At 46.4% G+C, this 144,179-nt stretch overlaps 1 protein-coding gene and 1 pseudogene across 2 annotated transcripts; one reads left to right on the top strand and one right to left on the bottom strand.

Moving 5' to 3' along the window:
- Positions 1–25,905: 25,905 nt before the first annotated feature.
- Positions 25,906–112,546, bottom strand: PTN (pleiotrophin). Of its 2 annotated transcripts, none has more exons than XM_073650184.1 (5): positions 112,244–112,546; positions 67,682–67,779; positions 64,497–64,670; positions 61,321–61,482; positions 25,906–26,959 (listed from the first exon to the last, which is right to left on the bottom strand). In XM_073650184.1, exons 2-5 carry the CDS (start codon positions 67,776–67,778, stop codon positions 26,907–26,909), a joined length of 486 nt encoding a protein of 161 aa, XP_073506285.1. In that variant the 5' UTR covers position 67,779; positions 112,244–112,546; the 3' UTR covers positions 25,906–26,906. The 2 variants fall into 2 exon arrangements, with proteins under 2 accessions (XP_073506285.1, XP_073506286.1); XM_073650185.1 differs by lacking the exon at positions 112,244–112,546 and adding an exon at positions 77,913–77,941.
- Positions 70,584–76,983, top strand: LOC141164073 (uncharacterized; annotated as a pseudogene).
- Positions 112,547–144,179: the final 31,633 nt, after the last annotated feature.

Raw genomic sequence — 144,179 nt, 5'->3', positions numbered from 1 at the left:
TTATACCCTAGAGCTGCACTCACTATTCTGCTGGTGCAGTCACTGTGTACATACATTACATTACTGATCCTGTACTGATCCTGACTTACATCCTGTATTATACTCCAGAGCTGCGCTCACTATTCTGCTGGTGCAGTCACTGTGTACATACATTACATTACTGATCCTGAGTTACATCCTGTATTATACTTCAGCGCTGCACTCACTATTCTGCTGGTGCAGTCACTGTGTACATACATTACATTACTGATCCTCTACTGATCCTGACTTACATCCTGTATTATACTCCAGAGCTGCGCTCACTATTCTGCTGGTGCAGTCACTGTGTACATACATTACATTACTGATCCTGTACTGATCCTGACTTACATCCTGTATTATACTCCAGAGCTGCACTCACTATTCTGCTGGTGCAGTCACTGTGTACATACATTACATTACTGATCCTGAGTTACATCCTGTATTATACTCCAGAGCTGCACTCACTATTCTGCTGGTGCAGTCACTGTGTACATACATTACATTACTGATCCTGAGTTACATCCTGTATTATACTTCAGCGCTGCACTCACTATTCTGCTGGTGCAGTCACTGTGTACATATATTACATTACTGATCCTCTACTGATCCTGACTTACATCCTGTATTATACTCCAGAGCTGCGCTCACTATTCTGCTGGTGCAGTCACTGTGTACATACATTACATTACTGATCCTGAGTTACATCCTGTATTATACTCCAGAGCTGCACTCACTATTCTGCTGGTGCAGTCACTGTGTACATACATTACATTACTGATCTTAGGTTACATCCTGTATTATACCCCAGAGCTGCACTCACTATTCTGCTGGTGCAGTCACTGTGTACATACATTACATCACTGATCCTGTACTGATCCTGAGTTACATCCTGTATTATACTCCAGAGCTGCACTCACTATTCTGCTGGTGCAGTCACTGTGTACATACATTATATTACTGATCCTGAGTTACATCCTGTATTATACTCCAGAGCTGCACTCACTATTCTGCTGGTGCAGTCACTGTGTACATACATTACATTACTGATCCTGACTTACATCCTGTATTATACTCCAGAGCTGCGCTCACTATTCTGCTGGTGCAGTCACTGTGTACATACATTACATTACTGATCCTGAGTTACATCCTGTATTATACTTCAGAGCTGCACTCACTATTGTGCTGGTGCAGTCACTGTGCAGATACATTACATTACTGATCCTGACTTACATCCTGTATTATACTCCAGAGCTGCGCTCACTATTCTGCTGGTGCAGTCACTGTGTACATACATTACATTACTGATCCTGTACTGATCCCGAGTTACATCCTGTATTATACACCAGAGCTGCACTCACTATTCTGCTGATGTATGTAATGTATGTGCACAGTGACTGCACCAGCAGAATAGTGAGTGCAGCTCTGGAGTATACTACAGGATGTAACTCAGGATCAGTAATGTAATGTATGTACACAGTGACTGCACCAGCAGAATAGTGAGTGCAGCTCTGGAGTATAATACAGGATGTAACTCAGGATCAGTAATGTAATGTATGTACACAGTGACTGCACCAGCAGAATAGTGAGTGCAGCTCTGGAGTATAATACAGGATGTAACTCAGGATCAGTAATGTAATGTATGTACACAGTGACTGCACCAGCAGAATAGTGAGTGCAGCTCTGGGGTATAATACAGGATGTAACCCAGAATCAGTAATGTAATGTATGTACACAGTGACTACACCAGCAGAATAGTGAGTACAGCTCTGAAGTATAATACAGGATGCATCTCAGGATCAGTACAGGATCAGTAATGTAATGTATGTACACAGTAACTCCACCAGCAGAATAGTGAGTGCAGCTCTGGAGTATAATACAGGATGTAACTCAGGATCAGTACAGGATCAGTAATGTAATATATGTACACAGTGACTGCACCAGCAGAATAGTGAGTGCAGCTCTGCAGTATACTACAAGATGTAACTCAGGATCAGTACAGGATCAGTAATGTAATGTATGTACACAGTGACTGCACAAGCAGAATAGTGAGTGCAGCTCTGGAGTACAATACAGGATGTAACTCAGGATCAGTAATGTAATGTATGTACACAGTGACTGCACCAGAAAAATAGTGAGTGCACCTCTGGAGTATAATACTGGATGTAACTCAGGATCAATAATGTAATGTATGTACACAGTGACTGCCCCAGCAGAATAGTGAGTGCAGCTCTGGGGTATAATACAAGGATGTAACTCAGGATCAGTACAGGATCAGTAATGTAATGTATGTTCACAGTGACTGCACAAGCAGAATTGTGAGTTCAGCTCTGGAGTATAATACAGGATGTAACTCAGGATCAGTAACGTAATGTATGCACACAGTGACTGCACCAGCAGAATAGTGAATGCAGCTCTGAAGTATAAAACTATGTAACTCAGGATCAGTACAGGATCAGTAATGTAATGTATGTACACAGTGACTGCACCAGCAGAATAGTGAGTGCTGCTCTGGAGTATAATACAGGAGGTAACTCAGGATCAGTAATGTAATGTATGTACACAGTGACTACACCAGCAGAATAGTGAGTGCAGCTCTGGAGTATAATACAGGATGTAACTCAGGATCAGTACAGGATCAGTAATGTAATGTATGTACACAGTGACTCCACCAGCAGAATAGTGAGTGCAGCTCTGGAGTATAATACAGGATGTAACTCAGGATCAGTACAGGATCAGTAATGTAATGTATGTACACAGTGACTCCACCAGCAGAATAGTGAGTGCAGCTCTGGAGTATAATACAGGATGTAACTCAGGATCAGTACAGGATCAGTAATGTAATGTATGTACACAGTGACTGCACCAGCAGAATAGTGAGTGCAGCTCTGAAGTATAATACAGGATATAACTCAGGATCAGTACAGGATCAGTAATGTAATGTATGCACACAGTGACTGCACCAGCAGAATAGTGAGTGCAGCTCTGAAGTATAATACAGGATATAACTCAGGATCAGTACAGGATCAGTAATGTAAAGTATGTACACAGTGACTCCACCAGCAGAATAGTGAGTGCAGCTCTGGAGTATAATACAGGATGTAACTCAGGATCAGTAATGTAATGTATGTACGCAGTGACTGCACCAGCAGAATAGTGAGTGCAGCTCTGGAGTATAATACAGGATGTAACTCAGGATCAGTAATGTAATGTATGTATACAGTGACTGCACCAGCAGAATAGTGAGTGCAGCTCTGGAGTATAATACAGGATGTAACTCAGGATCAGTAATGTAATGTATGTACACAGTGACTCCACCAGCAGTTTACTGGGTGCAGCTCTGATCAGCTGCTAGTCAGTGTGGTGATTGAGGGTGTGGTGGCTGCAGATCCTGCTGTGAGCTCCTGATCTCTGAGAAACGAACACCTCTCCACCTGGGGACCCGCTCTCTCTCTTACCCAGGGAGGGAGCGGGTTTCTGGGATGAGTGAAGGAGCCAAGCCCCAGGCTTCTGCTTCCCGAACCAGGCCGGCGGGGGGCAGAAGAAACCAGCAACCGGCCTGCACATAGGAGGACTCGGGGGTGAGACGCTCCACCAGGAGTCGCAGCAATGTGGCTCCTACTCCCCCCAGGATTGTGGAGACCCCTAGAAGCCGCAAGGCATCCAGCATGGAGGAAAAGCCTGACAGCGGCGTGCATGATGGTGCTCCTTCCGGAGGAAAGCTGAGTGCTCACGGAGGTGAGGCCGACCTCCCTGAGGGGGGTTGGGTGCTGCAGGGACCCCGGGAGTCTGTGTCCACCTATGCCTCCCGGGTCATGATCCACTTCCGTGAGTATGAAGATGCGAGTAAGCTCGTCAGGAGACTTCGGGAGGAGCTGCGCTGCACAAGCACAAAAGCTGCAGGGGCCTCCAAACCAAGGAAGACAAAACTCCAAGCCGAGGTAAAGCGACTGACCAGTGAAATTCATCTTCTGGAACTTAGGAAAGCTGACATCAGAGAGCATAATGGTCCATTTAAGGAAAAGCTAATAAATGAAGACCGCTACAGAGAAATGGCTGATACCAGAGAGCAAAGGCAGATGGGGCTGCAGCCTGAGAGCCAGGTGGATGATGAGAGTGATGATGACCAGCAGGAAGCCCCACCTGGCAGCCTGCAAAGTCACCCGCAGGCCACGTGCTGCGAGCTCCCTGCAGGACAGGCGGCAATGGCATCCTGTCGCAGTTCTACCGGCTCTGGGGAGGACAGTGACAGCAGCGGCCAGGGAGGGGCGCTAATGGCCGAGATTAAGCTCCTGGAGTCCCCAGTGTGCCTCCAGAACTTCCATCTTGGTGACGATCTACCAGAAGAGGCACCTGGGGGCCACAAAAAGGCAAAGAAGACCAAGCCAAAGCTGCAGGAAGCGGTAAGCTATGTCTATGCCCCTCTCCCTGTACCCCCTGAGTCGGCGGCAGGCTCAGCTCGCTGTATAAGCCCCGTTGCCCAGCCCAGCCCGGGTTCTGCTGTGGATCCGGTGCAAAGGCGCGGGGAGATTACAGAGCGCGGTAGTGAGGCGCAGAGCTCCGTCTCTGCTTGTAGTAGTGGGGACGTAGCAGGAGGTGCATCAGCCGAGAGGCTGGACATTGAGGGCGGCCCGGCGGCGGGCGTTCCATCAGGCCACGATGCTGTTGTGCGCTCCTCAGTGGGAGGGGGGAGCAGCCCGGTGTCGGGGGCAGCTCCGGTAGCCTCGGCACCTCTGAATGCTGTTGCCGCTGATCACTTAGTTGAGAAGCGGCGGCAGTGTGAGGGGGCTGTCGGGGCTGAGCGTTCCGGTCCTCCCACTAAAGTGCTATTTTGTGTTGGCGTCGCTGGTCCGGAAGATCCTGATGCTAAAGATCAGCGGCGCCTAACAGCAGCTAAAGATCAGCGGCACATTATACCGAATGCCAAACAGCGGAAATTACCGACCGATGATGTGGAGGGCACACATAAGACCGGGGGTGAGGTCGCCTCCAGTTCCATGGAGGTGACTGAGCCCCTTGTGCCTGATGTGGAGGTCAAAATGTCATCCGCCATTGTTACTGGTCCAGCAGGAATGAATGTGGTGGTGGGGGTGAATGAGGCCAATTCATTGTCTAGTGGTGTGGTTGCTGGTTTGGTGGAGGGTGAGATGGAGGTGGGTAATGGTGATGCTGTTGAGGCTGATGTGGTCACTGGTCCGGTTGCCCCCCCGGGGGTGGCAACACCTGTCCAGAGTTATGCCAGTGTCACCTCCGGGGCAAATAGGGCATCCTCCTCGTCTCCGGGCTTTGGGGACGGCATGTTGCAACGGCGCCTTCTGGAGGCTCTAAAGAAGGGGGAGAGATCACTAATGGTAGAGGGTCGAGAGGTTGATCTATCCTTCTGGATAGAGAGGCATGGCCTCGGGGCCTTCCGAGAGCAAAAAGGGGGGGATACAGTGTGGTCCCTCCCAACAGCCGGGCCAGGCAGTGTGCGTAGGAATGTGGTCCGTCTTAAGTGGAGGGGCAGTGATGCATGTCCTCCAAGGTCTAAAGTTGTGGAGCTCCTGTTGAGGATGGGCTTCAAGGCGATTGACATCTACACCTTGATACATCCCTATTCCACGCCTGAGTTTGATGTCAGCTTTGTTCGGCCGGAGGGGCTTGAGCCCTTCTGGACGAATTATGAGTTGGCAAAAAATGAGCCCGGCTGGCGAGACTTTGCCGTTCAGGCAGTGTCTCGCCAAAACCAGATCAAGAAAGTGACCGTGATGACTCGTAACGAGTCGCTTTCTTGCTATGACATCATGACGTGGCTTGGTCGGTATGGAGAGGTGGTGGAGATGCCAAAGAAAAACCGCGACGAGTTTGGTATCTGGTCAGGGGCCTGGACGTTTATGGTAAAACTTAGGCGTTCAGGTGGTACAGTTGCCCACATTCCATCGTCTGCCTTCCTGGGTAGGGATCGTATCCTGGTCTTCTACCAGGGGCAACCGAAGCTCTGTCACAGGTGCGGCGACCCCACACACTTCAGTGCAAACTGCACTGTGCAGAAATGTGCTTTGTGTGGGGGTGTCGGCCATCTTGCTGCCTCTTGTGTGGAGATTAGGTGCCACCTGTGTGGTGAGTTAGGTCACCCATTCTGCCGTTGTCCTCGCTCCTTCGCTAATGCAGTCGAGACCCCAGTGGGAGAAAGCCGTGAGGCCGATTCTGCTGGGGAGGGGACTAGCAGGGGTGGGGGAGCTGAGGGGCCAGGGAAGAAAAGCAATAAAAAGACGCCTGCCCAGCTGAGGCGTCTAGACAAGCGCAGAAAGGAGAGGGAGCGGGGCGAGCCACGGGCTACTGGGGCAGCCCCTGTCCTGGATGCCAGTCTTGCTGCTGAGGCCCCGAGGGATGATGAGTTGGATGAGGAGGTCAGGAGGATCCACAGGGAGGAAACTGCCTCTGCCTCAGAATCCTCCCATTATAAAAGTATGGATGAGGATACTAAGCGGTGGCTAGAGAACAAGCGTAAGCTCGGCACCAAAAAGAAGAAAAAGAAGGGAGATAAAACATCTTCTCCCGCTCTGACCAAGGAAGGTAAAACTGACTCCCCTCTAGTTGGTCTTTCTAACCGGTTCCAAGCCCTTGATAACATCTCTTCCTCTGAGGAGGCTGAGGGTGAGGTTCCGGCTTCAGCGGCGCTTACAGGGGGCGCCGAGTCTCCTTCTACTGGGGATGCAAGGTCCTTGGGGGGAGGGACTGACCCAGAGTCCGGAGACGAGGACGAGAAAAGAAGGAAAAATGCTGGAATGGACACCTCTGTGTCATTAAAGTGGGGGAAGGATTCCTCCTCTGAGGCAGAGGATAAGGGGAGTGGGAAGAGGAAAGCCATCTAACTCAATCACCAATGATGGCGGTACCCACTCCGTTGACGCTGGCGTCCATTAATGTCGCCAGCATTAAGTCAAATATGGCTAGATTTGCGGCCTTTGATTTTCTCAGCCGGGTTGAAGCTGACATTTTCTTTTTGCAAGAGACCAGGCTGCCAAATATGGCAGAGGTGTTTATAGCTAAGAGGGAGTGGAGACTCGGGCCCTCCTATTGGTCTCTTGCGGCCGAGCCGTATAGCGGAGTGGCGGTCCTTTTTACCGCACCGGTGGAATGCCGACGGGTTATTGAGTTAGAAAAGGGGAGGTGCCTGATATTAGATGTCCTCATGAAGGGACAAGAGCTCCGGCTCATTGACATCTATGTTCCCCAATCTAAGTGGGACCGGAAGTTTCTCTTTATGAGGATCAAGCCCTACCTTTTTACGAGTCGGCAGGTCGAATTTGGAGGGGACTTCAACACTCTCACGAGGCCCCGGGATAGAGGAGGTTCCAGAGACAAGCTGACTTATGATAGCGTCCCCCTTAATAGTATAGCTAGTGAGGCTCGCCTGGTGGATGTCCACATCCGGCACACCCCAGGCCACGAGGGGTTCACCTATCATAGAGGTAACTGTAGGTCCAGGATAGACAGGTTTTATTTAAAGGAGGAAGCCGTCTCTTCAGCAGTATCTGTTGTTGAGGTGGAGTTCTCCGATCACTGTTTGATTTTGTTTTCCCTGAATGTTACAGAGACCCCCCGGATGGGAAGAGGCTTTTGGAGGCTCAATTCGTCTGTCTTGGAAGAAGCGGAGATAAGACAGTCCTTTGAGGATTTTCTTCAGAGCCAGGTACCCTTACTGGATCTTTGTAGCAGTAAGTCAGAGTGGTGGGAGATGTTTAAGAAAAGAGTAGCGAGATTCTTCCGCCAGCTCTCGAGCCTCAGGAGCCTGGACAGGTATCGCCTGTATCAGGGCCTGAGGAGGAAGCTCGAGCATCTTGTCTCAACTGGAGGTAGCCGCGAGGAGATCTCCAGAGTGAAATCTTTGCTAATGAGGTGTCAGTATGATAGACACGCATCTTTGGTTTTTGAGAGGGATTACGGGAAGTACCGTTCGCCCGACCCTTACAGAAACTGCAAGATGTCAGTGAATAGTAAAGTTGTTACAGGACTGGTTGACACTGCGTGGTCCCTGAAAAGATCCAGATCAGGGATCCTGGAGGTCGTCAGATCCTTCTACTCGCACCTCTTGGGGAAGAGGGATCTGGATTGGGATGAGATGTCGGCTTTTCTGGCTGAAGCCGTCCCCGAACCAGGGGTAGACCCCTCTCTTGGTGTTTTGACAGAGATGATCAGGGAAGAGGAAGTTAAGTTGGCGATTGAAGGGCTTGCCCTAAAGAAATCTCCCGGTCCAGATGGCTTAACATCTAAATTCTATAAGACCTTTAAGGACGCCTTGGTTCCCCTTTTGACTGAGGTATTCAATGAGTGCCTTTCGTCGGGCACTCTGCCAAAGTCAATGAGGAGGTCTGCCCTGATCATCTTGTCAAAGGGTAAGGACCCATCTTGCATTGAGAATTGGAGTCCCATAGCGCTTCTCAATGCAGACAGGAAGGTTTTGGCAAAGGTGCTGTTTAATCGGCTGGTGAAATTTGCACCCCAGCTCCTTTCGGGGGCCCAGCATTGCTCTGTTCCGGGCCGCAGTACAATTAGTGCTGTACTCTGTGTCCGAGAGGCGGTGGAGCAGGGTAGGGCTGGCCACTGGAAGGGGTACATGCTGTCATTGGACCAGGCAAAAGCATTTGATCGGGTTAATCATGAGTACCTCTGGTCTGTCCTTCTGAGGTATGGCCTGCCGGGGGGGTTCGTTGATTGGCTTAAGACCTTGTACGCTGGGGCAGAGAGTTTCCCGCTTGTGAACTGTTGGATTGACAGCTCTTTTGAGGTTGGGTGTGGTGTTCGCCAGGGTTGTCCCTTGAGCCCGCTACTGTACGTGTTTGCGATTGACCCACTTCTTAGGAGGGTGGAGCGTGGACCGTTGGCTGGGATCGGGATGGACCGGGCAGCACCGGAAGCCACTCTGAGAGTGGTGGCGTATGCCGATGACGTCACCGTTTTTGTTTCCTCTGATGGGGAGGCAGAATGGCTGATGTCAGAGGTAAATCGCTACTCGGACGCATCCGGGTCTAAGATCAACCGGGATAAGTGTGAGAGTCTCTGGCTGGGAGGAGGAGATCCTGGTTTTGATCTCCTGGACACTCTTCCAGAACCCAAAGTCTCTGCAAAAGTTCTTGGCATCGAATTTGGCCAGGGGGATTACCCCAAACAAAATTGGGACAGCAGGCTAGAGATCGCCACTCAGAAGGTGAACCAATGGAAGGGTTGGTCTTTGACCCTAAGGGAAAGGGTAAACCTGATCAAAACTTACCTGCTCCCTTTGCTGATCTATCTGGGCAGTGTGTGCATCTTGCCAGAGCCTCTCTGGACTCGGGTCTACAGTTTGTTCTTCCAACTGTTATGGGGGAATAGACTGAACCTGGTCAAGAGGGAGGTTACTTACCGTACGAGGAAACTAGGAGGTTGGGTATGGTCAACCCTGTGGTATTCCTTGTGAATACCTTCATTAAGATCAATATTGCAAACCTCTGGAAAGAGAGGGCTCCTCCGTGGGTATTCTCGTGTAAGGGATGGTTTCAGCCTTTCTTCCAGGAATGGGAGACAGGAGGGCAAGTGAAGGATCTCCGCACACCGCATGAACATCTCCCGGCTTACGCTACCGTGGTTCTGAAGGTAATTCGCCGGTGGGGTCTGGGAATGTGGGAGGTCAGGACTCTGCCAAGGAAGCTCCTTGACAAAAGGGTTCTGTTGACCCATTTTCAGAGGCCTCTGGCGCTCAGGGATTGCCCAAGATCTTGGGGTGGGTCTGCATCTTTTGAATTCTATCAGGATCCCCTCGAAGGTTTGGGACTTGGCTTGGCGCTGCTTCCATGGGAAACTGTGTGTGAGGGACAATCTGAAGTGTAGGAGCTCTGAGGACAGGAACTGTCCTCGGGAGCATTGTGGTACCATGCTTGAAAGCATGGAGCACTTCCTGCTTCGGTGTCCCTTTAACACAGAGGTGTACAACAGGGTGGGCGCCTCCATTGGCTGGCCCCGGCTGGCCGGTCTCTCTTATGCGGAATGGGCCTATGGAGCATTCGGGGACCTGGGTGGTCGGGACCACTGCACCTTATTTCTAGTTAGCGCAGTGGTTAGGTATCACACGTGGAACGCACGGTGCTTAGTATCGACGCAGCGGAAAATCCTCCCAGTGGACGATGTGTTTAGGACCATACTCGGTGACCTGGTGAAGGTGCGTTCTCTAGAGTATGAGAGACTGGGTACACGGAGGGCCGCTCTCCTCTGGAGAGTGTGTCCTAGTCTGGTCCTTTTAGTGTGTCCTAGTCTGGTCATCTCCTCTCCTGGTGGGGGGCTGCTGCTGACACCATAGATTTTTGTTTTAGTGATCAGTAGACAGTGATGTAGGGCTGCAGGCGCCGAACTTGGGCTTTGTCAGTTGTGGTTATTGTATTGTTTGTTTCTGTATATATTGTATATATGGGTTTGGGTGTAGGTGTTAGGTTGGGTGGTGGGAAAAGGGGGAGGTGGGTTCATCTTGTGGGACACTGGGTATTTGGGTGAAAAACTGGCACTGCCTGATCTGTCCTATGGATGTTGGACATGGACTGAGGCATGAGGCGCAGGACCAGCTCTCAGGTCAGTGCCGGGGAGGGACTGGTGGGCTCGAGTGTGGGGGGTTTTGTTTTGTCTTGTACATATTTGTATAGTTAGTATTTATTTTATTTTATTTATTTAAAAAAAAAAAAAAAAAAGAATGTATATATTAGTTTGTATATAATTTGTCGATTATTGTTTATTATATTGTTATTATTTGTTTGGTAACCGGACCAGATGTCATGGTGTAGGTAGTTATTATTGTGTATATATGTATAATATGTGTGTGAGGAGAGAGGGAGCGGCTGGACCAGTTCATTACATTGTTTCTTTTCTGGTTATTATTATTGTTATGTTTTTCATTTTTATAATAAAAGATCTACAGGATGTAACTCAGGATCAGTAATGTAATGTATGTACACAGTGACTGCACCAGCAGAATAGTGAGTGCAGCTCTGTAGTATAATACAGGATGTAACACAGGATGAGTAATGTAATGTATGTACACAGTGACTCCACCAGCAGAATAGTGAGTGCAGCTCTGGAGTATAATACAGGATGTAACTCAGGATCAGTAATGTAATGTATATACACAGTGACTGCACCAGCAGAATAGTGAGTGCAGCTCTGGAGTATAATACAGGATGTAACTCGGGATCAGTAATGTAATGTATGTACACAGTGACTGCACCAGCAGAATAGTGAGTGCAGCTCTGGAGTATAATACAGGATGTAACTCAGGATCAGTAATGTAATGTATATACACAGTGACTGCACCAGCAGAATAGTGAGTGCAGCTCTGGAGTATAATACAGGATGTAACTCGGGATCAGTAATGTAATGTATGTACACAGTGACTGCACCAGCAGAATAGTGAGTGCAGCTCTGGAGTATAATACAGGATGTAACTCAGGATCAGTAATGTAATGTATATACACAGTGACTGCACCAGCAGAATAGTGAGTGCAGCTCTGGAGTATAATACAGGATGTAACTCAGGATCAGTAATGTAATGTATATACACAGTGACTGCACCAGCAGAATAGTGAGTGCAGCTCTGGAGTATAATACAGGATGTAACTCAGGATCAGTAATGTAATGTATATACACAGTGACTGCACCAGCAGAATAGTGAGTGCAGCTCTGGAGTATAATACAGGATGTAACTCAGGATCAGTAATGTAATGTATATACACAGTGACTGCACCAGCAGAATAGTGAGTGCAGCTCTGGAGTATAATACAGGATGTAACTCAGGATCAGTAATGTAATGTATGTACACAATGACTGCACCAGCAGAATAGTGAGTGCAGCTCTGGAGTATAATACAGGATGTAACTCAGGATCAGTAATGTAATGTATGTACACAGTGACTGCACCAGCAGAATAGTGAGTGCAGCTCTGGAGTATAGTACAGGATCAGTAATGTAATGTATGTACACAGTGACTGCACCAGCAGAATAGTGAGTGCTGCTCTGGGGTATAATACAGGATGCAACTCAGGATCAGTAATGTAATGTATGTACACTGTGACTGCACCAGCAGAATAGTGAGTGCAGCTCTGGAGTATAATACAGGATGTAACTCAGGATCAGTAATGTAATGTATGTACACAGTGACTGCACCAGCAGAATAGTGAGTGCAGCTCTGGAGTATAGTACAGGATCAGTAATGTAATGTATGTACACAGTGACTGCACCAGCAGAATAGTGAGTGCAGCTCTGGAGTATAATACACGATGTAACTCAGGATCAGTAATGTAATGTATGTACACAGTGACTGCACCAGCAGAATAGTGAGTGCAGCTCTGGAGTATAATACAGGATGTAACTCAGGATCAGTACAGGATTGTGTCTTGTATATATATATATATATCACCGCTGTCTTTCGTGCACCTATAGATTTGCTAATTGCCATGGAGCGCTGGAGAATCTGTAGTAATAAGATGGTGCAGTGACAGTATGTGTACAATGGTCGGATACAATCGATGCCGTATTGACCGCGCAGTGAGATTAGAGCGCTGATCAATTAGAATTAAGTAAGAGGAATCTGAGCGGCCGGTTAGATGGTGACAGCGACGTCCTCACTGGCCTCATTGTGTTCCCTCCAGGTCTGAGACCTCTGATAGCTTTTTGGTTCATTAGATGGCTGCACTATTGCAGTACCTGCTCGTGGTGATGATCGAGCATGCTCCGGCGAGCACCTATTATCTTCAGCGTGCTCGGGCGTTAAGTTTTCGTCGCTCCGTGAACATGATTTGAGACTGTTTGACAGCTTTAGTACATGTAAGGAATGCCTGTTTTTCCAGCATTCCTCACATGTATTAAAGCTGTCATTCAGTCACAAATCATATTCACGAAGCAACGAAAACTTAACGCCCGAGCACGCTGAAGATAATAGGTGCTCGCTCGAGCATGCTCGTAAATTTCGAGCAACGAGCATGCTCCATCATCACTACCTGCTCGCATTAGGGGTGTAATACATCACTGCCATCTGTAGGGGGCGCCAAGAATCTGATGAAAACTCACCTGTTCATAACGGACCAATTTATTTGATAACCAAAAAATTGGAATTTGCCATTCAGAACTCTGGGAAAGACGTGTGATCAACAGGAGAGCCACATTCTGTGCTGGGAGGATTTACGATTTGCAAATCCAGAGCTTGTTTGGAAGTCAAATTGCCGAAGCAAAGAGCAGTCTCCAATTAAAGTGACATCCTGAGCTCCACAGCGCACTGCGGGCCAGGAAGGCGTTAGTGAAATCCCCTCGTATTTATCCTCTCGCAGCCTCGGCAGCCGGAGATTGTGTGAGATGGAAGGAGAAAATCCGCCGAGCAACAGAGAGAAAATCTGCACAGGCGCGATCCAAGAAGCGGGACGGTCATATCTCAAGTGTGTATAATGCATGAGACAGCTGTGGTGGCCGCCAGTGACCGCACCTACGGACGAGGAGGCCGGACGGATTGTGGGGTCCCTGGGTAAAAATTCTGTGAGGGCACAGATACCCACAGAAAATACCTACACGGAATTAGCCACAAAAATCAGCCTGATCATTGGCAAATTGGAAATAATAGTACCAGGCCGTGACAAATAATGGTGCCATAAAGTGCCCAACAGTAATAGTACAATACAGTGCCAAAATAATAATGCCATAAAGTGCCCAATATTAATAGGACAATACAGTGATAAAATAATGGTGCCATAAAGTGCCCAATATTAATAGGACAATACAGTGCCAAAATAATAATAATGCCATAAAGTGCCCAATATTAATAGGACAATACAGTGCCAAAATAATAATGCCATAAAGTGCCCAATATTAATAGTACAATACAGTGCCAAAATAATAATGCCATGAAGTGCCAAATATTAATAGGACATTACAGTGCCAAAATAATAATGCCATGAAGTGCCCTATATTAATAGTACAATACAGTGCCAAAATAATAATGCCATGAAGTGCCAAATATTAATAGTACAAAGCGGTGCCAAAATAATGGAGTCATGAATTGGCCAATAGTAATAGTACAATACAGTGCCAAAATAATGGAGCCATAAAGTGGCCAATATTAATAGTACCATGCGGTGCCAAAATAATGGTGCCATAAAGGGGCCAATATTAATAGTACAATGCGGTGCCAAAATAATGGTGCCATAAAGTGCCCTATATTAATAGTACAATACAGTGCCAAAATAATAATGCCATGAAGTGACAAATATTAATAGTACAAAGCAGTGCCAAAATAATGGAGTCATAAAGTGCCAAATATTAATAGTATCAGGCAGTACAAAAATAATAATGCCATAAAGTGACAAATAATTATATTACAATGCAATGGCAAAATGATAGTGCCAACAGTACAATAAAAGTGCCCGCATAACAGTACCATAAAGTGCTAATATTAAGAGTATCTAATCTAGTGCCCAATCTATTAATGTAGTGCCCAGTAGTAACAGTGAAATACAGAGCATGCTAAATCCATAGAGGGACTTGGTGCCCTAATAACAGTGCAATAAAGTACCCACCAATAATATTACAATGCAGTGGCAAAATAATGGTGATATCATGTGCCAAATAATAATAGTACTATGCAGTGCAAAAATAATAGTGCCATAAAGTGTCCAATAATAATAGTACAACATAGTGGCAAAATAATAATACAAAAGTACAGCACACTGTACAAATAACCGTACTGTGCATTGTCAAAATAGTAGTGCCATAAAATGCTCTGTAATAATAGTACAATGCAGTGCCAAAATAGTAATAAAATGCCCAATAACAATAGTACAATACTTTACAATAAGTGCCCACCAATACAAAAGGTGCCCAAATAGCAGTGCTTTAAAGTGCCCACCAATAAAAGTGCCACATAACAGTACCATAAAGTGCTAATATTAACAGTATCTAATCTAGTGCCCAATCTATTAATCTTGTGCCCAATCTATTAATCTACCACCCAATCTATTAATCTAGTGCCCAATTTATTAATCTACCAACCAATCTATTAATCTAGTGGCCAATCTATTAATGTAGTGCCCAATCTATTAATCTAGTGGCCAATCTATTGATGTAGTGCCCAATCTATTAATGTAGTGCCCAATCTAGTAATATAGTGCCCAATCTAGTAATCTAGTGCCCAATCTATTAATCTACCGCCCAATCTATTAATCTACCGCCCAATTTATTAATCTACTGCCCAATCTATTAATCTAGTGCTCAATTTATTAATCTACTGCCCAACAGTAACAGTGAAATAAAAAGCAGGCTAAATCCATAGAGGGATTTGGTGCCTTAATAACCCTGCCATAAATTGCCCACCAATAACTATAATATAATGCCCCATGCCCCTCCCTTCTTGAGATTAGAGCAGCAGAATTTTTGAGTTCAGCTCTGGAGGTGATTGGAGCAAGGATTCTCCATGGCAGTTTCTGCATCTTCTCATTGACCATATTATTTATGTTGTTCTATACCAAATGTTTGATTGCAGCGAAACACATTGCGGCCCATCTGGCGGTGTAAGGGTCACTGTGCGCGGTATACAGGAAGAACTGTGTAGTATACAGATTCCACTGTTGGTGATACAGAAGCATATGTTCACATGTTTACCATCTCAGCGGAAAAAGGCAAAAGGGGAAAATTTTATTCTATTTTGAAGCCTGACATATTGTATTCTGATTTGGAAATTCGACAGCACAGAATGAAAAATCTAAAAATGAAACCCACCTGCGTTACGAACGTCTACGACGATGCTCTGTGTGCCGAACGTCTACGACGATGCTCTGTTTCCTTGATATTAGCCATACTGACCAACTTTCAGGCCACATTTCCACTGCACTTTTATCTTGCCCCATACATGTCCCACACTCAACTCTCCATCCCCACACCCTCCTTTTCAGGTGGATTCGGCTCGCTGGGTCTCCTCTTACTCCTCTTACTCAGCCAGCCCCCTTTTGGGTAAGGTTTTCATAACCTGGTTCCCTTTTTGACCCAGCATAGCTCAACAGTTTTGGAAAATTCAGGAATGCAAGTATTATCAACTGGTCACAGGATTTTTTACTTGCTGTACAATAGACTGACCCTTAATGATACACAGACTTGTTACTACAGATCTGGAGAATGGTGAAACCTGTTGGACTCCTGGTCGGCAAAATTCTTGGGTATTCTCAAAAACTTCCTGAAATGCAGCTCTTTGGGAAGGTTTTTTCGTTGAGGTGGCGTGAAAGAAGTGTGGGGGAAATGGCGATATATGAGCGAGTAAAAATAAATAGATGAAGGGAGAGTGGAAGAAGTGTGTAGGCGACATGGAAGAGACGTGGAAGTGGGGAGAAGCAGAGGTGCCATAGAAAGGGAACGGAAGAGGTATAGAGTGGGTGTGGAGGAGCTGTGGAAGAGTCATAGAGGTGAAGTGGAAGAGTCATAGAGGCGGAGTGGAAGAAGCATGGATGGGTTGTGGAGGGAGTGTGGAGGAGTTATGTAGGAGGAGTGGAAAAAGCATGGATGGGTATTAGAAGAGTTATGGAGGGTGAGAGGAACAGAAGGGGGAGAGGAAGAGGCATGGAGGGAGGCTGGAAGAGTTATGAAGGGGGAGTCAAAAAAGCATGAGGGGGGAGTGTGGAATATGCATGAAGGGGAGTGGAAGAATTATAAATTTGGAGTTGAAGAGGCATAGAGGGGATATGAAAGGGGCATGGAAGAGGCATAGAGGGGTTGTGGTGGGGGTGTGGAGGAGTCATGGAGAAGGAATGGGAAAAAGCATGGATAGGTATTAGAAGAGTTATGGAGGGCAGGAGGTGGAGAGGAAGAGGCATCGATGGAGGGTGGAAGACTCATGAAGGGAGAGTCAAAGAAGCACTGAGGGGATGTGGAAGAGGCATGGAGGTGGAGTGGAAGAGGCATGGAGGAAGTACGGAAGAAGCATGGAGGTGGAGTGGAACAGGCATGGAGGAAGTGTGGAAGAGGCATGGAGGTGTTGTGGTGGGGTGGTGAAAGAATAATTGAAGGCATAGAGGGGGTGTTAAAGAGTTATGGAGCGGGAGAGGAAGGGGCATGGAGATGAAGTGGAAGAGGTATGAAGGGGGAGTCGAAGAAGTATAGAGGTGGAGTGGAACAGGCATGGAAGTAGAGTGGAAGAGGAATGAAGGGGGAGTCAAAGAAGTATGGAGGTGGAGTGGAAGAGGCATGAAGGGGGAGTTGAAGAAGCATGGAGGGGGTGTGGAACAGACAAAGAGGGGGAAGTGGAGGGAAGGTGGAAGAGTCATAAAAGGTGAGTCGTAGAAGCATGGAGGGGTTGTGTACCAGGAATGGAGATGGAGTGGAAGAGGCATGGAGGGGTTGTGGTGAGGGTGTAGAGGAGTCATGAAGGAGAAAGCAGGGATGGGTATTAGCAGAGATATGGAGGACAGGAGAAACAGGAGGTGGCGAAGAAGAGGCAAAGAGGGTGGATGGGAGACTCATGAAGGAGGAGTCGAAGAAGCATTGATTGGATGTGGAATAGGCATGGAGGTGTTGTGGTGGGTGAGTAGAAGAATCATGGGGGGGAGGCATAGAGGCTGTTGAAGAGTTATAAAGAGGGAGAGGAAGAGGCTTGGAGATGAAGTTATGAAGTTGAAGAGTCATGGAGGGCAAGTCGAAGAAGCATGGAGGGGTGTGGAAGAGGCATGAAAGTGGAGTGGAAGAGACATGGAGAGGTTGTGGTGGGGGAGTGGAAGAGTCATGGAGTGTGAGGCATAGACGAGGCATTGAATATTTATGGAGGGGGAGAGAAGGAGGCTTGGAGATTAAGTGTAAAAGGCATGGAGTCAGTGTGGAAGAGGCAAAGAGGAGGAGTGGAAGAGTCATGGAGTTAGAGTGGAAGAGGCAAAGAGGAGGAGAGTTAGAGGAATGGAAGAGTCATGGAGTCGGAGTGGTAGAGGAATGGAGGGGGAGTGGAAGCAGAACAGATGGAGTATGGAATGAGAAAAGGGGTATAGCTGTGGATTTCCCAGCAGACTCTTCCCTTCAGGATGACTTTCCTTAGAATTGTCAAATATACTGTAGATGTTTATTACACGTAGTGCAGCCATGGGTCTATGTCCCACAGTGACAGACCTTGTGATTGCTATGGGAAACTTGGAGACAGGGAGAACAGCCTTGATTAGTCTTACCCCCTATAACCCATAGTGAACGCCCCTCCAGAGAGGAACTTCACTATTAGCAAACAATGGGGTAAAGACCCGGGGGGCCCTTCTGTCCCAGGTGTCAAAACTTGACATAATTTTGGGGTGAATGGGGGGGGGAATCTAGTATGATCTTGGAGAGGAGGGTCCCACAGTGACAGACCTTGTGATTGCGATGGGAAACTTGGAGACAGGGAGAACAGCCTTGATTAGTCTTACCCCCTATAACCCATAGTGAACGTCCCTCCAGAGAGGAACCTCACTTTTAGCAAACAATGGGGTAAAGACCCGGGGGGCCCTTCTGTCCCAGGTGTCAAAACTTGACATAATTTGGGGGTGAATGGGGGGGAATCTAGTAAGATTTTGGGGAGGAGGTCCTAAATGTCCAAATGGTCAGTTCCCCCCTGACTGGTCAGGGGATGTACCTACCAAAGTCTTTGATTAGAAGATATGATGGTGGTCCTGTAGATGACACCCTCCACCAGTGCAAGAACGGATGGAGGGATGACCATGTTGCGGCCCTATCTTCGTTGATGAATTCCGGTCTAGTTTTAATAGCTGGGTGGTCGACATTCATATTGTCACCTCAGCTCTCACGGTGTGGACCCCAGTAATGAGGCCTCGTGCTATATCTGGCTGACAAGACACTTTAAGAAGGTTTAGTGCTGAGGTTAACGCTGACATTTACGCCATAAATTCCCATTTAGCTCCGGTGAACTGATTAATTCTACCATTATTGATGACTAGAAGCGTCTGCACCGGCGCCGGTTCTATCTCTTTATAATTAATGATTCCGCTCTGATACTGTTTGGGTTCAAGACTCATATTGAAGAGTACGAAAATAAATATAAATAATCAGGTGTCACCATGGAAACTGTGGTTGCCATGGTAATTGCTTGACTTTTTTTTTCTTTTTTTCTCCAGGATTTTTTATTTCTGTCTTATCAAAGGACAAGTTGATAACTTTATCGGCAGAGTTTTCAGAATGGCCAATATTTGGGATTTTTTTTAATACATTCATGCTGCTTTATATGTATATATATATATATATATATATATATATGTATATATATATATATATATATATATATATACGTATATATATATATATATATATATATATATATATATATATATATATATATATACTGGACATACATCAGGTGAAATAAGTATTGAACACGTCACCAATTTTCCAAGTAAATATATTTCTAAAGGTGCTTTGGACATGAAATTCTCACCAGATGTCGGTAACAACCCGTCCAATCCACAGAGGCAAATAAATGATCAATAGATGTCCATAAATTATGTGTAATAATGAGAAATGACAAAGGGAAAGTATTCAACTTGTTTACTTAAATTTATGTATTACTTCATACAAAAGCCTTTGTTGGTGATGACAGCTTAAAGACACCTCCTGTATGGAGAAAGTAGTCGCAGACATTGCTCAGGTGTGATTTTGGCCCATTATTCCACACAAACACTCTTCACATACTAAAGGTCCCGTGGGCTCCTTCTATGAACTCTGAGCTTTAGTTCCTTCCATACATTTTCTATTGGATTCGGCTCCGGTGATCGGCTCGGCCGTTCTAGCAGCTTTATTTTCTTTCTTTGATACCAATTGAGAGTTTCCTTGGCTGTGTGTTTGAGATCATTGTCTTGCTGAAATGTCCACCCTTGCTTCATCTTCATCACCATGGTAGATGGCAGCAGATTTTATCAAGAATGTCTCGATACTTTTGTGCATTCATCCTTCCTTCAATCATATGAAGTTTGCCAGTGCCGTATGCTGAAAAACAGCCCCTATCCATGATGTTCCCACCTTCACACTTCATTGTTGGTATGGTGTTTTTAGGATGATATGCAGTGCATTTTGGCCTCCAAACATGGTGTGTATTATGGCATCCAAAGAGTTCAATTTTGGTCTCATCTGACCAGACTATATTCTCCCAGTATTTCACAAGCTTGTCTAAATGTTGTTGAGAAAACTTTAAACAAGCTTGAACATGCTTTTTGTTCCGTCTATGGAGTCTTTCATGATGAGTGTGCATACAGGCCATGGAGGTTGAGGGCATTACTTATAGTTTTCTTTGAAACAATTGTACCTGCTGATTCCAGGTTTTTCTGTAGCTCTCCACAGGTGGTCCTTGGCTCTTGGACAACACTTCTGATAATTCTTTTCACTCCTCCGTCTGAAATCTGGTGGAGAGCACCTGGTCATGGCCAGTTTAAGGTGAAATGATGTTCTTTCCACTTTAGGATTATGATCCTAACAGTGCTTACTGGAATCTTCAATAGTTTAGAAAATCTTCTGTAACCAATGCCATCAATATGTTTTTCAACAATAAGGTTGCAAAGGTCTTGAAACAACTCACTGGTTTTCCCCATCATGAGATTTTTCTTGTATGGCACCTTGGTAATAAGACACCTCTTTATCGGCCATCAGTTGAACCACCTGATATTATTCGTCACTATGTGTCAGGATTGCTTTCTAATTACTGATAGATTTCAGCTGGTGTCAGGATTTTGTATGGCTTTTTACACCTCTTTTTCTTCATGTGTTCAATACTTTTTCCCTGTGTTATTTCTCATTATTACACATAATATATGTTACACACCTGTCCCTGGTCTGGGCTCTGCTCCATCTGCCCCAGTCCGTTGAACTTTCTTGCTCTCCACGTCTGGCTTTGCAGGTGGCCTGGCATGCTTCCATGTGAACAACTGCCTGGGCCTATTTAAGAGTTTCTAAGACAAACACACGGCCTTGGTATTGAGTCTACAGACTTGCAGTTTGTGTGTGCACAGCAACCTGGCTGGGGGCTGCAGGTCATCTTCTGTAGACCAGCAGCTTCTAGTGCATCGTCCTACTTGTCTGTGGCGTCTAGTAACTTTAGAGTTCTGTTGGCCACCTTTCCCTGTGTCTCCTGATCCCTTCTGTGTATCCACCTGCGGTTATCAGGACGTCTTCCTGGCTGTGTGCGGCTTCCTTGGTTGCAGACTTTCCGGTCAGTGTTATCTGCTATCTGCCTGTGATTTCCAGCACTGCACTACCTGCCTGTGGTTTCCTAATGTCCCCCGCCTGCCTGCGATTTCCTGCACGCCGACTGCTTGCCTGTGGTTTCTAGCATTGCATTACTTGCCTTCAGGTTCCTGCCTGCGGTTTCCTGACATCCTCTGCCTGCGGTTTCTTGCACTCTGCCTGCTTGCCTACAGTTTCCAGCATTCCACCTGCCTACGTATGGTTTACAGTCCCTCTACTGAGCAACTTGCTCCACTTACGCACGTGGCCCATGTACCCACCTGGACCATGGGCTTGAAGGATCCACCTCACCCTGAGAGCCCCATGAACTTTTCGTAACAACTTAATTTGTGGACATCTATGGTTTGATTTTTTTTCATGTTTGGATTGGATGGGTTGTTACCGACATCTGGTGAGAATTTCATGTCAATAGCACCTTTAATGGAAAATTAATGACGTGTTCAATGCTTATTTCATCTGTTGAATAATCTATTTTACCTGCTGTTTAGGTTTTAGACTCCTTTGGCCAAGGGCATAGACTGTGAGGCTACCATATGGCCACTATATGGTTCATAAACCAGATCTGTACAGATAAGTATGTGTACAATGGAGAGTCAGCCAATTGTACAGCAAGTAGTACCTCCTGTGACAACTGATATGTGTATCCTGTTACTTCTTGCACTGAAATGGTGGTCACCTAGACAGAAAGTCAGATTGTTGCTAGACAACTTCAATTCACCTTCTTGAGAGCCCCAAGACTATCGGAAGAGTTGGCCAATCTACCGGGAGCACACAGTGTCCTCCAGGAATCTCTTGAAAAGCAATTTATTCCTCCTGGACTCCACAAAGTGCCATGCTAAAAATCTCCAAAAATCTCTGACATGAGCCTTCCCTCAAGATTTTCTTTCCCTTGGCATCCAGAAACACATTCAGGTGTATGGATTTGGTCATAAAGAGGGGAAATTACATAAATACAAATTGATCTCCCTCAAAGAGAATTCAAAACCTCAGCAAGTATGCCACAAACATGGTGGGCACTAGGTAAAGATGAATCTATGTCCTAGTGGAGGTCCAGGTGTATGTGGTGAAGAGGTAGACCCTGAGATTTCTATATGGCTGATGAACAAGTTGGGCATTGACTTGAGTTGACATTGTGAAAGTCCTTATGGGGGTTTAGATGAATGTGGTGCAAAGGGACAGGCTTACTCTTCTATATAACTAAAGAACATGGAGGGCACCAGCTCAAGTTGGGTCTATGAACGACCTTATGAGAGTCTAGATATAAGTGGTGGAGAGGGACAAACATGGAGAGCACCAGCTCAAGTTGCAGTTATGAAGGTCCTAATGGGAGTCTTGATGTGTGTGGTCCAGAGGGACAGGTTTACACTTCTATGTGCCTCAAGAACATGAAGGGCACCAGCTCAGGTTGGGTCTATGAGGGTCCTAATTGGAGTCTAAATGTATGTGATGGAGAGGGAAAGACTTAGGCTTCTATATGCCTCAGGAACTCGGAGGGCACTAGCTCAAGTTGGTGCTATGTAGGTCATTATGAGAGTCTAGATGTATGTGTAGGAGAGGGACAGGATTACGCTTCTATATGCCTCAAAAACATGGATGGCACCAGCTCAAGTTTGGACTAAGAAGGACCTTATGAGGGTCTAGATTTATGTCGTAGAGAGGGAAAGGCTTATGCTTATATATGCCTCAAGAGCATGGAGGGCACTAGCTCAAGTTGGGTTCATGAAGGTCCTTATGGGAGTCTAGATGTATGTGATGGAAAGGCTTACTTTCTATATGCATCAAGAGTATGGAAGGCACCAGCTCAAGTTTGGTCTACGAAGATCCTCATGGGAGTCTAGATGTATGTGGCGGAGAGGGAAGGCTTACGCTTCTATATGCCTCAAGAACATGGTGGGCACCAGCTCAAGTTGGGTCTATGAAGGTCATTAAGGGAGTCTAGATGTATGTGGCTGAGAGTGAAACGCTTACATTTCTATATGATTTTAAGAACATGAAGAGCACCTTCTCAATTTGGGTCTATGGAGGCCCTTATGGAAGTCTAGATGTATGTGGCGGAGACTGAAAGGCTTACACTTCTATATGCTTCAAGAATATGAAAGGCACCAGGTCAAGTTGGGTCTATCTAAGTTCTATATTCCTGTGGCTTTGGCTTTCAAGTTCAAGTGTGTGTAGCATTGATGCAGACAATGAGGCAACTTCTTGACCATAATCTATACTTGGGAACTCACCTAGAACATTCCAGAAAAAGGTGGGACCTCCCATAATCTCAAATCACACACATGCCTCATGAAACTTTTTGGATAGCAGTTGCAAGCCATGGCAATCTGAGGCATATTTCAGAGTGGAGAATTGGGTATTAGTGGAGAAGACAAGGCAGAAAGGGCCATTGTCATGTAAATGAAAATTCTCCATGTCTCACGAAAGGATTTGAAAAGCTATCAAGTAGGCCCAAACATGGTGGGCACCAGATGAACCTGAATTTAAGTTCTAAGGGGTCCAGGTGTACAGAGGTAGACTCTGAGGCTTCTAAATGGCCCATAACCATAGTGAACCCTAGCTGAAGTTGAGTTTATGGTCTTTTTGGGATGAGGGAGTATTCGGTATAGAGGCAAGCCCTTACCTACTGTACTTCCGAAAATGTTAGCAAATCTCCTAGATGGCACTCTAAACCATCCCGAAAGCTCTCAGAGACCAGTGTTCCTCTAAGGTTTTCTTTTCCTTGGCTTCCAGAGGAACATTTTATAGGGAAGGTGGGAGAATTGGGTGTGGGCATCACCTAAAATTGAATCTAAGTCCTAAGTGTTCCAGCTGTATAGAGGTAGACCCTGAAGCTTCTTTAAGCCCTGTAAACCATTATGGTCACCAGCTCAAGTTAGTTTATGTAGGTCCTTTAGGGGTCTAAGAGATAGACCCTAAAACAACTTATTTTTAATGAACATAGTGGCCACCAACGTCTATGTAGGTCTTTATGGGGTCTAGGTATATCTGATAGAGAACTATACCCTGGCACTTCTATCTGGCCCAAGAACATTCTGGGCTCAATTGGTGTCTAGATACCTGTAGGCTTGAGGGTCCTGGTCACTACACACATAGGTCCCATAAACATGATGGTTATCAAAGTTGTATCAGTCTCCCTTCTTCAAGCGTAATGTGAACCACTTTGGTGGTCTTCTAGCCTTCTTCTGCCCCATTGATCAAGGAGAAGGGCTCCATGAATCCTTCCTTCTTCTCCGAGGAATGTGCGAAAGTCCACCAGACACTCCATAGCTGGAGGGAACATTGCTCAGTGTATGATACATCATATGGCAGCTTCATCAGAGGGTACCATCCAAGGTGAGGCTGCCACCCGATGACAACCACAAAACTGTACTTTGTGCCAAGCTGCCGTGTTGTCCTTCTTTTCTATGTGGCAAATATTACACCTGAGTGAATATTCCTGTTCTCTTACAGGGTCGCCCAGTATGACTATCAGCGCCCGCCAGTCAGTGCACAGTGGGGGTTGTAGTTAGCCGCAGGTAGCATATCCTTAGGAATGCTGCATATCAATAGGAAGGTGTATTGTGGGCTCCCCCTAGTGGAACACAGAGTGAAGGAATAGCAAATATTCTACTGTGAAGAGAAGAGCAGTCTCATCTGGGGTCTGTAGTCATGCAGGGTGTCAGGATTTAGTTAGGGGTCCGGGCTGTAGTTTATATTCACTTATAGTTCTGGGGTCTGTATTTGGATCCCGTATTCATATAATGTGTCTGCATTTATTTTGGTGGGAGGGGGGTCTGGTCTGGGGTCTGGTCTGGGGTTTATTATTTACTGGGTCTGATCTGGTTTCAGTATTAGTTTGGGGGCCTGTTCTGGGGTCTTTATTAATAGGGCCTGTTTTGGGCTCTGTATTATTCAGAGGGTCTGGTCTGGAGTCAGTATAATTTAGGGATCTGGTCTGAGGTCTGTATTTATTTAGAGGTTATTATTTAGGGGCCTGTGTTCTCTATTAGATTAGGGGTCTGGGGTCTGTATTATTCAGGGGGTCTCATCTGGGGTCTATATTTATTTAGAGGGTCTGGTCTGGGGTCTGTGTTATTTAACATTCTGGTCTGAGGTCTATTATTTAGGAGTCTGTATTAGTTTAGGGATCTGGTCTGGGGTCTGTATTATTTAGGGATCTGGTCTGGGGTCTGTATTATTTAGGGATCTGGTCTGGGGTCTGTATTATTTAGGGATCTGGTCTGGGGTCTGTATTATTTAGGGATCTGGTCTGGGGTCTGTATTATTTAGGGATCTGGTCTGGAGTCTGTATTATTTAGAGGGTCTGGTCTGGGGTCCATATTTATTTAGAAGGTCTGGTCTGGGGTCTGTATTTATCTAGAGGGTCTGGTCTGGGGTTTGTATTTTTAGTGGTTCTGGTCTGGGGTATGTCTTAGTTAGGGGGTTTGGTCGGGGGTCTGTACTATTTAGAGGGTCTGGTGTCTGTATTTAGGGGTCTGAGGTCTATATATATTTAGGAGTCTGTATTATTTAGGGGTCTGGTCTGGGGTCTGCATTTACTAAGAGGACCTAGTCTTGGCTCTATAATACTTTCGGGGTGTGCACGTCCGTCCCCTATAAATGGCGCCTCTCATACAGATCATTTTCTTTCCTTTGATGACAGCAGATAAAACACTTTTAGTTGAAGGTTTTATTTCCCACTTGTGATAAAACACTCAGACATCGATTAGTTTATTAAACGCCGTCCCGGCTCTAGACCGCTGGATTATACGTTGACCATCGGGACCACTCACTGGAATTGGTCAGTGTCGCACGTCGTAATCGTCTCCCTAGGTGCGGCCTCACCCATCAGCCTAATGTAAATTTGCAATCTAGGAATTTTGGGGTACAACTTCTATAAGTTTTCCCCTTTCTCCTGTGAGGCTTTGTTTTTCGGTTACATTGCAATAAATCTGCTACTAAATGACTGCAGCTACCTACAACTACCACTAGAGGAAGCGCTCTGCATATAGATTTATACACAGTGCTTTCTAGTTACTGTATATGTCTGTACACATTAAGCTCCCCCTAGTGGTGGCCGCAGGTAACACAATTTTATCATCTACTTCAAAGAAGCGAATCATGGAAATTATATGCCCCCCGGATAGGTGCACCAATTATATGTTACCCCCACTGGATTGTAATGGACAGTGCTGGAGTGAGACTTGTGGTCCGCCTGGTCTACAGTACATATGAGGATAACCATATAGACAAGATATAAACACCCCAAATCTCAGTTACACCCCCCAACCCCCTCCCCAAAAAGATAATTCTAGAAAATTCTACGCCTCGGTCCTTCAACTATGTACACGTCTAGTGACAGGTGAATACGTCGCTCCTCGCTCCTCCTCTAACACAGTGTTACGGTTTTAAAAATAAATTTGTTCCCCCCTCCGCGAAAACAAGACTACAGAGTACAGAGCCCCCGACTACAGAGTACAGAGCCCCCGACTACACAGTACAGAGCCCCCGACTACACAGTACAGAGCCCCCGAATACACAGTACAGAGCCCCCGACTACACAGTACAGAGCCCCTGCCCTCAACTACTACAGGTAGAAAGGTAGATAATTTGTTATGCCGCCTGCCACCGCCACTCCCCGCATGTCGTCGTCTTGATGGGCTCCGCTGCCGGCGATCAGTCCACCATCTTGTCCTGCTTCTTCCCTTCCTTTTTCTTCTTTTTAGACTCTACAGGACAAATAAAAAAAAAAATGCAGATTATTATGAATTCTGTAAAGGAGAAGTAGAAAAACCGGAGCCAAGAAAAGTGCCACAATATCAATCAATAATATCAGCATCCCTGGTGGTCTAGGGCAGTAAGGGTTAATATGAACATCCCTGGTGGTCTAGGGCAGTAAGGCTTAATATGAACATCCCTGTGGTCTAGGATAGTAGGGGTTAATATTACCATCCTTGGTGCTCTAAAGCAGTAAGGGTTAATATCAGCATTCCTGGTGGTCTAAGGCAGTAAGGGTTAATATCAGCATCCCTGGTGGTCTAGGGCAGTAAGGGTTAATATCAGCATCCCTGGTGGTCTAGGGGAGTAAGGGTTAATATCAGCATTCCTGGTGGTCTAGGGGAGTAAGGGTTAATATCAGCATCCCTGGTGGTCTAGGGCAGTAAGGGTTAATATCAGCATCCCTGGTGGTCTAGGGGAGTAAGGGTTAATATCAGCATTCCTGGTGGTCTAGGGGAGTAAGGGTTAATATCAGCATCCCTGGTGGTCTAGAGGAGAAAGGGTTAATATCAGCATTCCTGGTGGTCTAGGGCAGTAAGGGTTAATATCAGCATTCCTGGAGGTCTAGGGCAGTAAGGGTTAATATCAGCATCCCTGGTGGTCTAGGGAAGTAAGGGTTAATATCAGCATCCCTGGTGGTCTAGAGAAGTAAGGGTTAATATCAGCATCTCTGGTGGTCTAGGGCAGTAAGGGTTAATATCAGCATCCCTGGTGGTCTAAGGCAGTAAGGGTTAATATCAGCATCTCTGTTGGTCTAGGGCAGTAAGGGTTAATATCAGCATCCCTGGTGTTCTAGGGCAGTAAGGGTTAATATCAGCATCTCTGTTGGTCTAGGGCAGTAAGGGTTAATATCAGCATTCCTGGTGGTCTAGGGCAGTAACGGTTAATATCAGCATCTCTGGTGGTCTAGGGCAGTAAGGGTTAATATCAGCATCCCTGGTGGTCTAGGGCAGTAAGGGTTAATATCAGCATTCCTGGTGGTCTAGGGCAGTAAGGGTTAATATCAGCATCCCTGGTGGTCTAGGGGAGTAAGGGTTAATATCAGCATTCCTGGTGGTCTAGGGCAGTAAGGGTTAATATCAGCATCCCTGGTGGCCTAGGGCAGTAAGGGTTAATATCAGCAGCTCTGGTGGTCTAGGGCAGTAAGGGTTAATATCAGCATCCCTGGTGGTCTAGGGCAGTAAGAGTTAATATCAGCATCTCTGTTGGTCTAGGGCAGTAAGGGTTAATATCAGCATCCCTGGTGGTCCAGGGCAGTAAGGGTTAATATCAGCATCTCTGGTGGTCTAGGGCAGTAAGGGTTAATATCAGCATCCCTGGTGGTCTAGGGGAGTAAGGGTTAATATCAGCATTCCTGGTGGTCTAGGGCAGTAAGGGTTAATATCAGCATCCCTGGTGGTCTAGAGGAGTAAGGGTTAATATCAGCATTCCTGGTGGTCTAGGGCAGTAAGGGTTAATATCAGCATTCTTGGAGGTCTAGGGCAGTAAGGGTTAATATCAGCATCCCTGGTGGTCTAGGGCAGTAAGGGTTAATATCAGCATCCCTGGTGGTCTAGAGAAGGGTTAATATCAGCATCTCTGGTGGTCTAGGGCAGTAAGGGTTAGTATCAGCATCCCTGGTGGTCTAAGGCAGTAAGGGTTAATATCAGCATACCTGGTGTTCTAGGGCAGTAAGGGTTAATATCAGCATCTCTGTTGGTGTAGGGCAGTAAGGGTTAATATCAGCATCTCTGTTGGTGTAGGGCAGTAAGGGTTAATATCAGCATCTCTGTTGGTGTAGGGCAGTAAGGGTTAATATCAGCATCTCTGGTGGTCTAGGGCAGTAAGGGTTAATATCAGCATCACTGGTGGTCTAGGGGAGTAAGGGTTAATATCAGCATCACTGGTGGTCTAGGGCAGTAAGGGTTAATATCAGCATCACTGGTGGTCTAGGGGAGTAAGGGTTAATATCAGCATTCCTGGTGGTGTAGGGCAGTAAGGGTTAATATCAGCATCTCTGGTGGTCTAGGGCAGTAAGGGTAATATCAGCATCCCTGGCGGTCTAGGGCAGTAAGGGTTAATATCAGCACCCCTGGTGGTCTAGGGCAGTAAGGGTTAATATCAGCACCCCTGGTGGTCTAGGGCAGTAAGGGTTAATATCAGCATCCCTGGTGGTCTAGGGCAGTAAGAGTTAATATCAGCATCCCTGGTGGTCTAGGGGAGTAAGGGTTAATATCAGCACTCCTGGTGGTCTAGGGCAGTAAGGGTTAATATCAGCATCCCTGGTGGTCTAGGGCAGTAAGGGTTAATATCAGCATCCCTGGTGGTCTAGGGCAGTAAGGGTTAATATCAGCACCCCTGGTGGTGTAGGGCAGTAAGGGTTAATATCAGCATCCCTGGTGGTCTAGGGCAGTAAGGGTTAATATCAGCATCCCTGGTGGTCTAGGGCAGTAAGGGTTAATATCAGCATCCCTGGTGGTCTAGGGCAATAAGGGTTAATATCAGCATCCCTGGTGGTCTAGGGCAGTAAGGGTTAATATCAGCACCCCTGGTGGTCTAGGGGAGTAAGGGTTAATATCAGCATCCCTGGTGGTCTAGGGGAGTAAGGGTTAATATCACCATCCCTGGTGGTCTAGGGCAGTAAGGGTTAATATCAGCATCCCTGGTGGTCTAGGGCAGTAAGGGTTAATATCAGCATTCCTGGTGGTCTAGGGCAGTAAGGGTTAATATCAGCATCCCTGGTGGTCTAGGGGAGTAAGGGTTAATATCACCATCCCTGGTGGTCTAGGGCAGTAAGGGTTAATATTAGCATCCCTGGTGGTCTAGGGCAGTAAGGGTTAATATCAGCATCCCTGGTGGTCTAGGGCAGTAAGGGTTAATATCAGCATCCCTGGTGGTCTAGGGCAGTAAGGGTTAATATCAGCATCCCTGGTGGTCTAGGGCAGTAAGGGTTAATATCAGCATCCCTGGTGGTCTAGGGCGGTAAGGGTTAATATCAGCATCCCTGGTGGTCTAGGGCAGTAAGGGTTAATATCAGCATCCCTGGTGGTCTAGGGGAGTAAGGGTTAATATCAGCATTCCTGGTGGTGTAGGGCAGTAAGGGTTAATATCAGCATCCCTGGTGGTCTAGGGCAGTAAGGGTTAATATCAGCATCCCTGGTGGTCTAGGGCGGTAAGGGTTAATATCAGCATCCCTGGTGGTCTAGGGCAGTAAGGGTTAATATCAGCATCCCTGGTGGTCTAGGGGAGTAAGGGTTAATATCAGCATCCCTGGTGGTCTAGGGCAGTAAGGGTTAATATCAGCATCCCTGGTGGTCTAGGGGAGTAAGGGTTAATATCAGCATTCCTGGTGGTGTAGGGCAGTAAGGGTTAATATCAGCATCCCTGGTGGTCTAGGGGAGTAAGGGTTAATATCAGCATCCCTGGTGGTCTAGGGGAGTAAGGGTTAATATCAGCATCCCTGGTGGTCTAGGGGAGTAAGGGTTAATATCAGCATCCCTGGTGGTCTAGGGGAGTAAGGGTTAATATCAGCATCCCTGGTGGTCTAGGGGAGTAAGGGTTAATATCAGCATCCCTGGTGGTCTAGGGGAGTAAGGGTTAATATCAGCATCCCTGGTGGTCTAGGGGAGTAAGGGTTAATATCAGCATCCCTGGTGGTCTAGGGGAGTAAGGGTTAATATCAGCATCCCTGGTGGTGTAGGGCAGTAAGGGTTAATATCAGCATCCCTGGTGGTCTAGGGGAGTAAGGGTTAATATCAGCATCCCTGGTGGTCTAGGGGAGTAAGGGTTAATATCAGCATCCCTGGTGGTCTAGGGGAGTAAGGGTTAATATCAGCATCCCTGGTGGTCTAGGGGAGTAAGGGTTAATATCAGCATCCCTGGTGGTCTAGGGGAGTAAGGGTTAATATCAGCATCCCTGGTGGTCTAGGGGAGTAAGGGTTAATATCAGCATCCCTGGTGGTCTAGGGCAGTAAGGGTTAATATCAGCATCCCTGGTGGTCTAGGGGAGTAAGGGTTAATATCAGCATCCCTGGTGGTCTAGGGGAGTAAGGGTTAATATCAGCATCCCTGGTGGTCTAGGGGAGTAAGGGTTAATATCAGCATCCCTGGTGGTCTAGGGGAGTAAGGGTTAATATCAGCATCCCTGGTGGTCTAGGGGAGTAAGGGTTAATATCAGCATCCCTGGTGGTCTAGGGGAGTAAGGGTTAATATCAGCATCCCTGGTGGTGTAGGGCAGTAAGGGTTAATATCAGCATCCCTGGTGGTCTAGGGGAGTAAGGGTTAATATCAGCATCCCTGGTGGTCTAGGGGAGTAAGGGTTAATATCAGCATCCCTGGTGGTCTAGGGGAGTAAGGGTTAATATCAGCATCCCTGGTGGTCTAGGGGAGTAAGGGTTAATATCAGCATCCCTGGTGGTCTAGGGGAGTAAGGGTTAATATCAGCATCCCTGGTGGTCTAGGGGAGTAAGGGTTAATATCAGCATCCCTGGTGGTGTAGGGCAGTAAGGAAGTAACTGTCCTATAAAACAAGGGAACCAGATATTAACCCCTTACTGTCCTAAACCACCAGGGATGCTGATATTTACCCTTACTACCTTTGACCGCCAGGGATGCAGATATTAATCCTGGTGCTCTACAGTTGTAGTGGGCTAATTTCAGCATCCCCTTTTGGTGTAGAAGAGGGTTAGTCTCAGCATAACAACTAGTCTAAGACAGTTAGGGGTTAATTTCCACAATCCTAATGGTCTAGGGCCATCAGGTATTAATGTCCCAGTGCCTGGTGGTCTATGATATTTTCAGCATCCCTGGTGGTCTCGGGCAGTAAGGGGCTGATATCAACCATCCTGATGGCCTAGGACACTTAAGGGTTAATGTCGTCTCCGCTGCTGGTCTAAAGCCGATAAGAGGTTACAAGAGGTTACTATCATTGTCCCTGGTGGCCTAGTACAGTAAAGGGTCCATTTGTGCCTCCCTGGTGGTCTAGGTTTGTCGGGGATTTATCATCATCATCTCTGGTCGTCCTTGACAGTAATTGCTTCATTTCTCTTATAGTCCACATGTCTTTTTAGAATTGCCTTTCTCTATGTGTCAGTCTCTACTGTCATCCTAGAATTATATTCATTATCCAAGAAGCTAAAAATAAGCTGCGCTGCATGGAATTGTAGGAGATCTTCGTAGAAGACATTTACATCAGTGTCGGATAATCCTGTGACAGATATTTCCATCAGGGATCTGCATTATACAGCCCAGCAGGGTCGTTAATGCAGGAGGCCGCGCTGGTCATGTTCTCTACCAGGGCGAGGAGAACATAATACATATGTATACGCTGGCTCGCCGTCCGGCCCCCATAGTGAGAGATGACAGGTGGGCAACAGAGGGGACGCGTTTAATTCTGCCTGTTTTCAGCGATTCACTGACTGTGACCGCGTCAAGTGGACGAGAGCCCAGAGAGCGCGAGGGAGTCAGACCACGGAGATCCAAGGTCGGGACGGATCCACTCAGAATTCAGGATGTTGTGTCACTCATCATTGCCATGCTGCGCGAGGAAGACAGCAGCCGGCGGCCACTGGGGGAAGCAGGTCACCGCGGCGCTTCCTTCCTTCACTGCTTTCATTTACCCTCTTTTGTGATGTTTTTTAGCTTTTTTATTATCTATATAGATTCGTCCTTCTTTAGATTTGCTCTCGGCTCAACATATCCCGAAATGCATGTCGCATCAACAAGAGTTCACTATACAGTGCCTATATATGTCCATCCAGTGGATGTGAAGTGAATTGCTTATATCTGTGCTGTTATGGGCAGGTCGTAGATCGAATCGGTCTCCCTTTCCCCTCCTCTGGTAGCTGACAGAATCGGTCTCCTTTCCCCTCCTTTGGCAGCTGACAGAATCGGTCTCCTTTCCCGTCCTATGGCAGCTGACAGAATCGGTCTCCTTTCCCCTCCTCTGGCAGCTGACAGAATCGGTCTCCTTTCCCCTCCTCTGGCAGCTGACAGAATCGGTCTCCTTTCCCCTCCTCTGGCAGCTGACAGAATCGGTCTCCTTTCCCCTCCTCTGGCAGCTGACAGAATCGGTCTCCTTTCCCCTCCTCTGGCAGCTGACAGAATCGGTCTCCTTTCCCGTCCTATGGCAGCTGACAGAATCGGTCTCCTTTCCCCTCCTCTGGCAGCTGACAGAATCGGTCTCCTTTCCCCTCCTCTGGCAGCTGACAGAATCGGTCTCCTTTCCCCTCCTCTGGCAGCTGACAGAATCGGTCTCCTTTCCCCTCCTCTGGCAGCTGACAGAATCGGTCTCCTTTCCCCTCCTCTGGTAGCTGACAGAATCGGTCTCCTTTCCCCTCCTCTGGCAGCTGACAGAATCGGTCTCCTTTCCCCTCCTCTGGCAGCTGACAGAATCGGTCTCCTTTCCCCTCCTCTGGTAGCTAACAGAATCGGTCTCCTTTCCCCTCCTCTGGCAGCTGACAGAATCGGTCTCCTTTCCCCTCCTATGGAAGCTGACAGAATCGGTCTGCTTTCCCCTCCTCTGGCAGCTGACAGAATCGGTCTCCTTTCCCCTCCTCTGGTAGCTGACAGAATCGGTCTCCTTTCCCCTCCTCTGGCAGCTGACAGAATCGGTTTACTTTCCCCTCCTCTGGCAGCTGACAGAATCGGTCTCCTTTCCCCTCCTCTGGCAGCTGACAGAATCGGTCTCCCTTTCCCCTCCTCTGGTAGCTGACAGAATCGGTCTCCTTTCCCCTCCTCTGGCAGCTGACAGAATCGGTCTCCTTTCCCGTCCTATGGCAGCTGACAGAATCGGTCTCCTTTCCCCTCCTCTGGCAGCTGACAGAATCGGTCTCCTTTCCCCTCCTCTGGCAGCTGACAGAATCGGTCTCCTTTCCCCTCCTCTGGCAGCTGACAGAATCGGTCTCCTTTCCCCTCCTCTGGCAGCTGACAGAATCGGTCTCCTTTCCCCTCCTCTGGTAGCTGACAGAATCGGTCTCCTTTCCCCTCCTCTGGCAGCTGACAGAATCGGTCTCCTTTCCCCTCCTCTGGCAGCTGACAGAATCGGTCTCCTTTCCCCTCCTCTGGTAGCTAACAGAATCGGTCTCCTTTCCCCTCCTCTGGCAGCTGACAGAATCGGTCTCCTTTCCCCTCCTCTGGAAGCTGACAGAATCGGTCTGCTTTCCCCTCCTCTGGCAGCTGACAGAATCGGTCTCCTTTCCCCTCCTCTGGTAGCTGACAGAATCGGTCTCCTTTCCCCTCCTCTGGCAGCTGACAGAATCGGTTTCCTTTCCCCTCCTCTGGCAGCTGACAGAATCGGTCTCCTTTCCCCTCCTCTGGCAGCTGACAGAATCGGTCTCCTTTCCCCTCCTCTGGCAGCTCACAGAATCGGTCTCCTTTCCCCTCCTCTGGCAGCTCACAGAATCGGTCTCCTTTCCCCTCCTCTGGCAGCTGACAGAATCGGTCTCCTTTCCCCTCCTCTGGCAGCTCACAGAATCGGTCTCCTTTCCCCTCCTCTGGCAGCTGACAGAATCGGTCTCCTTTCCCCTCCTCTGGCAGCTGACAGAATCGGTCTCCTTTCCCCTCCTCTGGCAGCTGACAGAATCGGTCTCCTTTCCCCTCCTCTGGAAGCTGACAGAATCGGTCTCCTTTCCCCTCCTCTGGCAGCTGACAGAATCGGTCTCCTTTCCCCTCCTCTGGTAGCTGACAGAATCGGTCTCCTTTCCCCTCCTCTGGCAGCTGACAGAATCGGTCTCCTTTCCCCTCCTCTGGCAGCTGACAGAATTGGTCTCATTTCCCCTCCTCTGGCAGCTGACAGAATCGGTCTCCTTTCCCCTCCTCTGGCAGCTGACAGAATCGGTCTCCTTTCCCCTCCTCTGGCAGCTGACAGAATCGGTCTCCTTTCCCCTCCTCTGGCAGCTGACAGAATCGGTTTCCTTTCCCCTCCTCTGGCAGCTGACAGAATCGGTCTCCTTTCCCCTCCTCTGGCAGCTGACAGAATCGGTCTCCTTTCCCCTCCTCTGGCAGCTCACAGAATCGGTCTCCTTTCCCCTCCTCTGGCAGCTCACAGAATCGGTCTCCTTTCCCCTCCTCTGGCAGCTGACAGAATCGGTCTCCTTTCCCCTCCTCTGGCAGCTCACAGAATCGGTCTCCTTTCCCCTCCTCTGGCAGCTGACAGAATCGGTCTCCTTTCCCCTCCTCTGGCAGCTGACAGAATCAGTCTCCTTTCCCCTCCTCTGGCAGCTGACAGAATCGGTCTCCTTTCCCCTCCTCTGGAACCTGACAGAATCGGTCTCCTTTCCCCTCCTCTGGCAGCTGACAGAATCGGTCTCCTTTCCCCTCCTCTGGTAGCTGACAGAATCGGTCTCCTTTCCCCTCCTCTGGCAGCTGACAGAATCGGTCTCCTTTCCCCTCCTCTGGCAGCTGACAGAATCGGTCTCATTTCCCCTCCTCTGGCAGCTGACAGAATCGGTCTCCTTTCCCCTCCTCTGGCAGCTGACAGAATCGGTCTCCTTTCCCCTCCTCTGGCAGCTGACAGAATCGGTCTCCTTTCCCCTCCTCTGGCAGTTGACAGAATCGGTCTCCTTTCCCCTCCTCTGGCAGCTGACAGAATCGGTCTCCTTTCCCCTCCTCTGACAGCTGACAGAATCGGTCTCCTTTCCCCTCCTCTGGCAGCTGACAGAATCGGTCTCCTTTCCCCTCCTCTGGCAGCTGACAGAATCAGTCTCCTTTCCCCTCCTCTGGTAGCTAACAGAATCGGTCTCCTTTCCCCTCCTCTGGCAGCTGACAGAATCGGTCTCCTTTCCCCTCCTCTGACAGCTGACAGAATCGGTCTCCTTTCCCCTCCTCTGGCAGCTGACAGAATCGGTCTCCTTTCCCCTCCTCTGGCAGCTGACAGAATCAGTCTCCTTTCCCCTCCTCTGGTAGCTAACAGAATCGGTCTCCTTTCCCCTCCTCTGGCAGCTGACAGAATCGGTCTCCTTTCCCCTCCTCTGGCAGTTGACAGAATCGGTCTCCTTTCCCTCCTCTGGCAGCTGACAGAATCGGTGTCCTTTCCCCTCCTCTGGAAGCTGACAGAATCGGTCTCCTTTCCCGTCCTCTGGCAGCTGACAGAATCAGTCTCCTTTCCCCTCCTCTGGTAGCTAACAGAATCGGTCTCCTTTCCCCTCCTCTGGCAGCTGACAGAATCGGTCTCCTTTCCCCTCCTCTGGCAGTTGACAGAATCGGTCTCCTTTCCCTCCTCTGGCAGCTGACAGAATCGGTGTCCTTTCCCCTCCTCTGGAAGCTGACAGAATCGGTCTCCTTTCCCGTCCTCTGGCAGCTGACAGAATCGGTCTCCTTTCCCCTCCTCTGGCAGCTGACAGAATCGGTCTCCTTTCCCCTCCTCTGGCAGCTGACAGAATCGGTCTCCTTTCCCCTCCTCTGGCAGCTGACAGAATCGGTCTCCTTTCCCCTCCTCTGGCAGCTGACAGAATCGGTCTCCTTTCCCCTCCTCTGGTAGCTGACAGAACCGGTCTCCTTTCCCCTCCTCTGGCAGCTGACAGAATCGGTCTCCTTTCCCCTCCTCTGGCAGCTGACAGAATCGGTCTCCTTTCCCCTCCTCTGGCAGCTAACAGAATCGGTCTCCTTTCCCCTCCTCTGGCAGCTGACAGAATCGGTCTCCTTTCCCGTCCTCTGGCAGCTGACAGAATCGGTCTCCTTTCCCCTCCTCTGGCAGCTGACAGAATCGGTCTCCTTTCCCGTCCTCTGGCAGCTGACAGAATCGGTCTCCTTTCCCCTCCTCTGGCAGCTGACAGAATCGGTCTCCTTTTCCCTCCTCTGGCAGCTGACAGAATCGGTCTCCTTTCCCCTCCTCTGGCAGCTGACAGAATCGGTCTCCTTTCCCCTCCTCTGGCAGCTGACAGAATCAGTCTCCTTTCCCCTCCTCTGGCAGCTGACAGAATCAGTCTCCTTTCCCCTCCTCTGGTAGCTAACAGAATCGGTCTCCTTTCCCCTCCTCTGGCAGCTGACAGAATCGGTCTCCTTTCCCCTCCTCTGGCAGTTGACAGAATCGGTCTCCTTTTCCCTCCTCTGGCAGCTGACAGAATCGGTCTCCTTTCCCCTCCTCTGGCAGCTGACAGAATCGGTCTCCTTTCCCCTCCTCTGGCAGCTGACAGAATAGGTCTCCTTTCCCCTCCTCTGGCAGCTCACAGAATCGGTCTCCTTTCGCCTCCTCTGGCAGCTCACAGAATCGGTCTCCTTTCCCCTCCTCTGGCAGCTCACAGAATCGGTCTCCTTTCCCCTCCTCTGGCAGCTGACAGAATCGGTCTCCTTTCCCCTCCTCTGGCAGCTGACAGAATCGGTCTCCTTTCCCCTCCTCTGGCAGCTGACAGAATCGGTCTTCTTTCCCCTCCTCTGGCAGCTGATAGAATCGGTCTCCTTTCCCCTCCTCTGGCAGCTGACAGAATCGGTCTCCTTTCCCCTCCTCTGGAAGCTGACAGAATCGGTCTCCTTTCCCCTCCTCTGGCAGCTGACAGAATCGGTCTCCTTTCCCCTCCTCTGGCAGCTCACAGAATCGGTCTCCTTTCCCCTCCTCTGGCAGCTGACAGAATCGGTCTCCTTTCCCCTCCTCTGGCAGCTGACAGAATCGGTCTCCTTTCCCCTCCTCTGGCAGCTGACAGAATCGGTCTCCTTTCCCCTCCTCTGGCAGTTGACAGAATCGGTCTCCTTTCCCCTCCTCTGGCAGCTGACAGAATCGGTCTCCTTTCCCCTCCTCTGACAGCTGACAGAATCGGTCTCCTTTCCCCTCCTCTGGCAGCTGACAGAATCGGTCTCCTTTCCCCTCCTCTGGCAGCTGACAGAATCAGTCTCCTTTCCCCTCCTCTGGTAGCTAACAGAATCGGTCTCCTTTCCCCTCCTCTGGCAGCTGACAGAATCGGTCTCCTTTCCCCTCCTCTGACAGCTGACAGAATCGGTCTCCTTTCCCCTCCTCTGGCAGCTGACAGAATCGGTCTCCTTTCCCCTCCTCTGGCAGCTGACAGAATCAGTCTCCTTTCCCCTCCTCTGGTAGCTAACAGAATCGGTCTCCTTTCCCCTCCTCTGGCAGCTGACAGAATCAGTCTCCTTTCCCCTCCTCTGGTAGCTAACAGAATCGGTCTCCTTTCTCTCCTCTGGCAGCTGAAAGAATCGGTGTCCTTTCCCCTCCTCTGGAAGCTGACAGAATCGGTCTCCTTTCCCCTCCTCTGGCAGCTGACAGAATCGGTCTCCTTTCCCCTCCTCTGGCAGCTGACAGAATCGGTCTCCTTTCCCCTCCTCTGGCAGTTGACAGAATCGGTCTCCTTTCCCTCCTCTGGCAGCTGACAGAATCGGTGTCCTTTCCCCTCCTCTGGAAGCTGACAGAATCGGTCTCCTTTCCCGTCCTCTGGCAGCTGACAGAATCAGTCTCCTTTCCCCTCCTCTGGTAGCTAACAGAATCGGTCTCCTTTCCCCTCCTCTGGCAGCTGACAGAATCGGTCTCCTTTCCCCTCCTCTGGCAGTTGACAGAATCGGTCTCCTTTCCCTCCTCTGGCAGCTGACAGAATCGGTGTCCTTTCCCCTCCTCTGGCAGCTGACAGAATCGGTCTCCTTTCCCCTCCTCTGGCAGCTGACAGAATCGGTCTCCTTTCCCCTCCTCTGGCAGCTGACAGAATCAGTCTCCTTTCCCCTCCTCTGGTAGCTAACAGAATCGGTCTCCTTTCCCCTCCTCTGGCAGCTGACAGAATCGGTCTCCTTTCCCCTCCTCTGGCAGTTGACAGAATCGGTCTCCTTTTCCCTCCTCTGGCAGCTGACAGAATCGGTCTCCTTTCCCCTCCTCTGGCAGCTGACAGAATCGGTCTCCTTTCCCCTCCTCTGGCAGCTGACAGAATAGGTCTCCTTTCCCCTCCTCTGGCAGCTCACAGAATCGGTCTCCTTTCGCCTCCTCTGGCAGCTCACAGAATCGGTCTCCTTTCCCCTCCTCTGGCAGCTCACAGAATCGGTCTCCTTTCCCCTCCTCTGGCAGCTGACAGAATCGGTCTCCTTTCCCCTCCTCTGGCAGCTGACAGAATCAGTCTCCTTTCCCCTCCTCTGGTAGCTAACAGAATCGGTCTCCTTTCCCCTCCTCTGGCAGCTGACAGAATCGGTCTCCTTTCCCCTCCTCTGGCAGTTGACAGAATCGGTCTCCTTTCCCTCCTCTGGCAGCTGACAGAATCGGTGTCCTTTCCCCTCCTCTGGCAGCTGACAGAATCGGTCTCCTTTCCCCTCCTCTGGCAGCTGACAGAATCGGTCTCCTTTCCCCTCCTCTGGCAGCTGACAGAATCAGTCTCCTTTCCCCTCCTCTGGTAGCTAACAGAATCGGTCTCCTTTCCCCTCCTCTGGCAGCTGACAGAATCGGTCTCCTTTCCCCTCCTCTGGCAGTTGACAGAATCGGTCTCCTTTTCCCTCCTCTGGCAGCTGACAGAATCGGTCTCCTTTCCCCTCCTCTGGCAGCTGACAGAATCGGTCTCCTTTCCCCTCCTCTGGCAGCTGACAGAATCAGTCTCCTTTCCCCTCCTCTGGTAGCTAACAGAATCGGTCTCCTTTCCCCTCCTCTGGCAGCTGACAGAATCGGTCTCCTTTCCCCTCCTCTGACAGCTGACAGAATCGGTCTCCTTTCCCCTCCTCTGGCAGCTGACAGGATCGGTCTCCTTTCCCCTCCTCTGGCAGCTGACAGAATCAGTCTCCTTTCCCCTCCTCTGGTAGCTAACAGAATCGGTCTCCTTTCCCCTCCTCTGGCAGCTGACAGAATCAGTCTCCTTTCCCCTCCTCTGGTAGCTAACAGAATCGGTCTCCTTTCTCTCCTCTGGCAGCTGACAGAATCGGTGTCCTTTCCCCTCCTCTGGAAGCTGACAGAATCGGTCTCCTTTCCCCTCCTCTGGCAGCTGACAGAATCGGTCTCCTTTCCCCTCCTCTGGCAGCTGACAGAATCGGTCTCCTTTCCCCTCCTCTGGCAGTTGACAGAATCGGTCTCCTTTCCCTCCTCTGGCAGCTGACAGAATCGGTGTCCTTTCCCCTCCTCTGGAAGCTGACAGAATCGGTCTCCTTTCCCGTCCTCTGGCAGCTGACAGAATCAGTCTCCTTTCCCCTCCTCTGGTAGCTAACAGAATCGGTCTCCTTTCCCCTCCTCTGGCAGCTGACAGAATCGGTCTCCTTTCCCCTCCTCTGGCAGTTGACAGAATCGGTCTCCTTTCCCTCCTCTGGCAGCTGACAGAATCGGTGTCCTTTCCCCTCCTCTGGCAGCTGACAGAATCGGTCTCCTTTCCCCTCCTCTGGCAGCTGACAGAATCGGTCTCCTTTCCCCTCCTCTGGCAGCTGACAGAATCAGTCTCCTTTCCCCTCCTCTGGTAGCTAACAGAATCGGTCTCCTTTCCCCTCCTCTGGCAGCTGACAGAATCGGTCTCCTTTCCCCTCCTCTGGCAGTTGACAGAATCGGTCTCCTTTTCCCTCCTCTGGCAGCTGACAGAATCGGTCTCCTTTCCCCTCCTCTGGCAGCTGACAGAATCGGTCTCCTTTCCCCTCCTCTGGCAGCTGACAGAATAGGTCTCCTTTCCCCTCCTCTGGCAGCTCACAGAATCAGTCTCCTTTCGCCTCCTCTGGCAGCTCACAGAATCGGTCTCCTTTCCCCTCCTCTGGCAGCTCACAGAATCGGTCTCCTTTCCCCTCCTCTGGCAGCTGACAGAATCGGTCTCCTTTCCCCTCCTCTGGCAGCTGACAGAATCAGTCTCCTTTCCCCTCCTCTGGTAGCTAACAGAATCGGTCTCCTTTCCCCTCCTCTGGCAGCTGACAGAATCGGTCTCCTTTCCCCTCCTCTGGCAGTTGACAGAATCGGTCTCCTTTCCCTCCTCTGGCAGCTGACAGAATCGGTGTCCTTTCCCCTCCTCTGGCAGCTGACAGAATCGGTCTCCTTTCCCCTCCTCTGGCAGCTGACAGAATCGGTCTCCTTTCCCCTCCTCTGGCAGCTGACAGAATCAGTCTCCTTTCCCCTCCTCTGGTAGCTAACAGAATCGGTCTCCTTTCCCCTCCTCTGGCAGCTGACAGAATCGGTCTCCTTTCCCCTCCTCTGGCAGTTGACAGAATCGGTCTCCTTTTCCCTCCTCTGGCAGCTGACAGAATCGGTCTCCTTTCCCCTCCTCTGGCAGCTGACAGAATCGGTCTCCTTTCCCCTCCTCTGGCAGCTGACAGAATAGGTCTCCTTTCCCCTCCTCTGGCAGCTCACAGAATCGGTCTCCTTTCGCCTCCTCTGGCAGCTCACAGAATCGGTCTCCTTTCCCCTCCTCTGGCAGCTCACAGAATCGGTCTCCTTTCCCCTCCTCTGGCAGCTGACAGAATCGGTCTCCTTTCCCCTCCTCTGGCAGCTGACAGAATCGGTCTCCTTTCCCCTCCTCTGGCAGCTGACAGAATCGGTCTCCTTTCCCCTCCTCTGGCAGCTGATAGAATCGGTCTCCTTTCCCCTCCTCTGGCAGCTGACAGAATCGGTCTCCTTTCCCCTCCTCTGGAAGCTGACAGAATCGGTCTCCTTTCCCCTCCTCTGGCAGCTGACAGAATCGGTCTCCTTTCCCCTCCTCTGGCAGCTCACAGAATCGGTCTCCTTTCCCCTCCTTTGGCAGCTGACAGAATCGGTCTCCTTTCCCCTCCTCTGGCAGCTGACAGAATCGGTATCCTTTCCCCTCCTCTGGCAGCTGACAGAATCGGTCTCCTTTCCCCTCCTCTGACAGCTGACAGAATCGGTCTCCTTTCCCCTCCTCTGGCAGCTGACAGAATCGGTCTCCTTTCCCCTCCTTTGGCAGCTGACAGAATCGGTCTCCTTTCCCCTCCTCTGGCAGCTGACAGAATCGGTCTCCTTTCCCGTCCTCTGGCAGCTGACAGAATCGGTCTCCTTTCCCCTCCTCTGGCAGCTGACAGAATCGGTCTCCTTTCCCGTCCTCTGGCAGCTGACAGAATCGGTCTCCTTTCCCCTCCTCTGGCAGCTGACAGAATCGGTCTCCTTTCCCCTTCTCTGGCAGCTGACAGAATCGGTCTCCTTTCCCCTCCTCTGGCAGCTGACAGAATCGGTCTCCTTTCCCCTCCTCTGGCAGCTGACAGAATCGGTCTCCTTTCCCCTCCTCTGGCAGCTGACAGAATCAGTCTCCTTTCCCCTCCTCTGGTAGCTAACAGAATCGGTCTCCTTTCCCCTCCTCTGGCAGCTGACAGAATCGGTCTCCTTTCCCCTCCTCTGGCAGTTGACAGAATCGGTCTCCTTTTCCCTCCTCTGGCAGCTGACAGAATCGGTCTCCTTTCCCCTCCTCTGGCAGCTGACAGAATCGGTCTCCTTTCCCCTCCTCTGGCAGCTGACAGAATAGGTCTCCTTTCCCCTCCTCTGGCAGCTCACAGAATCGGTCTCCTTTCGCCTCCTCTGGCAGCTCACAGAATCGGTCTCCTTTCCCCTCCTCTGGCAGCTCACAGAATCGGTCTCCTTTCCCCTCCTCTGGCAGCTGACAGAATCGGTCTCCTTTCCCCTCCTCTGGCAGCTGACAGAATCGGTCTCCTTTCCCCTCCTCTGGCAGCTGACAGAATCGGTCTCCTTTCCCCTCCTCTGGCAGCTGATAGAATCGGTCTCCTTTCCCCTCCTCTGGCAGCTGACAGAATCGGTCTCCTTTCCCCTCCTCTGGAAGCTGACAGAATCGGTTTCCTTTCCCCTCCTCTGGCAGCTGACAGAATCGGTCTCCTTTCCCCTCCTCTGGCAGCTGACAGAATCGGTCTCCTTTCCCCTCCTTTGGCAGCTGACAGAATCGGTCTCCTTTCCCCTCCTCTGGCAGCTGACAGAATCGGTCTCCTTTCCCCTCCTCTGGCAGCTGACAGAATCGGTCTCCTTTCCCCTCCTCTGACAGCTGACAGAATCGGTCTCCTTTCCCCTCCTCTGGCAGCTGACAGAATCGGTCTCCTTTCCCCTGCTCTGGCAGCTGACAGAATCGGTCTCCTTTCCCCTCCTCTGGCAGCTGACAAAATCGGTCTCCTTTCCCCTCCTTTGGCAGCTGACAGAATCGGTCTCCTTTCCCCTCCTCTGGCAGCTGACAGAATCGGTCTCCTTTCCCCTCCTCTGGCAGCTGACAGAATCGGTCTCCTTTCCCCTCCTCTGGCAGCTGACAGAATCGGTCTCCTTTCCCCGCCTCTGGAAGCTGACAGAATCGGTCTCCTTTCCCATCCTCTGGCAGCTGACAAAATCGGTCTCCTTTCCCTTCCTCTGGCAGCTGACAGAATCGGTCTCCTTTCCTCTCCTCTGGCAGCTGACAGAATCGGTCTCCATTCCCCTCCTCTGGCAGCTGACAGAATCGGTCTCCTTTCCCCTCCTCTGGCAGCTGACAGAATCGGTCTCCTTTCCCCTCCTCTGGAAGCTGACAGAATCGGTCTCCTTTCCCCTCCTCTGGAAGCTGACAGAATCGGTCTCCTTTCCCCTCCTCTGGCAGCTGACAGAATCGGTCTCCTTTCCCCTCCTCTGGCAGCTGACAGAATCGGTCTCCTTTCCCCTCCTCTGGCAGCTCACAGAATCGGTCTCCTTTCCCCTCTTCCGGCAGCTGACAAAATCGGTCTCCTTTCCCCTCCTCTGGCAGCTGACAGAATCGGTCTCCTTTCCCCTCCTCTGGCAGCTGACAGAATCGGTCACCTTTCCCCTCCACTGGCAGCTGACAGAATCGGTCTCCTTTCCCCTCCTCTGGCAGCTGACAGAATCGGTCTCCTTTCCCCTCCTCTGGCAGCTGACAGAATCGGTCTCCTTTCCCCTCCTCTGGCAGCTGACAGAATCGGTGTCCTTTCCCCTCTGGCAGCTGACAGAATCGGTCTCCTTTCCCCTCCTCTGGCAGCTGACAGAATCGGTCTCCTTTCCCCTCCTCTGGCAGCTGACAGAATCGGTCTCCTTTCCCCTCCTCTGGCAGCTGACAGAATCGGTCACCTTTCCCCTCCTCTGGCAGCTGACAGAATCGGTCTCCTTTCCCCTCCTCTGGCAGCTGACATAATCGGTCTCCTTTCCCCTCCTCTGGCAGCTGACAGAATCGGTCTCCTTTCCCCTCCTCTGGCAGCTGACAGAATCGGTCTCCTTTCCCCTCCTCTGGCAGCTGACAGAATCGGTGTCCTTTCCCCTCTGGCAGCTGACAGAATCGGTCTCCTTTCCCCTCCTCTGGCAGCTGACAGAATCGGTCTCCTTTCCCCTCCTCTGGCAGCTGACAGAATCGGTCTCCTTTCCCCTCCTCTGGCAGCTGACAGAATCGGTCACCTTTCCCCTCCTCTGGCAGCTGACAGAATCGGTCTCCTTTCCCCTCCTCTGGCAGCTGACAGAATCGGTCTCCTTTCCCCTCCTCTGGCAGCTGACAGAATCGGTCTCCTTTCCCCTCCTCTGGCAGCTGACAGAATCGGGCTCCTTTCCCCTCCTCTGGCAGCTGATAGAATCGGTCTCCTTTCCCCTGCTCAGGCAACTGACAGAATCGGTCTCCTTCCCCCTCTGGCAGCTGACAAAATCAGTCTCCTTCCCCTTCTGGCAGCTGACAAAATCAGTCTCCTTCCCCCTCTGGCAGATGGCAAAATCAGTCTCCTTCCTACTCTGGCAGCATCAGTCTCCTTCCCCCTTTGGAAGCTGACAGAATCAGGCTCCTTCCCCTTCTGGCAGCTGAAAAAAATCAGTCTCCTTCCTACTCTGGCAGCATCAGTCTCCTTCCCCCTTTGGCAGCTGACAGAATAAGCCTCCTTCCTCCTCTGGCAGCTGACAAAATCAGTCTCCTTCCCCCTCTGGCAGCTGACAAAATCAGTCTCCTTCCCCCTGTCGGCTGACAAAATCAGTCTCCTTCCCCCTCTGGCAGCTGACAAAATCAGTCTCCTTCCCCCTCTGGCAGCTGACAAAATCAGTCTCCTTCCCCCTCTGGCAGCTGACAAAATCAGTCTCCTTCCCGCTCTGGCAGTCTCATATTGTAGTGGCTTTGCTCCTTTCCTTACAAGCAGGACAGAAGCTTGTCTATCTGTTGACCTGCAGAGGACTGGAGAAGCTTTATACAGAGGGCGGGCTGTGAGGAGAGTGACTGAGCATGTGTGTCCCCTAGAACTCAGCTCAATAGGTGGATGTGCACACTGCTATGCACTCTGACCATTAGGTGGCGTCATATTTTTCTTTACAGGATCTATACAATGAATATATTTCAGGATAGGACGACCCCTTTAAGGAGGACTTGTCACTTGCTATAATCATTTTTTCTTACCGGGTGTAAACGCCGCTGTTCTCCTGAATCCGGCGATGATTTTCTTGTGTTCCTGCGCCTCTCCGTTCCTGAGATATGGCCTCCTATTCCTTGAGTGTAATCTAGTATTTTAGCCAACAGGGCGTGTTCCTCAAGAAACCCACAGACTAAAATGATCACTCCCACTTGGCTAAAAAGGCTACATTTTTATACAGGATAGAAAGGGGCCATATCTCAGGATCGGAGAGGCGCAGGAAGAAAAGAAAAACATCGCCGGATTCAGGAGAACAGCGGCATTTACACCAGGGGAGAAAAATTACATACTTTTGGCAAGTGACGGGTCCAATAGGGGTTTGGCCCTACGCTGCTTCATTCATGGCATGTTGGTGGCACAACAGCGATTACCACCAGGCTAAAGTGACTTCTTAATAGGATATATTAGTTCATGTAGGTCTTACACCTACACTGCTACCAATCTAAAGTAACACAGGTCCATACATCCTCTAGTGGCCATGTATGGTACTGCAGTTTTCCACCCTTGACTTGTACAGGAAACAGCTTGCAGTACCCTTCATAACCACTACAAAATGTATGGCACTTTAACACCTCCAATCAGATGATCCGGGAGCCAGACCTCCTCTGATCTGATATTGATGACTTATCCTAGGTCCTAGAAGACTATATCATAATGAGAGTGTGTGAACTTGGCTCAAAACTTGTTAACAGTAAAGCAAACTGCAGTAAAAACAAACTGCAGCAAGTACTTTGCATGAGCAGTAATTATGGGCTGAATAGTCGCCAAACCCACATACAAGTGTCAAAAGACCCCAACACTCTCAGGGCCGAGGAATGGCAGTAGGGGGCACTAAAGTAATAAACTACATAGCACAGCTCAGCAGGAACCGGACATGGAGAGAGGAGGAGCCATTATCAACCAATTGTCATGCAAGGTGAGGGAAGGCGCAAGTATACAACGACACGAAAAAGCGGGAAGGGCGCCCAACAACTAGGGAAAGAGGGAGTGGAGACCCCTAGGCAGATCTAATATCACCCTGCCTACCCTACCGTCCCTATATAGGTTCTGCACCTATCGTCGAGCAGGAAACTTAATCCCTGAATGTCCCTAGAGCTTGGCCCTAGGTAGGGAGGGGACGGGGTGAGCACTAGTCAGGTCCCACTACAAACTAAAGACAACAAGGTAAACAAACAAGGGGATACACTTAGCTTGAGCAGACACCAGAGAGATAACGCCAACTATCCTCCAAGGGAACCAAAGAAGAAACTAGCCGACTACTAGTGCTCCAAGTCTACACAGAGGCTACACCCCCCTCTGGCAGCTGACAGAATCAGGCTCCTTCCCCCTCTGGCAGCTGACAGAATCAGTCTCCTTCCTCCTCTGGCAGCATGAGTCTCCTTCCCCCTCTGGCAGCTGACAAAATTTGTTTCCTTCGTGCTGTGGCAGTCTCATACTGCAGTGGCTTTGCTCCTTTCCTTACAAGCAGGACAGAAGCTTTTGTCTATCGGTTGACTGGAGAAGCTCTGTACAGAGGGCTGGCTGTGGGGAGACTGACTGAGCATGTGTGTCCCCTAGAACTCAGCTCAATAGGTGGATGTGACGCGCCCCCTGGGCCTGTGTTGTGCAGGGGAACCCGGAACCGGGCCTGTTGTAGAATGCTGGGGGTTGTAGTCTCCGTGTGGCGGTGACCCGGTCCGTGCCCAGGGTGGTCAAACCAGTGGCAGTCTTAATGTATAGCAAATGTCCGACTACGCCACCCGTGGATTGCGGTCAGTTTGCGCAGCCGAGTATGGGATAACTCCCCACGGGAGAAGTATTGCTTCAGGGCAGCTAATGTGGATGATGATGGGAGTGATGGTGTGAGCGTCCCAGTGCTAATGGTGCTGGTGCGGCGAGGAACCACAGAGACGTGCGGTTGCAGTTTTCAATGCTTTACTCACAGTTCTTTATCAGGTCACTTGTGCGCAGTTAGGACCGCCCGAGTCATGCTGCGTCCACCAGGTGAGGGACTCGGTCAACTCCCAGGTAATTCCAGAGTGTGGTTCAGAGCTTCCTTCTCTACCTTTCTCTGGCCGTCCCCACCAGTGACCCACCTTTGTCCAGCTTCCTCGGGCCTTCTGTTGGCGAAACCTCTCCCGGTTTCCCTGACCCTATACGGTATGCCTTTCTGGTGGATGTAGTGAGGGGTCGCACCAAGATGTGGTAACAACCTCCGGTCTTTGGCTGAGGAATCTGTTGCCTCCACCAATTTGGGTTCCGGTACCCTGTTCTGCCAACCCTTCACCCTGTATCTCCTCTGGGCATATGGGGTTCCTTCGGTCCTCGTGTCTCTGGGCCTTTCTCTGTGTTCCTTGCTTCCTTTCTCCTCTGTTCCAGTTCCTTTCTTACTTTCCTTTCCGCTCCTTCTCCTCTCTCTTTCTGCTGTTTCTGGCCTCCACTCCAGGCCCAGACTGAGCCACAGCTCCCTGTCAGCCCTCTCTGGCTGAGCTCCTGTCTTCTTCTCCTCCTCTCTGAACTGACTGGACTGAACTCTGTTCTAAGATGGTGCCCACCTTATATACCTCCTTCTAACACCCGAGCCCAGGTGACTAGCAACCAATGGACTCCTACCTATGCCCAGAGACCCACCCCTATCTGCTCCTACACCACTGGGTTTTCCTTCCCCCCCCCACTCCAGCCAGGGACAGATGCTGTCGTGCCTGCACTCTGTCTAGTGGGAGCACCGTTGAGCTGTCCCCCGGAAATGGGGTGTGTGTGGTGCATGCAGCTAAACGAGTCCTGGTCCACACTCCATCCTTACCCGGGAGTGGAATACCACACCTCTGGTTCGAGGTGCAATACCCCTGTAGCAGCCGAGCCCTCGGGGTGCTACAGATGTGCACCCTGCTATACACTCTGACCATCAGATGGCGCCATATTTTTCTATGCACCTATCATCGAGCAGGAACCTAATCCCTGAATGTCCCTAGAGCTAGACCCTAGGTAGAGAGGGGACGGGGTGACCACTAGTCTGGCCCCACTACAAACTAAAGACAACAAGGTAAACAAACAAGGGGATACACTTAGCTTGAGCAGACATGAGAGAAATAACACCAACTGTCCTCCAAGGGAACCAAAGAAGAAACTAGCCGACTACTAGTGCTCCAAGTCTGCACAGAGGTACATAGAACTATCACCAGCGACTCTCTAGAGAAACTGAGAGTTTTTAACTACCAAGCAAGGGTGTGTCAATCAGCAGCAGAAGGTGGAGGTCACTGCTGGGTCCTAAAGGGAAAAGGATATCACTATACTACAGAGATGAAAGGATCAAGATGGTGTCTGCAATGCCAAGAGCAGTGACCTTCTATAGCCGGATCCAGAGCGACTGTCTGTCACATCTGACTCACCCGTGACACCAATAAACTGAGGAAGAAGAAAGGGAAAGGATTGTAGAGAAGAGAATGGAGTGGAAGGAAGAAGGTGAAGGAATAAAGTAAAGTCTAGTAGAAACAGGAGGGAAAAAAGGAGAAGAACAGACGGGAACAAAGGAAAGAGTATGGCAAAAACTGGTAGGGGGAGGATGGGAGTAGAGGAATGGATGGCAGGGGACGGTAGATAAGTGTCCAGAGCCTGGGAGAGGGGATCAGAGTAGGAGGGGGGCAGCGAGGAGCGGACGGGAGGGAAGAAAAGATGATGTCAACTGAGTCAAAAAATGGAAATTATGGAGGAGATGAGCAGAGCGGCCGAGGATGGGAGGAGATGATGGGTCGTCACAAGACATATTCGGTACGGCCAGGAAGGGGCAGGACCATGGACCGGACTGTATGACTATACGGCATTATGCTCCACCCAGATGACACTTTACTGACTTACATTCAGTCCTGCCTTCAGATGAGAAGTAAATATGATTGTCCAGTGTAGACAATGCTCTGTGAGCTAAAAACACCAGCTGCAATCTCTCTGGAGATTTGCTACAATGTATCAGTCGGGAGATCACACCGCATACAATGGTATCCACTTCTCAGCTGAGATCAACACAATGAATATCAGCCATATAATTGCTGATGGTTTCCCTATCGATCTATGACCTGTAGATGGGGAAACAGTCAGCAGGACAATTATGAATTTGGGATTTTTGAATAGTAGATACATTGCGCTCCGATCACTTCCTCCCATTTCATTATCATAAATTCCATGTCACGTTGCGGTGCCGGCCGTGCCCAAAATAATCTGCTGCCATTATGGGGCGCACAGATCTCTGACATCGAGCGGCTGCACCCTGGATTCAGCTCTCCACAGCCAGCCATTGTCCTAACCCCGCACCCATCACAAGAACCGGCCCCCTCCCTGCAGTACCAGGGTACGAACAAGGGGGCGCTCTGCTGGCACTGTATATAAGGAGGGGCTCGGCTGGCACTGTATATAAGGAGGAGCTCAGCTGGCACTGTATATAAGGAGGGGCTCTGCTGGCACTGTATATAAGGAGGGGCTCTGCTGGCACTGTATAATAAGGAGACGCTCTGCTGGCACTGTATATAAGGAGACGCTCTGCTGGCACTGTATATAAGGAGACGCTCTGCTGGCACTGTATATAAGGAGGAGCTCTGCTGGCACTGTATATAAGGAGGGGCTCTGCTGGCACTGTATAGAAGGAGGAGCTCTGCTGGCACTGTATATAAGGAGGAGCTCTGCTGGCACTGTATATAAGCAGGGGCTCTGCTGGCACTGTATATAAGGAGTAGCTCTGCTGGCACTGTATATAAGGAGGGGCTCTGCTGGCACTGTATATAAGGAGGGGCTCTGCTGGCACTGTATATCAGGAGACGCTCTGCTGACACTGTATATAAGGAGACGCTCTGCTGGCACTGTATATAAGGAGGAGCTCTGCTGGCACTGTATATAAGGAGTAGCTCTGCTGGCACTGTACATAAGGAGACGCTCTGCTGGCACTGTATATAAGGAGATGCTCTGCTGGCACTGTATATAAGGAGACGCTCTGCTGGCACTGTATATAAGGAGTAGCTCTGCTGGCACTGTATATAAGGAGGAGCTCTGCTGACACTGTATATAAGAAGACGCTCGGCTGGCACTGCATATAAGGAGACACTCTGCTGGCACTGTATATAAGGAGGAGCTCTGCTGGCACTGTATATAAGGAGACACTCTGCTGGCACTGTATATAAGGAGGAGCTCTGCTGGCACTGTATATTAGGAGACACTCTGCTGGCACTGTATATAAGGAGGGGCTCTGCTGGCACTGTATATAAGGAGGAGCTCTGCTGGCACTGTATATAAGGAGGAGTTCTGCTGGCACTGTATATAAGGAGACCCTCTGCTGGCACTATATATAAGGAGACGCTCTGCTGGCACTGTATATAAGGAGTAGCTCTGCTGGCACTGTATATAAGAAGACGTTCTGCTGGCACTGTATATAAGGAGGAGCCCTGCTGGCATTGTATATAAGGAGGAGCTCTGCCGGCACTGTATATAAGGAGGGGCTCTGCTGGCACTGTATATAAGGAGACGCTCTGCTGGCACTGTATATAAGAAGACGCTCTGCTGGCACTGTATATAAGGAGACGCTCTGCTGGCACTGTATATAAGGAGACGTTCTGCTGGCACTGTATATAAGGAGGAGCTCTGCTGGCACTGTATATAAGGAGACCCTCTGCTGGCACTATATATAAGGAGACGCTCTGCTGGCACTGTATATAAGGAGTAGCTCTGCTGGCACTGTACATAAGGAGACGCTCTGCTGGCACTGTATATAAGGAGACGCTCTGCTGGCACTGTATATAAGGAGGAGCTCCATCACTCTCCTGGCGGTGTAAATAGAGGCACTGTCTGTTGTCAAAGGGGTGTGGCCTGTAAACATGGGCGGGACTTACAAAGAAATTACATTTCCAGAATGCACCAGTAAGTGATTCTGATAATTGGGCCGATCTGGTTACAATCGCTGATATTTTTCAGACCTTGTGGAGCAAACCTACAACCTGTTCTTAGAATCCTGTTGTCCCTCAGTTACTCTTCCTGAAAATGTATAAAATTTCCCCTTCCTAGGAAATATCAACGACCTCTACGGTCGGGGAAAGAAGTGGAAGTTAGCACTTTTCTTTTTTTTCTGGATTTCTTAAAGGCACAGGCTACACATTCCTTAGTAACAGACTTACAAAAAATATATATGTTACGGGTTAGTAGAAATCAAAGGAAGTATCCGTTAAAATTTATCCAAAAAAAAATCCAATATAGACAAAATATTTAGTGCCCAACCAGTCAGATGTCAGAGGAAATACCTGCAGATATGATCAGGCAATATCTATTCTTCACCCTTATATAAAGACAGCGCATATATAGAGACGGCCAGAGATATGGATTTCTAGGTGACAGAGGAAGCGATGTCACTTATCTGCCGCCTTCACTGGAATCAGCGCGTTTCGCCTTCATTCTGTAATGTTGCGGCGACCAAAAAAACGTAGAATTTTTTTCTCGTTACGCCGTTTACCGATCGGATTAATTAATTTTTTTACATTGATAGATCGGGCGATTCTGAACGCGGCGATACCAAATATGTGTATGTGGTTTTTTTTATTATTTTGAATGGGGCAAAAGGGGGGTGATTTAAACTTTTATATATTTTTTATTTTTTTAATATTTTTCCTAACATTTTTTTACACTTTTTGCATCCTTCTATAGGCTCCATGGGAGACGAGAAGCAGCAACTGTCTGATCGGCTCTGCTACATAGAGGTGATGAACAGATCACCTCTATGTAGCAGAAATGCTCCTATGCTATGAGCGCCGACCACTAGGTGGCGCTCATAGCAATTAGGACATGACAACCAAAAGGGTCTGCTGCAGACCCCGGGTTGTCATGCCAACCCATCGGTGACCCGCGATCACGTGACAGGTCACCGATGGGCGGGGCTAATGACTTGCTTCCCGGAAGCGCGAGTTAAGTGTTGCTGTCAGAGATTGACAGCGGCATTTAACTAGTTAACAGCCGTGGATGGATCGCGATTCCACCCGCGGCTGTTGCGGGCACATGTCAGCTGTATAAATCAGCTGACATGTGCCCGGTTCAGTGCGGGCTCAGCGCCGGAGCCCGCACTGAACCGGGGGTGATGGCTTGGGGTGTACTAATACGGAAAAGGCTAGAAAGGGATTAATGCAGGTAACGAGTTGATTAGGAGCGTCTAACTGGTCTGTAGGAGCCAGAACTCATAATGGTTTGTAGGGGATGAAATACTTATTTCTCGCTGCAAAATGCAAATAAATTTATCTCATTTATACAATGTGATTTTCTTGATTTTTTTTTGGATATTCTATCTCTTAATGTTAAAATTAACCTACCCTTAAAATTATAGACTGTTCCTGTCTTTGTCAGTGGGCAAACTTATAAAAACAGCAAGGGATCGAATGCTTATTTCCTTCACTGTAGTCCTCCATACGGAATAATAGCCCCACGGAGTCCTCCATACAGTATAATGGCCCCACATAGTCCTCCATACAGTATAATGGCTCCACATAATCCTCCATACAGTATAATGGCTCCATATAGTCCTCCATAAAGTATAATGGGCCCCACAGAGTCATCCATAAAGTATAATGGCCCCACATAGTCCTCCTTACAGTATAATGGCTCCATATAGTCCTGCTTACAGTATAATGGCCCCACATAGTCCTCCATACAGTATAATGGCTCCACATAGTCCTCCATACAGTATAATGGCTCCACATAGTCCTCCATACAGTATAATGGCCCCACATAGTCCTCCATAATTATAATGGGCCTACATAGTCCTCCATACAGCATAATGGCCCCACATAGTCCTTCATACAGTATAATGTCTCCACATAGTCCTCCATACAGTATAATAGTCACACATAGTCCTCCATACAGTATAATGGCTCCACATAGTCCTCCATACAGTATAATGGCCACACATAGTCCTCCATACAGTATAATGGCCTCACATAGTCCTGCATACAGTATAATGGGCCCCACATAGTTCTACATACAGAATATTGGGCCCCACATAGCCCTCCATACAGTATAATGGGCCCACAAAGTCCTCCATACAGTATAATGTCTCCACATATTCCTCCATACAGTATTATAGCTCCACATGGTCGCTCCATACATTATAATGGCCTCACATAGTCCTCCATACAGAATAATGTGCCCCACATAGTCCTCCATACAGAATAATGGGCCCCACATAGTCCTCCATACAGTATAATGGCCCCACATAGTCCTCCATACAGTATAATGGGCCCACATAGTCCTCCATACAGTATAATGGCCCCATAAAGTCCTCCATACAGTATAACGGCCCCACATAATCCTCCATATGCATAATGGGCTCCACATAGTCCTCCATACAATATAATGGCCCCACATAGTCCTCCATACAGTATAATGGCCCCACATAGTCCTCCATACAGTTTAATGGCCCCACATAGCCCTCCATACAATATAATGGCCCCACATAGTCCTCCATAAGTATAATGGGCCACATAGCCCTCCATACAGTATAATGGCCCCACATAGCTCTCCATACAGTATAATGGCTCCACATAGTCCTCCATACAGTATAATGGCCGCACATAGTCCTCCATAAGTATAATGGCCCCACATAGTCCTCCATACAGTATAATGGCTCCACATAATCCTGCATACAGCATAAAAGGCCCCACATAGTCCTCCATACAGTATAATGGCTCCATATAGTCCTCCATACAGTATAATGGGCCCCACATAGTCCTCGTTACAGAATAATGGGCCCCACATAGTCCTCCATACAGTATAATGGCTCTACATAGTCCTCCGTACAGTATAATGGCTCCACATAGTCCTCCATACAGTATAATGGCTCCACATAGTCCTCCGTACAGTATAATAGCTACACATGGTCCCTCCATACATTATAATGGCCTCACGTAGTCCTCCATGCAGAATAATGGGCCCCACATAGTCCTCCATACAGAATAATGTGCCCCACATAGTCCTCCATACAGAATAATGGGCCCCACATAGTTCTCCATACAATATAATGGCCCCACATAGTCCTCCATACAGTATAATGGCCCCACATAGTCTTCAATACAGAATAATGTGCCCCGCATAGTCCTCCATTCAGAATAATGGGCCCCACATAGTTCTCCATACAATATAATGGCCCCACATAATCCTCCATACAGTATAATGGCCCCACATAGTCCTCCATAAGTATAATGGGCCCACATACTCCTCCATACAGTATAATGGCCCCACATAGTCCTCCATACAGTATAATGGCCCCACATAGTCCTCCATACAGTATAATGTCTCCACAAAGTCCTCTATACAGTATAATGGCCCCACATAGTCCTCCATACAGAATAATGGCCCCACATAGTCCTCCATACAGTATAATGTCTCCACAAAGTCCTCTATACAGTATAATGGCCCCACATAGTTCTCCATACAGTATAATGGCCACACATAATACTCCATACAGTATAATGGCTCCACATAGTCCTCCATACAGTATAATGGCCACACATAGTCCTCTATACAGTATAATGGCCCCACATAGTCCTGCATACAGTATAAAGGGCCCCACATAGTCCTACATACAGAATAATGGGCCCCACATAGTCCTACATACAGTATAATGGCTCCACATAGTCCTCCATACAGTATAATAGCTCCACATGGTCCCTCCATACATTATAATGGCCTCAAATAGTCCTCTTTACAGAATAATGGGCCCCAAATAGTCCTCCATACAGAATAATGTGCCCCAAATAGTCCTCCATACAGAATAATGGGCCCCACATAGTCCTCCATACAGTATAATGGCCTCACATAGTCCTCGATAAGTATAATGGGCCCACATAGTCCTCCATACAGTTTAATGGCCCCACATAGTCCTCCATACAGTATAATGGCCCCATAAAGTCCTCCATACAGTATAATGGCCCCACATAATCCTCCATATGCATAATGGTCTCCACATAGCGCTCCATACAGTATAATGGCCCCACATAGTCCTCCATACAGTATAATGGCCCCACATAGTCCTCCATACAGTTTAATGGCCCCACATAGTCCTCCATACAGTATAATGGCCCCATATAGTCCTCCATACAGTATAATGGGCCACATAGCCCTCCATACAGTATAATGGCCCCACATAGCCCTCCATACAGTATAATGGCCCCACATAGTCCTCCATACAGTATAATGGCCCCACATAGTCCTCCATAAGTATAATGGGCCACATAGCCCTCCATACAGTATAATGGCCCCACATAGCCCTCCATACAGTATAATGGCCCCACATAGCCCTCCATAAGTATAATGGGCCCCACATAGTCCTCCATACAGTATAATGGCCCCACAAAGTCCTCCATACAGTATAATGGCCCCACATTGTCCTCCATACAGTATAATGGCCCCACATAGTCCTCCATAAGTATAATGGGCCCCACATAGTCCTCCATACAATATAATGGCCCCACATAGTCCTCCATAAGTATAATGGGCCCCACATAGTCCTCCATACAGTATAATGGCCCCCACATTGTCCTCCATACAGAATAATGGCCTCACATAGTCCTCCATACAGAATAATGGCCTCACATAGTCCTCCATACAGAATAATGGCTCCACATAGTCCTCCATACAGAATAAGGGCCCCACATATTCCTCCATACAGAATAATGGCCCCACATAGTCCTCCATACAGTATAATGGGCCCCACATAGTCCTCCATACAGTATAATGGGCCCCACATAGTCCTCCATACAGAATAATGGCCCCACATATTCCTCCATACAGAATAATGGCCCCACATAGTCCTCCATACAGAATAATGGCCCCATATAGGGGTGGTGGTTCTGGCGTCGAGGGCCAAACAAAACCACCCATTTTGCCCTAAGGGTTTAAACGAGAAGCTGACATAGGGCGGCTTCATTGGAGTTCACTTGGTTCTGAATCTTCCCCCCTCCCCCACCTGTTATATTATTATATCCAGAAAGCCGGATACAATATACATGGTCCTAAGAGATGGATCACGCTTCCTCTTAGGGCCCCTTATGGGATACACAATTACCTACATTGCACAATGTTATTATGGCTGATGTGCCCGAGGATCGTTCATCTGAGAACTAGATCCGGAGCATTTGGGTTGTGTAACTATGAATATACAGTATATATATATATATGAGCAGTGGCCGGGAATATTGGGGTGACAGTAACCGTTTCATCCATAATCTCTCTCTCTATCTTGCGCAGTATTCGCTCATGAGACACAACGGATAGTGATTCACAAGTGGTTTTTCCTCTCTTTGCCCTTTCACTGATACTAATTATCATTGGGTGGGGTATATAAATGTTCGAGAAGCCTCGTACACTCAGCCCTGGAGCCGGACCACCGCATATCACCTATGTCCAGACTCTGACACTGTTTGTTCCAGGAGCCTCCTGATGAAGCACAGAATGGAGGCGAAACGCGCTGATTCCAGTGAAGGCGGTAGATAAGTGACATCGCTTCCTATGTTCTCCCTGCAGCTTTCTGTGTTAGTTACATACACGTCCGAGGCGTCCTGCGCTTTTCTAGGCATGAGAAGAGGGGGAGATGAGCAGTATAGTGGTATTATTTAGCCATGGTATAACACCATATTCATTTCTGAGCAGTGTGGCGATAACAGATCACTGTACATGGCCAGGTGATGTTTACGTGGGCATTGTGTGGCACTGATACTAAAACACTGCATAATATATTTTTGAAGCGTATGATGGCGGTACTATTATTTGGCCAAATCTATGGTAGTGTTTTCTGGCCTATTTTATGACACTGTTATTTGGAAACTGTTGGCAGTATCAGAGCACTGTATGGTGGTATTTATTTGGGCTTTATCTAGAGTTATTATTAAGAACTTATCACTTTATTATTTTTGCATTATATGGCGGCACTATACGGCATAATTACTTGGGAAAATGTTTAATAGTGATTTTTGCCCATTACATGGCACTGTTTTCTGGCCTCTGTTGGTAGTATCTCAGCAATGTATTGCACCATTCACATGGGCATTGTGTGGCGCTGCTATTTAAGCACCATACAATACATTGTTATTGAAGTATATGATGGCGGCACTTTTTACAAATGTATGCAAGTGTTATTTGGTCTTTATATGATACTGTTATTTAGTCACTATTAGTAGTATCAGAGCACGGTGTGGCGGTATTTACTTAGACACTGAGTGGCGCCGCTACACTACACTATATTGCATTATTTTTGAGGCAAAATTATTATAGTGGTTTTTGCACATTATACGGCACTATTATTTGGCCACTTTTAGAACTATCTCATCACTATAAAGTGGCATTTATTGTGGCATTGGTGTAGCCTCTCTACTTAAGTACTGTATAATTTATTGTTTTTGACTTGCATGGTGGCGGGACTATTTACAAATGCATGAAAGTGTTATTTTACCTTTATATGACGTTGTGATTTAGTATTACTTGAGCACAGTATGGTAGTATTTATTTTTTGCATTGTTTGGCACTGCTGCTTAAGCATTAAAAAAAATATTATTTTTGAAGTGTATGATGGCGGCACAATAGAAAACTGTATGGAAGTCTCATTTGGCTGTTATATGTGACTGTTGTTTAGTCATTTTTAGTAGTATCTGAGCACAGTATGGTAGTATTTATTAGGGCATTCATTTCGGGGACTGTTAAACATTTAACGCTATATTATTTTTGCATTGTATGATAGCGGCATTATATGTCATTATTATTTATACACATGTATGTGTTTTTTGCCCAATTTATAGCACTGTTATTTGGTCACTCTTGGTAATATCTCAGTATTATATGATGGCATATACATAGGCATTATATGGCACTATAGAATTTATTATGATGGCGGCACTATATAGCATTATTATTCAGATAAATATGTATTTCTCGCCCAATTCATGGCACCGTTATTTATTTATTTGGTCACTATTAATAGTATCTGAGCACTTTATGGTGGTATTTACATAGGCATTATGTGGCTCTTTTATTAAGCACTTTAGAATTTATTATGATGGCGGCACTATATGGCGCTGTTATTTATGCAAGTGTATTGAAGTATTATTTGCCCACTATATGGCACTGTTACTTTGTCTTTGTAGGTAGTTGTAGTATCTGAGCACAGCATGGTAGTAGTTATTTGGGCATTATGTGGCGCTGCTGTGAAGCAATGTTTACTTTATCACTCTTGCAGTGTATGGTGGCGGCACTATATAGAAGATTTATTTAGGTAAATCTATGGCAGTGTTATATGGCGCTGTAATTTGATCATTATGTCTAAGGTTTTGATAATTTCACACTATACCGTGTCCCACAAGGGGGCGCTCACAGACGTTCCCACACATACCGCCCCGTCCCCCTCCTCCATGCGTCAGTACTGCTGGCATAAGCCCTCGGTATTTGGCATTGGGCTTTCCCATTGCTGGGTGCCAAGGCCATTTCTATTCATACTGGTAAAGTGTAATGAACACAGAGGGAAAAAAAACCCAGAGACAATCGATGTCTGACATACTTAACGGCCGGAGATAAAGGCGGCCATTGAGTGTGTGCAAGCGGTATAGAGAGGAGCAGACATCGTTAAAGTCGTATTAGTCAGCGAGCACCATGAGGCGGCACAAACTCGGGACATTGTTATTACTTATTTACAGCACAGACATAACTGATAAAATGTTGGATTCCTGTGGCCACCACTAGAGGGAGCTGAAGAGATTACTGCATACACTGTTAATAATGACATCAATGTAATCAGCTGAGGGCAGAGACAGGAGGAGCTGAGAGGTCAGCACAGAGAAGGCAGATCCACTGCAGAGCTGGACTGCTACTGCTGCCGGGGGTCACAGAGCTGCAGTCAGCCCTGTCTGCCGTGCTGCCGAGCACGGACCACCCCAACACCACCGCAAAATGTACACAGGGATAAGGGCAAAGATATATGGGATGTATCTAGAGAGAAAGAAGGAAAGAGAAATACAGAAAGAAAGAGTGGAAGGAAAGAAGTGAGGACAGAAGGGAAGGACGAAGGAAGAGAGGGAAGGGAGGGAGAGAGGAAGGAAGGGAAGGAGGGAGGGAGGACATGAGGGAAGAAGGGAGGAAGGGAAGGAGGGAAGGGAGGGAGGAATGAAGGGAGGAAGCAATGGAAGGAGGGAGAAAGGAAGGAAAGGAAGGAGGGAGAGAGGAAGGGAGGGAGGAAGGGAAGTGGGGGGGAGTGAGGGAGGAAGGAATGGAAGGAGGGAAAGAGGAAGGGAAGGAGGGAGAGAGGAAGGGAAGGAGGAAGGGAAGTGGGGGGAAGTGAGGGAGGAAGGAATGGACGGAGGGAAAGAGGAAGCGAAGGAGGGAGAGAGGAAGGGAGGGAGGAAGGGACTGGGAGGGAAGTGAGGGAGGAAGAGAGGGAAGAATGAAGGGAGGGAGGAATGGAAGGAGGGAAGGAGGGGGAGGAAGTAAGCGAGGGAGGAATGGAAGGAGGGAGAGAGGAAGGGAGGGAGGAAGGGAAGTGGGGGGGAGTGAAGGAGGAAGGAATGGAAGGGGGGAAAGAGGAAGGGAAGGAGGGAGGAAGGAAAGTGGGGGGGATGTGAGGGAGGAAGGAATGGAAGGAGGGAAAGAGGAAGGGAGGGAGGAAGGGAAGTGGGAGGGAAGTGAGGGAGGAAGAGAGGGAAGAATGAAGGGAGGGAGGAATGGAAGGAGGGAGGGAAGGAGGGGAGGAAGTAAGCGAGGGAGGAATGGAAGGAGGGAGAGAGGAATGCAAGCATGGAGGGAGGAAGGGAGGGAAGAATGAAGGGATGAAGGAATGGAATTAGGGAGAGAGGAAGGCAAGGGTGGAGGGAGGGGGGGAAGAATGAAGGGAGGGAGGAATGGCAGGAGGGAGAGAGGAAGGGAAAGATGGAGGAAGGAAGGGAGGGAGGAAGGGAGAGAAGAATGAAAGGAGGGAGCGAGAGAGGGAGGGAGGAATGAAGGGAAGTAGAAACGGAGTAAGGAAGGGATGGAAGGAGGGATGGAGGGAGCGAGAGAGGAAGGAAGGGAGAGAGGTATGAATTAAGGAAGGGAGGGAAGGAGGAAAGACAGATGGAGATAGATTTTTTTGTACACTGAGATCCTGTGGACGGCAGGGTCCTGCTCCCTTAGACATGAAATTTCCTGATAACTCTAATTTTACTGCAAAAAAAAAAGAACACATCAGCTTCTGTGAGGGCAAGATATGTGCAAACACTAAATACATGAGATCTGAGCTGCATTTTTGCTAAATAAAATGTATTTTCAAAAATAAAGGCTCTTAGTGCATAAATTGGCCAGTTCATGTGTGCCCATCAACCACAGCAAGGTGACCTTTTTTTGAGGGGTACCTAACCTAATACTTATCAAACTGACCGCCCTTGGTCACGGACTGGGTCACCGCCACTGTGACATCTCCCCTAGCAACGACCGGCCCGGCACCGAGTACCCCACGGCCCAGGGGGCGCGTCATACCCATCAGAGAAATGTCACCTTGGCATGGTTCATGGGCACAAATGAATTTATGCGCTAAGAACCTTAATTTTCGTACGTACATTCTATTTAGCAACAATGCAGCTCAGATCTCATGTATTCAGTGGTTGCATATATCTTGGCCCTTACAGAGGCTGCTATGTTCTTCTTTTGCATGTTGTGCAGTCACTGCAGCTTGGACCTGTTCACATTATATGGAGGTGCTGGTCAACTCTAGTTTTTTTGTCTGTTAGCTGTCCAAAGACATTACAGCTGCAGGGGAAGCTGTTGTGGACCCTTTACCCTCCTCTATTACTGATTCCAGGGGATGAGACTATGACACTACATTCGCTCTAGATGCCCATCATTCCATGGGGCCGCTTTTTATGCCCCTTTAAGCTCTGTCCATAAACTACGTCCATCATAGTCCCAGAACGGTTCCAATAAGGGGTACGAAAGCCCTGGGCAGCCACAGACGGGGAAAAAGGACACAGTGTGGGGAAGTCTTGCAAATGTCATCATCATGTGACACCCAAATATTGTGACATATTAGTGACATCTGTCCCTACGGTCCTGGACTGCCCCTTTAACACCACCTTCTTCTCACCTTGAGGTTTGGGTTTGGTGATCTTTCCGCACGGCTTGGAGAGTGTCACGGTTTTCTGGCATTCGGCGTTGTGCAGCGCCCTCTTCAGGCTGCCGTTCCGTGTCTTCACCCCAGTTAGGGTGTCGCACTCCCCCCAGTCCTGAAACTGGTACTTGCACTCAGCTGGTGGGGGACACAGCGAGAAGTGATACAAGGTAACCAAAAAAATAAGTTACAGTGGTGTGAAAAAGGTTTCGCCCCCTTCCTGATTTCACACTTAAATGTTTCAGATCACAAAACAAATCTAAATATGAGACAAAGATAACACAAGTAATCACAAAATGCAGTTTTTAAATGAAGGTCTTTATTATTAAGGGAAAAAGAAATCCAAACCTACAGGGCTCTGTGTGAAAAAGTTATTGCCCCCTAAACATAATAACTGGTTGGGCCGCCCTTAGCAGCAACAACTGCAATCAAGAGTTTGCGATAACTGGCAATGGGTCTCTACAATGCTCTGGAGGAATTTTGGCCACTCATCTTTGCAAAATTGTTGTAATTCAGCCACACTGGAGGGTTTCCGAGCATGAGCTGCCTTTTTAAGGTCATGCCACAGCATCTCAATAGGATTAAGGTCAGGACTTTTACTAGGCCACTCCAAAGTCTTAATTTTGTGTTTCTTAAGCCATTCAGAGGTGGACTTGCTGGTATGTTTTGGATCATTGTCCTGCTGCATAACCCAAGCGCGCTTCAGCATGAGGTCAGGAACAGATGGCCGGACATTCTCCTTCAGGAATTTTTGGTAGACAGCAGAATTCATGATTCCATTTACCACAGCAAGTCTTCCAGGTCCTGAAGCAGTAAAACAGCCCCAGACCATAACACTACCACCATCATATCTTACTGTTGGTATGATGTTCCTTTTCTGAAATGCTGTGTTACTTCTACGCCAGATGTAATGGGACATACACCTTCTAAAAAGTTCAACTTTTGTCTCGCGAGTCTACAGAGTATTCTCCCAAAAGTCTTAGCGATCATCAAGATGTTTTCTGGCAAAACTGAGACGAGCCTTTATGTTCTTTTTGCTCAGAAGTGGTTTGCGTCTTGGAACTCTGCCATGCATGCCATTTTTGCCCAGTCTCTTTCTTATGGTGGAGTCATGAACACCAACCTTAACTGAGGCAAGTGAGGCCTGCAGTTCTTTGGATTTTGTTGTGGGGTCTTTTGTGATCTCTTGGATGAGTCGTCACTGCGATCTTGGGGTAATTTTGGTCGGCCGACCACTCCTGAGAAGGTTCACCCCTGTTACATGTTTTCGCCATTTGTGGATAATGACTCTCACTGTGAATTCGCTGGAGTCCCAAAGCTTTAGAAATGGCTTTATAACCTTTTCCAGACTGATAGACCTCAAATACTTTGTTTATCATTGTGACACACAATCCAGACGTAAATTCAGTAGACCAGGAAACAAACGCTATTATCTTTATGTTGACTTTTGGATTTGTGTTTTCTTTGGTTGGTCAACACTATTGTTTGAATAAGCCTGGAAGATGACACTTGAGTTGATATTTACTGTAACTTATTGTCTGCTGATTTTGCAAGACGCAGGGTCATTGAACAATGGATGTTTGCTAAATAAGTTAATTAACCATTGTGTGGGCCCTGTGGCTTGATGACCTGCAAAACAGAGAAGGATGAACTATGCAGATCGATTAAATGCTCAAACAATGAGAGATGAGCCCCTACCACCTCCCCCCTGACCTGTGGATGATGAGAGGGACTTTTACAAAATCACAGCCAAGAGAGACTCTTCAGAAGAGCAACCTGGACACATGGCTCCATCAAGAGGAATACAGATTTGACTCTACAGGATGTTGGATTAGGGGACCACGGCCCCAGCGGGAAGAACTCAGATCTGCTCCATTGAACATCACTGGAACCCATGGATACCTTTGGGAAGCCAGCATTGTGTCCCTCCGGACACCTGGCCCCATGAATAGCGAGGTTAGGACCGCCTGATCACCTGGTTTCATGGAGATGTTTGAGAAGCAAGGTTGGGACCATCCGGTCGCCAGGTCCCATGGATACGCTTGGGGATACCAGGTTGGGACCCTCCGGTCACCTGGTCCCATGGAGATAGCCAGGTTAGGACCTTCCGGTCACCTGGTCCCATGGAGATGTTTGAGAAGCCAGGTTGGGACCATCCGGTTGCCTGGACCCATGGATACCTTTGGAGAAACCAGGTTGAGACCCTCCGGTCACCTGGTCCCATAGAGATGTTTGGGATAGCCAGGTTAGGATCCTCCATTCACCTAGTCCCATGGAGATGTTTGAGAAGCCAGGTTGGGACCATCCAGTCACCTGGTCCCATGGATACGTTTGGAGAAACCAGGTTGGAACCCACAGGTCTCCTGGCCACATACCTCAATGGATTGTGAGCTTCCTAAATTTGTCGTTACCTCCTCTGTGTGGGTGGCCGCCAAAAGCGTTGTGCCACATGTGGGGGTAGTCGGCCCTGGAAGCCCCAAAGTCACAGTGGTTTTAATCCCGGCGAGTAAGCGGAAGGGTGAGATTCTGTAATTTGCACCACCTTCGGTATTTGTTGGGACTGTTCTATATGTTTATTGTCTGTTTGGTGGTTCAATAAAGTATTGCCACACTGTTTTCCCCTCACCTTGTGTTGTCTGAGTAGTATTCTGCCCATGGGAGACCCTCGTGTCTTCACAATCATTTGGATCGCAGCATGATATCTAGCTTTTGAGGATCTTTTGGTCTACTTTGCTTTGTCAGGCAGGTCCTATTTGATTTCTTGATTGAGAACAGGTGTGGCAGTAATCAGGCCTGTGTGTGACTAGGGAAATTGAACTCAGCTTCCCAAAGATGTGATAAACCACAGTTAAATTATGTTTTAAGAGGGCGGGCAATCACTTTTTCACACAGGGCCCTGTGGGTTTGGATTTTTTCCCTTAATAAAGAGCTTCATTTAAAAACTGCATTTTGTGGTTACTTGTGTTATCTTTGTCTAATATTAAAATTTTTCTGTGATCTGAAACATTGTGTGTCAAACATGCAACACAAGAAGAAATCAGGATGGGGTCAAACACTTTTTCACACCACTGTACAGCCGCCAGATGGTGCAACATTACAATAGTGCAACGCCATCTGGAGACGCCAATGCTGTGGAGTTAACCCCTTCTTACCTCCGAACTGCTTCTTCCAGTTACATGGGATCTTGCACTTCTGAGTCTTCATGGTCTGTTTGCATTCCTTCCCGGATCGGGTGCCCTCCCTGGTGCCGATCCCGCAGTCCCCACTTGTGGCAACGCATACGCTCCACTGCCACTCCCCACAGTCTGACTTCTTGACCTTCTTCTCTGTAGGGTTGAGCGTGTCATTAGTGGTCAATTACAACACTATTAGGAAGGATCATGACCCTGTACTAAGCAAAAAATCAGTAGTGGACACAGAATCCATGGGAAAACCAAAAACAACGATAAAAATGAGACCCCCTTTAAGCACCTCCTTGACACCCTCAAACATCAAAACATCTCTGAAAGTGATCTTGATACCCTTAATCATTTAGCACTATCCCATGCTAGTCCCCAATCATCAGTGGACCAGTGGTGTACAAAGCGGCTGGGAAGACAGAAAATAATGATAAAAATGAGGCACCTTTAAGCAGCTACCTGACACCAGAACTCAGTGAACCATCTATAGAAGAAGATTCTGGTAACTCCATTCAATTTTTGTGGGTAATCTGTTCCAGTCTCAAACGGCCAGTAGACCAGTGGTGTACAAAGCGGATGGGAAGACCAAAAACAACGATAAAAATGAGGCCCCTTTAAGCAGCTACTTGACACCAGAACACACTGAATCATTTATCGATGAAGATTATGTTGCCTCCATTTATTTATGAGGGTATTCTGTGTAAAGTCCCAAATGGCCAGTAGACCATTGGTGTACAAGGCGGATGGGAAGACCCAAAACAACGATAAAAAATGTAGCTGCCAAAAGGAGCCACAGACACCAGAACACAATGAACCATCTATAGAAGGAGATTCTGGTACCTCGATTCATTTTTGTGGGTATTCTGTGCTAGTCCCAAGTGGCCAGTAGACCAGTGGTGTACAAAGCGGATGGGAAGACCCAAAACAACGATAAAAATGAGACCCCTTTAAGCAGCTATCTGACACCAGAACACAGTGATCCATCTATAGAAGAAGATTCTGGTGTCTTCATTAATTTTTTGTGGGTATTCTGTGTTAGTCTCAAATGCTGAGTAGGCCAGTGGTGTACAAAGCGAATGGGAAGACCCAAAAACAACGATAAAAATGAGGCCCCTTTAAGCAGCTATCAAACCATCTCTGAAAGGTGATCTTGATACCCTTAATCATTTAGCACTATCCCATGCTAGTCCCCAATCATCAGTGGACCAGTGGTGTACAAAGCGGCTGGGAAGACAGAAAATAATGATAAAAATGAGGCACCTTTAAGCAGCTACCTGACACCAGAACACAGTGAACCATCTATGGAAGATTCTGGTGCCTCCATTCATTTTTGTGGGTATTCTGTGTTAGTCTCAAAGGTTGAGTAGACCTGTGGTCTACAAAGCGGATGGAAAGACAGAAAACAACAATAAAAATGAGGCCCCTTTAAGCACATACCTGACAGCAGAACACAGTGAACCATCTATAGAAGAAGATTCTGGTACCGCCATTCATTTTTGTGGGTATTCTGTGCTAGTCCTAAACGGCCAGTAGACTAGTGGTGTACAAAGCGGATGGGAAGACCCAAAACAACGATAAAAATGAGACCCCTTTAAGCAGCTATCTGACACCAGAACACAGTGATTCATCTATAGAAGAAGATTCTGGTGCCTTCATTAATTTTTTGTGGGTATTCTGTGTTAGTCTCAAATGCTGAGTAGACCTGTGGTCTACAAAGCGGATGGGAAGACCCAAAAAATGATAAAAATGAGACCCCTTTAAGCAGCTACCTGATACCAGAACACAGTGAACCATCTGTTTTTGTGGGAATTCGATGCTAGTCCCAAACAGTCAGTAGACCATTGGTGTACAAAGCGGATTGGAAGACCCAAACAATGATAAAAATGAGACCCCTTTAAGCAGCTACCCGACGTTTAGAGCTGTGGGTATTCTGTGCTAGTCCCAAAGGGTCAGAGGACCAGTGGTGCAAAAAGATGGTGGCAAGATCCACAGCAATGATAATAATGAGGCCCCTTTCAGCAGCTACTTGACACTAGCACACACTGAAATCTATAAGAGGCAGACTTGGTGTCTCCAGCATTTATTATGGTATACTCTGCTATGTTGTGGTACCCTGTGCTAGTCCTCGGGGGTCAATAGACCAGAGCCATGCAAAAAAAGGTGGATAGACCAATAGCAATGATAAAAATGAGGTCCCTTTAAGCAGCTGCTTGACACCAGTGCCTCCTTTCATTTAGGGTTGATGTATCCTGTGCTAGACCCCAAGGGTCAATAGGCCAGTGGTGTACATAGAGTATTGGAAGACTCAAAGGAACGATAAAAATGAGGTCCTTTTAGGCAGCTGCTTGACACCAGCACTCACAGAACGATCTATGAGAGGACTTAGTGCCTTAGTCTCCAAGGATCAATAAGTCAGTGCAGTGCAAAAAGGCGGAAAAAACAATAGCAATGATAAAAATGAGGTCCTTTTAAGCAGCTGCTAAACACCAGAGCCTGCATCATTTAGGATTGAGGTATCCTGTGCTAGACCCAAGGATCAATAGGCCAGTGGTGAGTATGGGAAGACCCAAAGAACGATAAAAATGAGGTCCTTTTAGTCAGCTGCTTGACACCAGCACTCACTAAACCATCTAAAAGGTAGGGACTTGGTGCCTCTATTCATTTAGAGGTGTAGTACTCTATGCTCATCCCAAAGTGTCATACAAAAAAGGTGGAAATAGTAATAGAAACAATAAAAATGAGGCCCTTTAGCAGAGCTGCTTGACACAAGCACTCACTTAACCATCTATTAAAGTATGAAAGGGGACTTAGTGCCTTAGTCCCTAAGGGTCAATAGACCAAAACTATATAAAAAAAAGACAGAAAAACTAATAGCAACGATAAAAATTAGATCCCTTTAGGCAGCTGCTTGACACCAGTACTCACTGAACCATCTATAACAGAAGATTTTGTACATTTTTCAGCATCTGTTGAGGGAGGTCATCTTCTTTGTAGGGTTCCCATGGGTCACCTATAAGCTAGTCTTGGCATATCCTGGCCCTGGGGGTCCCACACTGCTTAATTATCATGGGAGCCTTGAATTACCCCACAAGAAAGTCTTTCTAAAAAAAAAATTCCCCCCCCCTCCAATAAGTCACCTGACTCCATTAGGCAGTTACCTTGCTTGTCTTTCTTGACTGTGTCTGTCCCGAGTACCGTTACCACCAAGAGGAACGCCAGCAGCGCCAGCGTGAATATTCCATGGTGATGATCCATCCTGGGGAGAGAAAAATTCTGCTGTGATAATTGATCATTTCTGTAGAAGTATGGACATCCAAAAAATATAATGTACATTTACTACCTAATGCTGCACCGAAGACGGGAGGTTATGACCGCAGTCAGCCATGTTGGGGGCTATGGGGAGCTGACTATGGTCACTCGGTCACCCTCCTGCATGCACAGAAACAGAAACTTTCCTGATTTCTCTACATAAACTGGCACTGCCAAAACCTCCTGAAAACCGTCAATTTCCGGGGCTCCTTGTGGGAGAAGCTCCTTCATCAGATGAAGCCTTGATGTCCAATCGAGCTTTAAAGGGGCCGGATAAAGGGCGTGGAAGGGGGTATGGCCTGAAAAGGGGGCATGGTTTGGGAAAATTTGGGGGTTTACTAATAAGTCCTGAGAAATGAAATGGGAGCAGAGGTAGTAGTTACACCCAGGTCCAGATGCCAGAGAAGAGGAAGGGAGGGGCAGAGACGATCGTCTCAGCGGCATCATAGAAGTGGAGAGATTCATTCAATTACTGATGGAGCAAATGTAAAAAAAAAAAAGCAAAAAAAAACAATTGTCTGAACTCGTCTAGAAAAACTGGGTGAGAGTCAAATATCAGTAAAATTCACCTCTGCGACCGACCCCGACGCCATCTGCACTGGGCACTGGGCTGATCGGCTGGGAATCTCCCAACACCAAGAACAAAGAAATCATGGTGGGGGATATAGAAAAACAACAACAAAAACAACATGTAGCAATAACCTGTGTGACACAGAAATTACAGGATTTAAGCACTTTGAACATCATCTAGAAGTCGATTAATGGTGCGCGCTGTTATACTTGGTGCTGGTGAGTGAGGGCAAGAGATGGCATGAGGAGGAGAAAAGTTAGACGCGAAGCAGCAAGCTCCTTCCTAGGAAGACACAATGCAAAAAGCTCCCTCCCAGCCAGACACAATGCAAAAAGCTCCCTCCCAGCAAGACACAATGAAAAAAGCTCCCTCCCAGCCAGACACAATGAAAAAAGCTCCCTCCCAACCAGATACAATGCAAAAAGCTCCCTCCCAGCAAGACACAATGCAAAAAGCTCCCTCCCAGCCAGACAGAATGCAGCAAGCTTCCTCCCAGCCAGACACAATGCAAAAAGCTCCCTCCCAGCAAGACACAATGCAAAAAACTCCCTCACAGCCAGACACAACGCAGCAAGCTCCCTCCCAGCCAGACACAATGCAGCAAGCTCCCTCCCAGCCAGACACAATGCAGCAAGCTCCCTCCCAGCAAGACACAATGCAGCAAGCTCCCTCCCAGCAAGACATAATGCAGCAAGCTCCCTCCCAGCCAGATACAATGCAGCAAGCTCCCTCCCAGCAAGACAGAATGCAGCAAGCTCCCTCCCAGCCAGATGTGGCACCATGCTGTTCACAGGTACTACAGGACCCAAAAGGTTGCATGGATGGACTTCTCGACAAGAGGCCATCGTTACAAACAAACACCTCCACCCTTCCACCTCATACCACCAGAGGGAGCCCGTTAGGGATATATATATGGAGGGTGGAGCCAGGCAGCCAGTCTGAGAGAGAGTCTCAGTCAGTCAGAGAGTGTGCTGTCACAGAGAACAGTGAAGACGCAGCCCGTCTGCTGCTGTATTGAGGGCCCCGAGTGTGGCTGGAGGCAAAGAGGAGAGGAGAAAGGAGTTGAGGGGGCAGAGGAGCATCATAGGCTCACCCCAAGACACAAACCGGACACCGGGTCCGCGCCTACTGGGTCCATTATGCCCAGTAGGGATCACCGGCATACCAGGAGGACTACAAGTTCCTGGTCGACCTGAAGCTAAACCCTTGACAGGACTAGGAACCACAAAGGCCCCAGCGTCCAGGGATAGTGGTTGCCAGAAAAAGGTCCTACTAGCAAGCGACAGGTGAAGGAACAGCACGACACAGAAGCTAGGCCCAGTTGCAGGCTGGCCAGGAGCTTAGAGAGAGGGAGACACGGACCAGGAGGCCTTATACCCGCTCACTGGGGAGAGTCCTGACGTGCGCCCTTCCTACCGAGTACCCTGGACCGTACCTGACATCCGCACCAGTAAAGGTACTGAAGTGAATCCCCTGTCTCTGTCAGTTACTCCTGCTGCGCCATCTCGCCTGCACTACAAGCCCCAGCATCACCACCATCTGCACCTACACTGCCCCGGGGCCCCGCTCCGCCTGTGGGGAGCAGAAACATCCCAGCTGCCATCCCATCACTCCCGGAGGTCTGCAGCAGCGCCGGTATCCATTACCGGAAGCCACAGGTGGCGTCACAAGACAAACTGTACACTAAAACCCTTTTTAAAAGAGAGACCCAGAGTACGGGCCCGGGAGCCGACTGCCGTGACCTCCTAAACAAGGTAAAAGGCCCGGGTACCTAGTCCCCTATATTCCCCCTGGGTAACACAGCTCTCTTTCCTGGCGTCACAAACAGGATTTTGTGCCCGATGCCACCGGGTACTGTGTACCTTATTTGAACTGTATATCTTCACTGAATGTGGCGCTCGCCCCAGAAGAACGGGCGCCATTATGTACGTGATTAAAGACAACAATATGGAACCTCCCATCGTGGGCCGGGTCCCAGAATGGTGCCAAAAGCACAACCCGCCCCTTGCAACTGTGACCGTCCGCATAGATGTGTCCGTCAAGGGGGGAGGACGTCCCTGGGAGTGAACGACAGCAGACTGCCATGGAACCGCCCCCGAAAAGGGAGGGGAGAAAGAGAGAAGGAATGGAGACAGGGTGTGGTCTTAACCAGTCTAGACAGACCGCACCCGGCAGCCAGAATGGAAGGGGGTCAGGACCAAACCTCCGCTTCTGGCCCGCAAGAGCTGACGAACCCCCTCATCCTGGAGGGAACTGATGTCAAACTGTCCCCGGAGGATGCTGAGTTCCTCCAGAGGGAGATCCAGGAGCTGAGCCAGCACGTGGAATGGGCCCAGCAAGCAGCGGTCGCCAGATGGAAGAAAGAGCTGCTGGCGAAGATAGCAGCTCGGCGACAGTCAGCACCGGGTACCATCGGCAGCATCCCAGCCCAGGCGGAGGCAGATGAGCGCCAGGAGGCCGTGTGCAGCACAGGAGCAGGTAGGAAGAGTTCCCCTATCCCGAGCGCTGCAAGCGCCGACTTGCTCCTGGGCCTCCTACAGCAGCACCCCCCGTACCCAGCCATGTACACCCTGGAGCAGCTGCTAAGCCCGGAACCTCCACCACCGGGCGCTGACTCCGCGGGACTGTTGCTCGGCTCCCTCCCGGAACCTCCACCCCCGGGCGATGACTCCGCGGACCTCTTGCTCGGCTCCCTTCCGGAACCGCCACCCCCGGCACCCGAGTGGGTGTACGGAGCACCCTCTTTTGACTGGTCCGCCAGGCTTGAGGACCAGCAACAATGCCTGCTACTCCCAACACCAGTGCCCCTGGTTGCCTGCCCAGGAAGAGAAGAGTTTAGGTGGGACAACCAGGGGGGGGACCTGATGGGGTTCCCGCAGGAGACCCAAGCGCTGGCAAGAAAGGACTTCTGCAGACGGGAGCTCCTACAACTAGAAAAGGAACGGCGCACCCGGCGGGTGCGCTGCGAGCGGTTGGAGGCCCGGAACAAGGCCGCAAAAGCCCAAGTCCGGCAAGCAGAATCTGCCCGTCCTAGTCCCCGTGAAGAGGGACTGGTCGTCAAATTTGACTTGGGGGCTGGGTGGGGCTTCATCCGTGACCCCCACTTCAGCAGAGACATATTTGTTAACCGGCGGGATGTTGAGCCCCAGCTGGAGCAGGGCCATCCCGACCGGAATTTGTACCCCGGTGGCCGTGTCACCTATACTAGGCACCACGGGGAACGCGGGTGGTATGCTCTCCAGGTATACCGCGTAGTCGAGGAGGAAAAGGACATGCCCCCGCAGTTCATGGCTGATGACCCAGCTGGGTCAGCCAGCAAAAATCAGAAGTACCCCCGGTGGGGACCCCACTACTAAGTACCAGTAAGTGAGACTGAACATTGTAAATAAGTTACCCGTAAGGGTACAAATTGAAAATTTTGTGTGCATAATTACCCGGTAAGTGTATACTGACTTCAGGCTGAGGACTGTGAGCAGCCAAGAACTGATCTTGTATATAGTTTGCACTTCTTAAAGTGCCCTCTATTGGTTTTATATTTGCAACCGCAGACCTCAGAACAAAAACCCGTTTGGCGTGGCCGAAGACGTGGTTCAGCACCAGGATCACTTAAGCCCTGCAGCCACGCCCAGGGCCTACGTTGAGGGTTTTCGGACGGGTCCCTCATGCTGCTTGATTTGCACCTTTACACGTGAGATGGACACCCTGTTTGGGATCTCACTGCAATTTGCTTGAAAAATGTTGACAATGTTTTACATGAGAAAATATGTATCTGTAAGTGAAAAGTTTCATATTGTCTGTAATAATGTTACCCAGTAACGTTCAAATAATGTGCCTCCCATAAAGGGAAGAAAAAGTTTTATGATCTTCTAAGCGAATGCATTCTAAAAATTTTGTATGTCTAATATACCGTGTTTTGCTCAGTTCCAGCCTGCGGACGTGCTGGGTTTTACCAGGGGGGAGTGTGGTAACTCCTTCTCTCAGGTAAGGAGGGAGTGCTGCGAGGGGCCCCAACCCCCATATTCAACACTACACTGCTCCAGGCCGGCTGGAAGGGCAAAATACATTATGTTCCTGCTGATCCCTGTCCCTGGATGGAGTGGGGGGAACCAAAGAGAGGGGGAACCAGTAGTGGGTGTGGGTGGAGGATGTAGAGTAGGGGAGCACCATTGTAGGAGGTATATAAACGGAAGCCATCTTAGGGAGGTCAGTCAGTCAGTGAGTAGTAAGGAGAGGAGGGGAGCAGAGTCTCTTCAGGAGCTCTGCTCCATAAGTGGGGCCTAGTAATAGAGGCCCAGGAGGGGAGCAGAGGAGGAAGGCTCCGGTAACAAAAGGGATCCCAGAGGGTAGGGTGAGTGCAGGACGGAACCCGTATGTGACGCGCCCAGGGGATGGAGGACGGCTCGGCGCCTGGGCCTTGCTGTTGGTTTTGGGGGATGTCACGGTGGCCGGCTCCCGGGCCCGTACCCTGGGGTCACTCTTAAAAGCAAAGGAAGGGGGGAAAAGGTGTATGGGAAAGGGGAATGTTCGTGAAGGTCACCAGCGCTGCACAGTCCTCTGACGCAGGTGTCAGGGCAGCTATAGTTGGTTCGGCTCCCCACAAGTGGAGCGAGGCCTCAGGGCAGCGTAGAGAGGATGTAAAATAGAGCGATGGCAGGTGCAGAGCCGCGGAGGAAAGAACAGACAGAGGCAGTAGTTGAAGTCATCCAAGTCTGTACTCACAGTGGTGTTTTCTCAGCTCAGAGCTTCTCTCTGCTGTCACACGGCGAGCTGCGGCCGCCAGGGTGGGGTTCAGCACACTCCAGGTAGTTCAGGAGCGCTTGACCCCCGCTCTAGTGTGTTCCTCTCTTGTTGAACTTCTCCCGCCTTGTGTCCCCCACTGAGTCCCGTACGGGTACTGCAATGTCCCTTGTGGGTAACGTGTAGTTCCCGGACCGACTGGGTGCCCTTTTTGGTGACTTGTGGTGAGAACGTGGCGTAAGGCCAGGTCCCTCTGGATAAACTCAGATTAGGGCATACTGGTGGCGACTCCGCTCCGTCCGTATCCCCCTGGGATCCACATAAGCCTCCGGATTTTCCGACAGAGACGTGAAGTGCAAAGTCAGATAATCGGGGACCGGTACCCCCTCTTGCGGCAGGGTCTCTCTGGCAGGGCCAGAATAAGGTATGCAGGTGGCAACTCCGCTCCGTCCGCACCCCCTGAGATCCTTTCGCCTGTGGAGCCTAACTCCTCTGCTCCCCTCCTGGGTCTTCTTGGTTGGACTCTGACCGGGGACAGAGCCGGTTATAACTCTGCCCCAATCCCCCGTCTTGAGGCCTGAGACTGGGAACCGTGGACCCCTCAGCCGGCGGCAGCTTTATGCTGACTTGCCGTCCCAAAGACCCATGACCAAAGACCCGGTTATTAAAATGGCCTCCAGTTATATATAATTCTAATTAGTGCTTAGGTAAAGTGCTTCCTCCACCCTCACTCACTACGTGGTTCCCCCTAACTTTGGTTCCCCCCAACTCCTCCATTCAGGCCCGGGGCAGCACTATGGTGCTTTAGGCCCCCTTCAGAACAGGAGTGGTGTAGTGATGAGTGTGTGGGGGTCTTGTGAGGTACTCCATCCTTACCTGGGAGTGGAGATACCACACCTCATAGAGGGATCGGGCCGCAGGAAGGAAACTGGTCTCTGGACCAGCCGTGTTACTCCAGGTCTCGGCTGGAAAAACCGAAGGCTTCTGCACTTCCATGGTGCAGTTGCCACAGTCTCACCCTAGTCGCCGTGAAGGGCATCAAGTAGGTCCGGGAACTCCAGGTTGCCCAGAAGGGACTTCAGAGCACCCGATCGGGACTGTGTGTGGGGGAGCGCAGGGCAGGAAGGAGAAGACCCAGCGCGTGAAGTCGGTCAAGGAAAGGAACATAAGAAAGGGGGTCCCGTTAAGTGCTTCTAATCTACCTGAAGGAGTGCTGAGCCCCTGCCTGGCAGACGCAGTGCGACGCGGAGGCGGACACCTTTACAGTGTACCTGAGAAACTTGATCAAGAACTGTGAGTAAAACTCGGAATGACTGCACTGCACTGCCTCCGTCAGTTATTTCTGCTGTGCCATCTCTCCTGCACTACAAGTCCCAGCATCACCACCATTTGCACCTACACTGCCCCGGGGGCCCGCTCCGCCTGTGGGGAGCAAGAACATCCCAGCGGCCATCCTCCCATCACCCCCCGGAGGTCTGCAGCAGCGCCGATAACCATTACCAGAAACCACAGGTGGCGTCACAAGACAAACTGTACACTAAAACCCGTTTTAAAAGAGAGACCCAGAGTACGGGCCCGGGAGCCGACTGCCGTGACCTCCTAAACAAGGTAAAAGGCCCGGGTACCGAGTCCCCTATATTCCCCCTGGGTGACACACAGACACAATGCAGCAAGCTCCCTCCCAGCCAGATACAATGCAGCAAGCTCCCTCCCAGCAAGACACAATGCAAAAAGCTCTCTCCCAGACAGACACAATGCAAAAATCTCCCTCCCAGACAGACACAATGCAGCAAGCTCCCTCCCAGCCAGACACAATGCAAAAATCTCCCTCCCAGACAGACACAATGCAGCAAGCTCCCTCCCAGCCAGACACAATGCAGCAAGCTCCCTCCCAGCAAGACACAATGCAAAAAGCTCTCTCGCAGACAGACACAATGCAAAAATCTCCCTCCCAGACAGACACAATGCAGCGAGCTCCCTCCCAGCCAGACACAATGCAAAAAGCTCTCTCCCAGCCAGACACAATGCAGCAAGCTCCCTCCCAGCCAGACACAATGCAGCAAGCTCCCTCCCAGCCAGACACAATGCAGCAAGCTCCCTCCCAGCAAGACACAATGCAGCAAGCTCCCTCCCAGCCAGACACAATGCAAAAAGCTCCCTCCCAGCCAGACACAATGCAGCAAGCTCCCTCCCAGTAAGACACAATGCAGCAAGCTCCCTCCCAGCAAGACACAATGCAAAAAGCTCCCTCCCAGCCAGACACAATGCAGCAAGCTCCCTCCCAGTAAGACACAATGCAGCAAGCTCCCTCCCAGCAAGACACAATGCAGCAAGCTCCCTCCCAGCCAGACACAATGCAAAAAGCTCCCTCCCAGCCAGACACAATGCAGCAAGCTCCCTCCCAGTAAGACACAATGCAGCAAGCTCCCTCCCAGCAAGACACAATGCAGCAAGCTCCCTCCCAGCCAGAAACAATGCAAAAAGCTCCCTCCCAGCCAGACACAATGCAGCAAGCTCCCTCCCAGCCAGACACAATGCAAAAAGCTCCCTCCCAGACAGACACAATGCAGCGAGCTCCCTCCCAGCAAGACACAATGTAGCAAGCTCCTCCCAGCCAGACACAATGCAGCAAGCTCCCTCCCAGCCAGACACAATGCAGCAAGCTCCCTCCCAGCAAGACACAATGCAGCAAGCTCCCTCCCAGCAAGATACAATGCAGCAAGCTCCCTCCCAGCAAGACACAATGCAGCAAGCTCCCTCCCAGCCAGACACAATGCAGCAAGCTCCCTCCCAGTAAGACACAATGCAGCAAGCTCCTCCCAGTAAGACACAATGCAGCAAGCTCCCTCCCAGCCAGACACAATGCAAAAAGCTCCCTCCCAGACAGACACAATGCAGCGAGCTCCCTCCCAGCAAGACACAATGCAGCAAGCTCCCTCCCAGCAAGACACAATGCAGCAAGCTCCCTCCCAGTAAGACACAATGCAGCAAGCTCCCTCCCAGCAAGACACAATGCAGCAAGCTCCCTCCCAGCAAGACACAATGCAGCAAGCTCCCTCCCAGCCAGACACAATGCAGCAAGCTCCTCCCAGTAAGACACAATGCAGCAAGCTCCCTCCCAGCAAGACACAATGCAGCAAGCTCCCTCCCAGCAAGACACAATGCAGCAAGCTCCCTCCCAGCAAGACACAATGCAAAAAGCTCCCTCCCAGCCAGACACAATGCAGCAAGCTCCCTCCCAGCAAGACACAATGCAGCAAGCTCCCTCCCAGCAAGACACAATGCAGCGAGCTCCCTCCCAGCAAGACACAATGCAGCAAGCTCCTCCCAGCAAGACACAATGCAGCAAGCTCCCTCCCAGTAAGACACAATGCAGCAAGCTCCCTCCCAGCAAGACACAATGCAGCAAGCTCCCTCCCAGCCAGACACAATGCAAAAAGCTCCCTCCCAGCCAGACACAATGCAGCAAGCTCCCTCCCAGTAAGACACCATGCAGCAAGCTCCCTCCCAGCAAGACACAATGCAGCAAGCTCCCTCCCAGCCAGACACAATGCAGCAAGCTCCCTCCCAGCCAGACACAATGCAAAAAGCTCCCTCCCAGACAGACTCAATACAGCGAGCGCCCTCCCAGCAAGACACAATGCAGCAAGCTCCTCCCAGCCAGACACAATGCAGCAAGCTCCCTCCCAGCCAGACACAATGCAGCGAGCTCCCTCCCAGCAAGACACAATGCAGCAAGCTCCCTCCCAGCAAGATACAATGCAGCAAGCTCCCTCCCAGCAAGACACAATGCAGCAAGCTCCCTCCCAGCCAGACACAATGCAGCAAGCTCCCTCCCAGTAAGACACAATGCAGCAAGCTCCCTCCCAGCCAGACACAATGCAGCAAGCTCCCTCCCAGTAAGACACAATGCAGCAAGCTCCCTCCCAGCCAGACACAATGCAAAAAGCTCCCTCCCAGACAGACACAATGCAGCGAGCTCCCTCCCAGCAAGACACAATGCAGCAAGCTCCCTCCCAGCAAGACACAATGCAGCAAGCTCCCTCCCAGTAAGACACAATGCAGCAAGCTCCCTCCCAGCAAGACACAATGCAGCAAGCTCCCTCCCAGCAAGACACAATGCAGCAAGCTCCCTCCCAGCAAGACACAATGCAGCAAGCTCCCTCCCAGCAAGACACAATGCAAAAAGCTCCCTCCCAGCCAGACACAATGCAGCAAGCTCCCTCCCAGCAAGACACAATGCAGCAAGCTCCCTCCCAGCAAGACACAATGCAGCAAGCTCCTCCCAGCAAGACACAATGCAGCGAGCTCCCTCCCAGCAAGACACAATGCAGCGAGCTCCCTCCCAGCCAGACACAATGCAGCAAGCTCCCTCCCAGCAAGACACAATGAAGCTTAGGCCCTGTCCAGGGACATTGCAGTTTAATGTGCATCAGTTTTGGACTCCCTTGGGCACCAGGACCTGCAGTAATTATTACCTCTGCACCTTCTTTAGCTATTTCCATCTCTGCTGGTAACGTTTGCATTCACTAACAGCAAGCAGAGTTATTAAAACAGGAGAAACATCATAAATTGTTGTAATTTTTCACATTTTTCACAGATCTAGTTTTCATCCAGGCGGAGGCGAGTCAGCTTATTACACACGCAGCTGTTAATTACCATCTCGGGGCGCACAGAACGGGTATTTTCGCTGATTATTAGATGGTTTTAAAATGGCAGATATCCGTCGTGAAGAATTAGAGGAACGCGTGATGAGAGAATTTGGCACAAACCTATTAACACAGATGAGCCCGGCGTGGAGCTGATGCTTTTAGACTCCATTTAGCAGCATCACTCTCATTTCTGCACCGTTATAATTGCTCGTTATGTTTAGTTAAAATCTGAAAATAAAAAAATAAAAAACGCTGCTGAGAAGTTAACGGAGAGGAGCGAGGCAGAATCCGGAAATGCCAGATATTTGTGATTATTTATAAACAGCATGAGAGATGGATGGAGGAAGGAAGGATGGAGGAAGGAAGGATGGAGGAAGGAAGGATGGATGGAGGAAGGAAGGATGGAGGAAGGAAAGATGGATGGAGGAAGGATGGATGGATGGAGGAAGGATGGATGGAGGAAGGAAGGGTGGAGGAAGGAAGGATGGAGAAATGAAGGATGGAGGAAGGAAGGAAGGATGGCTGGAGGAGGAAGAATGGATGGAGGAAGGATGGATGGAGGAAGGAAGGATGGAGGAAGGAAGGAAGGATGGCTGGAGGTGGAAGTATGGATGGATGGAGAAATGAAGGATGGAGGAAGGAAGGAAGGATGGCTGGAGGAGGAAGGATGGATGGAGGAAGGAAGGATGGAGGAAGGATGGATGAATGGAGGAAGGATGGATGAAGGAAGGATGGATGAAGGATGGATGAAGGAAGGATGGATGGAGGGAAGGATGGATGGATGGAGGATGGAGGAAGGATGGGTGGAGGATGGATGGATGGAGGATGGATGGAGAAAGAAGGATGGAGGAAGGAAGGATGGACAAATGAAGGATGGAGGAAGGATGGCTGGAGGAGGAAGGATGGATGGAGGAAGGAAAGATGGATGGATGGAGGAAGGATGGATGGAGGAAGGATGGATGGAGGAAGGATGGATGGATGGAGGATGGATGGATGGAGGATGGATGGATGGAGGATATATGGAGGAAAGATGGATGAAGGATGGATAGAGGAAGGATGGGTGGAGGATGGATGGAGGAAGGATGGATGAATGGAGGAAGGATGGATGAAGGAAGGATGGATGAAGGAAGGATGGATGGAGGATGGAGGAAGGATGGGTGGAGGATGGATGGATGGAGGATGGATGGAGAAGGAAGGATGGACAAATGAAGGATGGAGGAAGGATGGCTGGAGGAGGAAGGATGGATGGAGGAAGGAAAGATGGATGGATGGAGGAAGGATGGATGGAGGAAGGATGGATGGATGGAGGATGGATGGATGGAGGATGGATGGATGGAGGATATATGGAGGAAAGATGGATGAAGGATGGATAGAGGAAGGATGGGTGGAGGATGGATGGAGGAAGGGTGGATAGAGGATGGATGGAGGAAGGATGGACAGAGGAAGGATGGGTGGAGGATGGATGGAGGAAGGATGGATGGAGGATGGATGGAGGAAGGATGGATGGATGGAGGAAGGATGGATGAAGGAAGGATGGATGAAGGATGGATGGATGAAGGAAGGATGGATGGATGGAGTGGAGGATGGATGGAGGAAGGATGGGTGAAGGATGGATGGAGGAAGGATGGGTGGAAGATGAATGGAGGAAGGATGGATGGAGGATGGGTGGAGGATTGATGGAGGAAGGAAGGATGGATGGACAAATGAAGGATGGAGGAAGGAAGGAAGGATGGCTGGAGGAGGAAGGATGGATGGAGGATGGATGTATGGAGGAAGGATGGATGAAGGATGGATAGAGGAAGGATGGGTGGAGGATGGATGGAGGAAGGATGGATGGAGGAAGGATGGATGAAGGAAGGATGGATGAAGGAAATATGGATGAAGGAAGGATGGATGGATGGAGGGAAGGATGGATGGATGGAGGATGGATGGAGGAAGGATGGTTGAAGCATGGATGGGTGAAGGATGGATGGAGGAAGGATGGGTGGAGGATGAATGGAGGAAGGATGGATGGAGGATGGGTGGAGGATGGATAAATGGAGGATGGATGGAGGAAAGATGGATGAAGGAAGGATGGATGAAAGAAGGATGGATGAAGGAAGGATGGATGAAGGAAGAATGGATGGAGGAAGGATGGATGGATAGAGGAAGGATGGATGGAGGAAGGATGAATAGAGGAAGGATGGAGGAAGGATGGATGAAGGAAGAATAGATAGAGGAAGGATGGATAGAGGAAGGATGGATGGAGGAAGGATGGATGGAGGAAGGAGGGAGGAAGGAAGGATGGAGGAAGGATGGATGGAGGAAGGATGGATGGAGGAAGGATGGAGGGAGGATGGATGGAGGAAGGATGGATGAAGGATGGATGGAGGAAGGATGGATGGAGGAAGGAGGGAGGAAGGATGGATGAAGGAAAGGAAGGATGGATGGATGGATGAATGGAGGAAGGTTGGATGGAGGAAGGTTAGATGGAGGAAGGATGGACGGATGACAGATCATGAGAATTTCTTTGCTCATCTCTAATAAAGAGAATCTAGCCGCCTCTGTAAGTGCTGAGATCTATGCAAACATGGAATATATGAAATGTAAACTGCTTTACTGCCATATGAACTATGGTCATAAAATTGAGGACACAGATACAGCTCAAGATCTCTGCTCCACCGTTTTGCTTGAGGAAAACCTAAAGGACCTTCAGGGCACAGGACATTCTCTGGTTTCGTGACTGCATCAGAGAGCAGCCCAGTGGCTGAGAAGCAGGTCCCAGAGGTAAGTGGGAGCATCATACTGTGTGTAAGTGGGGTCTGTGGGGGCATCATACTATGTGTAGGGGGGAATGTACTGTGAGGACATCATACTGTGTGTGTGGAGCTGTGGGGGTCATCACTCTGTATTTGTAAAGCTTTCCAGGCCGTCATACTTTGTGAGGTGTTAGGGAGTCATCATACTGTTTTGGGAATACTGTGTGGGGGATGTGCGGTCCATCATACTGGGTGTGGGGTGCTGTGTGGTCCATCATACTTTGTGTGGGGGGCTATGTGGTCCATCATACTGGGTGTGGGGGGCTGTGTGGTCCATCATACTTTGTGTGGGGGGCGGGCTGTGTGGTCCATCATACTGAGTGTGGGGGCTGTGTGGTCCATCATACTATGCGTGGGGGGCTGTGTGGTCCATCATACTGGGTGTGGGGGCCATTATAATATGCATGAGGGGAGGTGTGGCGGTCATCATACTGTAAGTGGGAAGCTTTGTGGTTCATATAGTGTATGTGGGGGGTTGTGCGGGGCATATATTGTGTGTAGAGTCTGTCGGGCCAACCTACTTTGTGGGGTGTTGGGGGCCATCATACTGTTTTAGGAGAGCTTTGGGGGCCTCATACTATGTGGGGGGACTGTGAAGGCATCATTCTGTGTGTAGGACTGTGGGGGAATCATACTGTGAGGATGGTTGACTGTACACATTATACTGTGCGTGGCACTGTGGGTCCATCATACTGTGTGGGGGATGTCAGAACATAATACTATTTGGGGTGCTGTGGAGGCATCACACTGTGTGGGGGCTGAGGGGACATCATAATGTGTGGGGGCATCATACTGTGTGGGGGCTGAGGGGTCATCATACTGTGTGGGGGCTGAGGGGGCATCATGCTGTGTGGGGGCTGAGGGGGCATCATGCTGTGTGGGGGCATCATACTGTGTGTTGGGCAGAGGGGCATCATATCGTGTGCAGGAGTGTAATCTCACCTGGGCCATGGAGATTAGGGGGCCCAAAAGGTCTCTTTGGCTCATATGAAAAAACTATTGCGATAGGTGGGGGACCTGTTGGTGATTTTGAAATTGGGACCCACGAGGTTCAAGTTACCCCACTGGCTATGAGAGCATCATACTGTGTGTGGGGTGGGGGAGCATGTAATATGGGTGGGGGGCATGAAAGGGGAATCGTACTGCGTGTAAAAATTATTGGTGTAGGGAAGTGTGTAAAATGAAATTTGCCATGTTGCGCTGCACAGATTGTTTCCCTCTTTCTAATGTTTCCTCTATGAAGGTCTGTGTGACGTTATCACTGGTCCCAGGAGTCTGTGTGACGTTATCACCGGTCCCAGGAGTCTGTATGACGTTATCAGTGACCTGTGAGTGTCAGGGGTGATTTAGAATATTGAAGCATACAGCGCCTCCTGGAGTGAACTGCAACCACTGCGCGTGCTGTGCCTCACCAAAGAGATTGTAACCATCAAGCTGTGGTTGTTGAGTCCTTGTTGTGTGAAAAGCAACAAAATATTCTGTGCAGCTTCTACAGTCTTCCACCGTTTCATTAAAGAGGAACCCTCTAGACTACGCTCTGGATTGTGCTCTGTACTACCCCCTGGACTACTCCCTGGACTACCCCCAGGACTACTCCCTGGACTACCCCCTGGACTATGCTCTGGACTACTCCCTGAACTACCCCCTGGACTACGCTCTGTACTACCCCCTGGGCAATGCTCTGGACTACCCCCTAGACTATGCACTTGACTACACTCTGGACTACGCTCTGGACTACCCCCCTGGACTACACTCTGGGCTATCCCCTGGAATATGCTCTGGAATGCCCCCCTGGACTACGCTCTGGTATACACTCTGGTATACACTCTGGACTACTTCTTGGACTATGCACTGGACTACGCTTTTGGTATACACTGGACTATGCTCTGGACCACCACCTGGACTATGCTCTGGACTACCCCCTGGACTATGCACTGGACTACCCCCTGGACTATGCACTGGACTATGCTCTGGACTACCCCCTGGACTATACACTGGACTATGCTCTAGACTACCCCCTGGACTATGCACTGGACTACACTCTGGACTACGCTTTGCTGTACGCTCTGGACTACCCCCTAGACTACGCTCTGGACTACCCCTTGGACTACCCCCTGGACTACGCCTTAGACTACACCCTGGACTACACTCTAGACTACCCCTTGGACTACCCCCTGGACTACCCCTTGGACTACACTCTGGACTACCCCCTGGACTTCGCTCTGCACTATGCAATGATACTGTTTGGAGAAGGGGCGTCCGCAGACTCCGATCTAAAACATATCGATAGTTAGGACATTTCCAACATTACACGACCTGGGAACAGTCCAGATCTAGCCGGGATAATCCTGTGACCTGAGATGCAAAAGTGGAGGGGATTATGCTAATCCCACCCAAAAGTGTTCATTTGGGTTCTTTTGGGGGTTGTTCCTGGGCGGTCAGTCAGGATGAGGCGTAGATGGATGGATAGATAATAGATAAATAGAAGGATGAATATAATAATTTACGTTATTATCCATGGACTCGTCTTCTCTTATCTTCAGTCATTACCCACTTAACAACCTAATAACTATCTTATTGTGCGCAGTCTCCCGGTGGCCTCCTGCGGACCCTGGTGCAGTGAGCGGTGGGTGAAGGGCGATGCTTCTCCTGAGCCGCCTCCCTACATTCTCCCCGGGGTCCGCTCGCTGCCAGTCTTACATGGTTACTCCTCTTTCCCTGAGGATTCTTCTTTTCTCTGTTCTCCTATTTTTAGTCCAGCTCCATTAATGAGCCCACCAGCACCTCCTCTCCGCCTGGGGGTCACCGCTGATTTTTAATGAGGCCCAAACAAATTAATGATTGAATAACAAGTCGAGGAGCGAGAACCCTGAGGAATTCAGAAAGGGGGCACATACACCCGAGGAACTGGCAGATATTACTACCGAAATATCCGAGCCTTTATCTGTCCATTATCCTTTACTAAAATTCTGCATTATTATCTATTTTCACATTTATTCTCCCCAGGACGAAGCCGTAAATCACAAATGATAAATATTAACTACAACATAAAAAGATGATTCCTGATCCTGATGACTTTACTAAGAGCATCGGTTCTGACTGCAAGAAATTTCTTTCCAGTTTCTTTCAGGTCCAATGTTATCTCTATTTTTCTGAAACTTGGCTCTAAAGTTATATGATGAAATTTCTGCAGTCGCCACTAGAGGGAGCCTGTGATTTCCAAAAAAGTCTGCACTAAGCTCTTCGGCTCCCTCTAGTGGTGACAGCGGGGAAGCAGTATTCTATTCTTTTTATTATCAGGATTTTTTTTTCACCCCTTTTCAATATTTTTTTAACCCTATGACTACCAGAAACGTGTGTATTTAAAGTATGAGCGTGATGTCTGGAATATCTACAGCCCAGAAGGTTAACGAGTGATGGTTACAGTCTGTAGATGAGGCGTCACACTTGGTTACTCGCACAATTAGTTTCCTGCAGAACAAGAACAGTAGAGCAGTTGCTGATGGCAGTCAGACATGGCTCTTTCTTGAACTCACGCGCCATTTTAAGCCTAGGGTAAGGCTACTCTCTACTAGACCGTAACCCCGTCTGGACATTGAGACTTACCATCGGCTCCCTGCTCAGCCGCTCGCTCTGGCGGGCCACCTGGAGCTTTAGTCACAAGCTCATCAAGCCAGATGGCAGACCGTAGGGAGAAGGACAGAGGAGGTCAACGCTCACTGAGTGAGCCAAAGGAGGTGAGTTCAAGTTTATTTTTTATTTACACGAATGAGGCATGAGAAAAAGAGAGAAGAATATGGGGCACAAATGGAAGATTTTACTTTGGGGGGGCACAAATGGGGGAAACAAAAGAGAGACATTAGTAGGTGGGGGCAAAAATGGGGGAAGGCACAAAGCGCATTATTATGATTATAGTGTGGTGGTCACCAATGCATCATTATTGTGTGTAGGCACAAAAGGGGCACACACAGTCAGACTCTATCGGCCCTTCTCCCTGCGAGTGGCGGTTGTCTATCGCCCCCCAGGTCCCCCCCGTCAATTCCTGGATCACTTTGCTGCCTGGCTTCCAAATTTTCTATCCTGCGACATCCCCACGATAATCATGGGAGACTTTAACATCCCAATTGGCGATCCTCTTTCCCCATCTGCCGCTCACCTTTTATCACTATCCTCCTCCTTCGGTCTTTCACAGCTTGCTAATTCTCCTACACATGAAGACGGGAACACATTGGACCTGATCTTCTCCCGGCTTTGCTCAGTACATGACTTTACTAACTCTCCTCTTCCACTGTCTGACCATAATCTTCTTTCATTCTCTGTCAAGAACTGTGACTCTACTCAAGACACTCCCACCGTCCACACTTATAGAAATTTACGCGCCATTAACAGCCAGAAATTTATAAAAAGGTTGCAATCATCATTGGCCCCAATCTCCTCCCTCTCATGTCCAGACTCTGCATTGAAGCATTATAACAAAATAATGCTATGCTCCCTGGATGAAGCCGTACCTCCTACACAAAGAACAATTCGGCATAGACGGCGACAACCCTGGCACACGCCTCAAACACGTCTTCTCCAGAGGTACTCCAGGTGTGCTGAACGGCTGCGGAGAAAATCAAATCTGCCCGAAGATTTCCTCCATTATAAATTTATGCTGAAAACATATAACTCTGCACTTCACCTCTCCAAACAAACCTACTTTAACAACCTCATAATCTCACTTTCCAATAATCCTAAACGACTCTTTGACACGTTTCATTCTCTCCTCAATCAAACAGCACAGGCCCCGACCACCGACCTCAGCGCTGACGATCTGGCCAATTATTTCAAAGAAAAAATTGACCATATCCGACAGGAAATTTTCTCCCAATCCCCAAATGTTATGCATGCTCCCCCCCGCCACATTGTATCTTGCTCATTTTCTGACTTCGAACCAGTCACGGAAGATGAAGTGATCAGGCTCCTTGCATCTTCTCGCCCTACCACCTGCACCAGTGACCCTATTCCCTCACATCTCCTTCAGTCCCTTGCTCCAGCTGTCACCACTCACCTAACTAAAATTTTCAACCTTTCCCTCTCATCTGGTATCTTTCCCTCTTCTTTTAAACACGCCAGCATACAACCATTACTTAAAAAACCATCCCTCGACCAGAACTGCACGGCCAACTACAGACCTGTTTCCAATCTTCCCTTTATCTCTAAACTCCTGGAACGCCTGGTCCTGTCTAATCCGCTATCTCTCAGACAACTCTCTTCTTGACCCTTTACAATCTGGTTTCCGCTCTTTACATTCTACTGAAACTGCCCTCACTAAAGTCTCTAATGATCTACTAACAGCTAAATCTAATGGTCACTACTCCCTGCTGATTCTCCTGGATCTCTCTGCAGCATTCGACACTGTGGATCATCAGCTCCTTCTCACTATGCTCCGCACTATTGGCCTCAAGGACACGGTTCTCTCCTGGTTCTCCTCTTATCTCTCTGACCGCTCCTTCTCTGTGTCTTTTGCCGGCTCCTCCTCCTCTCTCCTTCCCCTTACTGTCGGGGTTCCTCAAGGATCAGTCCTAGGCCCCCTTCTTTTCTCCTTATACACCGCTCCTATTGGATAAACAATCAGTAGATTCGGTTTTCAGTGTCATCTCTATGCTGATGACACCCAATTATACACCTCTGCTCCGGACATCACCCCTGCATTATTACAAAAGACCAGTGATTGTCTTTCTGCTGTGTCTAACACTATGTCCTCCCTCTACCTAAAACTGAACTACTCGTCTTTCCTCCCTCCACTAACCTACCTGTGCTCTATATTGCCATTTCTGTTTGAGGCTCCACCATTACTCCCCAGCAACAAGCCCGCTGTCTTGGGGTCATTTTTGATTCAGATCTTTCCTTCTTTCCTCACATCAAATCAGTCGCTTGTTCATGTCATTTACACCTCAAAAACATCTCAAGAATCAGGACTTTTCTCACCTTTGACTCGGCAAAAACTCTTACTGTAGCTCTTATTCATTCTCGTCTTGACTATTGCAACTCTCTACTTATTGGTCTCCCTCTTACTAAACTCTCCCCTCTCCAATCCATCCTGAACGCAGCAGCCAGGATCATATTCCTCGCCAACCACTACACCGATGCCTCTTCCCTGTGCCAGTCATTGCATTGGTTGCCCATCCAATATAGAGTTCATTTTAAACTTATCACGCTTACCCACAAAGCGCTCCATGCTTCAGTACCCCCCTACATCTCCTCCATTGTCTCAGTCTACCACCCTACACGTGCCCTCCGTTCTGCAAATGACTTGAAACTAAAATCCTCCATAATCCGAACTTCCGACTCCCGTCTCCAAGATTTCTCGCGTGCTGCGCCAATTCTCTGGAATGCACTACCCAGGACAGTTCGATTAATTCCCAATACCCACAGTTTCAAGCGAACCCTAAAAACACATTTCTTTAGACTGGCGTATCACCTAAACACACTCTGTCCATCCCAGCTTTCCCCCATATTAAAATCTTCTTCAACTTCGGGTTCAAACCAACCATGCACATAAAAGCCTCTGTCAGGACTGCACACATACTGGCTGGCGACCAGTCCATGTATTATTATTTATCCTATTCAGTATATCAAGGCTGCATTATACAATATATGTACTTTTTACCTTTTATGTCTCCCCCATTTCCTCATAGACTGTAAGCTTGCGAGCAGGGCCCTCACTCCTTTCGATATGTGATATGCTTATTCTGTATTGTCTGTACAAGTCCCCCCTAAAATTTGTAAAGTGCTGCGGAATATGTTGGCGCTATTAAAATAAACTATTATTATTATTATTATTATTATTATGACAGGGTAGAGGCACAAATTTACCACGATTACCAAGAGGAGCCACAGAGGGGTCACTTTTAATGTTTCTGAGCACAGATTAGGCACTATTACCTATTACAGAGGGGGAACCATTACAGTGTGGAGGCACAGATTGACCACTATTATCTTTTGGGGGCATAGCGGGGGCACTATTACAGTGTGAGGGCATAGATGGGGCATTATTACTTTGAGGGGCACTATTACAGTATGGAAGCACAGATTGGGCACTATTACCTTGTGAGGGTATAGAGGGGGCACTATTACAATGTGGAGGCACAGATTGGGCACTAGTACCTTGTGTGGGACACAGAGGGGGCACAATTACAGTGTGGAGGCACAGATTGGGCACTATTATCTTGTGGGGGCATAAAGTGGGCACTATTACACTGTGGAGGCACAGATTGTGCACTATTACCTTGTGGGGGCACAGTTACAGTGTGGAGGCACAGATTGGATTGGACACTATTACCTTGTGGGGACATAGAGGGTGCACAATTACAGTGTGGAGACACAGATTGGGCACTATTACCTTGTGGGTTCATAGAGAAGGCACTATTATAATGTAGAGGCACAGATTGGGCATAATTATCTTGTGGGGCATAGAGGGGCACTATTACTGTGTGCAGGCACAGACTGGGCACTATTACCTTGTGGGGCCATAGAGGGGACACTATTACAGTGTGGAGGCACAGATTGTGCACTATTACCTTATGGGGATGTAGAGGGGGCACTATTACAGTATGGAGGCACAGATTGGGCACTATTACCATGTGGGGGCATAGAGGGGGCACTATTACAATTTAGAGGCACAGATTGGATACTACACTATTACTTTGTGGGGACATAGATGGTGCACTATTACAGTGTGGGGGCACAGATTTGGCACTATTACCTTGAGGGGGCACAGTTACAGTGTGGAGGCACGGATTGGGCACTATTACCTTGTGGGGGTATAGAGAGGGCACTACTACAATGTGTAGGCATAGATTGGGCACAGATAGGGCACTATAACCTTGTGGGGGCATAGAGGAGGCACTATTACCTTGTGGGGGTATAGAGAGGGCACTACTACAATGTGGAGGCACAGATTGTGCACAATTACTTTGTGAGGGAAATAGAGGCAGCACTATTACAGTGTGGAGGCACAGATTGGGCACTATTATCTTGTGGGGGCATAGAGGAGGCACTATTACAGTGTGGCGGCACAGATTGGATACTATTATCTTGTGGGGGCATAAAGGGGGCACTATTACACCATGGAGGCACAGATTGTGCACTATTACCATGTGGGGGCACTATTACAGTGTGGAGGCACAGATTGGACACTATTACCATGTGGGGGCACTATTACAGTGTGGAGGCACAGATTGGGCACTATTACCTTATGGGGGCATAGAGGGTGCACTATTACAGCGTGGAGACAAAGACTGGGCACTATTACCTTGTGGGGGCATAGAGAGGGCACTATTAAATTGTGGAGGCACAGATTGGGCACTATTACCTTGTGGGGACATAGAGGGGACGCTATTACAGTTTGGAGGCACAGATTGTGCACTATTACCTTATGGGGATATAGAGTGCCTTATTACAGTGTGGAGACAAAGACTGGGCACTATTACCTTGTGGGGGCATAGAGAGGGCACTATTACAATGTGGAGGCACAGATTGTGCACTATTACCTTATGGGGACATAGAGGGGGCACTATTACAGTGTGGAGGCACAGATTGGGCACTATTACCTTGTGGGAGCATAGAGGGGGCACTATTACCTTGTGGAGGCATAGAGGGGGCAATATTACGGTGTGGAGGCACAGATTCAGCACTATTACCTTGTGGGGCTATAGAGGGGGCACTATTACAATGTGGAGGCACAGATTGGACATTATTACCTTATGGGGACATAGAGGGGGCACTATTACAGTGTGGAGGCACAGATTGGGCACTATTACCTTGTGGGAGCATAGAGGGGGCACTATTACCTTGTGGGGGCATAGAGGGGGCAATATTACGGTGTGGAGGCACAGATTGAGCACTATTACCTTGTGGGGCTATAGAGGGGGCACTATTACAGTGTGCAGGCACAGACTGGACATTATTACCTTATGGGGACATAGAGGGGGCACTATTACAGTGTGGAGGCACAGATTGGGCACTATTACCTTGTGGGAGCATAGAGGGGGCACTATTACCTTGTGGGGGCATAGAGGGGGCAATATTACGGTGTGGAGGCACAGATTGAGCACTATTACCTTGTGGGGCTATAGAGGGGGCACTATTACAGTGTGCAGGCACAGACTGGACATTATTACCTTGTGGGGGCATAGAGGGTGCACTATTACAGTGTGGAGGCACAGATTGGGCACTATTGCCTTGAGGAGGCACAGTTACAGTGTGGAGGCACAGATTGGGCACTATTACCTTGTGGGGCCATAGAGGGGGCACTATTACAGTGTGGAGGCACAGATTGGGCACTGTAACCTTGTGGGGGCATAGAGGAGGCACTATTACCTTGTGGGGGCATAGAGGGGGCAATATTACGGTGAGGAGGCACAGATTGAGCACTATTACCTTGTGGGGCTATAGAGGGGCACTATTACGGTGTGGAGGCATAGATTGGACACTATTACCTTGAGGAGGCATAGCTACAGTGTGGAGGCACAGATTGGGCACTATTACCTTGTGGGGGCATAGAAAGGGCATTATTACCTTGGAGGGCCATAGAGGGGGCACTATTAATGGGGAGGCACAGATTGTGCACTATTACATTGTGGGGGCATAGAGGGGGCACTATTACAATGTGGAGGCACAGATTGGGCACAATTACCTGGGGGGAATAAAGGGGGCACTATTACAGTGTGGAGGCACAGATTGGGCACTATTACCTTGTGGGGCCATAGAGGGGGCACTATTACAGTGTGGAGGCACAGATTGGGCACTATTACCTTGTGGGAGCATATAAGGGGCACTATTACCTTGTGGAGGCACAGATTGGGCACAATTACCTTGTGGGGGCATATAGGGGGCACTATTACTATGTGGAGGCACAAATTGAGCACTATTACCTTGTGGGGCTGTAGAGGGGGCACTATTACAATATGGAGGCACAGATTGGACACTATTACCTTGTGGGGACATAGAGGGTGCACTATTACAGTGTGGAGGCACAGATTGGACACTATTATCTTGAGGGGGCAAAGTTACAGTGTGGAGGCACAGATTGGGCACTATTACCTTGTGGGGGCATAGAGAGGGCACTATTACAATGTGGAGTCATAGATTGAGCACTATTACCTTGTGGGGCCATAGAGAGGGCACTATTACAGTGTGGAGGCACAGACTGGCCACTATTACCTTGTGGGGACATAGAGGGGACACTGTTACAGTGTGGAGGCATAGACTGTGCACTATTACCTTATGGGGATGTGGCGCCCTGCTGCGCATTGGTGCCACAGAACCCAGAAGGGTGCATGGATGGACTTCTCCACAAGAGGCCCTCACACATTCACACACCTCCACCCTACCACCTCAGACCACCAGAGGGAGCCCGATAGGGATATATATAGGGAGGGTGGAGCCAGGCAGCTCAGTTAGTTTCAGTTTAGTGTTCAGAGACAGAGAGGAACACAGCTCAGAGTTGAGCAGAGAGCGTGCAGTGAAGAGAGCAGCAAGCTGGCTGCTGTGCTTAGGTGAGCCAAGGCCTACAGCACGTGTGGAAGCTTAGTGAAGGCCTGAGTGTGGCCGAAGGCGAGAGGAGAAGGAAGAAGTAGTGAGGGGGCAGAGGAGCATACCAGGCTCACCCCGATATAGATACCGGACACCGGGTCCACGCCTACAGGGACTCTTTACACCCAGTAGGAACCACCGGAACCCCTGGAGGACTACAGGTCCCAGGTTCACCAAACGCTGACTACAGCACCAGGTCTAGGAGTCACGGAGGCCCCAGCGTCCAGGGAGAGTGATCTCCAAAGAGAAGGCCCTACCACCAGGTCAGCAGGTGCAAAGAAAGACAGTAACCAAGCTAGGCCTAGCTCCAGGCAGGTCAGAAGCTTAATAAGTAAAGTCACGGATCAGGAGGCCCTATACCCGCTCACTGGGGAGAGTCCAAAAGTGCGCCCTTCACCTGGAGTACCCTGGACCGTGCCTGCAACATCACCAGTAAAGGTACTGAAGCTTACCCCCGTGTGAGTGTCCGTCTTTCCTCCGGGACCGTCCTGCCGTCTCTCCCCTGCACCACCATCCATTACACCCCACGCTGCCCTGGAGCTAGCTCTACCTGTGGAGAGCCACACCATCCCTGCTGCCGTAACACCAGCTCCAGAGGACTGCTCCGCAGCGGCGGCCCCCTTAGCCGCATTCCACAGGTGGCATCACGAACTTTCCCAAATCCCCTATAACCTATCCCCCTTTTTACTGACCGCCCTGGGTCACGAACCGGGCCAGCCACCGTGATATCCCCCCAAGCATCCAGAGGCACGGCTGCCGAGTACCCCACGGCCCTGGGGGCGCGTCATGTTTTGGCGTCACGAACAGGATTCCTTGCCCGTCGCCACCGGGTACTGTGCACCTTAAAAGACTGTAGTACTCACTGTGGTGAAGTTTTCCCACCATTCCCGAGATTTCCCGCCATTGTCCGCCATTTTCCTGTCGCCGCGCTGGAAGAAGAGAGGCGTAACCGCTGGAAGCGCGCGAAGCCCAGGACACGCCCCGCCCCTGAGGTCAAACCAGGAAGCGTCAGGTCCTGGAAGGAGCCCAGAGGACGCTCTGACAGAAGAAGACCGTCGCCCGCGGAGCTGCGACCTACCTGATAAGGAAGTGAAGAAGGTAGGCTCCGGTTCACTAGGGGGGCGCAACGATGTCCGAAGCCCAGCAGAACGCCGGAGTACCAGTTAACGGCCCGATGTTCCACTTACGCTCGGCGCTGAGCAGGCTGAAGCAGCCGCTCCACCAGCAGGGCCTGTAATCCCTGTCATACCCATGGCCCTACCGTACATCCCTGGAGCGAAGTGGCTCCCCCAGTACAGTGGCAGACCAGATACGCTGTCCGAATTTAAAAGGAGAATATGCGGTGTGCTGGACATGTACTCGATGACAGGGAAACAGAGAGCCGCTGTTGTAGTTGGACAATTGACTGGTGCTGCGGAGCGGTAAGTTGAAACCTGGTCAGCCGCAGACCAAGAGTCAGTATCCGCAATATTTAAAAAGCTGCAAGCTGTGTTTGAAAACCGCACCGAGACAGATGAGGTTCTACCACTGTGCCCAGAAGCCTGAGGACAGTGTCCGGGACTACGCCTGGCGCTTACAGGAAGCCCTGCGGGCCCTGAAACAGGTTAGTCCAGCCAGCATACAAAATGAAAATAAAATGCTGACGGAACAGTTCATCCGGGGGTTGAGGTCCCAGGAGGAGAGCAGAACTGTACAGTGGTGGGCCTTAGACCATCCAGATGCCACCTTTGACACCCTTAAGGAAATGGCTATAAAGGGTCTGCAACCCCTGGAAACATCAGATACTGCTATCCAGCGTTACCAGGGTGGGGCCACCCCAGTGCCCGCAGCACCCACTGCTCCTTCAGTAACAGCTGAAACAAAGATGCAAACAGTGCCCCCTAGCGAGCTGGACAGCCTGCGCTCTGAAGTGCGTCAGTTAAGCAAAACTCTAACCACTGTCATGAGCGCCCTGCAGCTACAGATGGAGCCTGAGCCGGAGGGAAGGATCCTGCTAGCCGACAGCCCAGGGGATGTCCCCTGGATGAGGAGAAGAAGGAGAGCAACGCCACCCCGTGGGAGGACCAGCGACCAACGCCGCCCTCCAAAGGAACTCATCTGCTACCGCTGCCAGAAGGCAGGCCACACAGCGCGGAACTGTCCTTTAAACGAGCAAACCCTGGGGCCGAGGGTCGACACCCAGGAGTAAACCCCCCAGGCCCATCAAACTGGTACCGCCGGTTCATGGGAGGAAGACCTTTCCTGTCCATTGTGCTGGACGGCATCGCGACACCTGCCCTGCTGGACACGGGATCTCAGGTAACCATCATGCCTGATGTCCTCTACAAAAGGTTCTGGTCCATACACGAACTTCACCCGCCAGATCCAAACCTTTCCGTGTATGCCTCCAATGGCCTTCCCCTTAACCTAGTCGGGGTTAAGGATGTGGCAGTAAAGGTGGGAAGAGTGGAACTGAAGGACCAGGGACTAATTGTAGTAGAGACTAATCCTGATGATACAGACTTGTATATGGTACTTGGCACAAATATTGTTAGTAACTGTTTGGGAGAAGTGTTGTTCTTGCTCCAACAGATGGCCGACACTGCCAAACCAGGGCAGAGGAGGGTGCTCCAGAAAGAGATCCGAGCCCTTATGTACCAGCAACAGGTAAAGCTAACAGGTGGTGAAATTGGTAATGTACGGGTGACAGACCCGATACCCATTGTGATCCCCCCGATGAATGAGATGCTGATTTGGTGTAGAGCAGCAATAGGTCTCAAAGGACGAAGCTACCAGGAGGTAGTAGAGCCCCTTAGCTCGGAGCATAGACCTACACTCTTGACTGCCAGAGGGTTAGTGGATGTACGCAATGGGAGGGTGCCCGTACGCCTCCTAAACTATGGGGAGGACGAGGTTAGATTACCACGCTACGCCACTGTTGCCAAACTGTACACAGTAGATAACAACTCCATACACACGGCAGAGTCCTTAACCTCACCATACGAAGTGGAGGATAATGACCCGGGAACCCAGGTGGAGGATTGGTGTCAACAGCTCCATGTTGGGACAGACACCACTCCTGCCCATCAGAAGAAGGGTGTACACCGGGTGGTTCAGGAATACGAGCAGGTATTCAGTAAACACCCACTTGACTTTGGGAGGATTAAAGGGGTACAACACCATATACCCACAGGTGACCATCCACCCATCAAAGAACGTTACAGGCCCATACCACCAGCACACTACCAGAAGGCGAAGGAGATGTTGCACGACATGAAGAAGGCAGGGGTAATAAGAGATAGCTGTAGCCCCTGGGCAGCTCCCCTGGTCCTGGTCAGGAAAAAGGATGGAAGCATGAGAATGTGTGTAGATTACAGACAGGTAAATCGCATAACACACAAAGATGCATACCCTTTGCCCCATATAGAGGAATATCTTGCTGCATTAAAGTCTGCAAATTACTTTTCCACCCTTGACCTCACTAGTGGGTACTGGCAAGTAGCTGTTGCTGAGGAGGATCGGGAGAAAACGGCCTTTACTACCCCGATGGGACTCTGCGAGTTCAACAGTATGCCGCTCGGACTCTGCAACGCCCCCGGAACGTTCCAGAGATTGATGGAGTGCTGCCTGGGACACCGCAACTTCGAGACTGTACTGCTATACCTGGATGACGTGATAGTGTACTCCAAAACGTACGAGGACCATTTGAAGCACCTGGCAGAGATATTTGAGTCGCTGTCCCGGTATGGGATGAAGCTGAAGCCCTCCAAGTGCCACCTGCTCAAGCGAAAGGTACAGTACCTGGGGCACATCATCAGTCCAGAAGGAGTAGCACCGGACCCGGAGAAGGTCACTGCCATCCAGAAATGGCCGGAGCCGAAGAGCCTCAAGGAGGTACGTCAGTTCCTGGGACTAGTCGGGTATTACCGGAGGTTTGTGAAGGACTATACCAAGAAAGCGGCGCCTTTGCAAGATCTCCTGGTAGGACAGTCCGGGAGAGGCAGAAACCCCCCGTTCCAGTGGGGTAAGGAGCAAGCTGAATCCTTTGAAGTGATGAAGGAGATGCTGACCGGCGAAGAGATCCTAGCCTACCCTGACTACAGCCAACCGTTCCCGCTGTACACTGATGCCAGCAACGAGGGATTAGGAGCTGTGTTAAGTCAGAAGCAGAATGGCCGAGAGAAGGTGATCGCTTATACAAGCAGGAAGCTCCGCTCGACCGAGAGGAATCCAGAGAACTATAGCAGCTTCAAGTTGGAGTTCCTGGCCCTGGTCTGGGCCATCACCGAGCGGTTCAAGCACTACCTAGCCTCCAGTAAGTTCACTGCCTGCACTGATAATAACCCCTTGACTCATCTGGAAACAGCCAAGTTAGGAGCCATGGAACAACGATGGATGGCTCGGCTGTCAAACTACCAGTTCACCATTAAGTACCGGGCGGGCAGCAAGAACGCCAACGCCGATGCCCTGTCCAGGATGCCTCACCAGTCGGACACTGAAGAAGAAGTGGATGACCTGGAGGAGATTGAGCTACCTGCCTTCCACCATAATGGAATGGTCCACGAGCAACGAGCCTCCAGGAGGCATCGCGGTAATACGTTAAACCCTTTGCCTCACCTTAGCTGGAAGTAGACCCAGGACAGCGACCCGGTTGTCAGCCATATTAAAGAACTAATAACCCAGGAAGGTTCCTCCCTGGAGAAGGACGCGTCACCACAAGCCAAGCAGCTGTGGAATGAGAGGAGCCGGCTGTTCATCTATAGGGAGAAGCTGTGCTGAAGGTACGTCAACCCGAGGACCCATGAGTTGGCATGGCAGATCGTAGTGCCTAGGATGGACATCCAGATGGTGTTGGAGGCCTACCACGATCAAGCGGGGCACTTTGGCTGGAAGAAGCTAGAAACCGTGCTGAAAGGTCGGTTTTATTGGGTTGGAATGCGCAGTTCCATAGAGAGATGGTGCCGGGATTGTGGACCCTGTAGCCTCAGAAGAAAAGACTACAGCAGCCAGAAGGCACCCCTGCAACCCATCAAGACAACTCGACCCTTGGAGATCGTGGCCCTGGATCATGTCAAGCTGTCACCCAGCAGGTCAGGATATTCCTATGCCCTGACCATGGTGGATCACTACTCCCGGTTCCTGGTGGTCGCCCCCGTCAAGGATCTGACGGCAGAAACTGCGGCAAAGACGTTTCAGGCGTACTTCTGCAGGCCCCATGGATACCCGGAGCAGGTGCTGACAGATCAAGGCACTGCCTTCGAAGCCGAATTGTTCAAGGAGTTCTGCCATCTGTACGGGTGTAAGAAGATCCGGACTACACCGTACCACCCCCAAACCAATGGGTTATGTGAAAAGATGAATAACATCGTCATCGACCTATTGAAGACCTTACCGCTAGAAGAGAGAAACCAGTGGCCAGACCTACTACCTGACCTGGTAGATCTGTACAACCACATACCTGTGAGTTCCACCAATTGTACTCCAGCATATCTCATGCGAGCAAGACCCGGAAAGTTGCCCATGGACCTGGAGCTTGGAGTCGTAGAGCCAGAAGCAGATATGTCCACTGAGGACTGGGATACGACTTGACAGGAGCAGTACAAGAGAGTACAGGCCTGTGTCGAAGACAGTCTAAGTAGGGTAAGAGACAAGCAGGAAGCACAGTACAACAAGAGTGCACCAGCAGAACCCTTTACACCTGGAGAAGTTGTGCTAAAGAGAAAAAGAAGAAACCACAAACTTGATGACCGGTGGGAGAAGGAACTCTACACTGTGTTAAATTCAAGATTTGATAACAGGAAGACCTGTTTAATTACCAAGGACGGAGGAAGAACGACTGCAACGGTATCGAGAGACCATCTGAAGTTGTGCCCAAGTCTGTTGAAGTCCCAGGAGGAAGTGCCTCTCACCGTACCGGAGGAGCCTAAAGAAGAAGTACTCCATACTGACTTAGGAGATTTCCCGGCAGATTGGCCTCAATTGGATGGAGCGGTAATAATACCTGTGATCCACTTCTACCAACAGCCAGAAGACCCTCCACAGCAAGTAGAACCTGTAGGTGCCTCAGAAGAGCCTGCTCAGGAAGAATCCCCAGAAGAAGGATCCCCGGTTGGAGCAGAGCAAGAAGGCCCAGCCAATGGTACACTTGCCAGTCTCTTAGGGAGGTTAAGGCAGCCTTGCAGCCCCTCCACACCTAGAACTGACAGAATGGGAGGTAGTATAAACACCAGTACCACATGCATCCCAGTACTACGTAGGTCAACACGTAGCACGCAAGGTCAGACCCCTGTCAGATACAGAGAGTAGGAAGAGAAACTCTGACAGTATAAATAGTTGCCCCTTGGGGTATGTTATTCTTGTGTAATTTTCATGTATGTATTGACTTATTTTTTCCTTACAATGGACAATTTAGGTGACATGGACACTTTTCTTGTAGCATTTAGTTACCCGTAAGGGTATATATAAAAAGACTCGGTGGCTGAGGACTGTGTGCAGCCCAAAAACTGTTTACTTGTACATACTGCACTCCCTGGAGTGACCCTTTTAGGTAACCACTGAACAAAAACCTGTTTGGCGTGGCGGAAGACGTGGTCCAACTCCGGATCACCTATGCCCTGCAGCCACGCCCAGGGCCTACATGGAGGGTTTACGGACAGGTCCCTCAAGCTACCTTGTACTTTGCAGTGAAATGGACACCCTGTTAGGGGACTCACTGACAATTGCTAAAAAAAAAAAAAAAACTTTAACTATTGTACATATATTTATTATTTATTATGTTTTTGTTATCTGTAACGTTCAAGCAAAGTGCCTCCCATAAAGGGAAGAAAGGTTATTATTTGTTTTGAGAGAAAAATGCTTTAGTCCAGGAGTACTAAGTTTTACTAGGGGGGAATGTGGCGCCCTGCTGCGCATTGGTGTCACCGAACCCAGAAGGGTGCATGCATGGACTTCTCCACAAGAGGCCCTCACACATTCACACAACTCCACCCTACCACCTCAGACCACCAGAGGGAGCCCGATAGGGATATATATAGGGAGGGTGGAGCCAGGCAGCTCAGCTAGTTTCAGTTTAGTGTTCAGAGACAGAGAGGAACACAGCTCAGAGTTGAGCAGAGAGCGTGCTGACGCTCAGAGAGCAGTGAAGAGAGCAGCAAGCTGGCTGCTGTGCTTAGGCGAGCCAAGGCCTACAGCACGTGTGGAAGCCTAGTGAGGGCCTGAGTGTGGCCGAAGGCGAGAGGAGAAGGAAGAAGTAGTGAGGGGGCAGAGGAGCATATCAGGCTCACTCCGATATAGATACCGGACACCGGGTCCGCGCCTACAGGGACTCTTTACACCCAGTAGGAACCACCGGAACCCCTGGAGGACTACAGGTCCCAGGTTCACCAAACGCTGACTACAGCACCAGGGCTAGGAGTCACGGAGGCCCCAGCGTCCAGGGAGAGTGATCTCCAAAGAGAAGGCCCTACAACCAGGTCAGCAGGTGCAAAGAGAGACAGAAACCAAGCTAGGCCTAGCTCCAGGCAGGTCAGAAGCTTAATAAGTAAAGTCACGGATCAGGAGGCCCTATACCCGCTCACTGGGGAGAGTCCAAAAGTGCGCCCTTCACCTGGAGTACTCTGGACCGTGCCTGCAACATCACCAGTAAAGGTACTGAAGCTTACCCCCGTGTGAGTGTCCGTCTTTCCTCCGGGACCGTCCTGCCATCTCTCCCCTGCACCACCATCCATTACACCCCACGCTGCCCTGGAGCTAGCTCTACCTGTGGAGAGCCATACCATCCCTGCTGCCGTAACACCAGCTCCAGAGGACTGCTCCGCAGCGGTGGCACCCATAGCCGCATTCCACAGGTGGCATCACGAACTTTCCCAAATCCCCTATAACCTATCCCCCTTTTTACTGACCGCCCTGGGTCACGGACCGGGCCAGCCACCGTGATATCCCCCCAAGCAACCAGAGGCCCGGCTTCCGAGTACCCCACGGCCCTGGGGGTGCGTCAGGGACATAGAGGGTGCACTATTACAGTGTAGAGACAAAGACTGGGCACTATTACCTTGTGGGGGCATAGAGAGGGCACTATTACAATGTGGAGGCACAGATTGGGCACAATTACCTTGTGGGGGCATAGAGGGGGCACTATTACTAAGTGGAGGCACAGATTGGGCACTATTACCTTGTGGGGCCATAGAGGGGGCACTATCACAGTGTGGAGGCACAGATTAGACACTATTACCTTGTGGGGACATAGAGGGTGCACTATTACAGTGTGGAGGCACAGATTGGACACTATTACCTTGTGGGGACATAGAGGGGGCACTATAACTGTGTGGAGACACAGACTGAGCACTATTTCCTTGTTGGGGCATAGAGGGGGCACTATTAGTAGAGAGGCACAGATTGTGCACTATTACCTTGTGGGGGCATAGAGGGGGCACTATTACAGTGTGGAGGCACATATTGTGCACTATTACCTTGTGGGGTCATAGAGGGGGCACTATTACCTTGTGGGGCCATAGAGGGGGCACTATTACTGTGTGGAGACACAGACTGAGCACTATTTCCTTGTTGGGGCATAGAGGGGGCACTATTACTGTGTGGAGACACAGACTGAGCACTATTTCCTTGTTGGGGCATAGAGGGGGCACTATTAGTAGAGAGGCACAGATTGTGCACTATTACCTTGTGGGGGCATAGAGGGGGCACTATTACAGTGTGGAGGCACATATTGTGCACTATTACCTTGTGGGGTCATAGAGGGGGCACTATTACCTTGTGGGGCCATAGAGGGGGCACTATTACCTTGTGGGGCCATAGATGGGGCACTATTATGTTGTGGGGGCATAGAGGGGGCACTATTACAGTCTGTAGCCACAGATTGGACACTATTACCTTGTGGGGACATAGAGGGGGCATTATTACTGTGTGGAGGCATAGATTGGGTACAATTACCATGTGGGGGCATAGAGGGGGGACTATTACAGTCTGTAGGCACAGATTGGGTACTATTACCTTGTAGGGCCATAGAGGGGGCGCTATTACCAGTTGTGGGGGCATAGAGGGGGCACTATTACAGAATGTAGGCACAAATTGGGCACTATCACCTTGTGGAGGCATAGAGGTGCACTATTACAGTGTGGAGGTATAGATTGGGCACTATTACCTTGTGGGGCCATAGAGGAGGCACTATTACCTTGTGGGGGCATAGAGGGGGCACTATTACAGTCTGTAGGCACAGATTGGGCACTATTACCTTGTGGGGGCATAGAGGAGGGTGTATTACAGTGTGGAGGCACAGATTGTGCACTATTACCTTGTGGGGGCATAGAGGGGGATCTATTACAGTGTGGAGGCACAGATTGGGCACTATTGCCTTGTGGGGGCATAGAGGGGTCTCTCTTACTTTTTGAAAGCACAGAAGGGACGCTATCATTATCTGGAGGAATAGAGGAGGAACTAATATCATGTGAAGACATTATTATTATTATGCAGAGCACCAAGCACTTTTCTTATTTTTGTCTTGAGGTATTCGCTGTCGTTTACTGCTCCATATTCTTCAAAAAGCTTTTGCCTAGTTATTAAACATATTTTGTGACTTTTTGAGCAAAAAAATCACATCTTTTTCAAAGAGATGCAAAACGTGACTTTTGAGATGTGCATGAAAACTCTTCTTCGCGGCTTGCGAGCGGCATTCGGGGAGGTTGTGGTTAGACCCTCATCATGGTGGCCATTATCTGCGCTCCGTGTCTCCTATTAGCGGTGTCTTTTACAGGCACAGATTGGAGGCCACAGCTTCCAGAACCTGCCATCTGTTCCCGCAGACAGTCCTGGCTCGTCACCATCCTTCGACCTCCTCCTTCTGTTGTGGGAAGTGGCTGCCAGGTTCTACAACATCCACGAGCAACCTGGTTCTCGCAATGGGGAACTTGTCATCTCCAGCGAGAGGCAGAAGACAATGGCAGGATGAGGACCGATGGTTAATGATGAAGCACGTGGACCGGAGCAGGAGGATAAGTCTATTATGTACGGTGCTCTGTAATCACCACTGAAAATCACTGTAACCGGCAGAGGTTGCAACGCCTGTCACATTCTGTGTAGTTCCACCTTGTGCCACCAAAACAGCTCCGGCCCGGCAAGTCCTGGACTCCACACGACCTATGAAAGAGTCCCACAGTATACCAGGAACACCCCACAAGACCTGCCGTATACCGAGAACACCCCACAAGACCTGCCGTATACCGGGAACACCCAACAAGACATGCCATATACCGGAAACACCCCACAAGATTCGCCGTATACCAGAACACCCCACAAGACCTGCCGTATACCGGAAACACCCCACAAGACCTGCCGTATACCGGGAACACCCAACAAGACCTGCCGTATACCAGGAAACACCCCACAAGACCTGCCGTATACCGGGAACACCCAACAAGACCTGCCGTATACCGGGAACACCCCACAAGATCTGCCGTATACCAGAAACACCCCACAAGAAGTGCTGTATACTGGGAACACCCCACAAGACCTGCCGAGTACTGGGAACACCCCACAAGACCTGCCGTATACCAGGAACACGCCACAAGATCTGCCGTATACCGGGAACACCCCTCAAGATTCACCGTATACCAGAACACCCCACAAGACCTGCTGTATACTAGGAACACACCACAAGAAATGCCGTATACTAGGAACACCCCACAAGACCTGCCGTATACCGGGAACACCCACAAGACCTGGAATATACCGGGAACACCCCACAAGATTCGCCGTATACCAGAACACCCCACAAGACCTGCTGTATACTGGGAACAACCCACAAGACCCACCGTATACCGGGAACACCCACAAGACCTGCTGTATACCGGGAACACCCCACAAGACCTGCCGTATACCGGGAACACCCCAGAAGAGCGGCCATATACAGGGAACACCCCATAAGACCAGCCTTATACCGGGAACACCCCACAAGATCTTCTGTATACTAGGAACACCCCATAAAACCTGCCTTATACCGGGGACACCCCACAAGACCTGCCTTATACCGGGGACATCCCACAAGACCTGCTGTATACAGGGAACACCCCAGAAGAGCTGCTGTATACTCGGAACACCCAACAAGACCTGCCGTATACCAGGAACACCCCACAAGACCTGCCGAGTACTGGGAACACCCCACAAGACCTGCCGAGTACCTGGAACACCCCACAAGACCTGCAGTATAGTGGGAATATCCCACAAGACCTGCCGTATACCGGGAACACCCTAGAAGAGCTGCGGTATACTGGTAACACCCCACAAGACCTGCCAAGTACTGGGAACACCCCACAAGACCTGCCATATACTGGGAACACCCCACAAGACCTGCCGAGTACTGGGAACACCCCACAAGACCTGCAGTATAGTGGGAATATCCCACAAGACCTGTCGTATACCGGGAACACCCTAGAAGAGCTGCGGTATACTGGGAACACCCCACAAGACCTGCCGAGTACTGGGAACACCCCACAAGACCTGCCGTATACTGGGAACACCCCACAAGACCTGCCGCATACCGGGAACACCCCACAAGACCTGCCGTATACTGGGAACACCCCACAAGACCTGCCGTATACCGGGGACAAAACAGTTTTGCTTGCTCATTTTTCCTGCTTCCACTAAATGACTGTTTTTCCTGTGACCAGTGAGACTCTTGCTGTGGCTGGTTGGGGGCTTCTGGGGGGCTTTGTGGTGGTGATGGGGCAGATGATCCCATCCCCAGATACACATTTAAGGATTCCTCGACTACAACGCACAAGCGATGGGGGTGGGGAGGAATTACGTTTCTGTCCGGATTCACAGATTTGGATCTCTGCCTCCGCTTCTCACTTCTCGGCCGCTTTACTCGACATTCATTCTCTGTCCGTTTCCAGGGACAACACGTAACAGAGCAGCAAAAATGGGAGCAGGTTCAGAGCGACCCTCCCCTCCGGCCCCCAACAGAGGGACTGAATGAGGCTCATTCATCAGGGGAGGAATGGAGGCGCTCGGCGAGGGAGGAAAGGAAATGAGCTCCAGAGAAACCGCCACCTGACCCACAACACAATCACCAAAAATATGCGCCCCCCTATATACATTGTAAGACCGGGGGTCCGGGACCGCTGACGTCATAGGATCCCGCTCTATCATCAGCGTCACCTTTAATTCGTTTTATCCGATAATCCAAAGAATCCAATAATCCGAGTCTTGCATCTCCGGATGGCATCATTGTATGGAAATTCCATCATTAATGGTCCTAACAAACGTTGTGTTTCAACGCAGGATCAGACATAGGGGATATTATAGGGCACAACCAAAGCCTCTGACAGGCCCAAATTTTAGGAACCAATCCTGACAATTTTGGCATTTGACAGTCGGAAAAGGGATGTGGTTTATGTAATCCCACCCAAGGTGAGCGCCCCCCCTTGGATTTTGGGGCAAATTCTCACTTTTATAATTTGTCATCAACGGTCAAGTCTTCCCATGAAGGTGTCTACACCTCTTACCCAGACACTGACAGCAACGAGCGGCGGGCAGGAGGCGGCAGGGTCATTATACTGCACAGGTCCTTCATGGCCAGGGGCCGGTGTGTGCACAGTTACATATTGTAGGGACAGATATACTTAAAGGGCAGCACGGTGGTGCAGTGGTTAGCACTGTATGGTGGCTCAGTGGTTAGCACTGCAGCCTTGCAGCGCTGGGGTCCTGGGTTCAAATCCCACCAAGGACAATATCTGCAAGGAGTCTGTATATTCTCCCTGTGTTTCTGTGGGTTTCCTCCGGGTTCTCCGATTTTCTCCCACACTCCAAAGAGTTCTGTGGAATGAAATTAATGGTGCTATATAAGTGAGTAAAATAAAAAAAAAATAGACTAGAGAGAGAGAGAGGGAGAGAAGCCCCAGTAAAATGGGACTGCTTCCTGTTAGAAAGATAGTGGAAGTACAGTAATCAACATTAAGTTCAAGTGCAGTGGACTACTGATGTCCGGTGGTGTACCGCCAATGGTGCAGACCGCGGTGCAAGCCCCCCTCCTCCGCATCATACTTTCAACTGTTTCGGCATCCTGTATGGAGGACTATGTGAGGCCCATTATACTGTATGGAGGACTGTGGGGCCATTATACCGGGAAGCCTTACTGGAATCCATTGCGGACATTATTGCAATGTCCGGAGTTCAAGGCTTATCCTCTGGAGCACAGGGGACGATTGACGTGGGACCGCGTGAAGGAAATGTAATGGATCCCGGGTGCACTGCAGAACTGGATGGGTAATCCCTGGGGCAGACGAAAAACAGTAAACGTAGAGATAGTCCAGGAGGAACGGATAGTGATGCTGAAAATGTGCTGTATTAAGGAAACAAGGAATAAGAAGTGCTGTGCCCGATACTGCGTGTTACAATCTGATGAACCTGAACTGTCCAGTAAACATCTGTTTGTTGAAATAAACTGGGTGTCCCCTGAGTTATGTGCGGCGGCTCCAGAGGATGGAGGCCTGAAGACTGCAGAGGCCTGAAGACTGCAGAGGCCTGAAGACTGCAGAGGCCTGAAGACTGCGGAGGCCTGAAGACTGCGGAGGCATGGAGACTGCGGAGGCCTGGAGACTGCGGAGGCCTGGAGACTGTGGAGGCCTGGAGACTGTGGAGGCATGGAGACTGTGGAGGCCTGGAGACTGTGGAGGCCTGGAGACTGTGGAGGCATGGAGACTGTGGAGGCATGGAGACTGTGGAGGCCTGGAGACTGTGGAGGCCTGGAGACTGCGGAGGCCTGGAGACTGCGGAGGCCTGGAGACTGCGGAGGCCTGAAGACTGCGGAGGCCTGAAGACTGCGGAGGCCTGGAGACTGTGGAGGCATGGAGACTGTGGAGGCATGGAGACTGTGGAGGCATGGAGACTGTGGAGGCCTGGAGACTGTGGAGGCCTGGAGACTGCGGAGGCCTGGAGACTGCGGAGGCCTGGAGACTGTGGAGGCATGGAGACTGCGGAGGCCTGGAGGCATGGAGACTGCGGAGGCCTGGAGGCCTGGAGACTGCGGAGGCATGGAGACTGTGGAGGCATGGAGACTGCGGAGGCCTGGAGACTGCGGAGGCCTGGAGACTGCGGAGGCCTGGAGACTGCGGAGGCCTGGAGGCCTGGAGACTGCGGAGGCCTGGAGACTGCGGAGGCCTGGAGACTGCGGAGGCATGGAGACTGCGGAGGTATGGAGACTGTGGAGGCCTGGAGACTGTGGAGGCATGGAGACTGCGGAGGCCTGAAGACTGCGGAGGCCTGGAGACTGCGGAGGCATGGAGACTGCGGAGGCATGGAGACTGTGGAGGCCTGGAGACTGTGGAGGCATGGAGACTGCGGAGGCATGGAGACTGTGGAGGCCTGGAGACTGTGGAGGCCTGGAGACTGTGGAGGCATGGAGACTGTGGAGGCCTGGAGACTGCGGAGGCATGGAGACTGCGGAGGCATGGAGACTGCGGAGGCCTGGAGACTGCGGAGGCATGGAGACTGCGGAGGCACGGAGACTGCGGAGGTCTGGAGACTGCGGAGGTCTGGAGACTGTGGAGGCATGGAGACTGCGGAGGCCTGAAGACTGCGGAGGCCTGGAGACTGCGGAGGCCTGGAGACTGCGGAGGTCTGCGGCTTACAAGTGAGTGTGATGCACATACACCCGACAGCACATTGGGACTGGGACATGATTTTCCTACAAAGTGGCAAGACGTTATGGAGCAGCAGCTCGTGAACAGCTATCTCCCTTGATCACTTTACATGTGCCTAGAGCAGGTGTATGAACAGGGGCCGGTGTGTGCCCTGAAGCCGGTGTGTGCCCTGAAGCCGGTGTGTGCCCTGAAGCCGGTGTGTGCCCAGAGGCCGGTGTGTGCCCTAAGGCTGGTGTGTGCCCTGAAGCCGGTGTGTGCCCAGGGGCCGGTGTGTGCCCAGAGGCCGGTGTGTGCCCAGAGGCCGGTGTGTGCCCTGAAGCCGGTGTGTGCCCAGAGGCCGGTGTGTGCCCTGAAGCCGGTGTGTGCCCTGAAGCCGGTGTGTGCCCAGAGGCCGGTGTGTGCCCTAAGGCTGGTGTGTGCCCTGAAGCCGGTGTGTGCCCAGGGGCCGGTGTGTGCCCAGAGGCCGGTGTGTGCCCTGAAGCCGGTGTGTGCCCAGGGGCCGGTGTGTGCCCTGAAGCCGGTGTGTGCCCAGGGGCCGGTGTGTGCCCAGAGGCCGGTGTGTGCCCTGAAGCCGGTAAGTGCCCAGGACCCGGTGTTACCAGAGGCCGGTGTATGCCCAAAGGCTGCTGTGTGCCCGGAAGCCAGTGTCTGCCAGGGATGGGTGTGTGCCCAAAGGCTGGTGTGTGCCCAGGGGCCAGTGTGTGCCCAGGGGCCGGTGTGTGCCCTGAAGCCGGTGTGTGCCCAGGGGCCGGTGTGTGCCCAGAGGCCGGTGTGTGCCCTGAAGCCGGTGTGTGCCCAGGGGCCAGTGTGTGCCCAGGGGCCGGTGTGTGCCTTTTGAAAATGAGGAGGTTGGAGACAACTGGAGCTCGGTTCCTGCCTGAAGACAGCCCAGCGGTCGAGGTCAAGGGCTCTAAGCTCACATCCATCTGGTCAGGAAAACCCAAGTACAAACCATCTATTAATATCACAATAATCCTATTAAAGAGTGAAGACAATCCAGACTAAGGCGCCGCTTATCACCCCGAGGAAACCGGCACACAAGAGCCAGACTCCCCACAGAGAAATACAACCCACAGAACAGTCTATAATTATATACAGGTGATACCCAGGTTATACCGGCTGTATCTATATTATTATATACATGAGATACCCAGGTTATACCAGCTGTATCTATATTATTATATACATGAGATACCCAGGTTATACCAGCTGTACATATATAATTATATACAGGTGATACCCAGGTTATACCGGCTGTATCTATATTATTATATACATGAGATACCCAGGTTATACCGGCTGTATCTATATTATTATATACATGAGATACCCAGGTTATACCAGCTGTACATATATAATTATATACAGGAGATACCCAGGTTATACCAGCTGTACATATATAATTATATACAGGTGATACCCAGGTTATACCGGCTGTATCTATATTATTATATACATGAGATACCCAGGTTATACCGGCTGTACATATATAATTATATACAGGAGATGCCCAGGTTATACCAGCTGTACATATATAATTACATACAGGAGATGCCCAGGTTATACCAGCTGTACATATATAATTATATACAGGAGATGCCCAGGTTATACCGGCTGTATCTATATTATTATATACATGAGATACCCAGGTTATACCAGCTGTATCTATATTATTATATACATGAGATACCCAGGTTATACCAGCTGTATCTATATTATTATATACATGAGATACCCAGGTTATACCAGCTGTACATATATAATTATATACAGGTGATACCCAGGTTATACCGGCTGTATCTATATTATTATATACATGAGATACCCAGGTTATACCAGCTGTATCTATATTATTATATACATGAGATACCCAGGTTATACCAGCTGTACATATATAATTATATACAGGTGATACCCAGGTTATACCGGCTGTATCTATATTATTATATACATGAGATACCCAGGTTATACCGGCTGTATCTATATTATTATATACATGAGATACCCAGGTTATACCAGCTGTACATATATAATTATATACAGGAGATACCCAGGTTATACCAGCTGTACATATATAATTATATACAGGTGATACCCAGGTTATACCGGCTGTATCTATATTATTATATACATGAGATACCCAGGTTATACCGGCTGTACATATATAATTATATACAGGAGATGCCCAGGTTATACCAGCTGTACATATATAATTACATACAGGAGATGCCCAGGTTATACCAGCTGTACATATATAATTATATACAGGAGATGCCCAGGTTATACCAGCTGTACATATATAATTATATACAGGAGATATCCAGGTTATACCAGCTGTGCATATATAATTATATACAGGAGATGCCCAGGTTATATCATCTGTACATATATAATTATATACAGGAGATACACAGGTTATACCAGCTGTACATATATAATTATATACAGGAGATATCCAGGTTATACCAGCTGCACATATATAATTATATACAGGAGATGCCCAGGTTATACCAGCTGTACATATATAATTATATACAGGAGATATCCAGGTTATACCAGCTGCACATATATAATTATATACAGGAGATGCCCAGGTTATACCAGCTGTACATATATAATTATATACAGGAGATATCCAGGTTATACCAGCTGTACATATATAATTATATACAGGAGATGCCCAGGTTATATCATCTGTACATATATAATTATATACAGGAGATACACAGGTTATACCAGCTGTACATATATAATTATATACAGGAGATACCCAGGTTATACCAGCTGTGCATATATAATTATATACAGGAGATATCCAGGTTATACCAGCTGCACATATATAATTATATACAGGAGATGCCCAGGTTATATCATCTGTACATATATAATTATATACAGGAGATACACAGGTTATACCAGCTGTACATATATAATTATATACAGGAGATACACAGGTTATACCAGCTGTACATATATAATTATATACAGGAGATATCCAGGTTATACCAGCTGCACATATATAATTATATACAGGAGATGCCCAGGTTATACCAGCTGTACATATATAATTATATACAGGAGATATCCAGGTTATACCAGCTGCACATATATAATTATATACAGGAGATGCCCAGGTTATACCAGCTGTACATATATAATTATATACAGGAGATATCCAGGTTATACCAGCTGTACATATATAATTATATACAGGAGATGCCCAGGTTATATCATCTGTACATATATAATTATATACAGGAGATACACAGGTTATACCAGCTGTACATATATAATTATATACAGGAGATACCCAGGTTATACCAGCTGTCCATATATAATTATATACAGGAGATGTCCAGGTTATACCAGCTGTACATATATAATTATATACAGGAGATGCCCAGGTTATACCAGCTGTGCATATATAATTATATACAGGAGATACCCAGGTTATACCAGCTGTACATATATAATTACATACAGGAGATACCCAGGTTATACCAGCTGTAAAATATATAATTATATACAGGAGGTACCCAGGTTATACCAGCTGTAAAATATATAATTATATACAGGAGGTACCCAGGTTATACCAGCTGCACATATATAATTATATACAGGAAATGCCCAGGTTATACCAGCTGTACATATATAATTATATGCAGGAGATGCCCAGGTTATACCAGCTGTACATATATAATTATATACAGGAGATGCCCAGGTTATACCAGCTGTACATATATAATTATATACAGGAGGTACCCAGGTTATACCAGCTGCACATATATAATTATATACAGGAAATGCCCAGGTTATACCAGCTGTACATGTATAATTATATATAAAGGATACCCAGGTTATACCAGCTGTACACATACCACTTGTAGCCAAGAAGGAAAGTACAAATTGCATCTTTCTGGAGAAATTGTGTAATACTTCATTACTTCTGTGGTGGCGCTGCAGGAAAAGGAAATACTTGCTCCGAGGTTTCCCCCCAAACCTTAGATGATTACATAGGAATCCTTGACATAAAAAAGTTTCTTCAAAGTAAAAATAAAATCCTTCCTGTAACATTCAATGAAACTTTAAAGAAAAATTCCAGAATAAAAACATCCCACCTCCAAGTTCTGCAAATTCAAAAGCTAAATCCGTGATTCTGAGCCAGAGACCTCCCTGCATCTCCCCCTCTAGAATATGGGGGCATCTATCTATCTTTGGTCGCCAGTCTTTTTGTTGTACTTGTGCTGTGACCTTCCCCTCCTGCATTATCACATTATCATCATCAACATGACGTTACCAAAGTGACCGAAGCATAAAATTAATAATATTATAACATTAGAAGGTCCATTTGTTTGAGAACAAGAGGGACATTAGATCAGAGGGTCTATTGGTTTGAGAAGCAGGGGGGCATTAGCACAGAGGGTCTGTGGGTTGGAGCAGCAGAGAAGCATTAGATCAGAGGATCTATGGGTTGGAGTAGCAGAGGGACATTAGCACAGTGTCTGTGGGTTGGAGTAGCAGAGGAGCATTAGCCAGAGGGTCTATGTTTTGGAGTAGCAGAGGGGCATTAGCCAGAGGGTCTATGGGTTGCAGTAGCAAAAGGGAATTAGCACAGAGGCCTGTGGGTTGGAGTAGCAGAGGGGCATTAGATCAGAGGGTCTGTGGGTTGGAGCAGCAGAGGGGCATTAGCCAGAGGGTTTATGGGTTGGAGTAACAGAGGGGCATTAGATCAAAGGGTCCGTGGACTGGAGCAGCAGAGGGGCATTAGAACAAAGGGTCTTTGGGTTGGAGCAGCAGAGGGGTATTAGCACAGAGGACCTTTGGGTTGGAGCAGCAGAGGGGCAATAGATCAGAGGGTCTGTGGGTTGTAGCAGTAGAGGGGCATTAGCCAGCGGATCTATGGGTTGGAGCAGCAAAGGGGTATTAGCACAGAGGGTCTATGGGTTGGAGTAGCAGAGGGGCATTAGATCAGAGGGTCTGTGGTTGGAGTAGCAGAGGGGCATTAGATCAAAGGGTCCATAGACTGGAGCAGCAGAGGGGCATTAGAACAAAGGGTCTTTGGGTTGGAGCAGCAGAGGGGTATTAGCACAGAGGGCCTGTGGGTTGGAGCAGCAGAGGGGCAATAGATCAGAGGGTCTGTGGTTGGAGTAGCAGAGGGGCATTAGATCAGAGGGTCTGTGGGTTGGAGTAGCAGAGGGGTATTAGCCAGAGGGTTTATGGGTTGGAGTAACAGAGGGGCATTAGCCAGAGGGTTTATGGGTTGGAGTAACAGAGGGGTATTAGATCAAAGGGTCCGTGGACTGGAGCAGCAGAGGGGCATTAGAACAAAGGGTCTTTGGGTTGGAGCAGCAGAGGGGTATTAGCACAGAGGGCCTGTGGGTTGGAGCAGCAGAGGGGCAATAGATCAGAGGGTCTGTGGGTTGTAGCAGTAGAGGGGCATTAGCCAGCGGATCTATGGGTTGGAGCAGCAGAGGGGTATTAGCACAGAGGGTCTGTGGTTGGAGTAGCAGAGGGGTATTAGCACAGAGGGTCTGTGGTTGGAGCAGCAGAGGGACATTAGATCAGAGGGTCTGTGGTTGGAGCAGCAGAGGGACATTAGATCAGAGGGTCTGTGGGTTGGAGCAGCAGAGGGGTATTAGTACAGAGGGTCTGTGGGTTGGAGCAGCAGAGGGGTATTAGCACACAGGGTCTGTGGTTGGAGCAGCAGAGGGACATTAGATCAGAGGGTCTGTGGGTTGGAGCAGCAGAGGGGCATTAGTACAGAGGGTCTGTGGGTTGGAGCAGCAGAGGGGTATTAGTACAGAGGGTCTGTGGGTTGGAGCAGCAGAGGGGTATTGGCACAGAGGTTCTGTTGTTGGAGCAGCAGAGGGGCATTAGTACAGAGGGTCTGTGGGTTGGAGCAGCAGAGGGGTATTAGTACAGAGGGTCTGTGGGTTGGAGCAGCAGAGGGGTATTGGCACAGAGGTTCTGTTGTTGGAGCAGCAGAGGGGCATTAGATCAGAGGGTCTGTGGGTTGGAGCAGCAGAGGGGTATTAGTACAGAGGGTCTGTGGGTTGGAGCAGCAGAGGGGTATTAGCACAGAGGGTCTGTGGTTGGAGCAGCAGAGGGACATTAGATCAGAGGGTCTGTGGGTTGGAGCAGCAGAGGGGCATTAGTACAGAGGGTCTGTGGGTTGGAGCAGCAGAGGGGTATTAGTACAGAGGGTCTGTGGGTTGGAGCAGCAGAGGGGTATTGGCACAGAGCTTCTGTTGTTGGAGCAGCAGAGGGGCATTAGTACAGAGGGTCTGTGGGTTGGAGCAGCAGAGGGGCATTAGTACAGAGGGTCTGTGGGTTGGAGCAGCAGAGGGGCATTAGCACAGAGGGTCTGTGGTTGGAGCAGCAGAGGACATCATACTGCTGCTCTGTCTTTGCTACTGAAGCCATGGAGGACACAGTCACTTACTTTGATGCCTCTGTCACTCCAGCTCCTGTCCTCTCTTTTCCCTCTGCTTAGTTTCTTGCCCCAGTCCCTGCGCCTTCTGTGCACCTTTGCACCTAATATCTTCTCTGTTGCTCTTTCTTGCAGTCAGGGGTTTTGTCCGGATTTCTCCAGGATCTCTGCTTGTCCCTGAGATGGAAAGTTCTTGAGTTGCTGCTGTCTCCGCCTGTCGGTGCCTGTGCTGAGGAGTCTGCTGAGGAGCAGGGAGTGGATGAGACAGTGACAGCTCTGGGAGCTCTGCATGATAAGCAGGAGCTCAGCCTGGGACCATTCTCCTCCCTGCTCAGGGGGCTGTGCTCTGCCCTGGGGGGATCACATTCCAGGCAGAAAGAAGAAAGAAACATCTGTTTACAAATAAAGAGAATGTGACTTTATTCAGGAAATGTTATTTGTAAACATCAGAATGTATCTTGTAAGGGAAGAGTAAAGGAGAGGATGCAGGGGAGACAGAGACACAGGGAGGAGAAGAGCACAGACAGAGGTAGGGATGGATGACACCAACAAAGAAGAAGAGGTAAAGGTGTAAGAAAAGCAGAAGGTTCTGATATCCATAGGGATACATGAAGAGAAGGCTCAGGGGGGAACATAGAGAGGAAGAGACAAAAAGGAAATAAATACAATGTAATTATCTTGTGGTCAGTCTGATACAGATGGAAGGGAGGAGGGGAGAAGGGTCAGGAAGAGACACAGACTAAAGAAGGAGATGAAGAGAGGAAAGAAGAGCACAGAAAAAGTAAGGCTCAATGCTACAAACACAGGCAAGAAAGAAGGGAAGAGGTGCAAGAAAAGCAAAAGGTTCTGTTATTGACAGTGACATATGAAGGGAAGGCTCAGGGAGGAACATAGAGAGGAAGCAACAGATGAAGAAGGACAAAAAGGGAACAAAGAAATACAATGTCATCTGTCTTGTGGTCAGTCTGATACTGATGGAAGGGAGGAGGAGAAGGGTCAGGAAGGGACTAAAGGAGGAGTTGAATAGAGGAAAGAGAAGTGCAGAGAAAGAAGTAGGGATCAATTACTCAAACACAGGGAAGAAAGACGGGAAAAGGGTTCAAGAAAAGCAAAATGTTCTGTTATAGAGAAAGGAATGGAAACGCAGGGGGTAACAGAGAGGAAGAGATGTAGATGAGGGAGTACCAAAGAGAAGCAAACAAGTACAATGTCATCTGTCTTGTGGTTAGTCTGATACACATGGAAAAAGTGTAGATGAAGGTATTGGCACAGAAATATAAAGGAAAGGTACATGGAGAAAAAAAGGCATAGTGGAGAAAGGGGGAAGGAAGGAGCAAACAAGGAGAAACAATGACAGAGGAGAAAGAAAAAAAAGAATAACAGAAAGAGGGAGTAACAAACAGAGAAAGAGAGGAAAAATGAAAGGCAAAACAGAGAGGAAAGGTCAAGGAAGTTATGTAGAGAGGAAGGGAGAGGAAGGAGCAAACAAAGAGAAACAAAGGCATAGTGGAGAAAGAGGGAATGAAGGAGCACATATACATGGATAATTAAAGGCGTAGTGGAGAAAGGAGAAGTTAAATGGAGTAACAAAGCAGGATAGAAGGGAAAGGTAAAGGACATCAATAACAGAGGAAAGGTCAAGGGAGGAACTTTGAGAGGAAGGAGCACATATTTGTTGGTAAACAGAGGCATAGAGAAGAAAGGAAAAATGATAACAGGAAGAGGGAAGGTAAACTGAGTAACAAACTTAGATGAGGGTAAAAGGTGTAACATAGAGAGGAAAGGCAAAGGGAGTAACAGAGAGGAAAGGTAAAGGGAGTAACAGAGAGGAAAGGTAAAGGGAGTAACAGAGAGAGGAAAGGTAAAGGGAATAACATAGAGAGGAAAGGTAAAGCGAGTAATAGAGAGGAAAGGTAAAGGGAGTAACAGAGAGAGGAAAGCTAAAGGGAGTAACATAGAGAGGAAAGGCAAAGGGAGTAACAGAGAGGAAAGGTAAAGGGAGTAACAGAGAGGAAAGGTAAAGGGAGTAACAGAGAGAGGAAAGGCAAAGGGAGTAACATAGAGAGGAAAGGTAAAGCGAGTAATAGAGAGGAAAGGTAAAGGGAGTAACAGAGAGGAAAGTTAAAGGGAGTAACATAGAGAGGAAAGGTAAAGGGAGTAACATGGAGAGGAAAAGTAAAGGGAGTAACATAGAGAGGAAAGGTAAAAGGAGTAAACGAGAGGAAAGGTAAAGGGAGTAACATGAACAGGATAGGTAAAGGGAATAACAAGGAGAGGAAAGGTAAAGGGAGTAACAGAGAGAGGAAAGGTAAAGGGAGTAACAGAGAGAGGAAAGGTAAAGGGAGTAACAGAGAGGAAAGGTAAAGGGAGTAACAGAGAGGAAAGGTAAAGGGAGTAATAGAGAGAGGAAAGGTAAAGGGAGTAACAGAGAGAGGAAAGGTAAAGGGAGTAACAGAGAGGAAAGGTAAAGGGAGTAACAGAGATGAAAGGTAAAGGGAGTAATAGAGAGAGGAAAGGTAAAGGGAGTAACAGAGAGTGGAAAGGTAAAGGGAGTAACAGAGAGGAAAGGTAAAGGGAGTAACAGAGATGAAAGGTAAAGGGAGTAATAGAGAGAGGAAAGGTAAAGGGAGTAACAGAGAGGAAAGGTAAAGGGAGTAACAGAGAGGAAAGGTAAAGGGAGTAATAGAGAGAGGAAAGGTAAAGGGAGTAACAGAGAGGAAAGGTAAAGGGAGTAACAGAGAGGAAAGGTAAAGGGAGTAACAGAGAGGAAAGGTAAAGGGAGTAACAGAGAGGAAAGGTAAAGCGAGTAACAGATAGGAAAGGTAAAGGGAGTAATAGAGAAGAAAGGTAAAGGGAGTAACAGAGAGAGGAAAGGTAAAGGGAGTAACATAGAGAGGAAAGGTAAAGGGAGTAACATAGAGAGGAAATGTAAAGGGAGTAGCATGAAGAGGAAAGGCAAAGGGAGTAACATTGAGCAAAAAAGGTAGCTGGAGTAACAGAGAGGAAAGATAAAGGGAGTAACATAGAGAGGAAAGGTAAAGGGAGTAACATTGAGCAAAAAATGTAAAGGGAGTTACATAGAAAGGTAGAGGGAGTAAAATGGAGAGGAAAAGCAGAGGAAAGGTAAAGGAAGTAACATGGAAAGGTAAAGGGAGTAACAGAGAGAGGAAAAGTAAAGGGAGTAACAGAGATGAAAGGTAAAAGGAGTAACAGAGAGGAAAGGTAAAGGAGTAACAGAGAGGAAAGGTAAAGCGAGTAACATAGAGAGGAAGGGCAAAGGGAGTAACATGGAGAGGAAAGGTAAAGGGAGTAACATGGAAAGGAAAGGTAAAAGGAGTAACAGAGAGTAAAGGTAAAGGGAGTAACATGGAGAGGAAAGGTAAAGGGAGTAACAGAGCGGAAAGGTAAAGGGAGTAACATGGAGAGGAAAGGTAAAGGGAGTAACAGAGAGAAAATGTAAAGGGAGTAACATGGAGAGGAAAGGTAAAGGCAGTAACATGGAGAGGAAAGGTAAAGGGAGTAAGAAGGAGAGGAAAGGTAAAAGGAGTAACCGAGAGGAAAGGTAAAGGGAGTAACATGAAGAGGAAAGGTAAAGCTAATAACAAGGGGAGGAAAGGTAAAGGGAGTAACAGAGAGAGGGAAGGTAAAGGGAGTAACAGAGAGGAAAGGTAAAGGGAGTAACATAGAGAGGAAAAGTAAAGCGAGTACCAGATAGGAAAGGTAAAAGGAGTAACAGAGAAGAAAGGTAAAGGGAGTAACAGAGAGAGGAAAGGTAAAGGGAGTAACATAGAGAAGAAAGGTAAAGGGAGTAACAGAGAGAGGAAAGGCAAAGGGAGTAACATAGAGAGGAAAGGTAAAGGGAGTAACATGGAGAGGAAAAGTAAAGGGAGTAACATAGAGAGGAAAGGTAAAGCGAGTAATAGAGAGGAAAGGTAAAGGGAGTAACAGAGAGGAAAGTTAAAGGGAGTAACATAGAGAGGAAAGGTAAAGGGAGTAACATGGAGAGGAAAAGTAAAGGGAGTAACATAGAGAGGAAAGGTAAAAGGAGTAAACGAGAGGAAAGGTAAAGGGAGTAACATGAACAGGATAGGTAAAGGGAATAACAAGGAGAGGAAAGGTAAAGGGAGTAACAGAGAGAGGAAAGGTAAAAGGAGTAAACGAGAGGAAAGGTAAAGGGAGTAACATGAACAGGATAGGTAAAGGGAATAACAAGGAGAGGAAAGGTAAAGGGAGTAACAGAGAGAGGAAAGGTAAAGGGAGTAACAGAGAGGAAAGGTAAAGGGAGTAACAGAGATGAAAGGTAAAGGGAGTAATAGAGAGAGGAAAGGTAAAGGGAGTAACAGAGAGGAAAGGTAAAGGGAGTAACAGAGAGGAAAGGTAAAGGGAGTAATAGAGAGAGGAAAGGTAAAGGGAGTAACAGAGAGGAAAGGTAAAGGGAGTAACAGAGAGTGGAAAGGTAAAGGGAGTAACAGAGATGAAAGGTAAAGGGAGTAATAGAGAGAGGAAAGGTAAAGGGAGTAACAGAGAGTGGAAAGGTAAAGGGAGTAACAGAGAGGAAAGGTAAAGGGAGTAACAGAGATGAAAGGTAAAGGGAGTAATAGAGAGAGGAAAGGTAAAGGGAGTAACAGAGAGGAAAGGTAAAGGGAGTAACAGAGAGGAAAGGTAAAGGGAGTAATAGAGAGAGGAAAGGTAAAGGGAGTAACAGAGAGGAAAGGTAAAGGGAGTAACAGAGAGGAAAGGTAAAGGGAGTAACAGAGAGGAAAGGTAAAGCGAGTAACAGATAGGAAAGGTAAAGGGAGTAATAGAGAAGAAAGGTAAAGGGAGTAACAGAGAGAGGAAAGGTAAAGGGAGTAACATAGAGAGGAAAGGTAAAGGGAGTAACATAGAGAGGAAAGGTAAAGGGAGTAGCATGAAGAGGAAAGGCAAAGGGAGTAACATTGAGCAAAAAAGGTAGCTGGAGTAACAGAGAGGAAAGATAAAGGGAGTAACATAGAGAGGAAAGGTAAAGGGAGTAACATTGAGCAAAAAAGGTAAAGGGAGTTACATAGAAAGGTAGAGGGAGTAAAATGGAGAGGAAAAGCAGAGGAAAGGTAAAGGAAGTAACATGGAAAGGTAAAGGGAGTAACAGAGAGAGGAAAAGTAAAGGGAGTAACAGAGATGAAAGGTAAAAGGAGTAACAGAGAGGAAAGGTAAAGGAGTAACAGAGAGGAAAGGTAAAGCGAGTAACATAGAGAGGAAGGGTAAAGGGAGTAACATGGAGAGGAAAGGTAAAGGGAGTAACATGGAAAGGAAAGGTAAAAGGAGTAACAGAGAGTAAAGGTAAAGGGAGTAACATGGAGAGGAAAGGTAAAGGGAGTAACAGAGCGGAAAGGTTAAGAGAGTAACATGGAGAGGAAAGGTAAAGGGAGTAACAGAGAGAAAATGTAAAGGGAGTAACATGGAGAGGAAAGGTAAAGGCAGTAACATGGAGAGGAAAGGTAAAGGGAGTAAGAAGGAGAGGAAAGGTAAAAGGAGTAACCGAGAGGAAAGGTAAAGGGAGTAACATGAAGAGGAAAGGTAAAGCTAATAACAAGGAGAGGAAAGGTAAAGGGAGTAACAGAGAGAGGAAAGGTAAAGGGAGTAACAGAGAGGAAAGGTAAAGGGAGTAACATAGAGAGGAAAAGTAAAGCGAGTACCAGATAGGAAAGGTAAAAGGAGTAACAGAGAAGAAAGGTAAAGGGAGTAACAGAGAGAGGAAAGGTAAAGGGAGTAACATAGAGAAGAAAGGTAAAGGGAGTAACAGAGAGAGGAAAGGCAAAGGGAGTAACATAGAGAGGAAAGGTAAAGGGAGTAACATGGAGAGGAAAAGTAAAGGGAGTAACATAGAGAGGAAAGGTAAAGGGAGTAACACAGAGGAAAGGTAAAGGGAGTAACAGAGAGAGGAAAGGTAAAGGGAGTAACAGAGAGGAAAGATGAAGGGAGTAACATGGAGAGGAAAGGTAAAGGGAGTAACATGGAGAGGAAAAGTAAAGGGAGTAACAAGGAGAGGAAAGGTAAAAGGAGTAACCGAGAGGAAAGGTAAAGGGAGTAACATGAAGAGGAAAGGTAAAGCTAATAACAAGGAGAGGAAAGGTAAAGGGAGTAACAGAGAGAGGAAAGGTAAAGGGAGTAACAGAGAGGAAAGGTAAAGGGAGTAACAGAGAGGAAAGGTAAAGGGAGTAACATAGAGAGGAAAGGTAAAGCGAGTACCACATAGGAAAGGTAAAAGGAGTAACAGAGAAGAAAGGTAAAGGGAGTAACAGACAGAGGAAAGGTAAAGGGAGTAACAGAGAGAGGAAAGGTAAAGGGAGTAACATAGAGAGGAAAGGTAAAGGGAGTAACAGAGAGAGGAAAGGTAAAGGGAGTAACATAGAGAGGAAAGGTAAAGGGAGTAACATGGAAAGGAAAAGTAAAGGGAGTAACATTGAGCAAAAAAGGTAAAGGGAGTAACATGGAAAGGTAAAGGGAGTAACATATAGAAGAAAAGTAAATGGAGTAACATGGAGAGGAAAGGTAAAGGGAGTAACATAGAGAAGAAAGGTAAAGCAAGTAACAGAGAGGAAAGGTAAAGGGAGTAACACAGAGAGGAAAGGTAAAGGGAGTAACAGAGAGGAAAGGTAAAAGGAGTAACAGAGAGAAAAGGTAAAGGAGTAACAGAGAGGAAAGGTAAAGGGAGTAACAGAGAGGAAAGGTAAAGGGAGTAATAGAGAGAGGAAAGGTAAAGGGAGTAACAGAGAGGAAAGGTAAAGTGAGTAACAGAGAGGAAAGGTAAAGTGAGTAACAGAGAGGAAAGGTAAAGGGAGTAACAGAGAGGAAAGTTAAAGCGAGTAACAGATAGGAAAGGTAAAGGGAGTAATAGAGAAGAAAGGTAAAGGGAGTAACAGAGAGAGGAAAGGTAAAGGGAGTAACATAGAGAGGAAAGGTAAAGGGAGTAACATAGAGAGGAAAGGTAAAGGGAGTAGCATGAAGAGGAAAGGCAAAGGGAGTAACATTGAGCAAAAAAGGTAGCTGGAGTAACAGAGAGGAAAGATAAAGGGAGTAACATAGAGAGGAAAGGTAAAGGGAGTAACATTGAGCAAAAAAGGTAAAGGGAGTTAGATAGAAAGGTAGAGGGAGTAAAATGGAGAGGAAAAGCAGAGGAAAGGTAAAGGAAGTAACATGGAAAGGTAAAGGGAGTAACAGAGAGAGGAAAAGTAAAGGGAGTAACAGAGATGAAAGGTAAAAGGAGTAACAGAGAGGAAAGGTAAAGGAGTAACAGAGAGGAAAGGTAAAGCGAGTAACATAGAGAGGAAGGGTAAAGGGAGTAACATGGAGAGGAAAGGTAAAGGGAGTAACATGGAAAGGAAAGGTAAAAGGAGTAACAGAGAGTAAAGGTAAAGGGAGTAACATGGAGAGGAAAGGTAAAGGGAGTAACAGAGAGGAAAAGTAAAGGGAGTAACATAGAGAGGAAAGGTAAAGGGAGTAACACAGAGGAAAGGTAAAGGGAGTAACATAGAGAGGAAAGGTAAAGGGAGTAACATGAAGAGGAAAGGTAAAGGGAGTAACATGGGGAGGAAAGGTAAATGGAGTAAAAGAGAGAAAAGGTAAAGGGAGTAACATGGAGAGGAAAGGTAAAGGCAGTAACATGGAGAGGAAAGGTAAAGGGAGTAACAGAGAGGAAAGATGAAGGGAGTAACATGGAGAGGAAAGGTAAAGGGAGTAACATGGAGAGGAAAAGTAAAGGGAGTAACAAGGAGAGGAAAGGTAAAAGGAGTAACCGAGAGGAAAGGTAAAGGCAGTAACATGGAGAGGAAAGGTAAAGGGAGTAACAGAGAGGAAAGATGAAGGGAGTAACATGGAGAGGAAAGGTAAAGGGAGTAACATGGAGAGGAAAAGTAAAGGGAGTAACAAGGAGAGGAAAGGTAAAAGGAGTAACCGAGAGGAAAGGTAAAGGGAGTAACATGAAGAGGAAAGGTAAAGCTAATAAGAAGGAGAGGAAAGGTAAAGGGAGTAACAGAGAGAGGAAAGGTAAAGGGAGTAACAGAGAGGAAAGGTAAAGGGAGTAACAGAGAGGAAAGGTAAAGGGAGTAACATAGAGAGGAAAGGTAAAGCGAGTACCAGATAGGAAAGGTAAAAGGAGTAACAGAGAAGAAAGGTAAAGGGAGTAACAGACAGAGGAAAGGTAAAGGGAGTAACAGAGAGAGGAAAGGTAAAGGGAGTAACATAGAGAGGAAAGGTAAAGGGAGTAACATGGAAAGGAAAAGTAAAGGGAGTAACATAGAGAGGAAAGGTAAAGGGAGTAACATGAAGAAGAAAGGTAAAAGGAGTAACAGAGAGAAAAGGTAAAGTGAGTAACATTGAGCAAAAAAGGTAAAGGGAGTAACATGGAAAGGTAAAGGGAGTAACATATAGATGAAAAGTAAATGGAGTAACATGGAGAGGAAAGGTAAAGGGAGTAACATAGAGAAGAAAGGTAAAGCAAGTAACAGAGAGGAAAGGTAAAGGGAGTAACACAGAGAGGAAAGGTAAAGGGAGTAACAGAGAGGAAAGGTGAAAGGAGTAACAGAGAGGAAAGGTAAAGCAAGTAACATAGAGAGGAAAAGTAAAGGGAGTAACATGGAGAGGAAAGGTAAAGGGAGTAACATGGAGAGGAAAGGTAAAAGGAGTAACAGAGAGGAAAGGTAAAGGGAGTAACATGTAGAGGGAAGGTAAAGGTAGTAACATGGAGAGGAAAGGTAAAGGAAGTAACAGAGGAAAGGTAAAGGGAGTAACATGGAGAGGAAAGGTAAAGGAAGTAACATGGAAAGGAAAGGTAAAGGGAGTAACATGGAGAGGAAAGGTAAAAGGAGTAACATGGAGAGGAAAGGTAAAGGGAATAACATAGAGAGGTAAGGTAAAGGGAGTAACAGGGAGGAAAGGTAAAGGGAGTAACAGAGGAAAGGTAAAGGGAGTAACTTAGTGAGGAAAGGTAAAGGGAGTAACATGGAGAGGAAAGGTAAAGGGAGTAACAGAGAGGACAGGTATGTACATACATAAGGGGAAAGTAACAGGAGTCACAGATTAATGGTGTAGGGAAAATATATATTCTTGTACCGTGTTAGTCAGTAGATAGAAAAATATTTAGATTTGAGAGTCCTCAGTGGTTGATACCTTTTAATGGCTAACTGAAAAGATGGTAACAAATTGCAAGCTTTCGAGACTACTCAGGTCTCTTCATCAGGCATAGTATACCACAAAATCTGAAGAGTCACATATTTACACACAGTAAGACAAACAAGAAAAAAAAAATGCAATAGGTAAGACAGGTGATGAAAAGCAGAGTTATTATGGAAGAGATAAACAGTTCTGGCTATAAATATTTTAGCAGTTAATAGAAAAGGAGTGTGAAGGTTTTATTGTCCTGTGACCAGGTCCAGTGTTGTGATGGCCTCACAATTCTGAGGAGCACATTCCTTAGTTGATGTAGAATGACATAAATCCATGCGACACATTCATTCCTGCTCTAAAAGTGTTAAAGGCCATCATCAGTTTATATTCTGAGACTCTCCTTTCTCTCTGAGATTTGAAGTTACCTTTTAATACCAGTAATTTCATATCTTTTATGCTGTGATCAGGGGAACAAAATTTCTTGGCTGCAGGCAGATCTATTCTTTTTTTGTGTGGCGATGATGATTCATCCTTGTTCTAAGTTTTTGCGATGTCTCCCCTACATAAAGACCCCCAGCTGGACATTTGGTGCATATAATTAAGTACACCCCATTAGATGTGATACAGCTGAACGTACCTGGGATCTTATAGTCCTGATGTGAATTGGGAATCTTTATCTTGTCTGTGGTCATTATAAACGGACAGGTTTTACATTTTTTCTGGTTGCAAGGAAAGGTACCTGTAGCTGGTGGAGATGACAATGATGCTTCTTAGATTTGGGGGCTGCCTGAAACACAAAAGTGAGGGGTCTGGAAATATGGATTGTAAATAGGGCATCTTTTTGTAGTAAGGGTTGTAGTTTCCGTGCAGCTCTTCTTAGCGCCTCCAGATTTGGATTGTAGGTGACTACCAGAGGCACCCGGTTGCTTTCTTGTTTGGTTTTGTAATGTAGGAGATGATTCCTTGATATTCTGGTGTCTCTTGTAATCTGGTTCTCAATTGTTCTTGGATGGCAGCCCTGATTCAAAAAGGTCTTTCTGAGGCCATCAAGGTGTTTGTCTCTATCCATCTGGTTGGAACATATCCAATTGTATCTGATGGCTTGGCTGTAAACAATAGAGTTTTTTATGTGTTTTGGATGGAAACTGTCCCATTTAAGGTATGTAGGACGGTCGATTGGTTTCCGGTACAAGGATGTCTCTATTTCAGGTAAAGGGAGCAACATGGAGAGGAAAAGTAAAGGGAGAACCAGAAAAAATGTAAAACCTGTCCGTTTATAACGACCACAGACAAGATAAAGATTCCCAATTCACATCAGGACTATAAGATCCCAGGTACGTTCAGCTGTATCACATCTAATGTAGTTACTTAATTATATGCACCAAATGTCCATCAGGTGGTCTGTATGTAGGGGAGACAGGGCAAAAACTTAGAACAAGGATGAATCATCATCGCCACATAATAAAAGAATAGATCTGCCTGTAGCCAAGCATTTTTGTTCCCCTGATCACAGCATAAAAGATATGAAATTACTGGTATTAAAAGGTAACTTCAAATCTCAGAGAGAAAGGAGAGTCTCAGAATATAAACTGATGATGGCCTTTAACACTTTCAGAGCAGGAATGAATGTGTCGCATGGATTTATGTCATTCTACATCAACTAAGGAATGTGCTCCTCAGACTTGTGAGGCCATCATAACACTGGACCTAGTCACAGGACAATAAAACCTTCACACTCCTTATCTGTTAACTGCTAAAATATTTATAGCCAGAACTGTTTATCTCTTCCATAATAACTCTGCTTTTCATCACCTGTCTTACCTATTGCATTTTTTTTTCTTGTTTGTCTTATTGTGCATAAATATGTGACTTTTCAGATTTTGTGGTATACTATGTCTGATGAAGAGACCTGAGTAGTCTCGAAAGCTTGCAATTTGTTACCATCTTTTCAGTTAGCCATTAAAAGGTATTAACCACTGAGGACTCTCAAATCTAGATTAATGGTGGAGATTGGGGGTTACACATAGGAACGGTGATGGTGACAGATAATAAAGGGGTCTCTACTCCCACGTTTACAGTATGGGACCTGCAGTGGTGCCCAGTGAAGAACCTATAAGAGCATTATAGGACCCGTAGGCTGTGTAGGGACCTGCTTGTACTGTATAGGGGCTCCCCTAATAATTTGACTGTGTGCAGTTAATACATGAGGGGGTCCAGGGAAGGTCCTAGTAATATACTGGGAGCAGCATCGTACATGGCAATTCTCGTACTGTGACCCCAGTAGTCGCCGCCTCCTGCCTCCATACATTACATATTCTTATCTCATCCTGCAATGTCACTTTCCGTCCCCTCCATGTTTTGAGTTGTCCCCATTGTTCTGGGTAAAGTGGGCCTCCGGAGAGCTCAGGGGAGTCACCTAAGCTGCATCCCAAGGCCAAGGACGGCTCCCAGAGCCGGACCGTCCAGCTGCCTGTGACATCTAATCCGCCCCCGCCATGCATTATACATCAGCAGGAGATTTATCACAATTCTGCAACACTTCCCAGCATGAAATATAAAAGTACACCCCCCCTTCCCTGGAGCCGCCTGCTGCAATCACAGGCTGGATGTTTCCATGTTGCATGTCATGCCCGGTCCACAGGGACCTCCAGCCTCCCAGGAGCCTCAGGATCACATCACATTTAACCATTGCTGAGCCAGAGAGGAACGTGAATTAACCCCCTCATTGCCTGACATGGAAGTACAAAAAATCTATATAGCTACATTTACAACCTCTGCCTGACCTCCTGACAAAGGGGCTCCAATGGAGGAGTTCATTGACTTCTATGGGCAGATGTCTGGTGCTGAGTCACCTCATTAGCATTGGGCAGCCAGGGTCTGTGTTTTCTACATTTCTGGTCTTATCGCTCATATCTTCTTATTGGGGGGCTACCTCCCATCGCCAATGCCATCTAAACGGGTCAACTAGAAGAGTTAGAGAGGTGAGGTGATAGGCTTAAAGAGATGTGTTTTTAGAGCATGCTTAAAAATGTGAGGGCTAGGTATTAGTCGAATGGTTTGGGGTAGTGCATTCCAGAAAATTAGTGCAGCACGAGAGAAGTCTTGCAGACAGAAGCGGGAGGTTCGGATTTTGGAGGACGTTAGTCTTAGATTAGTTGCATAACGGAGAGCACAAGTAGGGTGATAGACAGAGATGAGGAAGGAGATATAGGAACTTTGTGGGTGAGAGAGGTAAGTTTATATTATGCTCTGTGGTGAATGGGTAACCAGTGCAATGACTGGCACCAGGTGGAGGCATCAGTGTAGCAGCTGGACAGAAATACATAGGGAGATAGATGAGGGAGGAGATATTGGAGCTTTGTGAGTGAGAGAGATACGTTTATATTATTCTCTGTGGAGGATGGGTAACCAGTGCAATGACTGGCATAGGCTGGAAGCATTGGTGTAGCGGCTGGATAGAAATACATAGGATGATAGACAGAGATGAGATATGATGGTGCAGAACTGTGGAGAACTTTGTGGGTGAGAGTGATAAGTTTATATTGGACTCTGTCGAGCAGGGTTCCCCAACTCCAGTCCCACCAACAGGTCATATTTTCAGGATTTCCTTAGTATTGCACAAGTGATAATTACATCACCTGCACAGGCAATAATTCCATCACATGTGCAATACTAAGGAAATCCTGAAAACATGACCTGTTGGTGGGCCTTGAGGACTGAAGTTGGGGAACCCTGCTGTAGAGGATGGACAACCAGTGCAATTACTGGAACAAGGTAGAGGCATCGGTGTAGCGGCTGGACATATATACATAGGGTGATAGACAGAGATGAGGGAGGAGATAAAAGATGGTGAAGAACTGTGGAATACTTTGTGGGTGAGAGAGATAAGTTTGTATTGTATTCTATTGCGGATGGGCAACCAGTGCAATGACTGGCACAGGGTGGAGGCTTCAGTGTAGCAGATGGGTAACCAGAGCAATGACTGGTACAGAAATCCGATCCTTTCATTCAAGATAGTATGACATGGTATAATATTATTTTGTATGGTATGACAGTGTAGTTTATTAGTACAGCTTGTTGATATATTATGGTATACTGATGTATGGTATTTATGGTGTAGTGACATATGTTATAGTATATACTGTATTGTATAGTGATGTATATGATATAGTATGATACGGTATAATCCTTTACGGTAGATTCAGTATGCAACCATATGGCCATTGTTAGGATCTAGGATCAATCCGCTCATCTAGTAAATGTTGCAGGCGGCGCAGTTTCCTCTACAAACCCTCCGGATCGATACAGTCTCAGATTCCCCCCTGGTAGTTTTCTATTCTGCCGGATTGGTAATGTTGGGGGGGGGGGGGGAGTAAATACTGGAATGTGTTTTATTAGCCATTATAAATGGATCATTTCTGGTGAGGAGACAACGCCGACGTCCCGGAGGTTTTCTGGCTGAGCCATGTGCATTAGAGTAATGGCTGCAGCAATTTCATGAGTCCTCCGCCCATCAGCATCTGTGAGATCAGACTACAGAAGTCGTCCTCTCCCGTCTGGAAGTTCAGTTTTTTAAAAATATATTTAGAATTTAAAACTTTTAAAAAATTAAAGGAGCGCTCCAGGAAAATCGGGCAGAGCAGAATGGCTCCATTTACTCATATATTTCCAGGAAGAATAACAGAGGAATAGCAGCATATTAATAGAGTGTTCCTTTAATTAAAAAACCCTAAAAGAAATATGATTTCGCAACTAAAAAAATGACTTTTAACGCCAGGAATGGTAAATTCTGTATAATTCTTCTTAGAACTCCTTTGTCCCTCCGTTATTCCTCCTGGAAATGAATTAATAACTGAGCGTTACGTATTTCGGGGAGTATTAACGAAGGAAAGACATAATGTAAAAAGTATGGATATAAAAATTGGAAATAAATTTGAAATAACAATTCTTAGAACTTGCAGATTCCTCGATTGTTCCTCCTGGAAATAAACAAATTGACAACTGGGTGTTACCATTCTACTGCACAGATACTGTCCAATCAGTTCTGTCTCAGAAAGTGCCCCGTTAACTAGGGGAATTGTAACACCCTGTTGTCAACAACTTATTAACATATTTCCAGGAGGCTTAACAAAGGGACTTCATAATGTACAATGCAGCAGTGTATTAGTTTAATACAGAGTGTTCTTTAAATTCTAAAAAAAATATTAAAATAATTCTGGAATATGTTTCTTTAAAATCTGTTGCTCCTCTATTATTCCTCCTGGAAATGCATACATAAATTGATAACTGGATGTTATCTTTTACAGTTCTATCATCGAGTGTATGAATATGCCCTACTGACTAGAGGATTACTTATTTATTTGCATATTTCCAGGAGGAGCAACAAAGGAATTGCATAATGTAGCGCTCTATGAAAAGATGGTCCAGAATTTTTATTTTTAATGAGGAATGCAAGGATATATTAAAACAGAGAAGTTAGAAAGCTGATTGAGCCTCTTAAAGCTCATGATCCTCAGTGAGGCTCATTAGGGAACGGGAATATAGCTTGAATATTACTTAAAAAAAATTATAGGTTGAGGCGTCCATTTTTCTGCTCCAAAATCTTTAGCTTACCTTCAAAAAGTCATAAAGAAAAATAGAATATTTCTGGCAGCCTCCGGCCACCACTAGGGGGAGCTCACTACATAATTGGATCTGTATGCTGGCTGTTGTAACTTGAAGAGATAATGCAAGGGGTGAATAGAAGGTATGGTGGGATTAGTGCTTCCTTATCGAGACTCTATTTTAAGGGAGACGTCTATTCCAGACAATGTATTCCACCTGTCTCCGCTCATGGCGGCCATCACTCCACAATGATATATTAGATGCCGGGATCGATATTCTGCCTTTTAAAAGCAGCTTCCTCAGGACACGTCCGGTCAGCATGAGTTTAATACAAGTCTTCCATCATTAACCTTACCTCTCACTTGACGCATTTACGTAATCACCATAGTATTTCATATCCATCGCCTGTGATTTATATTATGTCCGTTTAGCGGCGTTTTATATTGTTACCATTGACTGCATAAACCGTTCGACAAATCCTATCAGAGAAACGACCTGAATGATAATCAGATCCATGAGACGTAACTGTGGCGTCCGGAGTTTTAACCGTTATTCCAAGTTATGGTGAATACCATACATATAAATGGACTACAAATAAATATTTAATACTGCCCCTATGTACAAGAATATAACTACTATAATACTGCCCCTATGTACAAGAATATAACTACTATAATACTGCTCCTATGTACAAGAATATAACTACTATAATACTGCCGTTATGTACAAGAATATAACTACTATAATACTGCCCCCTATGTACAAGAATATAACTACTATAATACTCCCCCTATGTACAAGAATATAACTACTATAATACTGCCCCCTATGTACAAGAATATAACTACTATAATACTGCTCCTATGTACAAGAATATAACTACTATAACACTGCTCCTATGTACAAGAATATAACTACTATAATACTGCTCCTATGTACAAGAATATAACTACTATAATACTGCCCCTATGTACAAGAATATAACTACTATAATACTGCTCCTATGTACAAGAATATAACTACTATAATACTGCCGTTATGTACAAGAATATAACTACTATAATACTGCCCCCTATGTACAAGAATATAACTACTATAATACTCCCCCTATGTACAAGAATATAACTACTATAATACTGCCCCCTATGTACAAGAATATAACTACTATAATACTGCTCCTATGTACAAGAATATAACTACTATAATACTGCTCCTATGTACAAGAATATAACTGCTATAATACTGCCCCCTATGTACAAGAATATAACTGCTATAATACTGCTCCTATGTACAAGAATATAACTACTATAATACTGCTCCTATGTACAAGAATATAACTACTATAATACTGCACCCTATGTACAAGAATATAACTACTATAATACTGCTCTTATGTACAACAATAAAACTACTATAATACTGCCCCCTATGTACAAGAATATAACTACTATAATACTGCCCCCTATGTACAAGAATATAACTACTATAATACTGCCCCCTATGTACAAGAATATAACTACTATAATACTGCCCCTATGTACAAGAATATAACTATTATAATACTGCCCCCTATGTACAAGAATATAACTACTATAATACTGCCCCCTATGTACAAGAATATAACTACTATAATACAGCTCCTATGGACAAGAATATAACTACTATAATACTGCCCCCTATGTACAGGAATATAACTACTATAATACTGCCCCCTATGTACAGGAATATAACTACTATAATACTGCCCCCTATGTACAAGAATATAACTACTATAATACTGCTCCTATGTACAAGAATATAACTACTATAATACTGCCCCCTATGTACAAGAATATAACTACTATAATACAGCCCCCTAAGTACAAGAATATAACTACTATAATACAGCCCCCTAAGTACAAGAATATAACTACTATAATACTGCCCCCTATGTACAAGAATATAACTACTATAATACTGCCCCCTATGTACAAGAATATAACTACTATAATACTGCCCCCTATGTACAAGAATATAACTACTATAATACAGCTCCTATGGACAAGAATATAACTACTATAATACTTCCCCCTATGTACAGGAATATAACTACTATAATACTGCCCCCTATGTACAGGAATATAACTACTATAATACTGCCCCCTATGTACAAGAATATAACTACTATAATACTGCTCCTATGTACAAGAATATAACTACTATAATACTGCCCCTTATGTACAAGAATATAACTACTATAATACAGCCCCCTAAGTACAAGAATATAACTACTATAATACAGCCCCCTAAGTACAAGAATATAACTACTATAATACAGCCCCTATGTACAAGAATATAACTACTGTAATACTGACCCTATGTACAAGAATATAACTACTATAATACTGCTCCTATGTACAAGAAAATAACTACTATAATACTGCCCCCTATGTACAAGAATATAACTGCTATAATACTGCCCCTATGTACAAGAATATAACTGCTAAAATACTGCCCCTATGTACAAGAATATAACTACTATAATACTGCTCCTATGCACAAGAATATAACTACTATAATACTGCTCCTATGTACAGGAATATAACTACTATAATACTGCCCCCTATGTACAAGAATATAACTACTATAATACTGCTCCTATGTACAAGAATATAACTACTATAATACTGCCCCCTATGTACAAGAATATAACTACTATAATACAGCCCCCTAAGTACAAGAATATAACTACTATAATACAGCCCCCTAAGTACAAGAATATAACTACTATAATACTGCCCCCTATGTACAAGAATATAACTACTATAATACTGCCCCCTATGTACAAGAATATAACTACTATAATACTGCCCCCTATGTACAAGAATATAACTACTATAATACAGCTCCTATGGACAAGAATATAACTACTATAATACTGCCCCCTATGTACAGGAATATAACTACTATAATACTGCCCCCTATGTACAGGAATATAACTACTATAATACTGCCCCCTATGTACAAGAATATAACTACTATAATACTGCTCCTATGTACAAGAATATAACTACTATAATACTGCCCCCTATGTACAAGAATATAACTACTATAATACAGCCCCCTAAGTACAAGAATATAACTACTATAATACAGCCCCCTAAGTACAAGAATATAACTACTATAATACAGCCCCTATGTACAAGAATATAACTACTGTAATACTGACCCTATGTACAAGAATATAACTACTATAATACTGCTCCTATGTACAAGAAAATAACTACTATAATACTGCCCCCTATGTACAAGAATATAACTGCTATAATACTGCCCCTATGAACAAGAATATAACTGCTAAAATACTGCCCCTATGTACAAGAATATAACTACTATAATACTGCTCCTATGTACAAGAATATAACTACTATAATACTGCCCCCTATGTACAAGAATATAACTACTATAATACTGCTCCTATGTACAAGAAAATAACTACTATAATACTGCCTCTATGTACAAGAATATAACTACTATAATACTGCCCCCTATGTACAAGAATATAACTACTATAATACTGCTCCTATGTACAAGAATATAACTACTATAATACTGCCCCCTATGTACAAAAATATAACTACTATAATACTGCTCCTATGTACAAGAATATAACTACTATAATACTGCCCCTATGTACAAGAATATAACTACTATAATACTGCCCCCTATGTACAAGAATGTAACTACTATAATACTGCCCCCTATGTACAAGAATATAACTACTATAATACCGCTCCTATGTACAAGAATATAACTACTATAATACTGCCCCTATGTACAAGAATATAACCACTATAATACTGCCCCCTATGTACAAGAATATAACTACTATAATACTGCCCCCTATGTACAAGAATATAACTACTAAAATACTGCCCCCTATGTACAAGTATATAACTACTATAATACTGCTCCCTATGTACAAGAATATAACTACTATAATACTGCTCCTATGTACAAGAATATAACTACTATAATACTGCTCCCTATGTACAAGAATATAACTACTATAATACTGCTCCTATGTACAAGAATATAACTACTATAATACTGCTCCTATGTACAAGAATATAACTACTATAATACTGCCCCCTATGTACAAGAATATAACTACTATAATACTGCCCCCTATGTACAAGAATATAACTACTATAATACTGCCCCCTATGTACAAGAATATAACTACTATAATACTGCTCCTATGTACAAGAATATAACTACTATAATACTGCCCCTATATACAAGAATATAACTACTATAATACTGCTCCTATGTACAAGAATATAACTACTATAATGCTGCCCCTATATACAAGAATATAACTACTATAATACTGCTCCTATGTACAAGAATATAACTACTATAATACTGCTCCTATGTACAAGAATATAACTACTATAATACTGCCCCCTATGTACAAGAATATAACTACTATAATACTGCCCCTATGTACAAGAATATAACTAATATAATACTGCCCCTATATACAAGAATATAACTACTATAATACTGCCCCTATATACAAGAATATAACTACTATAATACTGCTCCTATGTACAAAAATATAACTACTATAATACTGCTCCTATGTACAAGAATATAACTACTATAATACTGCTCCCTATGTACAAGAATATAACTACTATAATACTAATCCCTATGTACAAGAATATAACTACTATAATACTGCTCCTATGTACAAGAATATAACTACTATAATACTGCTCCCTATGTACAAGAATATAACTACTATAATACTGCCCCCTATGTACAAGAATATAACTACTATAATACTGCTCCTATGTACAAGAATATAACTACTATAATACTGCTCGTATGTACAAGAATATAACTACTATAATACTGCTCCTATGTACAAGAATATAACTACTATAATACTGCTCCCTATGTACAAGAATATAACTACTATAATACTGCTCCTATGTACAAGAATATAACTACTATAATACTGCTCCTATGTACAAGAATATAACTACTATAATACTGCTCCTATGTACAAGAATATAACTACTATAATACTGCTCCCTATGTACAAGAATATAACTACTATAATACTGCTCCTATGTACAAGAATATAACTACTATAATACTGCTCCTATGTACAAGAATATAACTACTATAATACTGCTCCCTATGTACAAGAATATAACTACTATAATACTGCTCCTATGTACAAGAATATAACTACTATAATACTGCCCCCTATGTACAAGAATATAACTACTATAATACTGCTCCCTATGTACAAGAATTTAACTACTATAATACTGCCCCCTATGTACAAGAATATAACTACTATAATACTGCTCCTATGTACAAGAATATAACTACTATAATACTGCTCCTATGTACAAGAATATAACTACTATAATACTGCTCCTATATACAAGAATATAACTACTATAATACTGCTCCTATGTACAAGAATATAACTACTATAATACTGCTCCCCTATGTACAAGATTATAACTACTATAATACTGCTCCTATGTACAAGAATATAACTACTATAATACTGCTCCCCTATGTACAAGATTATAACTACTATAATTCTGCTCCTATGTACAAGAATATAACTACTATAATGCTGCTCCTATGTGCAAGAATATAACTACTATAATACTGCTCCCTATGTACAAGAATATAACTACTATAATACTGCTCCTATGTACAAGAATATAACTACTATAATACTGCTCCTATGTACAAGAATATAACTACTATAATACTGCCCCCTATGTACAAGAATATAACTACTATAATACTGCGCCCTATGTACAAGAATATAACTACTATAATACTGCCCCCTATGTACAAGAATATAACTACTATAATACTGCTCCTATGTACAACAATATAACTACTATAATACTGCCCCTATATACAAGAATATAACTACTATAATACTGTTCCTATGTACAAGAATATAACTACTATAATACTGCCCCTATATACAGGAATATAACTACTATAATACTGCTCCTATGTACAAGAATATAACTACTATAATACTGCTCCTATGTACAAGAATATAACTACTATAATACTGCCCCCTATGTACAAGAATATAACTACTATAATACTGCCCCTATGTACAAGAATATAACTACTATAATACTGCCCCTATATACAAGAATATAACTACTATAATACTGCCCCTATATACAAGAATATAACTACTATAATACTGCTCCTATGTACAAGAATATAACTACTATAATACTGCTCCTATGTACAAGAATATAACTACTATAATACTGCTCCCTATGTACAAGAATATAACTACTATAATACTGCTCCTATGTACAAGAATATAACTACTATAATACTGCTCCCTATGTACAAGAATATAACTACTATAATACTGCCCCCTATGTACAAGAATATAACTACTATAATACTGCTCCTATGTACAAGAATATAACTACTATAATACTGCTCCTATGTACAAGAATATAACTACTATAATACTGCTCCTATGTACAAGAATATAACTACTATAATACTGCTCCCTATGTACAAGAATATAACTACTATAATACTGCTCCTATGTACAAGAATATAACTACTATAATACTGCTCCTATGTACAAGAATATAACTACTATAATACTGCTCCTATGTACAAGAATATAACTACTATAATACTGCTCCCTATGTACAAGAATATAACTACTATAATACTGCTCCTATGTACAAGAATATAACTACTATAATACTGCTCCTATGTACAAGAATATAACTACTATAATACTGCTCCCTATGTACAAGAATATAACTACTATAATACTGCTCCTATGTACAAGAATATAACTACTATAATACTGTCCCCTATGTACAAGAATATAACTACTATAATACTGCTCCCTATGTACAAGAATTTAACTACTATAATACTGCCCCCTATTTACAAGAATATAACTACTATAATACTGCTCCTATGTACAAGAATATAACTACTATAAAACTGCTCCTATGTACAAGAATATAACTACTATAATACTGCTCCTATATACAAGAATATAACTACTATAATACTGCTCCTATGTACAAGAATATAACTACTATAATACTGCTCCCCTATGTACAAGATTATAACTACTATAATACTGCTCCTATGTACAAGAATATAACTACTATAATACTGCTCCCCTATGTACAAGATTATAACTACTATAATTCTGCTCCTATTTACAAGAATATAACTACTATAATGCTGCTCCTAAGTGCAAGAATATAACTACTATAATACTGCTCCCTATGTACAAGATTATAACTACTATAATACTGCTCCTATGTGCAAGAATATAACTACTATAATACTGCCCCTATGTACAAGAATATAACTACTATAATACTGCTCCTATGTACAAGATTATAACTACTATAATACTGCTCCCCTATGTACAAGAATATAACTACTATAATACTGCTCCTATGTACAAGAATATAACTACTATAATACTGCCCCCTATGTACAAGAATATAACTACTATAATACAGCCCCCTAAGTACAAGAATATAACTACTATAATACAGCCCCCTAAGTACAAGAATATAACTACTATAATACTGCCCCCTATGTACAAGAATATAACTACTATAATACTGCCCCCTATGTACAAGAATATAACTACTATAATACTGCCCCCTATGTACAAGAATATAACTACTATAATACTGCCCCCTATGTACAAGAATATAACTACTATAATACAGCTCCTATGGACAAGAATATAACTACTATAATACTGCCCCCTATGTACAGGAATATAACTACTATAATACTGCCCCCTATGTACAGGAATATAACTACTATAATACTGCCCCCTATGTACAAGAATATAACTACTATAATACTGCTCCTATGTACAAGAATATAACTACTATAATACTGCCCCCTATGTACAAGAATATAACTACTATAATACAGCCCCCTAAGTACAAGAATATAACTACTATAATACAGCCCCTATGTACAAGAATATAACTACTGTAATACTGACCCTATGTACAAGAATATAACTACTATAATACTGCTCCTATGTACAAGAAAATAACTACTATAATACTGCCCCCTATGTACAAGAATATAACTGCTATAATACTGCCCCTATGTACAAGAATATAACTGCTATAATACTGCCCCTATGTACAAGAATATAACTACTATAATACTGCTCCTATGTACAAGAATATAACTACTATAATACTGCCCCCTATGTACAAGAATATAACTACTATAATACTGCTCCTATGTACAAGAAAATAACTACTATAATACTGCCTCTATGTACAAGAATATAACTACTATAATACTGCCCCCTATGTACAAGTATATAACTACTATAATACTGCTCCTATGTACAAGAATATAACTACTATAATACTGCCCCTATGTACAAGAATATAACTACTATAATACTGCCCCCTATGTACAAGAATGTAACTACTATAATACTGCCCCCTATGTACAAGAATATAACTACTATAATACCGCTCCTATGTACAAGAATATAACTACTAAAATACTGCCCCCTATGTACAAGTATATAACTACTATAATACTGCCCCTATGTACAAGAATATAACCACTATAATACTGCCCCCTATGTACAAGAATATAACTACTATAATACTGCCCCCTATGTACAAGAATATAACTACTAAAATACTGCCCCCTATGTACAAGTATATAACTACTATAATACTGCTCCCTATGTACAAGAATATAGCTACTATAATACTGCTCCTATGTACAAGAATATAACTACTATAATACTGCTCCCTATGTATAAGAATATAACTACTATAATACTGCTCCTATGTACAAGAATATAACTACTATAATACTGCTCCCTATGTACAAGAATATAACTACTATAATACTGCTCCTATGTACAAGAATATAACTACTATAATACTGCTCCTATGTACAAGAATATAACTACTATAATACTGCTCCCTATGTACAAGAATATAACTACTATAATACTGCTCCTATGTACAAGAATATAACTACTATAATACTGCCCCCTATGTACAAGAATATAACTACTATAATACTGCTCCCTATGTACAAGAATTTAACTACTATAATACTGCCCCCTATGTACAAGAATATAACTACTATAATACTGCTCCCTATGTACAAGAATATAACTACTATAATACTGCTCCTATGTACAAGAATATAACTACTATAATACTGCTCCTATATACAAGAATATAACTACTATAATACTGCTCCTATGTACAAGAATATAACTACTATAATACTGCTCCCCTATGTACAAGATTATAACTACTATAATACTGCTCCTATGTACAAGAATATAACTACTATAATACTGCTCCCCTATGTACAAGATTATAACTACTATAATTCTGCTCCTATGTACAAGAATATAATTACTATAATGCTGCTCCTATGTGCAAGAATATAACTACTATAATACTGCTCCCTATGTACAAGATTATAACTACTATAATACTGCTCCTATGTGCAAGAATATAACTACTATAATACTGCCCCTATGTACAAGAATATAACTACTATAATACTGCTCCTATGTACAAGATTATAACTACTATAATACTGCTCCCCTATGTACAAGAATATAACTACTATAATACTGCTCCTATGAACAAGAATATAACTACTATAATACTGCCCCCTATGTACAAGAATATAACTACAATAATACAGCCCCCTAAGTACAAGAATATAACTACTATAATACAGCCCCCTAAGTACAAGAATATAACTACTATAATACTGCCCCCTATGTACAAGAATATAACTACTATAATACTGCCCCCTATGTACAAGAATATAACTACTATAATACTGCGCCCTATGTACAAGAATATAACTACTATAATACTGCCCCCTATGTACAAGAATATAACTACTATAATACAGCTCCTATGGACAAGAATATAACTACTATAATACTGCCCCCTATGTACAGGAATATAACTACTATAATACTGCCCCCTATGTACAGGAATATAACTACTATAATACTGCCCCCTATGTACAAGAATATAACTACTATAATACTGCTCCTATGTACAAGAATATAACTACTATAATACTGCCCCTATGTACAAGAATATAACTACTATAATACAGCCCCCTAAGTACAAGAATATAACTACTATAATACAGCCCCTATGTACAAGAATATAACTACTGTAATACTGACCCTATGTACAAGAATATAACTACTATAATACTGCTCCTATGTACAAGAAAATAACTACTATAATACTGCCCCCTATGTACAAGAATATAACTGCTATAATACTGCCCCTATGTACAAGAATATAACTGCTATAATACTGCCCCTATGTACAAGAATATAACTACTATAATACTGCCCCTATGTACAAGAATATAACTACTATAATACTGCTCCTATGTACAAGAATATAACTACTATAATACTGCCCCCTATGTACAAGAATATAACTACTATAATACTGCTCCTATGTACAAGAAAATAACTACTATAATACTGCCTCTATGTACAAGAATATAACTACTATAATACTGCCCCCTATGTACAAGAATATAACTACTATAATACTGCTCCTATGTACAAGAATATAACTACTATAATACTGCCCCCTATGTACAAAAATATAACTACTATAATACTGCTCCTATGTACAAGAATATAACTACTATAATGCTGCCCCTATGTACAAGAATATAACTACTATAATACTGCCCCCTATGTACAAGAATGTAACTACTATAATACTGCCCCCTATGTACAAGAATATAACTACTATAATACCGCTCCTATGTAAAGAATATAACTACTATAATACTGCCCCTATGTACAAGAATATAACCACTATAATACTGCCCCCTATGTACAAGAATATAACTACTATAATACTGCCCCCTATGTACAAGAATATAACTACTAAAATACTGCCCCCTATGTACAAGTATATAACTACTATAATACTGCTCCGTATGTACAAGAATATAACTACTATAATACTGCTCCTATGTACAAGAATATAACTACTATAATACTGCTCCCTATGTACAAGAATATAACTACTATAATACTGCTCCTATGTACAAGAATATAACTACTATAATACTGCTCCTATGTACAAGAATATAACTACTATAATACTGCCCCCTATGTACAAGAATATAACTACTATAATACTGCCCCCTATGTACAAGAATATAACTACTATAATACTGCCCCCTATGTACAAGAATATAACTACTATAATACTGCTCCTATGTACAAGAATATAACTACTATAATACTGCCCCTATATACAAGAATATAACTACTATAATACTGCTCCTATGTACAAGAATATAACTACTATAATACTGCCCCTATATACAAGAATATAACTACTATAATACTGCTCCTATGTACAAGAATATAACTACTATAATACTGCTCCTATGTACAAGAATATAACTACTATAATACTGCCCCCTATGTACAAGAATATAACTACTATAATACTGCCCCTATGTACAAGAATATAACTACTATAATACTGCCCCTATATACAAGAATATAATTACTATAATACTGCCCCTATATACAAGAATATAACTACTATAATACTGCTCCTATGTACAAGAATATAACTACTATAATACTGCTCCTATGTACAAGAATATAACTACTATAATACTGCTCCCTATGTACAAGAATATAACTACTATAATACTGCTCCCTATGTACAAGAATATAACTACTATAATACTGCTCCTATGTACAAGAATATAACTACTATAATACTGCTCTCTATGTACAAGAATATAACTACTATAATACTGCCCCCTATGTACAAGAATATAACTACTATAATACTGCTCCTATGTACAAGAATATAACTACTATAATATTGCTCCTATGTACAAGAATATAACTACTATAATACTGCTCCTATGTACAAGAATATAACTACTATAATACTGCTCCCTATGTACAAGAATATAACTACTATAATACTGCTCCTATGTACAAGAATATAACTACTATAATACTGCTCCTATGTACAAGAATATAACTACTATAATACTGCTCCTATGTACAAGAATATAACTACTATAATACTGCTCCCTATGTACAAGAATATAACTACTATAATACTGCTCCTATGTACAAGAATATAACTACTATAATACTGCTCCTATGTACAAGAATATAACTACTATAATACTGCTCCCTATGTACAAGAATATAACTACTATAATACTGCTCCTATGTACAAGAATATAACTACTATAATACTGCTCCTATGTACAAGAATATAACTACTATAATACTGCCCCCTATGTACAAGAATATAACTACTATAATACTGCGCCCTATGTACAAGAATATAACTACTATAATACTGCCCCCTATGTACAAGAATATAACTACTATAATACTGCTCCTATGTACAACAATATAACTACTATAATACTGCCCCTATATACAAGAATATAACTACTATAATACTGCTCCTATGTACAAGAATATAACTACTATAATACTGCCCCTATATACAGGAATATAACTACTATAATACTGCTCCTATGTACAAGAATATAACTACTATAATACTGCTCCTATGTACAAGAATATAACTACTATAATACTGCCCCCTATGTACAAGAATATAACTACTATAATACTGCCCCTATGTACAAGAATATAACTACTATAATACTGCCCCTATATACAAGAATATAACTACTATAATACTGCCCCTATATACAAGAATATAACTACTATAATACTGCTCCTATGTACAAGAATATAACTACTATAATACTGCTCCTATGTACAAGAATATAACTACTATAATACTGCTCCCTATGTACAAGAATATAACTACTATAATACTGCTCCTATGTACAAGAATATAACTACTATAATACTGCTCCCTATGTACAAGAATATAACTACTATAATACTGCTCCTATGTACAAGAATATAACTACTATAATACTGCCCCCTATGTACAAGAATATAACTACTATAATACTGCTCCTATGTACAAGAATATAACTACTATAATACTGCTCCTATGTACAAGAATATAACTACTATAATACTGCTCCTATGTACAAGAATATAACTACTATAATACTGCTCCCTATGTACAAGAATATAACTACTATAATACTGCTCCTATGTACAAGAATATAACTACTATAATACTGCTCCCTATGTACAAGAATATAACTACTATAATACTGCTCCCTATGTACAAGAATATAACTACTATAATACTGCTCCTATGTACAAGAATATAACTACTATAATACTGCCCCCTATGTACAAGAATATAACTACTATAATACTGCTCCTATGTACAAGAATATAACTACTATAATACTGCTCCTATGTACAAGAATATAACTACTATAATACTGCTCCTATGTACAAGAATATAACTACTATAATACTGCTCCCTATGTACAAGAATATAACTACTATAATACTGCTCCTATGTACAAGAATATAACTACTATAATACTGCTCCTATGTACAAGAATATAACTACTATAATACTGCTCCTATGTACAAGAATATAACTACTATAATACTGCTCCCTATGTACAAGAATATAACTACTATAATACTGCTCCTATGTACAAGAATATAACTACTATAATACTGCTCCTATGTACAAGAATATAACTACTATAATACTGCTCCCTATGTACAAGAATATAACTACTATAATACTGCTCCTATGTACAAGAATATAACTACTATAATACTGCCCCCTATGTACAAGAATATAACTACTATAATACTGCTCCCTATGTACAAGAATTTAACTACTATAATACTGCCCCCTATTTACAAGAATATAACTACTATAATACTGCTCCTATGTACAAGAATATAACTACTATAAAACTGCTCCTATATACAAGAATATAACTACTATAATACTGCTCCTATATACAAGAATATAACTACTATAATACTGCTCCTATGTACAAGAATATAACTACTATAATACTGCTCCCCTATGTACAAGATTATAACTACTATAATACTGCTCCTATGTACAAGAATATAACTACTATAATACTGCCCCCTATGTACAAGAATATAACTACTATAATACTGCTCCTATGTACAAGAATATAACTACTATAATATTGCTCCTATGTACAAGAATATAACTACTATAATACTGCTCCTATGTACAAGAATATAATTACTATAATACTGCTCCCTATGTACAAGAATATAACTACTATAATACTGCTCCTATGTACAAGAATATAACTACTATAATACTGCTCCTATGTACAAGAATATAACTACTATAATACTGCTCCTATGTACAAGAATATAACTACTATAATACTGCTCCCTATGTACAAGAATATAACTACTATAATACTGCTCCTATGTACAAGAATATAACTACTATAATACTGCTCCTATGTACAAGAATATAACTACTATAATACTGCTCCCTATGTACAAGAATATAACTACTATAATACTGCTCCTATGTACAAGAATATAACTACTATAATACTGCTCCTATGTACAAGAATATAACTACTATAATACTGCCCCCTATGTACAAGAATATAACTACTATAATACTGCGCCCTATGTACAAGAATATAACTACTATAATACTGCCCCCTATGTACAAGAATATAACTACTATAATACTGCTCCTATGTACAACAATATAACTACTATAATACTGCCCCTATATACAAGAATATAACTACTATAATACTGCTCCTATGTACAAGAATATAACTACTATAATACTGCCCCTATATACAGGAATATAACTACTATAATACTGCTCCTATGTACAAGAATATAACTACTATAATACTGCTCCTATGTACAAGAATATAACTACTATAATACTGCCCCCTATGTACAAGAATATAACTACTATAATACTGCCCCTATGTACAAGAATATAACTACTATAATACTGCCCCTATATACAAGAATATAACTACTATAATACTGCCCCTATATACAAGAATATAACTACTATAATACTGCTCCTATGTACAAGAATATAACTACTATAATACTGCTCCTATGTACAAGAATATAACTACTATAATACTGCTCCCTATGTACAAGAATATAACTACTATAATACTGCTCCTATGTACAAGAATATAACTACTATAATACTGCTCCCTATGTACAAGAATATAACTACTATAATACTGCCCCCTATGTACAAGAATATAACTACTATAATACTGCTCCTATGTACAAGAATATAACTACTATAATACTGCTCCTATGTACAAGAATATAACTACTATAATACTGCTCCTATGTACAAGAATATAACTACTATAATACTGCTCCCTATGTACAAGAATATAACTACTATAATACTGCTCCTATGTACAAGAATATAACTACTATAATACTGCTCCTATGTACAAGAATATAACTACTATAATACTGCTCCTATGTACAAGAATATAACTACTATAATACTGCTCCCTATGTACAAGAATATAACTACTATAATACTGCTCCTATGTACAAGAATATAACTACTATAATACTGCTCCTATGTACAAGAATATAACTACTATAATACTGCTCCCTATGTACAAGAATATAACTACTATAATACTGCTCCTATGTACAAGAATATAACTACTATAATACTGCCCCCTATGTACAAGAATATAACTACTATAATACTGCTCCCTATGTACAAGAATTTAACTACTATAATACTGCCCCCTATTTACAAGAATATAACTACTATAATACTGCTCCTATGTACAAGAATATAACTACTATAAAACTGCTCCTATATACAAGAATATAACTACTATAATACTGCTCCTATATACAAGAATATAACTACTATAATACTGCTCCTATGTACAAGAATATAACTACTATAATACTGCTCCCCTATGTACAAGATTATAACTACTATAATACTGCTCCTATGTACAAGAATATAACTACTATAATACTGCTCCCCTATGTACAAGATTATAACTACTATAATTCTGCTCCTATGTACAAGAATATAACTACTATAATGCTGCTCCTAAGTGCAAGAATATAACTACTATAATACTGCTCCCTATGTACAAGATTATAACTACTATAATACTGCTCCTATGTGCAAGAATATAACTACTATAATACTGCCCCTATGTACAAGAATATAACTACTATAAAACTGCTCCTATGTACAAGATTATAACTACTATAATACTGCTCCCCTATGTACAAGAATATAACTACTATAATACTGCTCCTATGTACAAGAATATAACTACTATAATACTGCCCCCTATGTACAAGAATATAACTACTATAATACAGCCCCCTAAGTACAAGAATATAACTACTATAATACAGCCCCCTAAGTACAAGAATATAACTACTATAATACTGCCCCCTATGTACAAGAATATAACTACTATAATACTGCCCCCTATGTACAAGAATATAACTACTATAATACTGCCCCCTATGTACAAGAATATAACTACTATAATACTGCCCCCTATGTACAAGAATATAACTACTATAATACAGCTCCTATGGACAAGAATATAACTACTATAATACTGCCCCCTATGTACAGGAATATAACTACTATAATACTGCCCCCTATGTACAGGAATATAACTACTATAATACTGCCCCCTATGTACAAGAATATAACTACTATAATACTGCTCCTATGTACAAGAATATAACTACTATAATACTGCCCCCTATGTACAAGAATATAACTACTATAATACAGCCCCCTAAGTACAAGAATATAACTACTATAATACAGCCCCTATGTACAAGAATATAACTACTGTAATACTGACCCTATGTACAAGAATATAACTACTATAATACTGCTCCTATGTACAAGAAAATAACTACTATAATACTGCCCCCTATGTACAAGAATATAACTGCTATAATACTGCCCCTATGTACAAGAATATAACTGCTATAATACTGCCCCTATGTACAAGAATATAACTACTATAATACTGCTCCTATGTACAAGAATATAACTACTATAATACTGCCCCCTATGTACAAGAATATAACTACTATAATACTGCTCCTATGTACAAGAAAATAACTACTATA

The sequence above is a fragment of the Phyllobates terribilis genome, unplaced genomic scaffold (assembly GCF_046119375.1).
Source record: "Phyllobates terribilis strain yellow unplaced genomic scaffold, ASM4611937v1 Scaffold_10__3_contigs__length_209671492, whole genome shotgun sequence".
NCBI lineage: Eukaryota > Metazoa > Chordata > Amphibia > Anura > Dendrobatidae > Phyllobates > Phyllobates terribilis.
Note: the sequence above shows the minus strand (reverse complement) of the source record. Positions and strands in the feature narration are given on the sequence as shown.

What these genes read in the sequence shown, in the direction of transcription:
- PTN (XM_073650184.1), bottom strand. Translation starts at nt 67,778, where the DNA reads ATGGATCATCACCATGGAATATTCACGCTGGCGCTGCTGGCGTTCCTC. An exon ending in AGTCAAGAAAGACAAGCAAG is followed by an intron (nt 64,671 to 67,681) that starts GTAACTGCCTAA and finishes TCAACCCTACAG; the next exon opens with AGAAGAAGGTCAAGAAGTCA. An exon ending in CTGGAAGAAGCAGTTCGGAG is followed by an intron (nt 61,483 to 64,496) that starts GTAAGAAGGGGT and finishes GTCCCCCACCAG; the next exon opens with CTGAGTGCAAGTACCAGTTT.